Below are 124,582 nucleotides of genomic sequence, written 5' to 3'. Positions count from 1 at the left end.
AATTATTATTAATAAACTTTAATAATATTGATTACTTAATAATAAGTTTCGATAAATAAGAATAAGCAGATGATTCTAGGCATGCGCAGTATAGGTGTCAATAATTGGGGTTAAGGTATGTCAATAATTAGATCAATCAGTTTTTTAACCTGTCAATAATTGGTGTATCCGGATAATCTATTTAATTATTTAAAATTAGTTAGTAAATATTACTGATTATCATTTTAAAAAAAGAAATTGATTAGTTAAAACATTACTTGAGACATTACCACAAACAAAATTCAACGATATTGATATTTGATTGCTTAAAAAAAATCAAATCATAACTTTGTCTGTTATAGTGTCATTAATTGGGGCTTTTACCTTAATGACTGTAAATAGTTTTTATTTTTTATAATTTTATTTTGTATAAAAATTTTTTATAACAGTATTGGGTCTCTCTTTAAGTTATTTAAAATTATTATTTATTATTTTGCTTTTAAACCATTCATCACTAAAATTATTTAAAACTAGATCGCTTTCCAATCCACGGTCCTAGTTCCATAATTATAAGTCATGTATATACTCGTTTCAAGATTTTAGGTTAGAATATTGTTCCAGAACAAAGTGTCATAAAAGGTATTAATTGATCAATTAAAAGGAAAAAATTTTTTATAATTTAATTATAACTCACTTATTAATATAAAAAACGACAAAAAATTTTAAATTTTTAAGTTAAAAAAAATTTTTGTAGCGAGTATAGATATGAAATTTAACTCTGTTTGATATACTCGTTTCAAAATTTCAGGTTAGAATATTGTTCTAGAACAAAGTATCAGAAAATGCATAAATTGATCAATTAAAAAAAATCTTTTTTTATAATTTAATTGTGACTCAGTTATTGATATAGAAAACGATAAAAAATTTGTAATTATTAAGTCAGAAAATTAACTTTGTTTGAGATACTCGTTTAAAAATTTTAGGTTAGAATATTGTTCTAGAGCAAAGTGTCAGAAAAGGTATTAATTGATGAATTAAAAAAATTTTTTTTCATATTTTAATTGTAACACACTTATTAATATAGAAAACGATAAAAAATTTTAAATTTTTAAGCAAAAAAAATTTTTGTAACGAGTATAGATGTGACCCTTAACTTTGTTTGATTTTTTAGTCTAGTATCCCCTGACCCTGCAGCGATTCGGTAGTGAATAATATAAAGTATCAGCTGAAATTAATAAGCAAGACGTGTTGACAGAATGCGACGAGTTTGTATTAATCGGGCAGATATTGATAATGATAATAAATAATAAAGTAAGAGACTGGTGACAATAGAGGGTTAAGATCGCGTGGTGGTGACACGCGTCGTCAGTCAAATGTTGAGCAGACAGTGTTAGTACTACAACTGTCTATGTCTAAGAACATCCTGGGGGTGGTAAAGTTTGTTAGAGTGTGAGAACCGTTTGAAGGAATCTAACAAGTAAAAGGATGAAGATAAAAAAGGAAGAAGAAATATTTAAATATAAAAAATTAATGTATTGGTGATCATGTTGGCGATAGGACGAGGAAGAGGATCTTGTCGGGATATACTTGTGTTGGAGCGCGTGCTTCACTCGATATCGATCGACAGGGACTTTGTGAGATAAAAACTCCTCTATCAGGACAAAGGCTGTGTCGATGACGAATAAATGAATTTTTTTTAAGGAGGTTCGAGCGAATCTAATGTAAAAAATAATTTCCAACTTTGAGCTTTAAAATTAAGTATACGTATAAATAAATACGTCATTTCTCTAATCCCAAAATTTTAAAAAGATTCACCGTTTAGTTACTTAGATATTAAATTTTAAAAATCACATATTTTATCTCCTTATACACGGGCTCTTATGGCGGACAAACTTTTGTCGAGATTTTAATTATTTATTTCAATATTAACCTCCCAACTTTAAAGGATAAAAAACTACACATATGAAACTTGGATTATTGCAAAATATAAAAACAATTTAATAATAATACATTACTGATATAATTTTTGAAATATTTAAATTTTATGTTTGTAACTAGTTTATCGTCAGCTATTTATTCGAATAAAGATTTGACAACATCGCGTCAACAGCTCAGAAAAAAGAAAAGGATAGAAATATAGTTACAGAGAGAGAGAAATGTTTAACTCACACACTCATCCACGTCTCTGTTATGGGTATAATCAAACGCGCTATTGCCAAATCTGTTTATTTATTCCGGCAAGTAATAAATACCAAAGTCATTCTATTACTTTACTTTATTAAATAAGTAAAAATCATCAATTATTAAATTGTTTAAATTATTTCAAATTAAAATGAAGAATTTTGACGATTATTGGGAAGACTAAAATTTAAAAAAAATTTTAACATTATTTTGACTCATTAGTTACGCTCGAACTTCCTTAAAAGAGTGTGATTGGATTTAATATTTTTTAATTTTAATTATTAATATTTATTGATTAATTGTTGATAATTTTATTTTGTAATCTATTTTATAAGTATGAATTTTGATGCAAAAAAAAAATTGCCAAAGCTGAGGATCGAACCCACGACCTTAGATTTTCTAAATTGCACGCCTTAAAAAGTGGAGAAAAATTCAAGTTTGTTCTTCATATTATTTTTTTGCATTAATATTTATTATTTATAAGTTAGAAAAGTCTGATTATGAACAATTTAACAAATATATTAGTTTTTAATATTAATATTAAAAAAAAAGTCTGATATTGTCACCACGCGTGAATCATTAAGCTTCTCGTCGCTTTCAATCTTTATCGTTTGCTAAAATAATTTCTCAGCAGTTTATTATTCATAATCATTCATTAATTATTTTTTACAACAAATTAAGGTAAAAGTCCCAATTATTGACACTATAAAAGACAAAGTTATAATTTCAATTTTTGAATCGAGCAAATATCAATATAAATTTTGTTTGTGATAATGTCTCAAGTAATGTTTTTACTAATCAATTTTTTTTTTTTAAATGATAGTGATATTTACTAATTAATTTTAAAAAATTAAATAGATTATCCGGATACACCAATTATTGACAGGTTAAAAAATTGATTGATCTAATTATTGACATACCTTAGCCCCAATTATTGACACCTATACTGCGCATACCTAGAATCATCTGCTTATTCTTATTTATCGAAACTTATTATTAAGTAATCAATATTATTAAAGTTTATTAATAATAATTTCCATAAATGATTACCGTAACTCCTATTCTTTCCCGCTTCACAGCGTTATTTATATTTGTAAAAATGCTTGCCGTAAGATGGACGGTGTGGTGTGGCTTAATGTATATAGAATAAGCGAAAGGAAATTTAGTATAGACCGGATAGCTCAAATGGTAGAGTAGCCGACATGTCTTCGGAAGGTTCTGGGTTCGAATCCCAGTCCGAGCTATCTAATAATTTTTCTCGCATATTCTATAAACTCACATTAAGATGATCCTCTCCACATTCCTTTCTCAATCCTTTCCTACCAATATCCTGTTACGTGAATGTGGAACGCTTCACGTAATAATTACCGTAACTCCTATTCTTTCCCGCTTCACAACATTATTTATATTTGTAAAAATGTGGAACGCTTCACTCGGAATTAAAAAAAAATGCTTTTTTAACCAAAGTTGTTAAGAAAATAGACGCTCGTAAGGTTTGATGAACTGGTGCTTTTATTTTTTTTTAATAATTAATATTCAATATTTTGAACTGAGTAATTTTTTTCAATTTTTCAACTAATTAGAATTTAATAAAAATTTATATGATAGTTATTCTTATTACAAATTATTAAATATATTTAAAAATAATTCAGGGTGTCAATATTTAGACCCCTGTCAATAATTGGGGCTTTTACCTTATTAAGTAATCAATTTTATTGAAGCTTTTTAATAATAATTTCCATAAATGATTAATTACTATTAAAAATATGAAAATTAATTTAAGAATAATTTATTGAATCAGAAGAGTTCAAACTCTTACAGTAAATTTTTTAGGTTAAAGTAAAAAAAAGGACGTGATAGCGCTGTCGAATGGCTGTCAATATGAGATTCAACTTAAAAATTATCAACTAGTTATTGACACCCACTATCTAAATATTATAAAGCATACAATTAATTTCGATTATTCAATTTTATAAATTTTTCATATATTGTTAATTAAAAAAAAAAACAAAGATCAGATAATTAGATGAAGAAATTAATTTAAACTCGGCATTTAAAAAAAATGCTTTTCTAACCAAAGTTGTTAAGAAAATAGACGCTCGTAAGGTTTGATGAACTGGTGCTTTTATTTTTTTTTTAATAATTAATATTCAATATTTTGAACTGAGTAATTTTTTCAATTTTTTAATTAATTAGAATTTAATAAAAATTTTTATGATAGTTATTTTTATTACAGATGATTAAATATATTTAAAAATAATTTAGGTTGTCAATATTTAAACTCCTGTCAATAATTGGGGCTTTTACCTTATTCAAATTTTTTTTTTAATTCCTATTAATGTTTTATTTAAAAAATTATTTTAATAAACATCAACCTAATTTAATTACATAACGCTGCATAGTTAACCTAATCCACAATTGTATCAATTATCCTATACCACATGATTTTCAAAATCCTATTGAGTAATCATGATAACATAATCATTGTCTATAAATAATAAAATAATAATAATAACCACAACAATTTATTAAAATAAATAAATAAATTGCTAAATATTAAATATTAATATAACCAAACTTTTTCAGTTCAACAGTGGCGCACCCTTCAGAACTGCCGCCGTCGCCCCACCAGTGGGAATAAGAACCGCCATCTTGTCGGCATATTAAACTCGAGTGTTCTCGGAGAAACAAACCGCCTAAAAGGACCCTTGGACTGTCCTTTGAATCAATATAACCAGAGTTTATCATTAGATCATCTTCGCTGCACCAAAATTTAAAAAAAAACAAAGTTATTACGGGAAGAAGCCGCAATACGTTCATGATCAGTTCATGAAGGAGAGCCAAGAGAGACAATAGACTGCCGAGTACTTGTAGCTTCGATTTATTTCATACTAGCTGATTTAATGATAATAATAATTATTATTATTATGATTAATATTATTAATTATTACTGTAACTATTGCTTAAGCAAATTAGTAGTCTTATCTGGTTCTGTTTAAATAGATGAAACGAGTACATAAGACTGGGGAATTAAAAAAATTAAAAGGGTAGCTAATTTTCGATTCCTAAGTAGACAGTTTGTAACAACGAGGCCAGTTTTTACACTAACTTAGGTTTCTTATCTTAATTATTTGTCAACAATACTTATTATTGATATTTAAAGGCGTACGTAATTTAAAGCTGGCGAGTTTTTAACTTCAATTATTGTAGCTTTATTCATTTTATTAATTAAGGTTAAGAGCGCATTCGATAAAGTTTTTTTTTATAATTAAATAATAAATTAGACTTAGCGCCCTCGGTGGTTTAAAGTTGTACTTATTTTAAGTCTTCTGACATTGAAAAAAAATGCATTTTTTTGTCTATTAAATAAAACTAACCTCAAATTTTGGGTTAGTTTTTATTAGAGAAGAAATATTAAATTAAAAAAAGAGTAAGTATGACTTGTTAATTCTGACAGCAGAAATTTTTGATAAATTAAGGTTAAAAATTCTTCAGAGGGCGTTAGTTCCTCACGTTTAACAAAGTTGCATTTTTCCAGAAATTTATTTACATTCAAAGAGATCCATGCGAAGTAGTAAAATTTTTAAAACTTCCTGAAAATTTGTAAATTCAATCCACGAAAAGAACAAGATGACACTGGATATCATCCCAGATTGAATCCCGGAAAAAATATTAAAGTTATGAAAAATTCATATTATTTCCCCGTGTAAAAAAAAATTTCCTGAACAGTTCCGTAATAGTTCCTGGTCCGGAACGTTCCTATGATAAGACAATACGGAACATCCCCGGAATACTTCTGCAATGTTCTCGAAATAGTTCTGGAACTAAAAATTATTGTAAAATAAAAATTATAATAATAATAATAATAATATTTTTTTTTGTAACAAAAAATAGAGCGATCATTCTAGGGGAGCTTGTTTTTCAGGAAAATTGTGGATGTAATACAATTATTATTATTATAATTTTTATTTTATAATAATTTTAATGAAATAATATGAATTTTTCATAACTTTAATATTTTTTCCGATTACCCAGATTATACTGAGTGATATCTGTGGTAAAAAAAAATTTCAGATAGTAGCTAAAAAAATTCAGATTATACTGCGTGATATCTGGATTATACTCGTTGTAATCTAGATTAGACACTGAAAAAAAAATTAGCTTGATTCGAGAGAAAAATTCTTGAACCAAGAAAATAATTTTGAAAAAGATAATTATCTTGAATCAAAACGAAAAATTCCTGAATCAAGTAAAATTTCCTTAAATCAAGAAAAATTTATTAGTTCAAGAATTTTTCTACTCAAATCAAGAAAATCAAGAAAAGGGCCAGTTTTTCAATCCAGAATAAAATTTTATCCAATGATAAAATATATCTATATATTTCATCTATATAAATATACTGGCAATAATAATTTTATTCTGGATAAAATTTTATCTCGGATTGAAAAACTGGCTCTAAGTTCTTCAAAATTATATACTTGATTCAAGAACATTTTTTTTCTGTGTACTCATTGTAATCTAGATTATACTAGCCCAGATTATCAGTATAATCTGGGATATTTCAGATTATAATCAGTGATATCTGCAGTGAAAATAAATTTCAGATAGTAGCTAAAAAAATTCAGATTATACTCATTGTAATCTGGATTATACCCATTATAATCTGGATTATACTAGCTACTATCTGAAATTTTCTTTAATCAGTATAATCTGGGATATCATCCCAGATTATACTCAGTGATATCTGTGGTGAAAAAAAATTTCAAATAATAGCTAAAAAAAATCTAGATTATACTTTGTGATGTCTGGATTATACTCTTTGTAATCTGGATTATACTCATTGTAATCTGGATTATACTAGCTACTATCTGAAATTTTTTTTCACTCAGTATAATCTGGGATGATATCCAGTATCATCTTATTCTTTCCATGTAATTAATTTAAAAATTAATTAAAAAATGCATAAAAAAAGTATTTCTACATATTATTATTTTATAGATATTCTTCATACTAGAGTACTTGGATCTCCTTAAATAAAAATTGTCTTGGATAAAATTTAAAGGGCCTGAAAAAAAATTGCATTTTGACTTTTAAGAATGCGCTCAAGGAAGCCGATGATAAAATGCTTCCAAGTTAGGAACGTGCAATTCCTAATGCAATTAAATAAAAAAAAAAATAAAAAACACTTAGGGAAGAATATTAAAAGTAATTACTGCGATAGGATTTTGTGCGATACGTTCTCAGTGTTGAGTGTCTTAACCAGATTGTAAAAGACGCTCGACAATGCGTTCGGAGTGTGATTTTAGGTTTAGTTGACTTGAGATTTACAGATCCTGGCCTAAGGTTGCTGAAAAGCCAGTAAACAATCAAGTATGAAACATAATTTGAATTAAGATGTGTTCCTTCATTATAATTGTAATAATTAATAAATAATTAATTAATTTGTCTGAGAAGATAAATAATTCACGGCTTGTCAATCATCTGTAAATAATTCACCGCACTGTACATAATACTTGACTAAAAAAAAAATTTTGAGCGTCTAAAGAAGAAAAAATTATTTCGTAAAATAATATTGTAAAAATCTCAGACAAATTTATTAATTAATATTAATAAAAAAAAAAAAATGTAACTCAAGGGAAGTTCCCAAGCAAGTAATTGCAATTGTATATACTTCTTACGTAGCCAGTAATGACAAACATGCGTTGTAATGATTAATGATTTTTATTATCAAGGATTTATTGAAGCGTGTTTTAGACTGTCCTGCCAATTTAGCCAGCGGATGCTGCCGAGTAAAAAATTCATAATTATTATAATTATAATTACTATTATAATATTTAAAATAACAATAATTATAATTATTATATTAAGTAATTAAAAAACAAAAAAAAAAAAAAAAATCTCGTTGCATATATTAAAAAACGAGGATCGTTAAAATTAATTGATAATTATTAATGACAATTTGTATCTGTAAATAAGTCACGTATTCAGATAATTACTGTATCTGATAATTAAAGCATTTCTCATAAGATCTCATTTAAAATCCTCGGATTTGTTTTGATCACATTGACTAATTAAATCTCTATGTGGGATATTTAAATTATATATATTATAAATTATAGGGTATAATATTATTGTAGTGATTAAATAATTCATTCAAGAAGAAATAAATTTAACGGAATTTAATTAAGAGTTATTATAAACGCCTTGATTATAGAAAGTGGCTACTTTGAGTGCATTAATCTCGCTAAATATGAGTGAAGATGATAAAAATTTTTTTTTGTTTCATATTTAGCTAGAAAATGCTCATAAATAATTCTGTTTGTTTGAATTATTAATCCTACTCTCTATAATTATCTTCCAATAAACTTTACTTCCTTTTATTAAAATTGAAGACTTGAGTGGATTTAATTTAAGCTATGTACCTTATAAGTACAATTTTACGGTGAAATATTGAGAGTTTTAATAATTCCAACTTAAAAAAGGGCGTATAAAATGTTTTTTTTTTTCACTCTAACTAACCTAAAAATGTTTATTACATTTAGATCTGTACAAAAAGTGAATAAAAAATTTTTTTTTGTATATTTTTTTAAAAAGAAATTCTAAAGCCAAAAGAGCGTATCATTTTTTTTAATCATAATTAATTATTAGCCTTAAAAAAATGCATTTTTTTATCTATTGTATAAAACTAACCTCAAATTTTTGATAAATGAATTTTAGGTTAGTTTATATTAAATCTAAAAAAATAAGTATGACTTGTTGATTCTGACAGCAGACATTTTGGATAAATTGCAAAGTTGCATTTTACTAGAATTTTGTTTATGATTAATAATTAAAAATTGTCTGCAGTTGGGTAAAATTTGAAGGGCCTGAAGTAAAAAAATTTTGCATTTTCACTTTTAAAAATGCGCTTGAGGAAGCTGATGATAAAATACTTCCAGGTTAGGAACGTGCAGTTTCTAATGCAATTAAGAAAAAATAAAAACACTTAGGGAATATTATTAAAAGTAACCTAAAAATGTTTATTACATTTAGATCTGTACAAAAAGTGAATAAAAAATTTTTTTTTCTATACGCTTTTTTAGCTCTAAGACAAAAAAATTCTAAAAGCTAGAAGGGTGTAGCTTTTTCTTTTAAATAATTAATTATTGGCTTTAAAAAAAAAGAAAATTTATAACACTGGTAAAAATGACTCCTACTAATTTTATTTGAAGAGATATTTGATTAAAGAAGAAACTAAAATATCAATTCAGCTAGGCACTCCATTATTATCTTTAATAATTATTAAAAATAATAATTATATATTGCTTGTAAATCTAAACTTTTAAAAAATACTTTAATCTTAAAACAAATTCATCAGTTGTTACCATCATCAAAGCACAAATTTTTGTAATATCGATGGTATTTTGTAATTTGTACAATTAAACATAATTAATTACACTTTATTAATAGAGGCATGATTATTGGGTCAATACACGGAAAAAACAAGATAACACTGGATATCATCCAAGATTATACTCAGTGATATCTGTGGTGAAACAAAATTTCAGATAGTAGCTAAAAAAATCATGATTATACTACGTGATATCTGGATTATGTTCATTATAATCTAGATAATACTCATTGTAATCTGGATTATACTAGCTACTATCTGAAATTTTGTCACTCAGTATAATCTGGGATGATATCCAATGTCATCTTGTTCTTTAGGTGAAGAAATAAAAATTTTTTAATTAAATCAAATCTATTTTTCTTCAAATAGAATGTTACTGTTATTTTTTTTTTTTTAAATTCAAATCTATATTTAAAAAAAAATAAAATCTGTTAAAAAGCCATTATTGTTACCGGTGTTATCTTTTTTTTTTTTTTAAGGCTAATAATTAATTGTAATTAAAAAAAAATGATACTCTTTTGGCTTAAAAATTTTAAAGCTTACACAAAAAAATTTTTTTTTCATTCATTTTTTTTACAGATCTGAATGTTATAAACATTTTTAGGTTAGTTAGAGTAAAAAAAATTTTTTTATACGCCCTTTTGGCATTAGTAACGCAAATCAGTGATTGACTAAAATTATATTTTTTTAATTCAGAGAAAAAATCATTATTACATTTTTATAACTTTGTACATAAAAATATTTATTGTAAACAAACTTTGAAACAATGATGCTTTTTTCTTCTGCGCAGGCGTCAGCGCTGTTCCGCGCATGCGCAATAGAATAGTTGAGTTTATTATTATTGAGGTTAGTTCAAATATTGATTAGCTTCAGAACAATTTTATGTACAATGTATAAAATAAATTCTGATTTTTAAACTCTGGATTAAAATAAACAATATTTAAAAACTTTATATAATTTTTCGCTATATAAAATAAAAACTAAATTTAGGAAGATATATAAAAAAATTTTATCATAACCTGCAAAAAAATGTATATTGAATAATTTAAGGTTAATTTTTAATTAATTATTAAATACAATCTTAAAAAATTAATGTACTGATTGTAATTAACCTCAAAAAATTGTTATTTTTTAGCAAGCTTGTATTACAAACAATAATTTCAGGCAACATAACCTACTCATGTCTTCAATTGTCTCGTGGATCTTGACTAATTGGCCATTTGAAATATTAAAGATCAGATAGTGAAGAAATCGCTTTCTTATAGACTAAATAAATAAGTAAATAAAACAATTAAAAAATAAATAAATAGCAAATCATTTAAATAAAAGTAACAGTGTGATGACCTGTTTTAGTAACTAAGAGGCCTTAATATTATCACGTTTAAACTAGTTAATAAAAAAAAGTAAAAAAAAAAAAAGAATAAGAAGCATATATTGTATAATTAAAAAGAAGAAATAGAATGGAGCACTGGTAGAATTATTTTAAAAATTTGTAAATATTCGCACTTATATAATCGTTCTCTTTCGTCAGCACTGCCATTGTCATGCGAATGCACTTCGTTTGAAACAAAGATAAACAAAGACAGATATAGAGAAGAATAAGAAGAAATAATAAAAGCAACAAACTTTCCGAATTTCTGTAGACCAATTAGCAAGTTCTTATTCCGATAAATAAATTTTCAAGCCTGTTGTAATGTAAATAGTGTGTAATCACTTGTATAGAGGCCGAGGCCGTTGATTATATTGTAACTGTACATAATAACAATAATAATCAATTGTAAATTGTGAGGTTAAAAAAATCCACCGAGATATATAATTGCAATTTAATAAAAAATTACTTAAATAGTTAATATTTACGGTAACCATAATTACGCTGCTAGTAATTAATTGAAGAAATATAAATTGCGCATAATATTATACTAAATATTGTGTATCTAGGTACTAAAGGAGTTTATGTGTGTCAATTTATTGATTGGACAATTAGATTTTGTATTAACACTTCATCTTTATGTAAATGGCTGATTAATTAATAGTTAATAATTAATAACAGATTTATTTAGCCAGCTATTTTATAAATAGCCAAATAATGTCTTTCACACTTTAATATCCGTGAGGTACTTACCTCAAGACTTCTCTTTCTATTTAATATTAATGATTCATTGATTCATTGATAAACAATCTCAATTGTAATGATTAATTATTAATTACTCGTAGATGTGGCTGCGCACTTTTACAGTTTTCTTCCGAGGTAGCATAACCTATTAAGTATTTAATTAAAGCTGTCGTTTTATACCTACTAAAAAAAAAAAGAATTCTAGAGCAGCGCCCTCTCTTCTGTTATTTATTCACTAAAATAAATAGTATCATTTCTTCTTATTGTATATCATTGTTTCTAGTAATAAATTAACGAAAACTTGGTTATAAAATTATTTAAAGAAGAAATAAGGTAAAGCCCTAATTATTAACACTAAGAGACAAAGTTATGATTTGATTTTTTTAAAATCAAATATCAATATAAATTTTGTTTGTGGTAATGTCTCAAGTAATGTTTTTACTAATCAATTTCTTTTTTTAAAATGATAGTGATATTTACTAATTAATTATGAATAATTAAATAGATTATCCGGATACACCAATTATTTAGTTAAAAAACTGATTGATCTAATTATTGACATAACTTAACCCCAATTGTTGACACCTATACTGCACATGCCTAGAATCATCTGCTTATTCTTATTCATCGAAACTTATTATTAAGTAATCAATATTATTAAAGTTTATTAATAATAATTCCCATAAATGATTAATTACTATTAAAAATACAAAAATTAATCGAAAAATAATTTATTGAATCAGAAGAGTTCAAACTCTTACAGTAAATTTTTTAGGTTAAAGTAAAAAAACGGCGTCACAGCGCTGTCGAATGGCTGTCAATATGAGATTCAACTTAAAAATTATCAACTAGTTATTGACACCCATTATTTGAATATTATAAAGCATACAATTAATTTCGATTATTCAATTTTATAAATTTTTCATATATTGTTAATTAAAAAAAAACAAAGATCATATAATTAGATGAAGAAATTAATTAAATTTCGGCATTTTAAAAAAATTCTTTTCTAACCAAAGTTGTTAAAAAAATAGACGCTCGTAAGGTTTGATGAACTGGTGCTTTTATTTTTCTTAATAATTAATATTTAATATTTTGAACTGAGTAATTTTTTTCAATTTTTTAATTAATTAGAATATAATAGAAATTTATATGATAGTTATTCTAATTACAGATGATTAAATATATTTAAAAATAATTTAGGGTGTCAATAATTGGGGCTTTTACCTTATAAGAGACAAAGTTATGACTCCTTTTTTTTTAAGCAATTAAAAATCACTATCGTTGAATTTTGTTTGTGGCAATGTCTCAAGTAATGTTTTTACTAATCAATTTCTTTTTTTAAAATGATAGTGATATTTACTAATTAATTATGAATAATTAAATAAATTATCCGGATACACCAATTATTTAGTTAAAAAACTGATTGATCTAATTACTGACATACTTTAACCCCAATTATTGACAATTATACTGCGCATGCGTCGAATCATCTGCTTATTCTTATTCATCGAAACTTATTATTAAGTAATCAATATTATTCAAGTTTAATAATAATAATTTCCATAAATGATTAATTACTATTAAAAATACAAAAATTAATTCAAAAATAATTTATTGAATCAGAAGAGTTCAAACTCTTACAGTAAATTTTTTAGGTTAAAGTAAAAAAAAGGCGTCACAGCGCTGTCGAATGGCTGTCAATATGAGTTTCAACTTAAGAATTATCAACTAGTTATTGACACCCATTATTTAAATATTATAAAGCATACAATCAATTTCGATTATTCAATTTTATAAATTTTTCATGTATTGTTAATTAAAAAAAAAAAGATCATATAATTAGATGAAGAAATTAATTAAAATTCGGCATTTTAAAAAAATTCTTTTCTAACCAAAGTTGTTAAGAAAATAGACGCTCGTATGCTGGTTTGATGAACTGGTGCTTTTATTTTTCTTAATAATTAATATTTAATATTTTGAACTGAGTAATTTTTTTCAATTTTTTAATTAATTAGAATTCAATAAAAATTTATATGATAGTTATTCTTATTACAGATGATTAAATATATTTAAAAATAATTTAGGGTGTCAATATTTAGACCCCTGTCAATAATTGGGGCTTTTACCTTATTAAGTAATCAATTTTATTGAAGCTTTTTAATAATAATTTCCATAAATGATTAATTACTATTAAAAATATGAAAATTAATTTAAGAATAATTTATTGAATCAGATGAGTTCAAACTCTTACAGTGAATTTTTTAGGTTTAAGTAAAAAAAAAGGCGTGATAGCGCTGTCGAATAGCTGTCAATATGAGATTCAACTTAAAAATTATCAACTAGTTATTGACACCCATTATTTAAATATTATAAAGCATACAATCAATTTCGATTATTCAATTTTATAAATTTTTCATGTATTGTTAATTAAAAAAAAAAGATCATATAATTAGATGAAGAAATTAATTAAAATTCGGCATTTTAAAAAAATTCTTTTCTAACCAAAGTTGTTAAGAAAATAGACGCTCGTATGCTGGTTTGATGAACTGGTGCTTTTATTTTTCTTAATAATTAATATTTAATATTTTGAACTGAGAAATTTTTTTCAATTTTTTAATTAATTAGAATTCAATAAAAATTTATATGATAGTTATTCTTATTACAGATGATTAAATATATTTAAAAATAATTTAGGGTGTCAATATTTAGATCCCTGTGAATAATTAGGGCTTTTATATTAATAATAATTCATGAAAATTCAACTTTGTTTGAGGAAGAGAGGGCATTGTTTGAAGATAACCTAAAGAGCCGACGGAAGATGCTTCTCTGTACATTAATTAAAACTATATACAAATATATGTGTGCGTGTTGAATAAAATTGGATAAAAAAAAATCTCGTGGGCGATTTTAAAGTTTAAAAATAATAAATATTTGTAAAAACAGATGGCAAAATAGCAGAGCATTGAAGACTGGCAATCAAAAGTACACTTTAAGAATAATATTATTAAAATATACAAAGCTTCGTTCGGGTTTTACATAGTCTAGTCGAACCACGAGAAGACGATGAGCATTAAGGTGAATTGTAAGGACTAATTATATTATAACAATTACAATTATAATTGATATCTAAATTAGAGAGTAGTAATATGAAATATGAAACAGATATGAAACTTGGGTAGGTACCTGCATTTCACGATAAAATACAATTTAATGCTTGAATTAGCTCCTCAATAAATCGTTATACATGTTTTGATAATACTGTTGTTTTATTAATTATTTATTGCTCCCTCTGGAACTTTGTTTTCAATTGGGGATTATGTATTGAAGGTGGAAAATTGCAGTGTCGGACGTCGTAAATTAGAGAATCTAGAGCTCGATTTGAGAAGGCATAATGAGATGTTATGAAACTGTTTGCATTGCTGATTAATGACAAATGGAAGTGAGTACGATTGCAACGTGGGTGAAAAATGAGGAGGAAGGAAGCACGATAAGTACATTTAATTTTTTTTTGTTTGATTTTATCTTCTTACTATAGAAGTTGATAAATTTTTTTTATTTCATCGAATATAAAATTTTAATTTTTAAGAAAAATTAAAATTTTGAGTGGACTTCTAAAAGGTTATTTTTTAATTTTCCAATTAATTTTTTTGTTCATTAAATTAAAGGAAAAATAATTTACTTTGCAAATTTTAGAATGTGTTATGATCTATATTATTAAGAAAATAAGATATGACCCAGATTTTACTTTTTGTATTTGAGTATTTTAGTTTATTTTTTATTAATTACTTAAAAATTAATAGAAACAATTATTGTTATTAGTGCGGCGATTATTATTTAATTATTGTATTTATTTAGTTAATAATTTTATATTATTGTTACCGAAGGTATGATTAAATTAAGAAATTAAGCGTGTGAGAAATTATTACGAAGCCGAGCGAATTAATTGTAAAAGAAATTAAAAGACTGGGCAAATTATTCTAAGTTCCGAACAAGATTTAGTATGGAAAATCAACGAATATTTATAATGAAAGAAATTGCGATTAAAATAATAAAGAATTGTGAATTTGACGAAACGAATGGATAGAAAATGAAGGAAATTACGATTAAAATAACAAATAATTATTTTTTGCCCTCCGGGCGGAAAGTGGCAACTTTCGTCCCGCTGCGCTAAACTAAGTTGCCGCTTTCCGCCTTCGTCGGACAAAAATAGTATATTACACACCTAGGGAAGTAAAGTAAGAAATGTCTCAGATCACATGTAATTGTTGGCCGAGGCGAAGCCGAGGTCAACAAACATGTGATCTGAGGCTTTCTTATTTACTTCCCGTGGAGTGTATACTATTTTTTTGCTCGACGAAGGCAGAAAGGGGCAACTTCGTTTAGCGCAGCGGGCCGAAAGTTGACGCTTTCTGCCCGTCGAGCAAAAAAATAGTATATACTCCACGGGAAGTAAATAAGAAAGCCTCAGATCACATGTTTGTTGACCTCGGCTTCGCCTCGGTCAACAATCACATGTGATCTGAAACATTTCTTACTTTACTTCCCTAGGTGTGTAATATACTATTGAATGCTAGTTCGAGGACACCGGACAGGTGTCTAAAACGACCCTTCCGGTTCGTTACAAGAGAGTTAGGGGAAAACTGATAAACGCCAAAATTTGGCTCGATAAGGAGAGCAATTCTTTCTCGAGAGAATTACTCGGTTGAATACTCTTCACCAAGTAATTCGAGAGGATGATACTCTACCTGGAGTCTGACCAAGGCCCAGGTAAGTATCGTGAACCGACCGGATGAAAGTGCTACTCCCCGTGCCGAAGCCTTCAGCTGAGGTACGGTAGGTGATCATAAGTCGTGTAGGTGGGATCGAGCTGGAGGCTATCCTCTCGATCCTTGGGGACGGCGATTAGGAGGTCGAGGAAGTCAGCTAGATACTTCGACTTCGGGGACCTGGGTGGCAGCACCGCGGGAGAAGGGAGTTGGAGACTATCCTCTCGTTTCTCCGGGGGAATCCCGAGTAGGAAATTGACCCACTAGCGCCGCGAACTGGAGAACGCGATTTTTTTTTTTTTTTTTTTGAGTTTGAACCGTGAATACCGTCGTGTATGTTTGGATAGAAAGTTTCTATCGTATTAGTGTATATTGCTTATATTGTTTCTTGATTTTGAACCGCGTTAATGATTTTGAACCGCCAATATGTGTGAAAAGAGTGTTCTAATGTATTGTTTATATTGTTTAATTTGCTTATATTGTTTATATCGTTTATTAATATGATCAGGCCAATGAAGAGGTTTTCTTTTTTTTGATTTATTTAAAATGAAGCGTTTTGTTAATATTTTGTTATTGATAATGTGATCCCCGTTTATGACTCTGGACTCCGGCGAGCAAATTTCGAGCCGGGGACAAATTAGATATTTATATTTTAGAAAACGTGGACGTTACAAAGAAAAATTTTATATCCAGGATAGTCATATGATAAATCGGTTTTTTTAGTGAAATTTAGTGTCATTACAAAGGTCTTGATTGAAATTTGTGCCTTTTAAAGGTTTTATATCATTCTCACTGATAGTCAATTTATTAAGATAAGTATTCAGGCTGCGTTTGAAAATTCTCTATTTCTAGATCCATAATTCAGAAATGACCTTGTATCTTCTGAACTATTGACATTTTTAGAGATATAAGCTCACCCCGACATTACACTCATCGAAACCTTTCATTTGAGTACCCACATCAATTTTTCATATATTTTATCTATATTATTATGAGATTCCTATCTATATAGCCACTTATCACGATCTTTCGAGAACAATCAGATCTAGATACTTGAAATTCGGTAGAAATATTACTTTTGCCATGTAGAGGTCAGCTAAGAACGGATTTTAAGAAATTCCTCAGCCAAAGGGGTTTGCGGGGGTGTTAACAATGGAAAATTCCCGTTTTTAAACTATAGCTTCTATCGACTCCAAATTTGATAGGAATTTTCTGTAAGAGATCTAGAAATAGTTTATGAACGAATTTGCGATAGATCACCTCAAAAAAGAGTTGTAGGGGTGGGCATTAACAATGAAAATTTTTATTTTTCAAACTATAGCTTCTACAGACTCCAAATTTGATAGGATTTTTTATAAGTGATGTAAAAATCATTTATGAACAAATTTTACGATATTTTATCCCACAGGAGATTGCGGGGGTGGATATAAACAATGGAAATTTTTAAGTTTCATACTGTAGTTCCTATAGACTTCAAATTTGGTAGTAATTTTCTATTAGTGTTCAAAGAGTTCATTTATAATTTTCAACGTTAAATCCTACTGTGTCCGTATTTAAGCGAATTAGTGTGAATTAGGTTTTAAAACTCTCAAAGAGATAAAAAGTTCTTCAGATTTTTAAGACTTTTTCTGAGAATAAAAAAATTTCAGAATTTTTTTTCACATTTTTTAAAACTTTTTCTGACTTTTAGCAGAGAAATATTTCCATAAAGGATATTTTCATAGAATTTTTAAAAGATCATTTATAATTTTCATTTAAGGTAAAAGCTCCAATTATTGACGCTATAAGAGACAAAGTTATGATTTCATTTTTTTTAAGCAATCAAATATAAATATCGATGAATTTTGTTTGTGGTAATGTCTTCAGTAATGTTTTAACTAATCAATTTCTTTTTTTAAAATGATAATCAGTGATATTTACTAATTAATTTTAAATAATTAAATATATGATCTGGATACACCAATTATTGAGGGTTAAAAAACTGATTGATCTAATTATTGACGTACCGTAACCCCAATTATTGACGCCCCTACTGCACATGCATCGAATCATTTGGTTATATTGTTATTTATCAAAAACTTGATATAAAGTAATCAATATTATTAAAGTTAATTAATCATAATTTCTATGAATGAATAATTATTATGAAAAATATAACAATTTATTTAAAAACTTATTTAACACTAAAACACGCCGAGTTATTTGACAGTTAAAAGCCTTGAATATAATTGCGTATATAACGTAATTTATACTTAAAAAAAAAAGGCGTCATAGCGTTGTCGACTGGCTGTCAATATGGGATTCACCATGAAAATTATGAACTAGTTATTGACTCCCATTATTTAAATATTATAAAGCATATAATTAATTTCGATTATTTAATTTTATAAATATTTGATATATTGTTAATTAAAAAAAAAAAATAGATCATATAATTACATGAAAAAATTAATTTAAACTCGGCAGTTAAAAAAAATGCTTTTCTAACCAAAGTTGTTAAGAAAATAGACGCTCGTAAGCTGATTTGATGAACTGGTGCTAACTTTATTTTTTTTTAATAATTAATATTTAATATTTTGAACTGAATGTGATTTTTTTCAATTTTTTAATTAATTAGAATTTAATAAAAATTTATTTGATCGTTATTCTTATTACAGATAATTTAATATATTTAAAAATAATTTAGGGTGTCAATATTTAGACCCCCGTCAATAATTGGGGCTTTTACCTTAGATCCTTCTGCGTCCGAATTTCAGATCTTTGACTCTGTGTATCTAAATTTGAGCGAATTACAGCGAATCCTGATGAATTAGATCTTTGACTCTGTGTGTCTGAATTTGAGCGAAATACGGCGAATCTTGATGAATTAGATAATTAATTTAAAAATTTTTGTTAAATATCCGTGCGAAGCCGGGGTGACCTGCTAGTATATTTATATATTTCACAAATACCATATATATAAAATCTATCAAAAATGCCATGTAGGTATTTAAATGAAAGGTCTCGATGAGTGTAACATCGAAATGAGTTTATATCTTAAAAAATGTTAATAATTAAGAAATTACCTTGTATCTTGTGAACTATTGATATTTTTAAAGATATAAGCTCACCCTGACAGTACACTCATCGAAATTTTTCATTTGAGTACCCACATCAATCTTTCATATATTTCATATATTTGTATATACTACACGGGAAAAAATTTCTGGGAAAATTTACGATACAACTATTGTAAAGCTGGACTATACTTTGATTACTATTAATTTTCAAATATTTTAGAAGAAAAAATACTATTTATTCATGAAAAAATACGATATTACTATTGTAAAAAGTAAGAGATGAAAATTTCCAGTGCTGCCTCTGTATCTTTCCAATAGAACTATAGCAAATTTTACAATAGTTGAATTGGAATGTTTCTCAATTAGTGTGAGTGATGGCCGTGCACAGCGCTAGACTCCGAGTTTATGTGAATGTTAAAGGATATGTGTCTTAGTTTACCTCAGGTAGCGTAGAGGGAGAGTCTCTGGCTGCCAACACAGAGTTCTGGGTTCGATTCCCAGATAGCACGAAAATGTCGGTTTCTTTTTTCGATTACTGTACAGGTACCAATTAGTCCACTCTTCTATCTCTCTCCCTCCCTAATATTTCTTTTAAAAAAACCAACTGTGAATTTTTACAATAGTTGAATTGTAAAGTTCACAAACACATATTGTATAATTTGCTCTATAGTATTCGACTTTTTAAGACTCTTGCTTGTCTTATTTGTTGGATAAAATTTACAATAGTAGATCGTAAAAATTACTAAATAAGAAGTATAGTCCACCGTTACTCTTTTATTTAGTAAAAATTACAATAGTAAATTAGTAAAAACTCCTTCAATTTTATTTCCGTGTATATATATGTATTAGGGTGTGCCAAAATGTAACATTCTTGATGGACCTCTTAAAATTGGAATTTTGAGTTCCGCTTTTAGCAGGAGTTGTGTTTGGGCATTTTCTGATATATTTTGAGCGTTAAGGATTTATTTAATTTTTATAAAATTTTTTAACAGGAGTTTTGTTCGGCCATTTTTGCTGGAATTTCAAAATTTCAAAATTTGGCCGAACAAAACTCCTGTTAAAAAATTTTATAAAAATCAAATAAATCCTTAACGCTCAAAATATGTCAGGAAATGCCCAAACACAACTCCTGTTAAAAGCGGAACTCAAAATTCCAATTTTAAGAGGTCCATCAAGGAAGTTACATTTTGGCACACCCTAATATGTATATATGAAAAATATATCAAAAATGCATGTGGGTATTCAAATTAAAGCTCTTGATGAATGTGACATCAGGATGAGCTTACATTTTTAAAAATATCAATAATTAAGAAATTTAAAATTTTTTGAAAATATTTTTTTACTTCAAATTTAATTGATAAAAAAAATTAATAAACGTCTGCTAATTTTAGTACTATTATTTATTTACTTTTTCATTAATTAATATTTCTTCACTATTTTATAATTAAATATTTATTCTATTTAAATTCAAAAATTTCTATTTTTAAACTTAATATTGACCAAAATTTCAAATTGTTACAAAATCCGAAAGCTTAAAAAATATTAATCTCATCTAATTGTTAACTTCAAAGTTAAACTTTATTATTCTTAATAAAATAAATAACAAAAGCGAAAGATAATCACCGAGATAGCAAAAGAGAACATAAAAAACGGCCGAGTGAATAGAATTATCTCAAGTTAATAGTTATTCTCAAACAATTTCATGACTCTACAAGCTAATAATTCAAGTAGTAGAACAACGTATGTAACGTTATATGAAGGTCGTGTACTCATTTTATTTAAAAACTCCCATGTGCCCGAAGATATATGCGGTGCCTTGCATTACACTACACAACACGATTAATGCACGCTGATATCTCGGATCTTTTGATAAAAGATGTAGCTTTAATCCCAGTAGCAGTAGCTTCGATCCGATATTGAGATTTAGTATTTACCAAGAACGCACTAAACTAACGTCTGTACTTTTAAGGATAAACATCCATATAGTTAATCACGGACAATATTTATGATAAAAGAAATTTTCAAATTTTTATGAAATTAAACAATTATAAAAAAAAAATGAATCTTAAAATTTGTAAATTTTTTTAAGTCTTGAATGTTTTTTTGTTAGATCATGAAAATTCCCAATTTTTCAAGATATTTATAAAATTGAACCCTTAGTACTAATTTTGAACACTTTGAAATTCAATTATTGCGTAGAAAATTGTAATATTAAAGTAATAAAAATCTGAATAACACTTTTAACAGTCACACTAATTCTCTATTAGAATTCTTAATTAATCAAAAAATCTCTGAAAAATTCTTTTAACAGCGGCACAAATTTTCTACAAAAAAAAAAATTAAAAATAAAAATAAACTCTTTTTGTCGTTGCACTAATTCTCTTCAGAAAGTCTTATTAACGAAGAAAACTTTTTTTCACAGATTCCGAAATCTTGCAACCCGTATAAAAAAAAAATTGTCCTAAAATTGTCCCAAGCGTGGGACATCCAAACGTGACACAATTTGGGACATTTTTGGGACAATTTTGGGACATCTCAAAAAAAAATTAAAAATTTTAAAATAGTGCGTTTAAGTAATTTTTCGTCGATTTTAGGTATTTTTTTGAAGATTTTCAGAAGACTTCACAATTTCATGACAATTTTACAACAATTTCAAACGGTTTTTAAATGATTTTGAAGAAGATAATTTATTTTTGCACAGCTGTAGATTTGTCTAGAAATTAATGGATGAAACATTTATTGAACATTTTTGGGACAATTTTAGGACATTTTCGGAACATTTTTTTAATATTTTTAGGACAATTTTGAACGTTTTTATTTATTTATTTATTTATTTATTTGGTGTAAATGCCAAGGCACAAAGCCGAATGGCAAAAATGATATACATAAAATTATAATTCACATAAGTACAGCTAATATATACATAATGGAAATATGAAATTTGCATGATAGTATAAAATATAGAATTTATATAATGTTCAAATGGACATAATGTTTTTAAACATATTAAACTTATTAACCAGCTCACTGTTTTGTCATTGTTCGAGATTTATAAGAAAATCAAATACTTTTGTTTTGAAGGATTCTAGACCAAGAGAATTTGTAATTTCAGGAGGTAGATCTTGCCAGAACCGTTTTTCAAATAATTAAAAAAAAAAAAACAATTTATTTTTGCACGGTTGTAGATTTGTCCTAAAATTAATAGATGAAAAATTTTAGGATATTTTTGGGACAACTTTAGGACATTTTTGGGACAACTTTAGGACATTTTTGGGACAACTTTAGGACATTTTTGGGACAATTTTAGGACATTTTTGGGACAGTTCTGTAATGTTTCTACAACAAACTTTGAACATTTTTAGAACCATTTCACGACACTTTTGACCGATTTCAAGAAAGATAATTTATTTTTGCACGCTTGTAGATTTGTACTAAAATTCATAGATGAAAAATTTTAGGACATTTTTGGGACAACTTTAGGACATTTTTGGGACAATTTTAGGACATTTTTGGGACAACTTGAGGACATTTTTGGGACAATTCTGTGATGTTTCTACAACAAAATTCGAAAATTTTTAGAACTTTTTCACGACGTTTTTTTTTTTAATTATTTGAAAAACGTTCAAAATTGTCCTAAAAATATTCAGAAAATGTCCTAAAATTGTCCTAAAGTTGTCCCAAAAATGTCCTAAAATTTTTCATCTATTAATTTTAGGACAAATCTACAACCGTGCAAAAATAAATTGTTTTTTTTTTTTAATTATTTGAAAAACGTTCAAAATTTTCCTAAAAATATTAAAAAAATGTCTTAAAATTGTCCCAAAAATGTCCTAAAATTGTCCCAAAAATGTTCAATAAATGTTTCATTCATTAATTTCTAGACAAATCTACAGCTGTGCAAAAATAAATTATCTTCTTCAAAATCATTTAAAAACCGTTTAAAATTGTCATGAAATTGTGAAGTCTTCTGAAAAACTTCTAAAAAATACCTAAAATCGACGAAAAATTACTTAAACGCACTATTTTAAAATTTTTAATTTTTTTTAAGATGTCCCAAAATTGTTCCAAAAATGTCCCAAATTGTGTCACGTTTTGATGTCCCACGCTTGGGACATTTTTGGGACAATTTTTTTTTACACGGGAAATACTCCGACTTATTAACACGGAAAAAAGAAAACTCGAAAAATTACAATATATAATGCAACGTAGCGCTCCGTGATGAAAACTGGAAAAATTACAGTTTCATATTGTAATTATTACAGATTTTGTAAGAATTACATTGTAGAATGTAATATTTACATTGCAAGCTCTGAATATTAAATTAAAAAATTGAATTTAGAAAAATGTTATTTCAAACTGTAATTTTTCTAGTTTTGATTACGACGGGACCGATTTTACATTTTATACTTTAATATTTCGAGCTTTCTTTTTTCCGTGTTATATCAAATAAAAAGTTGTTCAGATTTTTAAGACTTTTTCTGAGAATAAAAAAATTTCAGAATTTTTTTTCACATTTTTTAAAACTTTTTCTGACTTTTAGCAGAGAAATATTTCCATAAAGGATATTTTCATAGAATTTTTAAAAGCTTACATTTGGACCAACAAAATTTATGATCCTACTACGTTTATAAATTATTTAAACAATAATTTGAACATCAAATGTTCAAAAATGGACTAATTAATCAGAAAAATTATTTATGCTTTTTCAAAGAAGCTACTAAAATTAGGCTATCCAAAATCGTCAAAATTATTATTGGCTTAATGCACTTGGGAAGATCAACAATACTGATACTACTTCATTAAAAGTTTTTTACAATACACACTTATTTTTTGACTAGTAAAAATTAGCAGACGTTTATTAATTTTTTTTATCAATTAAATTTGAAGTAAAAAAATATTTAAAAAAAATTTCAAATATGCTTGCACTCCGCTAATAATGGTTCTATGACTCTATATCCGCGGACAAAATATCCCCGACAAAATATCCTGGACAAAATATCCTCAGACAAAATATCCTTAAGACAAAATATCCTTAGGACAAAAAATCCATGGATAAAAAATCCGTGGACAAAATATAAAAAAATTGACATATCAAATACAAATAAATTTACACGCGGATTATATTATTTTTAGATAGAAATTTTTTATGAAAATTAATATTTTTTAAATAAATAATTTTTTTTTGATTAATTTTATTATAATTTAAAATTAATTTTTTTTCTAGATAGAAATTTTTTATGAAAGTTGATTTTTTTTTAATTAGTTTGTTTTTTTAATTAATTTTATTTTAATTTGAAATTAATTTTTTTTTTAGATAGAAATTTTTTCAAATTTTATTTTAAACGCGGGTAATCATGTTGCGCCCTTTTAACATGGTTTTTGTGTGTGTTTATTCGATATTAGACCAACACAAACGCGGGTAATCGTGTTGCGCTCTTTTAACATGGTTTTTGTGTGTGTTTATTCGATAAACACCCTTAAATTATTGAGGGTCAACTTAACACATTTTTAATATTAAAAGTATGATTATTAAATTAAAAATATTATTGAACTTAAGAATATTTTGTCCACGGATTTTTTATCCATGGATATTTTGTCGGGGATATTTTGTCCGCGGATATAGAGCCCGGTTACCCTAATAATGATAATCTAGAAATATTTATACGAAATACGGCTGCTTACGGAGGTAATTATCTTCTTAATAGTATTATTTAATGGAAGAATACCTCTCAGTCCAAAATCAAGAATTTTACGAAACACAATTTTTCAGATTACTTAAAAAAATAGTTTGTCTTTAGCGATATTGATGATAATAACCTAAGAAAGAAATACATCAAGTTTTATTTTAATGTTATACTAATTATTTCAATTTACAAAGAAAAAAAGTTAATTGATCACTTATCTTGTAAGGATGTTATTAAAAAAATTGTAAGATTTTTATTACTTCATTATTTCTTCTTTTCTGAAAAATGAATATTTTATCAATCAGACATTTTAAAAATAACAAATTGTTTTTTTTTTTAATATTTTATATTAATTTTATAAACTATTTTTTTCTTCTTTTAAAATAATTTTACACTAAAAAATAAATATTTTATTAATTAGACATTTTGAAAGTAATAAATTGTTTTTTTTATTATTTTATATTAATTTGATAAATTCTTTTCTTCGTTTAAAATCATTGTATTCAGTTTTCATCCAAATTAAAATTAATTTAACAGATATTTAATCATTTTAATAATATTTTTAATGAAGAAAATCATGGCAAAAAAAATTCACATGTATAATTTTAAAAAAATTAAAAATGCTATTTTTTTAAAATAATTTTTAGGAAAAAATATTTTTATTAAAAAAAATTACAAATGCAATTTTTTAAAAATAATTTTTAGGATAAAATTGTTTTGTTTAGTAAAATTAAAAATGCAATTTTTTTAAAATAATTTTTAGGAAGAATTTTTTTTGTCAAATAAAATTAAAAAATTGTCTAGTGACTGCTAACTTCAATTTGTAATTTCATCTCAAAATAGCTGACAGTTCAGAGAAGTAGTTCCAAAATGAAAATAAAGTCAGCCGACATCTAAAAATTTTTAGAATTTTTTTTGACTGAAAAAATTATTACAAAGAAATAAAAAAAATTTTCATTCTTAGAAAATTTAAAAACTATAAGTGCAATTTTTAAAAAATATATTTTAGTTCTAATTTAATAAATTAAAAAAAATCAAAAATAAAGTTAGCCGACATTTTTAATTTTTTTTTTGTTTTAATAATTAAATTAGAACAAAAAAATGTTTTTTAAAAATTGCACTTACAGTTTTTAAAGTTTTTTACAAATGAAATTTTTTTTTTGTAATAATTTTTTCAATAAAAAAAAAATTCTAAAAATTTTTAGATGTTGGCTAACTTAATTTTCATCGGTTACCCAGATAGCAAAATGACGCATTAAGTTATTCCGAATGAGCTCAGATTTCTGATTTGGACGTCAGAGTCTACGTCTAAAAGACGTCTTTAAGACCTTCTGAAGAGGTCGAATGCGCCGCTTATTGTAGACTTTAAGAACTCATCAAAACGAGCTCTTAAAGAGCTCTTTTTTCTGAACTCGCACAAATGAATGATTTTTTATCTCTATACGCTATTATAATGATAACAATAATAAGAACACAACAAAAATAATATTAATAATAACAATAATAATAATAATAAAAGTAAATTATGAAAAAAATAATTCAGAGTTTCATGAAGCACCGATGCTGATTTCGAATGTTTATTATTTTAGTTAGACCTAATATATTGTCGGTTTAAAGAGAGAAAGTGAAAATCGCAATTGCCGTAACTAAGATTCGAACCCGAGTCGCGCGCGTGCTAGATCGATACCTAACCCCCTACGCTGTTCAAACGATACGTCGTTACACATCTCATGAGATGTAAGAATAATGATTCTTATAAGCTAAGTTTATATAGTGATGAAATGTTGCGATCATTGTCTATATTATTTATTCTATTTGATACTGTGTATCGATAGAGAAAAAGTAACTTTTACGAATATTTATATACTAAAAAATATTCAAAAGTCTACCTGTAATATTTTTTTAAATAGTCTATATAAATTTTGTTTACTTTTCACAATATAAAATCTAATAGATAAATTAATGAATATTAAAAATTCAACAATAATTAATAAGTATATAGTTATAAGATATCGTTAAATTCGAATAAAATGTTTAAAATTGATACATGCAAAGTACTCCTTAAATGTTGAAAGTTCACATAATTTTTTCAGATTAGAATCAAATTTTATTATTTTATCTAAATTAGTTTGATTACGAACCAGATTTTAACATTATTGCCTATTACTTCATAATATAATTTAAAATTTTTGAAAAATTTAATTAACCTGGATTAAGAGAAATGAGTTAACCTATGCCAAGTGTATATCTATATATTAATCTATTCAAATTGTTTTAAATCATTTAAGGTAGTACCCTCGCCAGAGTCGTTTTCTTAGGATTTTTTTTTAACTTCGGCAGATTAATATTCATATAATTCTGCGTCGATTGGCGCAATTTGAAAATTTTTGACCATTTAGTTTCAGAGATATTTAATTTCAAAGTTTGAGTTTTGAACGCTCTTTTACATTGCGGTATACGGGATATCGAAAAGTTTACCTACAAACATTTTTATATCTCAGAAACTTTTCTTAGGATTCTTTTAAAAAACTAGAGTAACGTTAACTAACAACTAAACAATTTTTTAAAAATAATTTCATTGATAATTACCACACAGTTTCAGAGATATTTATTAATAAGTAATGAAAAATTTACCAGACTTTAGCCGAGGAGGGGATACGTTAATAAAACTGTGGCAACAACGCAAGTTTTGTGAGCCGCGAAAAAAATATGAGACGCGCATGCGCTGAAAAATTTGAAAAGTTTAATTTACTTTAAGTGTAACATTATAGTTATTAATTTTATTTATTTAAAAAAAAAAAGTAACAATGATTATTTTATGAAAATAAGTATTTTTCTATATTTATAAAAATTCAAAAAGTTAATAAGTTGAATATAATAATATATATTAATCTTTCATAAGTTATAAAAATAATAGTCAGATGAAATAATAAAAAAAATACTAAAATTTAAAATCCGTAAATACATCAACATAAAAAATTCAATCACTGATTTTTCTGAAAAAACAAAACAATATTGTCAATTATTTTTTTTCTATTTGTTATTTGCATATTTGCTAGTGATTTCTGTCGTTTTTCAAGGAATTTTTTTTATGAATCGTCCTTTATAAGTCAATTTTTCAGACATTTTAATTATATTTCCGAATAAATGTATGTAAATAAATAAATAAACGCATGTGTCAAAACAGAGGTTAATCTACAGTTAGTCCAAAACACTACAGTATAACCACTATAAAATATCTTAACGCTCACGCAGTGTTGCCAGACTTTTCAAACGATCAGTTTCTCGTTTGTGATTGGCTAAAATAAGTACATAAACAGCAAAAAGTTTTAGGCTTGTCAATAATGACTCTAAAGTATATGTACCATACACTCTAGCACAAACTTTTGACGACGGAAGTCGCGAGGGTACTACCTTAATTCGAATTATTTTTAATCATTTTCAATTTAATTTCTCAATCAGGAAAGTAATAAATGAAAAATGAATAAGATTTTGACAGCTTTATATTAAAAAGAAATTTGTGTTTTTGTTTATAATGTCTATAAGCTCATTATACGCAACTCAAAAAGAAGTCCAAAAAAGGGACTCAGTTAGATGTCAGAAAATTGACTCCAAACTTATGAGTTCATTAAGAGCTCTTAGTTCTGACCTCGTAAAAAAGAGCTCCTTAAGACGTCACAATAGGACTTCTATAAGAAGTTTTTTAAAAGACTTCATACTGAAATCTTTCTGACTTGGATGTTGACTGGGTAACTTTAGTATTATAGTTCCAAAACAAGCCACTAGGTGTAAAGCCCACCAAAAGTTCCAAAAGTCATCCATTTAATTTTCAAAAACCTCCGTAGACACTTGTGATGATTTATCACCTCTTGTTCTCTCATAAAAAAGCATAAAACAATATTAAAAAAAAAAAAAAAAAACCTTCCTTTCACTACAAATCTGGACAGTAAGTGAAAAACAAAGGCGTGCCTATTATTACAACCTTTTTACGATATTATTTTACAAGATAATGAGATAATAACATATCAATTGAGGAACATTAATGACAATAATTAGCCATTACACATTGTCCGGTAAAGTATCAATGATATAATACAAGATTGCAGATTTGTTGAGCAACAAGTAAAGCTAGACCCCGGGAATCACCCAGTTAAAAATTATCCACGTCAAATTAAAAGTAACTGGCTATCAAGAAGTAATCGTAACTCACCTTTTCTGTTTGCTCATACACTACTAACTACAAACCTATTTACATAAACGTTACATATATTTACATACCTTACGCTTCCAGGGTCAGTGATCAAACTTATCACCAGCCTCAAGACAGACGTCAGCAGATCTATCCGGTGCAATTAAATATAAATCCACAGCAGCTAAGCATTACTCAAACATGTCAGCCAGCAAAACAAATAAGGCCCAACATTACCTATAAAGTACATTAAATAATGACCGGTACCTCGGTTTGACATGAGAAAATGAAGAATTGGATTTAAAGTGCATCGTAATGAGCGGCATTACCTGCAACATAAATATATTTATAAGACAATAAGTAATTCTATGTTTTTTATTGGTATCAATATTATTATTAGCGCAGATTACCTTTTATAGAAGATCATCAAAATCAATGAAAATTAAGTTAGCCAACATTTAAAAATTTTTTTTTATTGAAAAAATTATTACAAAAAAATTCATTTGTAAGAAATTTAAAAAACTATACTTACAATTTTTTTAAAATATTTTTTAGTTATAATTTAATAATACTAAAGTTAGACGGAGTTTTCAAATTTATGATTTTTTTTCATTCATTAAATTAGAACTAAAAAATATTTTTAAATAATTACACTTATAGTTTTTCAAGTTTTTTAAAAATGAAATTATTTTTTTAATTTTTTCGTAATCATTTTTTTTTTAAAAAAAAAAATTGTAAAAAATTTTAGATGTCGGCTAACTTAATTTTCATCATAATTTATTAAATGAAAAAAACAAGAAAAAATCAAAAACGTCGGCTAACTTTAGTATTATAAATTAATTTAGCAGGTATTTGATTATTTTAAGAATTTTTGTAACAAATAAATTATGAAAAAAAAATTGACATGTAGAAATTTTAAAAAATTACAAATGCAATTTTTTTTTTTTAAATTTATTTATTAAAAAAATTGAAAAATAATCAAGTCACTGCTAACTTTAGTGTAATTTTAAATCAATTTTATTCAGTGTTAGGTTAATAATACTCAAATTAGCTGACGTTCTACAATTTTTTGATTTTTTTTTTTCATGATACTGAAATTAATAGGCGTTAATTTTTTTGATTTTTAAAACAATTAAATTGTTGTGAAAAATTTGTAATCCCGACTCTGAAATTAGCTGACACGCCAATTTTTTTATATGAAAATTAAATTAGCCACCCTCTGAAAATTTTTATAATTTTTTATGATAGTAAAATTAGCCCTGATTAAGAATACTGATTGAAAAGAACCCGAGAAAAAATCTTTCTATATAATCATATATAATTGTATATAATCATATATGACTATATATGATTATATATGGAATCACATATATAATTATATACAATTATATATGATCATATATAATTATATATGATCATATATAATTATATATGACTATATATGGAGCAATATACAACCAAACAAGATTATATAGTTCCATATATAATTATATATAACCATACATGATTATATATGGAATTGTATATGAGGTCATATATAATCATATATAATTATATATGACTATATATGGAGCAATATACAGCCAAGCAAGATTATATATAGTTTCATATATAATTATATATAGTTATATATAATCATACATGATTATATATGGAATTGTATATGAGGTCATATATAATCATATATAATTATATATGACTATATATGGAGCAATATACAGCCAAGCAAGATTATATATAGTTCCATATATAATTATATATAGTTATATATAATTATACATGATTATATATGGAATTGTATATGAGGTCATATATAATCATATATAATTATATATGACTATATATGGAGCAATATACAGCCAAGCAAGATTATATATAGTTCCATATATAATTATATATAGTTATATATAATCATACATGATTATATATGGAATTGTATACGAGGTCATATATAATCATATATAATTATATATGCTTATATATAATTAACGTATATAAAAATTTTTTCTTTGAAAAAAAATTTTTTTTTGGTAATCACAAAAAGTATAAAATGATGTTTATAATTACGTTTAAATAATTCTGAAATACAAAATTTGTTACATTTCCTATAAGATGTTTTGGTCTGCTCTGCTGCTACCTAATAGTAAAATGAGATTCGGTCAAATAAATAAATTATGAATTATGACTATCCAAATATATTATAAAATCAATTTTTATATTATATTTATGATAAACCCATATGATACATTATGTAGATCATAGAATCATTGTCATCTAAGACAGCAGCACAGCAGACAGAAACTTCAAACGCACGGAGATCACTAAAGTTAAGCAGCATTGAGCAGGGTTAATAGTTGGATGGGTGACCGCTGGTGTTATAGCCGTAAAATTATAGCTAGATATTTTTTTTTGCATTTTAATTGGTTACAGAGAATTGCGTAGGACTATATTAAATTCTCTATCCATAAAATTAACCCAATAATTAATTAGATGTAATAAATATATAATTAAATATTGTTATATATGATTAGATATGATTATATTTGGCCATTTTTCATATATAACCAATTTATATATAAATATATATAAATATTTTTTCTCGGAAATTGAGAAGCGGTCACTCCATGCAAACTGTATATCTATATATACAAACAAAAGAATTGAAATTATTGAAAAAAATTCAAATTTCATATTTTTTAATTATTTTCAATCAGTATTTTTAAACAAGGAGCCTACCCTATATTCAACAATTTTTGACTTTTTTTTTATTAATTAAATTAAAACTAGAAAAATATTGCACGTATTTTTACTTGTAATTTAATGGATAAATAAATTCAAAAATTGTTGAACATCGGCTCATTTTTCTGATTTTTATTGAAAAATAAGCTAGGTCTAAAAAATTGCACTTATAATTTTTTAGAGCTTCAATATGGAAAAAAGTAAACTGTAATATTCACTCGGATTCCGGTTAATTTTAATAGTTTCAAACAGTAAAGCGGACATCGGGGTGGCAAAAATATAAATATTACAGAACTTAGTGGAGAAAGTATAAAAGCCACAATTTTTATAATTTAATATCCAAAATAAGTGATTAGTAGCTGTCACTATAGTAAATAATGACTCTTTCATCTTAAAAAATTACAGTTTCAAACAGTAAAAATTGCCATTTCAGTATATAGTCCATATTATGAGGAGAAGGGAAACTCAGATGAAAGAGAAGGGGGTCTCACTCTGAGAAAATTTAACATTTGAAACAGTAAAAATTATACTTTTAAAATATACATTTTACCAGTCCAAGCAAGTCAATAATTACAGTTTGATTTTTAGCGTTGCGTTTGAAATTTACCATTTTACTTTGTGAATATTGACGTTGCTTGTATTAGAAATTTACTAACTTTATTTTATACTTTTTAGATATCATAACATCATTTTTTAGGTACGAAATGATAAATATCAAAGTTAAAATTCTTAATTATTATACTTTAAGATTTTAGATATTTACGTAGCGAATATTACTGTTTGAAATAGTATTTTCTTCCATTTAAAGAGTAAATTGTAACGTTTAAATGGTAAATATTATAAAGTGAATAGTAAAATCACGATTTTACTGTTTGAAATGGTAAGTTTTAGCAGTTGATCATTACTTATTATAAATCGACTGTTATTTATCCACAGATTCGGTAGAATCTGGCGCCAAGTCCGTTCAAATCCGTTGTCAACGGAGCGCCAGACTACCTACTATGTTTACTGTAATCAGAACGGTATTTTGAGGTTGCAAAATTTTATTTAATTCTACGATACTTTTTTTTCCTAAATTGTATATTATAACAGTAATTCATACTTTATTTTACTGATATTAATTAATTATATTCAATTATAACAATTAATCGACTTGAAATTATTAAATTTTATCAGCACAAACTATAGCAAGCTCAAAAATTTCGATCCTGACTTTTTTTCTATGTAAAAAGTGACATGCCACAGACTAAATAATTCGAGAATGCATGGTAATTTTGGAACGTACTTGGTGTGCGTCATTGTGTATTTCAAATTTTTTTAAAGTCCTAGTAAATAGATTTTACTAGGACTTTAAAAGTAAAATATTTTGAAACCACGCACACTAAATACGTTCCAAAATTTTTTTTTTAATTTTCAAATTTACAATAAAATTTTTTTAATTTCCGAAAATCAAATCCAATCATATCGGTTACTTGGATTTTTTCATTTTTTTATTTTATATCTTTTTGTAAAGAAAAAAGAAATTTTTTTTTCTCAATAGTCTTATGAACCTGGACTTGGCGCGATTTTTTTGCAGTGAAACTGTTTTTTTTCGGATTATAATTACAAAAAATACTAAAATCTGAACAAAAACAGTTTCACTGTAAAAAAATCGCGCCAAGTCCACGTTCATCAAACTATTAAGAAAAAAAATTTTGTTTTTTTCTTTACAAAAAGATATTAAATTAAAAAATCCAAGTAACCGATATGATTGTTTATGATTTTCGGAAATTAAAAAAAATTTTGTTGTAAATTTAAAAATTAAAAAAAAAATTTTGTAACGTATTTAGTGTGCGCGGTTGCAAAATATTTTAATACTTTTAATGAAATCCGTAAAATCTATTTACTAGACTTTAAAACAATTGAAATACACAATGACGCACACCAAGTACGTTCCAAAAATTTTTTTTTAATTTTTAAATTTACAACAAAATTTTTTTTTAATTTCCGAAAATCATAAACAATCATATCGGTTACTTGGATTTTTTAATTTTTTAATTTTATATCTTTTTGTAAAGAAAAAAACACATTTTTTTTTCTTAATAGTTTTATGAACGTGGACTTGGCGCGATTTTTTTACAGTGAAACTGTTTTTGTTCAGATTACAGTTTACTTTTTTCCGTGTACAATTTTTTAATTTTTTTATTCCATGATACTGAAATTAACAGGCGTGAATTTTTTTTTGATTTTTAAAACAATTAAATTGTTGTGAAAAATTTGTAATCTCTACTTTGAAATTAGCTGACACGCCAATTTTTTGATATGAAAATTAAATTAGCCGACCTCTGAAAATTTTTATAATTTTCTATGATAGTAAAATTAGCCTAAGTGCAACAATTTTTTACTTTTTTTTTTTTATTAATTAAATTAGAACTAAAAAAATATTGCACGTATTTTTTTTACTTGTAATTTAATTGTTGAATAAAATAAAAAATTGTTGAATATCAGCTAATTTTTTTGATTCTTATTGAAAAATAAGCTAGGTCTAAAAAATTATAATTAAAAAAATTGCATTTATAATTTTTTAGAGCTTTTAAAAATGGAATTTTTTTATAATAAATTTTCTTTTCTATAATTTATTTGTTAAAAAAATTTTTTCAAATTATCAGATATCTCTCAATTGCAGTATCACAAAAATTTTAATAAAAAAAATTCAGCATCTAGAAAATTTTAAAAATTACAAGTGCTAATTTTTAAAAAATATTTTTTTATTTTTTATAAAAATTCAAAAATTAATCAAATTTCTACTCATTTGAGTATCATTTTTTTCATAAATTAAATTATAACTAAAAAAATATTTTTTTTAATTTGAACTTGTAATTTTTAAAAACTTTTATGTTAAATTTTTGAATTTAAAAATTTTTTTTAAACTTTTTTGATATAATTTTTTCATAAAAAAAAAATCGTCAAATGATTTCTAATTTCAGTGCCATATTTTTTATCAATAATTAAACTAATAATCCGACTTCGCTCCAGCCCAGATAGCAAAATGACGTATTAAGTTATTCCGAATGAGCTCAGATTTCTGATTTGGACGTCAGAGTCTACGTCTAAAAGACGTCTTTAAGACCTTCTGAAGAGGTCGAATGCGCCGCTTATTGTAGACTTTAAGAACTCATCAAAACGAGCTCTTAAAGAGCTCTTTTTTCTGAACTCGCACAGATGAATGATTTTTTATCTCTATACGCTATTATAATGATAACAATAATAAGAACACAACAAAAATAATATTAATAATAATAATAATAAAAGTAAATTATGAAAAATAATTCAGAGTTTCATGAAGCACCGATGCTGATTTCGAATGTTCGTTATTTTAGTTTGACCTAATATTGTCGGTTTAAAGAGAGACAGTGAAAATCGCAATTGCCGTAACTAAGATTCGAACCCGAGTCGCGCGCGTGCTAGATCGATACCTAGCCCCCTACGCTGTTCAAACGATATGTCGTTACACATCTCATTATTCTTATAAGCTAAGTTTATATAGTGATGAAATGTTGCGATCATTGTCTATATTATTTATTCTATTTGATACTGTGTATCGATAGAGAAAAAGTAACTTTTACGAATATTTATATACTAAAAAATATTCAAAAGTCTACTAAGTACTCCTTAAATGTAGAAAGTTCACATAATTTTTTCAGATTAGAATCAAATTTTATTATTAATTTTATCTAAATTAGTTTGATTACGAACCAGATTTTAACATTATTGCCTATTACTTCATAATATAATTTAAAATTTTTGAAAAATTTAATTAACCTGGATTAAGAGAAATGAGTTAACCTATGCCAAGTGTATATCTATATATTAATCTATTCAAATTGTTTTAAATCATTTAATTCGAATTATTTTTAATCATTTTCAATTTAATTTCTCAATCAGGAAAGTAATAAATGAAAAATGAATAAGATTTTGACAGCTTTATATTAAAAAGAAATTTGTGTTTTTGTTTATAATGTCTATAAGCTCATTATACGCAACTCAAAAAGAAGTCCAAAAAAGGGACTCAGTTAGATGTCAGAAAATTGACTCCAAACTTATGAGTTCATTAAGAGCTCTTAGTTCTGACCTCGTAAAAAAGAGCTCCTTAAGACGTCACATTAGGACTTCTATAAGAAGTTTTTTAAAAGACTTCATACTGAAATCTTTCTGACTTGGATGCTGACTGGGAGTCTTTGTCAATCAACGGCAGGATCTTAAAAAATAATAATTATATATTAGTACAATTTATAAAATTTATAAATACATATAAATTCCTGATTGACGAGTAACGAGTACGTTGATTGTGCCAAGGTTGATAATTTAATTGATTACAAGATAATACACTATTAAAAATCCATAAAATATTTTTTTAATTGCAGATTACTTCTGGATAATTATTCATTAATAGAAGATTAATTTAAAATATTGAAATGATAATTAAAATTATAAAGATTGTAACCTTTTTGTATGCTAATCACCAACTCAGGTAGGTAAGTATTTTTATTTTACATTTATGTTAAATATATTTATGAATTTATTTGTTTGCATTAACATTAACCCAGCTCATAAACATCTTAATTTTCTTATTCAGGAATAAAATGCTGAATGTCTTCCAAGAATATTTAAATAATATATCTTACTTATTTTATTACGTTATAACCCGTGGATTGGATTTTTGAGCCAGCTATGACGTTGTGAGTAGAACGTGGGCGTACTTAGTGTAATATTGTATACTGATACTGATATTATATACTTATATATATTTTATTATATGTTATGTACCTACAATAGCATGGGTATTACCTGTGCTGAGCTAAGGACTACAAACTACACGTACGTGCGTAATAGGTGAGATTATCTAGTGTGTGAAGAGATAGTTGGCTCGAGAGCTAGTCAACTGGAGAGGTAAACTTTACTATTACTATTACTATCAATTTTACTGTCCGGTTAAATGAGTTTGAGAAATTATTATCAGGGTTCGTTATTTTGTTTTCTTAGAAAATAATTAACTAGGAGTTTATTTATTTTATTAGATATTTTATTTTATTTTTTTTTTTAGTAAATTCCTTTTGGTTTAATCGATAAGAATTTATGGAAATTAAATTAATAGAAATCTGACAATTTTTAATGAAAACTTATTTAAAAACTAAAAAAATTCCACTTTTAGAAAATTGCAATTTTTTAAAAATATTTTTTTAGTTCTAATTTAATTGGAAAAAATTAAAAAATTTTTAAACGCCTTTTTGGTATTTTTCTTTATGACATAATAAAATTTGATGTTAGATTTTTTTTTGTTGATAGTTTCTGGATTTTTTGAAGATTCAAATTTCTTCTTTAGGTTATCTATATTATTAAGAGAATAAGAAAAATTTTGTATCCAGGATAGCTATATGATAAAATCGGTTTTTTTAGTGAAATTTAGTGACATTACAAAGGTTTTGACTTAAATTTGTGCCTTTTCAAGATTTCATTTAAAAATACTCTATCTCTAGGTACATAATTAAGAAATGACCTTGTATCTCGTGAATTATTGACATTTTCAAAGATATAAGCTCATCCTGATGTTACACTCATCAAGACCTTTCATTTGAGTACCCACATCAATTTTTCATATATTTCATATATTTTATATATGCTATATATATGTATATATGAAAAATATATTAAAATGCATGTGAGTACTCAAATGAAAGCTCTTGATGAGTGTAAAATCGGGATGAGTTTATATCTTTAAAAGTGTCAATAGTTAAGAAAATACAGTGCAATTTTATATAATTAAGAAACGACCTTGTATTTTGTGAATTATTGACATTTTTAAAGATATAAGCTCATCTCGACATTACACTCATCGAGACCTTTCATTTGAGTACCCACATCAATTTTTCATATATTTATATATATTATATATATGTATATATAAAAAATATATTAAAAATCCAAGTGGGTACTCAAATGAAAGCTCTTGATGAGTGTAACATCGAGATGAGCTTATATCTTTAATGACGTCAATATTTAAGAAAGTATAGTGCAATTTAACAAAAGTCATCATTTAAAAAAGCAAAATTTTATTTATTTATAGTTCACAAGTCACGGCAGTCACATAGTGACTGCAAGGTTGCCAGTTTTAATTAATATAAAAAGAATAGTGGTATTAATTTCATTTTATAATTATTTTTTTCTCTTCATTTTACTTTTTTTAAAATGCAATTATTATTTCTTAGATTTATTAAAATTTTTTTATTAAAAAAAAATTTACTTGCTAAATTATTTACAAAAATTCTTTTTTTATTATAAATTAAAAATTTTTTAATTTTCTACTGATAGTTTTTACAATTTCAATTTTTACTGTGTAGAAATAATTAAATTATTAAAATTAGAAACATTAAAATTAAAAATCTTAAAAATCTGCTAATAAAATTGAACAAATTTCTTCAAAGCTTAATCTAAAAATACCAATTCTCAAAAAGCTCCGAATAAAATACTTTATAAAAAAATGACTTCATCAATACTCTTCTAACCATCTAAATGTCACAGATGAATAAAAATCTAAAAATATTAAATTTAGGTCAAACCAAAATTTACAAACCTAAAAAATATTTAAATCAATATACATATCTTCAGAGTAGAGCTAATGTTCGATATCCAGGTTGCTCAAAAATAGACAGCTGAAGAAAACAAAGCAAAATAAAACAATAAATAAACTCCGAGTACACTCTAACAAACTCTGATGTTATTAGAGTGTAGTCTAGCAGCTTTCAAATGCCTGGTAGAATATAATATGTATATCTGGTATCGAAATACACAACCGATCGAGAGTTGACTTGGCGGCTCGACATCTCTTACTTCTCCCGCTCCTTTTAGTGCCGGGTTAGCCGCCATCACGGTTTAGTGCTAACGTTTGTCGCTCATTTGCCTCTATCTTTTGCATCTATCACTTCAGCGGCAAATAGACCCATAAATAAATAAATAAATAAATAAATAAATAAATAAATAAACAACAATTATAAATATAATTACAATCTTTATCTTAAATCTTGATCATTAATCTAAAATAAATAAGAAAATAAATTAACTATCGCTTGCAATGTGTGCTTACAGTATGTCAGAAGTAACATAACCGTGCAGTGACGTGAAACAATGAAGACAACAATGGCAAGGGGTAGCAAACCCTTCCGCCGGAGTATAACTGCGCCCGAAGTTTCACCCACCGAATATGGCCGATTCGTAAGTTTTCTTCTTTGCTTTAAAATAACCTAAATTAGTTATAATTATAAAGTAGCTGCACAGAAAAAAAGGTTCACTTGAGCCAAGAAAATATTTTTCTTCCTAATTATTTTCTTGAGTAAAAAAAGAAATGTTTTTTGATAAAAAATTTCACTTATTCCAACAAAATTGATTCTCTTACTTTAAGAAATACGTATCTTGATCCAAGAAAATTTATTTAAGACAAGAAAATCTTGTTGCTTAGAGAAAATTCAGCCTCTTGCTCCAAAAAATTTAGTTCTTGATAGAAGTAAATTTTCTTGTCTTGAGAAAATTTCTCTCTTGCTCCAAAAAATTAAATATAAAGATAGAAGTAAATTTTCATTAATATTTTAATTGATTAACATGTCAAATGGGAAGATCAAATAATCTTCCATCATTTTTTTTCATTCAATATGTATAATTGCACGCTAAAATAATATAAAATGGGTATCAAATATTCTCGAGAAAAATTTTCTCAAGGTGAGAAAATTTTTTTTTTGCCCTCCGGGCGGAAAGTGGCAACTTTCGTCCCGCTGCGCTAAACTAAGTTGCCGCTTTCCGCCTTCGTCGGACAAAAAAATAGTATACACTCCTCGGGAAGTAAATAAGAAAGCCTCAGATCACATGTTTGTTGACCTCGGCTTCGCCTCGGCCAACAATTACATGTGATCTGAGACATTTCTTACTTTACTTCCCTAGGTGTGTAATATACTATTCTAAGCTGAAGTAGGTGGCGCTGCTTCCCTAAAGTATCTAAAAATCTTGATCAAATATAAAAATTTATTGTATCAAGTATTTATGATAATTTGAATTAAGAAAAAATTACTTCTACCAAGAATAGAATTTCAAGAAAAATTTTTACTTCGGCCAACACAACTTCGGTCTTCTTTCAGCCACCCGACAAATTTTCTTGAGCCAAGAATTTTGTTCTCCAGTCAAGAAATTTTTTTTTCTGTGTACATATCTTGATCCAAGAAAATTTATTTAAGCCAAAAAAATCTTGTTGTTTTGAAAAAATTCAGCCTCTTGCTCCAAAAAATTTAGTTCTTGATAGAAGTAAATTTTCTTGTCTTGAGAAAATTTCTCTCTTGCTTCAAAAAATTAAATATAAAGATAGAAGTAAATTTTCATTAATATTTTAATTGATTAATATGTCAAATGGGAAGATCAAATAATCTTTCATCATTTTTTTTCATTCAATATGTATAATTGCACGCTAAAATAATATAAAATGGGTACCAAATATTCTCGAGAAAAATTTTCTCAAGGTGAGAAAATTTTTTTCTCAGCTGAAGTAGGTGGCGCTGCTTCCCTAAAGTATCTAAAAATCTTGATCAAATATAAAAATTTATTGTATCAAGTATTTATGATAATTTGAATTAAGAAAAAATGACTTCCACCAAGAATAGAATTTCAAGAAAAATTTTTACTTCGGCCAACACAACTTCGGTATTCCTTCAGGTACCCGGCAAATTTTCTTGAACCAAGAATTTTGTTCTCCAGTCAAGAAATTATTCTTTCTGTGTGCAATTGACAAACCAAAGCAATTAATGTTGATACTCAGTCTTCCAGTTAATCAGCGTTAAAATTGATAATAAAATGTTTTGGTAACAAAACTGAAGAGAAAGGAACATGGACTTTGGCTCACGTGACGAGGTCATTGAGCCCCGTGGGCTATTCTTGTTCCTCATCTTCTTATTCTTATTAATCTTGTTTTTTATTTTTATTATATTCTTACATATTCATCTTACTTTATTCACTCTTATTCTCAAACCTCAATAATCTAGTCGCATTTTTATCAACGACACGCTTTCAATTAGCTATTACCCATTTTTTGTTTCTTTACATTTTTTTAAATAACATTTCTTCACATTTTTTTTTTAAAGAACATTTCTTCTTTTTGTTTGGTATTTTTTTTCTTACATAGGTTTTATCAATACGACGTGTTTAAAGTTATCTTAGCGTGTACTTGCATTAGTCTTTAATATTTTCTTTTTAAATTCGCACTATCTGACACGCTTTACTTTTGTTCTGTTTGGAAACCGGAGAACCACGTCGACGATGTATATATAATACACACTTGTGTATTATATATTATTGTTGAGAAAAAATGTTTGGGTAAACTGGAGGTTTGACTTGTGACCTACTGGTTGAGGTTAAGTTTACAAGGAATTAATGTTTGTTGGTTAACTAGTTGATGAAAGTGTAAATTAATATTCCGGAAACAATACTCTTATAAAATAATTATTAAAACATTTAATAATTTTTTTTTCATTTTGAAGTTATAATTCAAATTTAAGAATTTACTAATTTTTTTATAGAATTTTAATTGTGCACTTTGCACAATTTTAATTGCATAAAATTTTAAACTATCAGTTACTTTTTATTTTTCAATTTTTTATTGAGAACTTCATAATTAATAATTCAGTTTTTAATTATGAATTTCGCAATAAAGGTGTTAAAATTTTCATTTATCGGTGATAAATTTTTTCTTTTTAAAAGAAGAAAATTTCTATCTTAAATATCTTCTATTTCTTGGTTATGTTTTATCCATCACACTGCGCTTGTTTAAAAGTGAGTGAATTTTCTTTAAAATAGTTTTTTTAAGAGAAGATAATTTATAAAGTTAGTTAAAAATTAAAGAAATAAATTTTTTAGTGGCAATTTGAAAAATTAGAAATCAGGATTGGTTGATTAGTAACTTGAAGATAGTTAAAGATTAATGCGCATGCGCAAAAGTAGTTCCTAGTGTTCTTACGGCTGTTCCATTTCAAAATTTTTAAAACTTTTTTTTTTGGTACTTATTGATGAAATTTTTTTCTAAAAAATCTTTTTATGAATCTAAAGCGCAAAATTTTTTTTATAAAAAATTAAAACAATTAAATCTGCCTCTCTGGTGGATAATGGTTAACTCAATTCTACTTTTGACAATTTTTGGTTATTTTACTAGTTAATTGATAATTTCTAAAAAAACTTCATGGAAAAATTAAAGTTTTTAGAGTAAAAACAGGTCCTTCGTAGAAAAAACTGCTAGTATTACACTTGACAATGTAATAATTGAGACTATATCTTATAATAATCCAATGACAATTGAAAATACCAAGTTTTATAGTATTGAATGTATTTTTAGTTGCATAAAATTTTAAACAGTCAGTTACTTTTTATTTTTCAGTTTTTTATTAAAAAATTCATAACTAATAACTGAAGCGCTTAAAATTTTATTTAGCGGTGATAAATTTTTTCGTTTTATGAGAAGAAAATTTCTATCTTATATATCTTATATTTTTTGGTTATGTTTTGTCCATCGCACTGCGCTTATTTAAAAGTGAGTGAATTTTCTTAAAAATAGTTCTTTTAAGAGAAGATAATTTATATAGTTAATTAAAAATTGAAGAAATAAATTTTTTAGTGGTAATTTGGAAAATTAAAAGTCAGGAATAGTTGTTTAGTAACTTTTAGATAGTTAATGATTAATGCGCATGTGCAAAAGTAGTTCCTAGTGTTCCTACGGCTGTTCCATTTCAAAATTTTTCGACTTGTTTTTCTTTTGTATTTTTTGATGAAACTTTTTTCTTAAAAATCTTTTTATTAATTTAAAGTGCAAAAATTTTTTTTTATAAAAAAATAAAAAAATTGAATCTAACTTTTAAATGATAAATGATTTTGGAAAAATAAGAAATTAAGCTGCCATATTGTTCTACGACTACCAAAGCCTCATATTTGGAGAAATTTAGCTACATATTTATCTAAAAAAAATACTATTTGTGATCTATCAGACGATAAATTTAGTGAAAAGATAAATTTAAACGAAAATGTGGGTCGTGAATAGAATGAATGAATGAAATCGGGTAAAAAAATGATTGGAGCTCCTGTAAAAGTGGCAGTACGTGTGTAATTAAATGTAATGTAATGTAATGTTAATGTGAGATTGAGATTGAGAGATTAAAGGAGAGATGAGGAAAAATAAGTAAGCGAGAGGTTTTACCGTGAGGACGTCGCGTGGGCGACCGGATGCGATCTTTCTCCTTCTACAATTCCAATCCCAATCGCTAACCGGTCTCGAACTAACTGCCGATCTCGGCCTTCATGACTATCGAGATCGATGAATTATCGCCTCTCATTTAAATCCATCTTTAATTTAAATTATTAAGTTTAATAGTTGCTTACTTATCCATGTGACAGTAAATCAACACTGACCTGTCATTAACTAATTTTATTATTATTATTATTATTATTATTATTATTATTATTATTATAATTATTCATTAATATTTATTATCTAATAATTACTGTATTATAATTAGGTTGTAATGGTAATAAATAAATCTCGCTTTCGAATTCGCGGAATTTTAAGCACGATCGGTGATAACGATCGACGACGGAATTAAATTAAAAATATAGATAAAAATGTATATTCAAATAAATAGTTATATCAGGCATCACGCATTGCGTGCAATCGGTTTCTTATACAGGCGCCAACTATCGTCTCAAGTACATATATATCGTTATTTATACTGTTTTTTTTTTTTTTAATTTCGAATCTTTTTTTTTTTTTTATTGTAATTAGTTATAAAGTCATAAGTTTCAAGTGAGGAAAGGCGCTAAGCAAATTAGAAATTCTAACGAGTACTTTTTACTTCCTCTATTAATTCGATTAATTTAATTTTTTATTTTTTATAATTCATATAATAATAATAATTCTTCCGTATAATTATACGGTTAAAAAAATTAAGTTTAAATATGACAATTATCATATTGAATAGAAGAATTTTATAATAATGCATAATGCAGTTTTATTTGCATCACTTCTACAGAAAAATTTTATTACTTATAAAAATAGATAATAAATAATCATCAATAGTAATCAAATATTTATTAACAGTTATTATCTTTAGGACTAAATTTGTTGTGGTTGCAATATAAATAATTTATATTATCAAACAAAATATTTTGTTACAATCAATCATTATCATTCTTCAGTATTTGTGTTATTATTTGGTATAAAAAAAAAACTATTAATCTTTTTGATTTATTGGACAATTTTTATTTATTTACATTTTGGGGTTCCAAAAAGTGTCAAAGTTAAATTTTGACATTAAATTTTTATTTAAACGTCCAAATAAATGTTTATTAACAGTAAAAAATATATATTATTGAGAGAATACGAAAAATTTTGTGTCCACGATTGTCATATGATAAAATCGGTTTTTTAGTGAAATTTAGTGTCATTGCAAAGGTCTTGATTTGAATTTGTGCCTTTTCAAGGTTTTATATCATTCTCACCGATAGTCAATTTATTATGATAAGTGTTTAGGCTAAATTCGAAAATGCTCTATCTTTAGATACATAATTAAGAAATGACCTTGTATCTCGTGAAATATTGACATTTTTAAAGATATAATCATCCTGATGTTACACTCATCGAGACCTTTCATTTGAGTACCCACATCAATTTTTCATATATTTATATATATTATAATATTTAAATATATGTATATGTGAAAAATATATCAAAAATGCATGTGAGTACTCAAATGAAAGCTCTTGATGAGTGTAACATCGGGATGAGCTTATATCTTTGAAAACGTCAAAAATTAAGAAAGTACAGTGCAATTTAATATAATTAAGAAAAGACCTCGTATCTTGTGAACTATTGACATTTTTAAAAATATAAGCTCATCTCGATGTTACACTCATCGAGACCTTTCATTTGAATACCCACATCAATTTTATATATATAGCATATATATATATATATATATATATATATATATATATATATATATATATATATATATATATATATATATATATATATATATATATATATATGAAAAATATATATATATGAAAAATATATGAAAATGCATGTGGGTACTCAAATGAAAGCTCTTGATGAGTGTAACATCGGGATGAGCTTATATCTTTAAAATCGTCAATTTTTAAGAAAGTAGAGGGCAATTTAGCAAAAGTCATTATTTAATAATGCAAAATCTTATTTATTTATAATTCACAAGTTACGGCAGTCACATAGTGACTGCAAGGTTGCTAGTAATTCGTTAACAGTTAAAAAATAATTTATCAACTACCCACTTCGGATAAGTCTTTAGTATTAAATCCCTGCTTAAAAATATTCATTGGAAAAAAAATTGACTATCATAAGATTTGAATTTTTTTCAATAATTTTAATTTCTTAGTATATATCTATAGATATATAATTTGCATAGATTAAATTTTTTTATTTTTTTGCAATGAATATTTTTAAACAGGGATATTTATACTTTTTTAATGGTTAAAATTTCTAATTTCATAAATTAAAAAAAAAATTATAGTCTTCTGAAATAAAAAAATGATTTCAACAATTCTCAAAGCTAAAATATCGAGTAAAATAAAATTAATCATATCTCACATCTTAACCGCACTTCTTATGCAAAAAGATAAACGACAAATAATAATTGCAAGCATAAGTAAAGAGCAATACACTGACATACTGGTCCCTGACATAGACTTGCCAGGATTTAAATATGCCAGCTACTCCAAACAAAGACTCGTGATTCATGTCGTACGCCATCTAAAGAAGCTCTCGCTCTTATATCTTACATACTCTTTATACATATAATAATAATAATAATAATAATACTCTCTGTACTCAGTACCACTGAGCAGCGTTAAAATAGACGACGGCGGTTAAGCGTCGCAACGCCTCTGCTATTTTAAGGAGGTTGTATTTTTATGCTTTTCTGCTTCATTTTATTAATACATATTTACATACAGAAACTACACTCGCAAAAAATTATTCATTTTCAGTATTAGTAATTGAGTTGTAACTTTCGACTTATGAAAATATTTACAGTAATAATAATAAATTTAATAGTGATAATGATTATGATAAGTATCAGGTGTTTGATGCAATGACTTTTTGGCAGAGGCTACTTGCATTGGCAAGAAATTTCACAGACCAGTTGTTCCTCTTCCCTGGTGACTGTATAATACCGATGAAAGATATCTTCGAGGTCTCTGTTAACTATTTATTTATTTATATTTACGCTTACATTCTATCCATTTATATTTATATTGTCTATACTCACTACGTTAAAAATAAAATTAACTTTAGCAAGAGAAAAATTCTTCAAACAATTAATTAATTTTTAAAATTTTCGTTGCCTTGGATTAAGAAGAAAAAATCTTCAATCAATTAAAATTTGTTTGAACCAAGAAAAATTTCTCAGTTCAAGAAGTTTTCTTCTTTAAGTAGTTCCTTTTTAAGGTACACAGAAAAAAAAACTTCTTGCACCAAGAAAATTTCAAGGAAGACAAAAGTTATTTTAGAGCAAGAAGAAATTTTCTTGGCTCAAGAAACTTTGACTTCATTCAAGAAATTTTCAATCTTACTTAATATTTTCTTGAGCCAAGAAAATTTACCCTTCAGTCAAAAATTTTTTTTTTCAAGGTACAGTTTATATTATTGATTTGTTTTTCACTTGCTAGTGCTGCCTCGGAAACAATACTTTTATTTATCAAATAATTTTTAACATTTGATAATTTTAAAGTTACAATTCAAATTTAAGAATTTATTATTTTTTTATAAAATTTTAATTGTGCAGTAAATTTTATTAAAAATAGTTTTTTTAAGAGAAGATAATTTATAGTTGGTTAGTTTTCTTAAAAATAGTTTTTTTAAGAGAAAATAATTTATAAAGTTGGTCAGTTCTCTTAAAAATAGTTTTTTTAAGAGAAGATAATTTATAAAGTTAGTTAGTTTTCTTAAAAATAGTTTTTTTAAGAGAAAATAATTTATAAAGTTAGTTAGAATTTGAAGAAATAAATTTTTTAGTGATAGTTTGAAAAATCACAAGTTAAGATTGGTTGCTTAGTAACTTGAAGATAGTTAAAGATTAATGCGCATGCGCTAAAGTAGTTCCTACGGCTGTTCCATTTCAAAATTTTTCGACCTGATTTTTTGTTGGTATTTTTTGATGAAATTTTTCTCTTAAAAATCTTTTTATTAATTTAAAGTAATAATTCACAATGTAATAATTGAGACTATATCTTGTAATAATCCAATAACAATTAGAAATACCAAATTTTACAATATTGCATATATTTTTAGTTACATAAAATTTTAAATAATCAGTTAGTTTTTATTTTTCAGTTTTTTATTAAGAAATTCATAATTAATAAGTGAATTGAGTAAAATTTGTTTTAACCAAGAAAAATTTCTGAGTTCAAAAAATTTTCTTTAAGTAGTTCCTTTCCAAGGTATAGTTTATGCTATTTATTTGTTTTTCACTTGCTAGTGCTGCCTCTCTTGTGAATAGTCGCTATAACTTTGATTTTTGACGATTTTTAGTTATTTTACTAGTTAATTGATAATTTATAAAAAACTTCATGGAAAAATTAAAGTTTTAGTGTAAAAACAGGTCCGTTGTAGAAAAAAATTGCTACTATTATTCTTCACATTGTGATAATTGAGACTATATCTTGTAATAATCCAATGACAATTGGAAATACCAAATTTTACAGTATTTAATGTATTTTTAGTTACATAAAATTTTAAATTATCGGTTACTTTTTATTTATCAATTTTTTATTAAGAAATTCATGATTAATAATTGAATCAATTAAAATTTGTTTGAATCAAGGAAAATTTCTTAGTTCTAAAAGTTTTCTTCCTTAAGTAGTTCCTTTTCAAGGTATAGTTTATGCTAGTAATTTGTTTTTCACTTGCTAGTGCTGCCTCTCTTGTGGACAATTGCTAACTCACTTCCATTTTTGACGATTTTTGGTTATTTTACTAGTTGTTTGATAATTTCTAAAAAACTTCATGGAAAAATTAAAGTTTTTAGAGTAAAAACACGTCTTTTGTAGAAAAAAAACTGCTAATATTACACTTCAAAATGTATTAATTGAAACCATATCTTTTATAATAATTCAATGACAATTGGAAATACCAAATTTTACAGTTTTGCCCTGAAAATAAAGTTTTTTTCTACCTAGGAAATTTTTCCTTATGAATAAAAAAATTGATATTCTCATGATTAGAATACGAAAGTTTTTTAACTATAAAAATAAAGTTTTCTGACTGTCAAAGAACTAGCATTATAATAAAACGTGGTATTTTAAGGTGAAAAAAACTAGTTTTTTTAAATCGCGAAAACTCGAGTAAAAATTTTAGTATTCTAGGTGAAAAAAAAATTTTTAACTTCCCGCTAAGAAAATCGAAGATTTTCAAAAATCGGGAAGTTATTGTTTTCACCCCGTTTTGCAAAAATCGAGTTTTCATCAGATCTCGACGTTTGAAGGTCATAGGAAGCTTCCCTGACTATCCCCGCGAGGTTGTCACGGCGTCTGTATGTATGTGTGTGTGTGTGTGTGTGTGTGTGTGTGAAAGTATGTGAACCGCTTATAACTTTTGAACGACTTGACCGATTTCATCGCGGTTGGTGCCATTCGAAAGAGCTTGACCAAACTTAGATTTTGAAAACTATTTGGACCGATTCAGATCAATAGATTTTGAGAAATCTTCAAAAAACTGAAAAAAAAAATTTTTTTCAAATGTGGTTTTTTTGGAATAACTTTTAAACGGCTTAAAGGTTCAATTCCAAAAACTAATCAGCTCTTAACCTCAAAAAACCACGTCGATCGCCACCAGTCCGGTCAAAATCGGTTGATTCATTCGAGAGATATCGTGAACGAAAGAAAACCGAAAAAAGTGTTTTTTCGAAATAACTCCAAAATTCCTAGCGCGATCAATTCAAAATTTAAGATTCTTTGTGAGGCTTAAAAAACTGCGTCGAATGCTTCTAACCGCGTAAAAATCGGTTTATTCATTCAAAAGTTATCGTGGTTTAAAAATTCAAAAAATAGTGTCTTATCAAATCTCTATCAGACTTTTGAGCTCGAAGAGCTCAAAATAACCCATAAATTGTATTTTTGAGCTCGAAGAGCTCAAAAACGTCATTGGTGCAATTTTAAGCGCCTAAGTATGGAATTAGCGGGAAGTTGCAGGGATGGCCTTCAGGGTCAACCGTTTTCCTAATTTTTTTTTCAGTGTGAATGTATTTTTAGTTGCATAAAACTTTAAACTGTTACTTTTTATTTTTCAATTTTTTATCGAGAAATTTATAATTAATAACTTAATCTGCTAAAATTTGCATTTGTCGGTGATAAGTTTTTTTCGTTTTATGAGAAGAAAATCCCTACCTTATATATCTTCTATTTTTTGGTTCATCATTACGCTTGTCTAAAAGTGTAGTTATGTCACTCATTGAAGTATAGTAAATTTATCATTATATTTACTCATAATCAGTTCCACAAATATCGATTGTAGATCACGTGAGGTTGAGTTACAATATAACGAAAAGATTAATCGTCACTTATTTTTAAATCCCTCTGGACGTGGACATGATGTATTGTAAAGGCCGCCGACTTGAGATGATTGAGTCGCTGCATAGCCGCAACAATAACCTTTTTCTCGGCTCTGATCGACATTTTTTCAGTCTGGCGTCAATTGATCTCACTATCTACCTTGTGTTGGTTTTTCTGCCCACGTTACTTGAATAATTTACTGCTTTGAACCATTTATACGGTTTTTTGTTACTTTTTCGTGATTTCATGAAGTCTGTTGTGAAGACTAGTATCGAGAAAATTTACAATATCTTTCACTGTGATCATTTACAAGATTATTGTAAAGAACACAAGGAATATTTCCAGTTATAGAGTAAAATATATTCCACAAAAAAGGAGATATAAAAAAGAAATTTAAATTTCGCGCTTTTTTTAGCATTGTATAGCGGCTGCATGTGTAATTTTTTTATTGTAGGCATAGAAGGAGATTTTTTAGGCTTTTTGATGAAATTATTTGGTTATACGTCACGAGATCCGGTGACATTATATCCGCGACGTTGTATCCATGACTACGTCACTGACTTGTCTATATGATAAATTTAACTACAATTTATTTGTTATTTACCGTAAGATGGACGGTGGCGTTTGCTCAGTCAGGTCTTAATAGGTGAATGAATGGTAGTTACGGACAGTGTCTCGGATAGCTTAACTGGTAGGGCCTTTGGCGCGTAACCGAACGATCCGGGTTCGAATCCCGGTCCGGGCTGTCTGAATTATTATTTTTTCAGTTACCAAAAAATTCCTACTGAGCAAAAAAGGTCCCCCCTTTCTCTTTATCCTTATTTACCCAGTTCCCTAAATTTGTCGCGGACATTGTGACGCGGATATAGTGTCGCGGATGTAATGACCTCGGATTCCGTGACGTATAACCAATTATTTATGAAAAATTATTGTATGTAATTTTTTTAATTATCTATTCAGAAAAATTATAAAAAATATCAATTATCTCCAATATCAGTCTTGAAATTTTCAAGCGGGGAGGTGTTACGACAAAAAAAATTTTATTGACAACTTTCTTCTTCAAGTTTTCTTCAGACTTGCAAAAATTACTTCAATGACTCTATATAAACCAATGCTTTAATTCTTAAGTACTAATTATTTTCTTATATCAATTCATTAATTAATCAATGTTTACAACTTTTTGACCAGAAGCTAACGGAGAGTATAAAATAAAATAAAATAAAGCAAAAATAGAAACAAAAGATAGTTACATATTCTAAGAGATGATTATGATAGGCTTACAATGTTGAATTCTCAGAGTATCCTAGAGTATGTAGTATTATCATCCAGACAGCTAAGGTTTATTAATTTTATATTTATTTATTTTTATTCCTTTATCAACAATTATTACGCATGTCTATGATCATAGATGCAATGGAGCTAGGGGTTATAGATCAGAAAAAATTTATAACATTGTTCCTTTTATTAAATTTAATGATTAAAAATGATTTCACATATATTTGACCTCTATAAGGAATATTACACTGAGAGAAAAAATTTCTTTAAAAAAAAAAATCAACATTTTTGTGACAAGGAATCAATTTGTCGGAAATTTCTTATTATTTTTTAGTTGAAGAAATAAAAATTGAGTAATTATACAGTAATGGAGTTTCACTTATTTTAGATAAAATTAAAATAAAATAAAAATTCGAAAAGCTGATCATTTTTTTCCATTTGAAGTTCAAAAATTTTCAAATTATGACATTCTGAATTTTTTTTCTAATTTATTCTATTTTTATCGCTCTTTAAGAAAAAAAATATTTTAAATAACCGAAAAATAGCACCATCACCATTTCATTGAAAAACACCTTTAGGTGTTTTATAAAATTGTAAATTTTTTAACTTTAAAGGAAAAAAAATCACCAAAATATTCAATTTTCATACTTTTTTTCAAAAAGATCAATTTTTTGATTTTTTACACTCAAAAATAAGTGGAGCCCCACTTCTGCATAATTACCAAGAAAGTTACTGTGAGAAAAATTTTTATTCCTTAAAAAATAGCTTAAAAAATAAAATAGTCTAAAATTTTCATGAAATTAATTTCTTATAACAAAATTACTTATTTTTTTCAAAATAAATTTTTTTTTAATTTTATGATGGAAAAAAAAAATTTTTGATAAAAAATTTCAATTCGTCTATCTAAAATGATTTTTTTCCAAATTTAGAAAATTTTTTTTCAACAAGAAATTTATTATAAAAACAATTTTATTTTCCTTAGCTAAAAATTACTTAAAAAATTGACATTTCTCAACATTTAAATATTTTAAATGGGGAGGTGTTACAATAAAAAAAATATTGTTCTTGAAGTCTTCTGAAGGCTTATAAAAATTTCTTCAATGCTAAATCCTCCATATTCTAAACATTAAAATACTAAAAAAATTCCAATACTTATCTAAAAGCGATCAGATTATTATAATCAATACTTAATTACAATCATAAATAAAAATTCTAATAAGAAATCAGTAGCTTTGTTTAAAACAATAAGATCATAAATAATAATTGAAGGATTATTAATAAACATATGATCCAATGATAATCTTTAGAATCAGTCAATAATAATGTCGTTAAACAGATAGAGTAAAATAAACTATGAATATATATGAGAAAAAGTTAGTAATTTACGACAACTTGCGGGCATTTTTTCCACAACAACAATCAAGAAAAATAGTCCATCCATCATAAGTCTTCAAGTCTTGCGTTTGAATTTAAAAACATAATAATATTCACCTGAGGATTTATGTTTTATAATTAAGCAACTTTTCGAGCCTTGACCGTATTTAAGCAACCACTGAACAACGACATTGTTCAAGGTAATTAATCATCATTTTATATATTAGCAATTATCAAATGATAAAAATGTCATCGTAACTTTTTTTCTGTTAATAACTAGTAAAAAAAATTCACACTCTTTTAATTGTACAATTTATCATTGAATTATGAAAATAAGCAATTAATTTAATAACCAGAAAAAATAAACATTTTTATTGCGATCTATAAAATTAAAACCGATAAATTTCTTCAATTGCTGAAGAAATGGAATGTTAAGTTTAAATGATTGACTAAAAAATATGTCACCCTCGTTTGCATTTAATTAACGAAACAATAAAAGCAAACAAGTTTATTTATATACTTTACGAATTTATTTCAATTCTCACGAACAAGAATAACAGAAGAAATGAGTAATAATCTTACATTTAAGTATGTACATTAAGTATTAAAAGAAATATAACCTCTTGTATAAAGTTTTGTTTGCTTAGTAATTGGAACACGTTCCTGGAGAACGAAATTGCCTCGATTACTGTTACTGTTAGCAAAGCAATAATGTAATTGACATGAGAACCCGTGAACTTTTAGGTTAGCGTCGCTCACTAACGAACTTATGGAACATCGGGCCTAGATGTTAACTAAACAAGGAAAGTGTAGGTGGCGACGCTCTATTGTGCCGCTGGACGCTTGATGATATGCTAATAATTGCTCTGTCTGACATTAAACAGTTTATCACACTTCCAATGTCAGGAGGATTAACAATAATAGATTTTGTTATTATAAGTTTTAATAATTGTGTTATGAATTATTAATGGTATTATTACAGTCGGCGTGAGAAAATATTGTGTTTATTTGCGTAGGACGATTGAGAATTTGTTTAGAATTATTTAAAGTTATCTTCTTTTAATTAAAAATCATAAATTACTTTTAATTTAATTTTTTTATACAAACTTTTATATTTTGCGTAAATTCTCTAAAATTTATTATTAATTGCAGTAAAATTATATTTAACATTTAATTACTTGTAATTTCTTTTAAAATTAATATATTCTTCAAAATAAACTGAAAAAATTTGAAAAAGTTTTAAGCTGACGTCACTTTTATTCGAAATTACAACTGGCGCCATCTACAAGCGCTTTTATGAACTAAAATAGATGGCTTTTTTTAATTTTTTCCAAAAAATTATTTTGAAAAAATTGAAATTTTCATTTTTGTAAATTTTTGCATGCCAAATTTTTTGCTATAATCTGAATTATTAAAAAAATAAGCAAAATTTTGTGGCTAGGGGATTTATATAATAAAATGGGTTTTTATGGTTAAATTTGGTATCGTTGGAAAAGTCTTGACCTGGAGTTGTGCCTTTTCATGGTTTCATATTATTCTCACCAATAGTCAATTAAGAAATGACCCTGTATCTCGTAAACTATTGACATTTTTAAACATATAAGCTAACCCCGACATTACACTCATCGAGACCTATCATTCGAGTACCCACATCAATTTTTTATATATTTATATATATTATATATATGTATATATGAAAAATATATGAAAATGCATGTGGGTACTCAAATGAAAGCTCTTGATGAGTGTAAAATCGGGATAAGCTTGAATCTTTAAAAATGACAATAGTTAAGAAAGTACAGTGCAATTTAACATAATTAAAAAATGACCTTGTATCTCGTGAACTATTGATATTTTTAGAGATATAAGCTTATTCCGATGTTACACTCATCAAGACCTTTCATTTAAGTACCCACATCAATTTTTCATATATTTCATAAGTTTATATATATATATATATATATATATATATATATATATATATATATATATATATATATATATCTATATATATATATATGTATATATAAAAAATATATGAAAATGCATGTGGGTACTCAAATGAAAGCTCTTGATGAGTGTAACGTCGGGATGAGCTTATATCTTCAAAAACGTCAATAGTTAAAAAATTACAGCGCAATTTAACAAAATTCATTATTTAATAAACCAAAATTTTATTTATTTATAGTTCACAAGTCACGGCAGTGACAAAGTGACTGCAAAATTGCTAGTTTATTTATTAAAAAAATTGTTGAATATCTGCTAAATTAATTTTTATTTAATAGAAGTAAACATTCTCGGGAAGAATATTTTTCTAAATTACCGTCTTAATTTCGTAAAAAAATTTATTATGTAGCAAAATTGCAAAATAATTAATTTAAAATTGTTTAGAAAAATTTATTTTTTTATTATATTAAATTTAAATTCCAAAAAAAGGTAGTTTCAAGCGTTTCTTAACTTACAAAACTTTGAAGATGACGTCACTTGTTTAAAAACTGCAACTAGTGACATCTATGAGTAGTTCTATTAATTAAAAAATGAAACCAAGCTCTCCGTAGGAACATTTATGAAGTATATAAATATTTTATTTTCTTCTCTTTAAAATCTCGCTTTATAAAATATTCTTTTATATTAAATTCTTCTTTTTATTAACCAAGGTAAAATATTAATCAAAAAAATTGTTTATTGAAGATTTTAACAGCGTAAAATGGCCATAAAATTATTTACATAACCAAAGCAAAATCAGTGAAGCTATCGCAACAATATTACGCAATTAAAAACCTGTATGAATAAAAAGGTGATAAAAAATGTTTCCTCGCCTCTTCCGGATAGAATTTTCGAGGTGATTATTACTGCAAACGAGTGAACATAAACAATAATTACATCGCATCAGCATCATAACACTGACACAAATAAACGATCCATTAAGATAGAGCGATATTGCAGATTGCACATTACGACGAGTGTTCTCATGAAATTTCCATCCATTATGTTTGGCGTTTCCGCGACGATTAACCGCCGACGCGATGCCATCTAACGAAGGTGACCGGTTACTAATAAAAACTCCCGGCTGATAGTTTTATAGGCATCGCAAATAAAAAATAAATAAAATAAAATAGAGACGCCGGCGTCTATCTGAAAGGGCCGGGACTGTGTCAGGGACGATATTATAATTCAATTATTAATGTATTAAATTATATAAGCGGAATAGAAAGAGAGCAACCGTTCTCTTGATGCGCATGTGGAAAATATCGTGGTCAAGAGGCGAATGAGACGTTCAGTTTGCTGTGGTGAAAAAAAATATAATATTTAAAAATGAACAGAGTGGAGGAGGCGGTACCTAGTCTTTACTTGTAGGTATGTATCTCCTACGCTTTAACGAGAATTGATGTTTCCGACGATTATCCATAAAGACTCGACTTCTTGCTCCAGGCAGGAAATCATTTCGCTCTTTCAAAAGACGAATTGAAAAATATGAAAGCTCATCTAAGCCACGACATTTTGCACGGTGTAATAATCTCCGAGCTCCGATGAAAGACGTGATAGACGCATCCACCTTTCGACGGTATTTGCAACTCAGATGCATAATTAAAGCGCCATTTTGATGTTATGGTGATTAAAGTTCGGAAGTGCTCTGTCATAACTTTTCACACGCCTTCAAGATGTAAACATCACTTTGAGAAAATTTTTATTCGTTTATTACTTTGCATACACTGAAAAAAAAAAAATTCTTGATTGGAGTGTAAATTTTCTTGGCTCAAAAAATATTAAGAAAGATTGAAAATTTCTTGAATGAAGTCAAAACTTCTTGAGCCAAGAATATTTCTTCTTGCTCCAAAATAACTTTGTCTTCTTTAAAATTTTCTTGGTGCAAGAAATTTGTTTTTTCTGTGTAAGAATCTTTTTTTACTATGGTACAGAATATCAGAGTTAATTTTCCGACTGATATATTTACAATGATCCGTATACTGAAAAAAAAATTAGAAAAACGGTTAACCCTAAAGGCCATTCCTGTAACTTCCCGCTAATTCCATAAATATAGCTCTTTGAGCTCAAAAATATAAATTTCGTGTCATTTTGAGCTCTCCGAGCACAAAAATCTGATAGATGTTTAATAAAACACTATTTTTTCTATTTTCAAACCGCAATAACTTTTGAATGAATGAATCAATTTTCATGCGGTTGACGGCATTCGACGGAGTTTTTTAAGCCTCATAAATGATTCTTAAGCTTAAATTGATTGAATTAGAAATTCCGAAGCAATTCCGAAAAAAAAACTTTTTTGGGTTTTCTTTCATCAACGATAACTCATGAACGAATCAACCGATTTTGACCGGACCGACGGCGATCGACGTGGTTTTTTAATGTTAAGAGCTGCCCTGATAGCCAGCGCTTTCTCAGTAAGTGTTGACTTTCAGCAGTTACGGTTAATTTATACATCAAGTTGGCGGTAATTCTTCACTCACCAACAGTTGTAAGCAAATTGACGAAAATCTACGGCCGCAACTTGAATACAAGTTAACAATCAAACTTGTAGTTAAATTTCCTTTCAACTTTACTACAATTTGACGGAAATACTTGTACAGCAAGCTTTGACGTCTATTTGCAGAGTAAGTTATAGGTAACGAATAGGTAATCGCTCGCTTTGCCAACTCTTTCCGTCAAGTTTGCTTCAAATTGTGGACGTAGATTGACAGTAATTTATAGGTAAGGTGGTTATCAGGATGATTAGTTTTTGGAATCGATCGGTTAAGTCGTTTGAAAGTTATTACAAAAAAACCACACTTGAAAAAAATGTTTTTTTGCAGTTTTTTTGAGATTTCACAAAATCTACTGATTCGAATCAATCCAAATTATGGTTAATATCTAAGTTTGGTCAAGCTCTTTTGAATGGTGCCAACCGCGATGAAAACGGTCAAACCGGTCAAAAGTTATGAGAGGTTCACATACGGCCGTATACACACACAGAGACGTACGGACATCATCGCGGAAACATTCGGGAAAGCTTCCTAGGACCTCAAAACGTCGAGATATGATGAGAACTCGATTTTCGAAAAACGGGTTAAAACCAATAACTTCCCAACTTTTGAAAATTTTCAATTTTCTTAGCAGGAAGTTAAAAATTTTTTTTCATCCACAGATTCGGTAGAATCTGGCGCCAAATTCCGTTCAAATCTGCTGTAAACGGAGCGCCAGACTACCGACTATGTTTACTGTAAGCAGAACGGTATTTTGAGGTTGCAAAATTTTATTTAATTCTACCGTACTTTTTTTGCCTAAATTGTATATTATAACAGTAATTCATACTTTATTTGACTGTTATTAATTAATTATATTCACTTATAACAATTAATCTACTTGAAATTACTAAATTTAATCAGCACAAACTATAGCAACGCAAAAATTTCGATCCTGACTTTTTTTTCGATGGGCAAAGTGATCTGCCACAGACTAAATAATTTGAGAATGCATAGTAATTCTTCATTAGATGGGAAACTACAGTTAAAAAAAGATATTTCACAGCTTGCATCTACACTCGCCAGGGTGCGCTGGAATTATTTTTACATAAACTGTAGTTTCAAGGGGATAGTTTGCTATAAAAAATGCAACCAACGCGAGATTTAAGTTGGTACCAATTGTAAATTTTTATTATAATTACAAAAAATACTAAAATCCGAACAAAAACAGTTTCACTGTAAAAAATCGCGCCAAGTCCACGTTCATAAGACTATTAAGAAAAAAAAATTTGTTTTTTCTTTACAAAATATATAAAATAAAAAATTAAAAATCCAAGTAACCGATATGATTGTTTATGATTTTCGGAAATTAAAAAATTGTGTTATAAATTTAAAAATTAAGAAAAAATTTTGGAACGTACTTGGTGTGCGTCATTGTGTATTTCAATTTTTTTTAAGTCCTAGTAAATAGATTTTACGAATTTCATTAAAAGTAAAATATTTTGCAACCGCGCACACTAAATACGTTCCAAATTTTTTTTTTAATTTTTAAATTTGTAACAAAATTTTTTTTAATTTCCGAAAATCATAAACAATCATATCGGTTACTTGGATTTTTTAATTTTTTTATTTTATATATTTTTGTAAAGAAAAAAACAAATTTTTTTTCTTAATAGTCTTATGAACGTGGACTTGGCGCGATTTTTTACAGTGAAACTGTTTTTGTTCGGATTGAAAATACTAAGTACACTGAGAAAAAAAACTTCTTTTGAAAAAAATGGGCATTTAACATGGGCATGTAACAAGAAATTCCTTATTAAAAATTTATATAAAATCTCCACTGGACAATAAATAATTAACAAATTACATAAAATTTCTTTTATTTCGCAATGAAAAACGAAAAAAATTGTTCCTTGAATCAACAACAATAAATTATTGTATACAATATTAAAAAAGTAGGTTAACAAACTTGCAACAACGATATTTATTTCCCGGTAGTAGCTCATCAGATTGTGGTCGGTGTCTCGTAGGCAGTTATAAAAATTTGCTTAGACACGTAAAATAACACTAATCTAGGCCACACGTGTGTCAAATTGTGCTACGAATATCCGCGTACAGAAATACATGCATTTAAACACCCAAAAAAAAATATTTTCGAAAATCACATTCAATCCAAACTACTTATTGACCGCCAAATTTATTTCTTCTTTAATAAAATCAAGTATTTTGCTTCTTAGTAAATTTTTTTCTTCAGTTGATATCTGGATTCTTGTGGGAAAAATACTAAAATTTAATCCAGACAGCAATACGTATTTTTACTCTAACAATCACGGTCTATTTCATATTTTTATTGATTAACTATCAAGCATTGCAGATATTAATTGATAAATATTAACCAAATTGATGAAAATTTCTTCATTAAAATAATTATTTGGTATTTTAAAAAATTATTATAAATTAAATTTTACATCAGAGATTTTATAAAAATTAATGCGCACATAAAATTAACGAGATGATATTAAAAATAAGTATTTGCAATCTCCAAGGGTACAAAAAAGTTATATCAGAGGTTAAGTTTTAAATAACAAAAAAATTATGTAGTTAAGTGCTGATTGACTATCATCTTCTTTAGTTGTAATAACTAAATATGTGTTGTACTTCCGTGACAATTTTTATTTGCTAAAATATTTCTGCGGGCAATTGAAATTGTATTTAAAACAATTTTTTTCTTAAGTTTTAATCAAATTTAGTTAAAAAGAATTTTTTTAAGTAAAATTAATGACAAGTATTTCTTCTCAAAGAAGAATCTTGCAGCTGCGTTATGTAAAAAGAAATTTAGTGTTTTTAATAATTTTTTTAAATAATAATATTAAAGGAAATTCAATATTTTATACTGAAGAAATTTTTATTTAGCTTCAAAAAATTTCAATCGTCAAATTATTAACAAGGCTTCGAATAATTTTTCGAAGATACGTTTAGGAATTAAAAAAAAATATTCATGCAATTTTTTTAAAATATTAAAAATTTTTTATATCAAATTTAAAAGGTTATATCAATTTTTCATCTATAAATACTTATTTTTTAATTCTCAAGCAACTAACATTTTTTTTACTATTAGTTAATAGAAAAAATAAAAAAATTCACTCCACTAGAAATTAAATTAATAAAAAATCATCCAAATTTTTCCAGTTTTTATCAAATTAATAAAAGGAAAAATCCGTGGCTTAAAATTGCAAAACCAAACTAGATCCACCGAAAAAAAAAAAACTGTTATCCAAGCAATAAACTTAAAAAATGCAAATTACTATTATCCATTAATACCACTTAGATTGGCGGAGCAAAACAGTAAGTAAATGACAGGGGTTAAGCTATCAAGATCTTAATGATAATAAGCTGTCTCGTCTCCTTGTCATTTCACTCTCTTATTATAAGCATTATCATTATTACCGTCATTAAACCACTTCAGCGTAGACTCTTTTACGACGCCCCTAATTCGGGACGTCCCGTCTAGCTTTATAATTACAATTACCAACCATTTCTTCGGCTAGCATCTAGCATCTCTCCTCTATCCTCTATTTTAAAGCACACAGAATAAACAAACACCAGTCGAGCTAATCATCATTTCATTAGACCCATCACTTGCTCGTCAACAAGTGTCAATTGCATCCGTTCTACTATTTCTATTCGCTCATTAACAATAAAAACCAATTCAGTATTTCCCTGAAGTTGTCAGCAAGATTGACAGTCATTTGTATTCACCAGTAACCATAAAATGGCAAAATTGAAGCCAACTGTCTTGCAAACAGAGGTTACGACCGAGCAAGAGTGGAAGGAACTCCTAACCTCACCAGGATTGACTCTAGTGGACGTCTTTTCTTCCTGGTCCGGACCCTGCGTAGCAATGGTTTCAATCCTCAAAAAAATCAAGGTAGAAATTGGCGGCGACCTTCTGAACTTCGCAGTGGCCCAGAACAACCAAATTGAAGCCTTAGCGAGATTCCGGGACAGAAGCGAACCGGTCTGGATGTTCCTGCAGAACGGTAAGTTCGTGAATCTAACCTTTGGTTCCGATTCTCAGAACCTAAAGCGAGTTCTGCAGCAAGAATTGAAGCGCGTTGCAGAAAACGAACCACCAAATTGGGAATTGCTTCCTTTCGAATCGAGCCCTGCTGAAGCCAAATTGGGTTCCGATTGGAGGAACCAATTGGAACAGCAGAAGTCTGCTCAGGAACAGGAAGAAAAACGGAAGAAACATGAAGAATACATGGAACAGATTACTGCAGAATTGAGTGAAGAAACTGCGCTGGTAATTTTCCCCAGGATTTTTATGGACGACCAAGGACACCAGAAGGACAAGGAACAGAGCCCTCCGTTCCTGGAACTGATGTACCGCGTTCTGCCGGACAGATTTGATGTTCTAGAACAGATCAGAGTCCAATTGACTGAAGGAATGCTGCAGAAGATGTTTGTTGACAGTGGACAGTCCTTGACGGAAGGATTAGTCAAGCGGTTCCTTGAAGGTGAGTCTGTTGCGATGAGACTCAAGGCCAGGGCTCCTCCTCCTGATTGGCCCGTGCCTTATCCCTTCATTTCAAAGGATAAAAGGTGCGCTAGAGCGATTGACGATGCGGAGAACTTTTTGAAGTTTGTGGTTCAGGAAGCTGCAACTTCTAAAGCAGATGACAAGAGAGTTAGTTTTGTGCAGAGGTATAGTTTTACTGAGCAAGATGATCAGGAGGAAGTTAAGTATCCCCCCGTGTGGTTTCCTCCCAATGCCAGGTGCAAGGTTCATGTTTTTCAGACCATTTTTGGAGCTTATATGGAGAAAGCTCATGTTTATAAGCCGGTTAGGAAGCCTAAAAGGGTGGTTTTTAAATTTGAATCTTGCAAACTGCAGACTGTGGAGGATTATTGTAAGAATTTTGCTAAGGCTATTGATCATTTTGGGGTTTTTAAAGATGGTGAGGATAGGGAGGGACAGGTTGTGGTGGTTATGAGGAAGATTAGTGATGAAGCTTTTTTGGCTTTCGCTGGGAGTTATCCGGTTTTTATGGAGGATAATGTTGTGGAGGTGGCGAGGATTATTGAAGAGTACTTTCCGGAGGTTGAAGAAGAGGATAGTGGAGAAGAGGAAGAAGAAGAAGAAGGAGAAGGAGAGTATGGAGAAGAAGAAGAGGATTTTGAAGTTTCGAGTTGAAAGGATTAGGTTTTGAAGGAAAAGGTTTGAAGATGGGAATTTGGGATCAAAAAAGGGTTTTTGGTCGTTTTTATGAATTAAGATCAGTGATGAGATTATTAAGGTAGTAAATTTTGTAAAATTGGTTGGAATTGGATAAAAATTTTGATATTCGAATTTGGTTGAAATTTTGTAAAGTTTGGGACTATATAATAAAAAATTTTTTTTTTAGTTGTAAAAATGGGTTTTAAGAATTTTTTTTCAAATTTTTTATGAGAATTTTTTACCGAAAGTTGTTAAGTTTTGTAATTAAAGGACTTTTTAAAATTTTTTAAACCCTTCTTTGAAAGTTTCTATAATTGTGAAGTAAAACTGAAATAAATTGATGAAATTACAATTTGAAGATCTTGAATTTGTAATTTTAAAAAAAGTTAGTGATTTTAAAGACGATAAAAATTTTTACGAAATTCTGTTCTGTAAATTTTTCAAAATTTTAGGAAGTTTCTAAGATTGTAAAGCAGCTAAAAATAAATTAATGAAAAATTATAAAACTTCAAATTTAAAACCTTATAATGTTAAATTTAATAATTTAAAAAAAAAATTTGCGTAATTTTAAAGAAATTAAAAAGTTTTATAAAATTTCTATTCCACTAACGTTTCGAAATTTTTGAAATTTTTTTTACTGTTCTAAAAACTAACAAATCCTGACATAAAATTGAGATAAAATATATATGAAGCCAATTTATTCGTGATGTGATTGGTCAAATATATCATAAGTATAAAAATATATATAATTCAAAACTAAAATTCAGACGCGCGCTTGCGCGCTCACGTTAAAATTAGTAAATTGAAAAAAATTCATAAAAATACAATTGTAGCTTTTAATTTTAAATAATTTTTTTTTTTTAATTTAATTTAAAAAAAATTTTTGAATATTTTTGTTTTCCTGTTAGAAAAAACTAAAATAAATTAATATAAAAAGTAATAAAACTACAATTTCAAAGGCTTTGAATTTGAAATAATATTTTTTTAAATTAACATAATTTCAAAAATTTTTATAAAATTTTATTTTGAAAAATAAGAAGAATAATTAAGAATGTATGACCAAGATTTTACTTTTTGTATTTGAGTATTTTAGTTTTATTTTTATTAATTACTTAAAAATTAATAGAAACAATTATTGTTATTAGTGCGGCGATTATTATTTAATTATTGTATTTATTTAGTTAATAATATTATATTATTGTTACCGAAGGTATGATTAAATTAAGAAATTAAGCGTGTGAGAAATTATTTTGAAGCCGAGCGAATTAAGCGAGCAAAAGAAATTAATTGTAAAAGAAATTAAAAGACTGGGAAAATTATTCTAAGTTCCGAACAAGATTTAGTATGGGAAAGCGACGAATGGATAGAAAACGAAAGAAATTACGATTAAAATAATAAAGAATTGTGAATTTGACGAAACGAATGGATGGATAATGAAAGAAATGGCGATTAAAATAGAAAATAATTTTGTGAAAAATTATTTGTAGAATAAAAACTTTGAATTATTTTGACGATCGTTGAGCTTGCGCGAGCCTCGATAGATGGCGAAGATGTTTCGTTTGTAGTGATGATTCAAAAATATGTTGTTCCGTTTTGAAAATAATTTTGACAGGCAATTCTTTCTCGGGAGAATTACTCGGGTGAATACTCTTCACCAAGTAATTTTAGAGGATGATACTCTACCTGGAGTCTGAACGAGGCCCAGGTAAGTATCGTGAACCGACCGGATGAAAGTGCGACTCCCAGTGCCGAAGCCTTCAGCTGAGGTACGGTAGGTAATCATAAGCCGTGTAGGTGGGATCGAGGAGGATACTCTCCACTTGCTCTCAGGGTAGAGTTTAGGACCCTCAGGGATGACGGCTAGTCGCCCTGAGGGGGTTTTATTGGGAAACTAGTTAGTATTTTGTAGACCGCGTTTTTGAGTTTGAACCGTGAATACCGTCGTGTATGTTTGGATAGAAAGTTTCTATTGTGTTAGTGTATATTGCTTATATTGATTCTTGATTTTGAACCGCGAATACGTGTGAAAAGTGTTCTAATGCATTGTTTATATTGTTTAATTTGCTTATATTGTTTATATCGTTTATTAACATGATCAGGCCAATAAAGAGGTTTCCTTTTTCTTTGATTTATTTAAAATGAAGTGTTTTGTTTATATTTTGTTATTTATAATGTGATCCCCGTTTATGACCCTGGACTCCGGCGAGCAAATTTCGAGCCGGGGATTAATTAGAATAGTTTGATTTGAAAACGTGGACGTTACAAATGTTTCTAATTAAATTTATTTACACAGTAAAAAATTTTGCATCATTGCGTCAAAAAATTTTGTGTTAAAAATTTTTATGTTAAATATTTTACACTTTTTTATGTTAATTTAACATTTTTCTGTGTTAATTTAACATAATTAATGTTAAATTTACTCATGAAAGTGTTAAATATTTAACACAAAATTTTTGACGCAATGACGCAAAATTTTTACTCTGTATTTATTTATTTACACTGATAGAAGGATTTATTTGTATTAAAAATATTTGTTAATAGTTAACAAATCATTTATTAGAGACCATTTTTAGTATTAAACAAATATTTCTTAGCATTTAAAATGATTTATTTGTATTTAATAAATTTGATATTCATTTATTAAATATTAATAAATCTTTTTAAATACTAAAAATATTTGTTAAGGACTAAAAGAGGTCTCTAATAAATGATTTTTAAATATTAACAAATATTTTAACTATGAACAAATCCTTCTATCAGTGTATTTATTTATTAACATACGCCTATCAAGTACACATCAGAAGAAATTATTTAAAATTAAATAACACTAATTAAAATTTAATTAAAGAAAAGAAAAACGAGAATAACTCTGTATGGATTATATGTAAATCATTAATAAAAAAAAATTTACCACACAATTACATTGAAATATATAATTTCTTAATTGCCATAAAAATAATAAATTTCTATGTTAAAACTTCCTCGAAAAACATACCACCGCATAAAAAACAATTTATTAAAAGGTTAATGATATTAAAAAGTGTGATAATTACTGGCCTGCCTTAATGATCTATTTATAATCCATCCATTTTGTGGTGTAGTTAAGTCACAAGTAAACTCTCCTCCTCAATTTACATTCCCATTTCATGTTCCATGAAGTTCGAAGGTCGCGGGGAATTCAAAGTTGCGCGGTACCGCTCAGCCGTCTTACTTTCTCATTTGCGCACGCGCGCTACTAAAACAGATCTCCGACGCATGCGCACGTCTCCGGCGTATATAACCGCAGTAGATCGTGCGCAAAGACTCAGTTGCGAGTAACCTTTCATACGCGAAGTCCAGTTAGAATTTTTTAAAAACAAAATAAATATAAATCTTCGATGTTTGTTGTCAAACGTGCAGTGAGTGAATTAAAACGTTTAATTTATGGACTCTAACAGGAACTTGCGGTAATTGAATTTGTTTACCGGGCCTTTGGCCTAGGGACTTTATAAAAAGTGAAAAATAATTCGTGTCTACAATGGTCATCAATAACACCATCATAATGCCGTCGTTTACTTCAACTCGGAGTTCACTATTGTCAAAAATTCGCCCGGAGGTAATTTATAAAATTTTTTACCGGAAAATAAATTATACGGATTATTCATTCGATTGTTTGCAAAAACAAGTAAATAATTGTCCTCTATTTGTCGAGCTGCTTAATGAAACTTCAAGGACTTCAAGTCTCGAATGTTCCGTCCATAAAAGACCTTGAACCTGGTGCTTAAAGACGAACGAAATTCCGATTTATTTTAGTTTTGCGCTACGTTTGATAGAGTCTGGATTTTAACTAAAAGTTTTTCATTTTAAACCATCTCATTTTTTTAGGCTCTTTTTGTTATTCTTACAACTCTTGGCATAACACCAACTTGTTTTGTTTTCGGTGATTCGCTGTGTTAACATTTGCCAATTGATTTCTCTGAATCGATGAGGAATTAAATACGCTGGTATATAACACTACTCTTGAAATAACAATCGAGGATTTTAACTTTAGTCACTTTTATTTGACGAAATAAACAGACGGTCATTAATTTTTTTTTTTTCGTTAAAATTTATTTCTAAAAATTCAAATTATTGAAAAAAATTTTTAGATTTAGATTTTTAATAAGTAAAATTATTAAATTTTTTAATTAAAAATTTTCGCTTATAAAATTAATTATTTTTAAAATTTTTTTTTTAAATAAAAAACAAAAAATTGTATTACTCATCAAAGTAACTATTTTTTCATTTAATATTTTACAGTTTAATAAAAAAAAATTTTTACGTTAATAAAATTTTTATTGTACTAACTATAAAAAATAAATAATTAAAAAAAAAAATTAATTATTTCTTCTCATAAAATTCTCAAAATTTTTATAAATAAGTAAAATATTGTCAATAATAATGGTCATAATTTTTTTTAATGGGCTGTTTTTTATTATAAATCTATAATATAACTAAATAAATATAATGCCATTAACTTTATTAGTACTTTTAAAATGTGATGAGTAAATTTATTGATTTTTTAATTGAAAAACAATATTATAAAAAAAATAAATAATATTAATAATAGTAATAAAAAATTCTTTAAAATTTCATTACTCTAATTATTATTACAAACTATTTTTCTCTTATTTAATTATATATAAATTAATTTCAAAATTTTACACAAGTTTGTTAAAAAATTTTTTAGATTATTTTTTTTAATAATTTTGTGTCAAAGTTTAGAATTTATAAATAATAATAATAACTAGCAACCTTGCAGTCACTATGTGACTGTCGTAACTTGTGAACTGTAAACAAATAAAATTTTGCTTTATTAAATAATGACTTTTTAAATTACACTGTACTTTTTTTTAACTAATGACGTTTTTGAAGATATAAGCTCATCTCGATGTTACACTCATCAAGAGCTTTTATTTGAGTACCCACATGCTTTTTTATATATTTTTCATATATAAATATATATGTTATAAATAAATATATAAAATATATGAAAAATTGATGTGGGTACTCAAATGAAAGCTCTTAGTGAGTGTAACATCGAGGTATCTATATCTTTAAAAATGTCAATAGTTCACAAGATACAAGGTCATTTCTTAATTATTGACATTTTTAAAGACATAAGCTCATCCCGATGTTACACTCATCAAAAGCTTTCATTTGAGTACCCACATGTATTTTTGATATTTTTTTCATATATACATACATATAATATATATAAATACATGAAATATTTGACAAATCAATAATAATGCTAATAAAATTCTTAAAAAATTTATTATTATTGTTAATATTAATTTTATTAATTTTACAGTTTCTAAAAATTAATTGTAGTAATAATAATAATAATAATAATAATAATAATAATAATAATAATAATAATAATAATAACAATAAATCAGAAAATATATTGAGCAATAGAAAGTAAAATAAAAAAAAATAAAATTCCATTGAAGAAATAACTAAGTGAGCATAACTGAATATTCATCGGGAGCTATGACGTATTAAAAGACGTCTTCTGACGTAACATCGATACCAATTGATAAAAAGCAGCGTCCAGTCTTTACAAGTCCTAAGTGTGTTAAAATATTCAAAGTATTTAAATTAATATTTGAGTGTCTGGTTGAATTGTTGGAAGTCGGATAAATATATGTATATATATAAATATGCGGTGGAAGGTAATTAATAAAACTTTCAAGAGTATAAATTTATAAATTCGACTGGAGGCTTTCCATATTGCCAGTTGAGTTAAAACTTTATCTGAGTTTAAACTTAAACTCTCGAAAACTAGGCTCTGAGCTTATAAATAGTCGAGCATACGCGATTCTCAGTAGACCCATATTAGAATTTTAAATAACTCTATTTTAACCTATATTTAAGGAAACATTTGTTATTTTGTTTCAATAAAACGACCGAAAATAAGACAGCAAACCGACACCGGATGCATTTAATCCGATAGAATTTGTAGTTCGGGCCCATCGGGGCGCGAGTAATTGCCACGAGCCACGCACGCGGCATGTCTGCCCTTTTTACTCCTTTTAATTGGATCATATCTACCGGAAGTTCTTTCTTAATTGTCCACTCTCCCAAACATTCCACAAGCCAACGAATCAACCGCGAAATTTTACTTTTTTTTAATTCTTCAGATATTAACGGCTATGAAGATTGTTAAGTCTAATTATTAATAATATTTTTTATTCATATTAGCAACCTTACAGTCACTATGTAACTACCGTGACTTATGAACTATAAATAAATAAAATTTTGCTTTATTAAATAATGACTTGTAATAAATTGCACTGTACTTTTTTAAATATTGACGTTTTTAAATATATAAGCTCATCCCGATGTCACACTCATCAAGAGCTTTCATTTGAGTACCCACATGCATTTTTGATATATTTTTCATATATAAATATATATAATATATATCTTAAAGATATAAGCTCATCCCGGTATTACACTCATTCAGAGCTTTCATTTGAGTACCCACATGCATTTTCGATATATTTTTCATATATAGATATATATAATATATATAAATATATAAAATATATAAAAAATTGATGTGGGTACTCAAATAAAAGGTCTTGATGAGTGTAACATCGGGATGAGCTTATGTCTTTAAAAATGTCAATAGTTCACGTGATATTCGTTAAATTGCACTGCACTTCCTTAACTATTGACCTTTTTAAAGATATAAGCTCATCCCGATGTTAGACTCATCAAGAGCTTTCATTTGAGTACCCACATCAATTTTTGATATATTTTTCATATATACATATGTATATAAATATTATAATATATATAAATATATGAAAAATTGATGTGGGTACTCAAATGAAAGGTCTCAATGAGCGTAATGTCGGGATGAGCTTATATCTTTAAAAATGTCAATAGTTCACGTGATATTAGTTAAATTGCACTGTACTTCCTTAACTATTGACCTTTTGAAAGATATAAGCTCATCCCAATGTTAGACTCATCAAGAGCTTTCATTTGAGTACCCACATGCATTTTCATATATTTTTCATATATACATATATATAATATATATAAATATATAAAATATATAAAAAATTGATGTGGGTACTCAAATAAAAGGTCTTGATGAGTGTAACATCGGGATGAGCTTATATCTTTAAAAAGGTCAATAGTTCACAAGACACAAGGTCATTTCTTAATTATGTATCCAAAGATAGAGAATTTTCGAATGCAGCCTAAATACTTATAATAATTCAAGTCAAGCACTAATTCAAGTCAAGACCCGTACAATGACACTAAATTTCACTAAAAAAAAAACAAAATTTATAAAATTTTTAAATCAATTAATATATAATTAAATAATATAAAAATAGCTTGTAATTTAAAAAATTTATTTACATCTTACTGCACTTTTAATAATAATTGAGAAAAAAAATTAATTAATATTAAAAAAAATGTAAAATTTTAACAAAATTGAAAACCGAGATAACAATTATGACAAATATGTTATAATTAAATACCATGATCATGAGTCAGACCGGAATCAATGCATTAAATTAATGTGAAAGAAGAAAAGTTGTCTTCTTACACTGTAAAAAATTTTCAAGGATGACTTTTAAATTATTTAATTCTTTTGAAGTAAATTCTTTTTTTTTTTTATTGGGTAAAAATAAAAAAATTACAAAATTTATAGAGATAGAAAATTAATATGAATTTTTTCTTAATTATGATCTAAATATTTTTAATATTTAAAAAAAAATTGCATAAAATTTTTTGTTTTAATTTCTACAAGTTTCTTTTTAAAAATTTATAATAGAAACAAAAATATCAGTGAAAATATCAGTTTAAAATTTTTTATTATTATTGTTATTAAAATTTTAAAGATATGTAAGCTTATTTAATCAAATTTAAAGGTCTTAAATTCAAAGAAGCCAATTCATTTCTACACTCCAGTGCTCTGAGTAATGGGAGTCTAAATTCGTCCCCGGTTTTTTTTCCAGTACAATTTTTTGAAGAAAAAGAAGAAACGAAAATGTAAATTTAGTTTATCTTTAGTTGAATTTCATAATTTGTTTATAACGAGTTATCTAACCGAGATTCCTTGTCTGACCTCGTGCATAAAATGCGGCTTGGTAGCAGTTAATACGCGGCGGCGTTCTTTGAGTCACTCTTTGCGGACGCACTCTTGTCTACAAGCGAAGCTAGTGTACCAACAATCATCAAAGATATCAACATCTGTATGCTGACTGCCACTGGTTACTTATAGCTTATTGCTTATTGCAATAACAACTTAACCTCGAGTTCTTTAGATTAGATCCCGATCAAGCTCAGACTAATTGCGCTTTAATTGCCGGGCATTTCAATAAGTAATTATCATATTTCATATCAAATCAAGTATATGTCGTTTTATTCATTTTAATTCAAGTTTTTTTAACGACAAAAAAAGTCTAGTCAAAATTACAGAAAAAGTTTTTAATTTACACTTTTTACTTCTGTCAAAATATAACAATTGAATTTACATTTTTGGGAAGTTTTACATTGTGAAAAATTTGTGTCCATGTGAAAAATGTAAATTTACCACTAAAAAATTTGCTGAATTTACATGTGAAAAATGTAAATTTAACTTGCAGAAAATTTATTAAGTTTACATGAAAAAAATGTAAATTTAGCATGTGGAAAATTTGTTAAATTTACATAAAAAAATGTAAATTTAATATATAAAAATTTTTAAGTTTATATCATAAAAATGTAAATTCATCAGGTGGAAAAACTACAAAATTTACATGGAGAAGTGTAAATTTACCATGAGAAAATTTGTGAAACTTAAATTATAAAAATGTAAATTTAACTTGCAGAAAAGTTATTAAATTTACATGAAAAAATGTAAATTTAGCATGTGGAAAAATTGTTAAATTTACATGGAAAAATGTAAATTTAGTAATGGAAAATTTGTAAATTTTACATTATAAAAAATGTAGACTAATCAGGTGAAAAAACTACAAAATTTACATGAAAAAGTGTAAATTTACCATGAGAAAATTTTTGAAACTTAAATTATAAAAAATGTAAATTTCACTTGCAGAAAAGTTATTAAGTTTACATAAAAAAATGTAAATTAGCGTGTGAAAAAATTTACATTGAAAAATGTAAATTTAGTATTATAAAATTTGTTAAATTTACATTAAAAAAATTTAATATTTAAAAATTTTTTAATTTTACATTGTAAAAATATAAACTTATCAGGTGGAAGAACTACAAAATTTACATGGCAAAGTGTAAATTTACAATGAGAAAATTTGTAAAACTTAAATTATGAAAAATATAAATTTAGCACAGTAAAAATTGAAAATTTATAAATTTTACATAAGAAATATAGCGAGGCAGTTTAGGGAAGCCCCAAAATTTATTAAAAATTTTTATCTCTCCTAAAAGCTCTAAAAATATCAAAAACTATATTTTCTGCGAATTGAGAGAAAAAAATATTTTTTTTCTATTTTTAAACGTCAAAGAAAATTTATAAATTTATAAATTTTTTTAAAGGAACTAGGACATTATTTAAACATGTAAATTTTACATCACCATCTCTGTAATTTTCATATGTAATTTTTTCTACGTACGGTTAAATGAAATTAACGAAATCGGGAATTAATTATTTTAAATAGTAAATTTTTTTTATAATTTTTAATAAAACATCAAATTAAAAAGAAATAAATTCTGTTTCATAATTAAAAAAAGAAAAAAAAAAATTCTTAAGCGATAACTTAGGATCGCCTGATCGTGAGGAATTTATTGATTTATTTATAGCTCCCGCAGTATATAATTCAATAAAATCCCGGGCCTCGATATTCCATATTATGTACTATTGAATGACCACCTCGGGGGATTATTTATCTAATTTACATTAATATTACTAATCACACAAAAATTATACTTATTATTATTATTATGATTATATCTTCAGAGCGTTACTGCATAAAAAATAAGTGGCATAAGGCATGAATGAATGTGATTCATCGCGATAGTAACACCGGAAACACAAGGCCGTAATTCTTTACTAAAAATCCATTAATTACATCATCATTATCTTTATAATTATTGTTATTATCATTATAATTATAATTTCCAACGTAAAAACAAACACGGAAGTGCCGGAAGTAAGAAATAAGAAATTGGTTTTGTAATAATTGTTGATTGTTTTTTCTTCTCCTTACTTACGTAAAATGCAGTGTATATATGTATATATATACGAAAATAATTTTCTCTCGAGTTTATATTCTTGATACGTAAGATTACGCGTACAGAGTATAATCGCATGACCGCACCTCTTACTTTTATTTTACTCCATACCACAATACTCTGCAATATAAAACGGCATTTAATATAATACATAAAGAAAAAAGAGAAAGAGAGAGAGAGAGAAAATAGAAAAAGGAAAAAAATATTAAGTTAAAGACTCATCTAAGATTGCAATCATAGTCTTGGACTGAATTTGCGATAAGGCTGATTCATCTTTCATTCTTATATTTTTTATTATATTAACAGAGTAAAATTTCTTAAAATAATTATAATGGTTATTTTATTTAAATTTTATTAATATTATTATTATTAAAAAAATTATTCAGAAATAATAATAATAATAATAATAATAGTAGAAACTAGGAACCTTGCAGACACTATGTGAACTATGAATAAATAAAATTTTACGTTATTAAATAACGACTTTTGTTAAATTGCAACAGTGCAATTATATACCTGCAATTATATAACTGCAACAGTACAAACTTGCTTAGATATTGACATTTTTAAAGATATAAGCTCATCCCGATGTTACATTCATTAAGAGCTTTCATTTAAGTACCCACATGCATTTTTGATATATTTTTCATATATAAGGTAAAAGCCCCAATATATGATCATGTACCAGTATATGATCCTCCATGTATTTGTATACCTATATTTGTGAATATAGATATACAAATACATGGAGTGATCATATACTGGTACGTGATCATCTATTGGGGCTTTTACCTTACACATATATAATATATATAAATATATGAAAAATTGATGTAGATACTCAAATGGAAGGTCTCGATGAGTGTAACATTGGGATGAGCTTATATCTTTAAAAATATCAATAGTTCACAAGATACAAAGTCATTTTTTAATTATATTAAATTGCACTGTACTTTCTTAACTATTGACGTTTTTAAAGATATAACTTTTTAAAGATATTTTTAACGATATATATAAGCTCATCACGATGTTACATTCATCAAGAGCTTTCATTTAAGTACCCACATGCATTTTTGATATATTTTTCATATATACACATATATAATATATATAAATATATGAAATATATGAAAAATTGATGTGGGTACTCAAATGAAAGGTCTCGATGAGTGTAATGTCGGGATGAGCTTATATCTTTAAAAATGTCAATAGTTCACAAGAAACGAGGTCATTTGTTAATTATTGAAATTTTAAAGATATAAGCCCATCCCGGTGTTACACTCATCAAGAGCTTTCATTTGAGTACCCACATGTATTTTTGATATATTTTTCATATATAAATATATATAATATATATTAATATATAAAACATATAAAAAATTGATGTGGGTACTCAAATTAAAGCTCTTAGTGAGTGTAACATCGGGGTGAGCTTATATCTTTAAAAATGTCAATAGTTCACAAGATACAAGGTCATTCCTTAATTATGTATCTAGAGATAAAGCATTTTTGCAGCCTAAATTCTTATAATAAATTGAATATCGGTGAAAATGAAATAAAACCTTGAAAAGACACAAATTCAAATCAAGACCTTCGCAATGACACTAAATTTAACTAAAAGAACCGATTTTATCATATGAATATTCTGGACACAAAATTTCTCTTATTCTCTTAATAATATAAATAATAATAATAAACTTAATCCACTTCTAAGAAAAGGAATAATAATAAATTTATTTATAAAAATAAGAAAATGAGATCAACGCACTTAAATATATCAAAGCATTTAATATAAATATAAACATATAATATAATTGTCGTAGTAAATAAACGTCACTACTACGTCACAATTACATCACAAATATTTTTATTATTATTATCATTATTTTTATTATTACCGCGAAATGTTTGAGAAGAGTATTATAAATTATAATATATAATAATACCCCGTCGTTTAATTCTCGAGTGACTCATCCATGATAATTTGTTTTTTTATTTTCTATTCGCCAGTTTAAAAATTTTAGACAACGAAGATGATTCACCTCTACTTATTGTCGGGTTAACGATCATTAATAAAATCAACTTGCTTAATCCTAATGACATGTACAAATAAGATTTGTTACTAAATACCTTATGTAGCCACAGTTAGTTATAATAATTATAATTTCAAATTAATATTTTTAGATTTTAAATTAATGTTTCTTCAAGAAAAAATGAAAAATAAAAAAAAAATAATTTTCTAATTAATTTTTCAAATTAATTTTCTAATTCATTTTTAAATTCATTTTTGAATTCATTTTTAAATTCATTTTTAAATTAATTCTTGAATTAATTTTTAAATTAATTCTTGAATTAATTTTTAAATCAATTTTTGAATTGATTTTTAAATCAATTTTTGAATTAATTTTTAAATTAATTCTTGAATTAATTTTTAAATTAATTTTTAAATCAATTTTTGAATTAATTTTTAAATTAATTTTTAAATTATTCAAAAATTAATTTTCGAATTAATTTTCTAAATTAATTTTTGAATTAATTTTCAAATTAATTTTTAAATTAATATTTTAATTAATTTTTAAATTAATTTTTGATCTAATTTTTAAATTAATTTTTGAATTAATTTTTGAAATATGAATACAGATATTTCTTCCTACTATTCTTCATAATTATAAACTAAAATTTTTTACAATCAAAATTGTTGTAAAAAAATTAAAATTCCAAAAATAAATTTAAAAGTTTTTAAAATTAAACTGAAACTTAATAAATATCTAGAATAAATAATAATTATTTTTCTGAAAATTAAAAGAAAATTAATGATCCTAACAAACTTAAAACCACTTAACCATTTTCCATAAAAAGTACTCATGAATAAAACAAAATTTCCATTCATAGCCAGAAATAATTTCCATCGGCCGACAACGAAAACAAAAATATTTTTTGCTCTATAAATAATAAATGACTTAATTCCGTTGCATAACACTAACAAACCTCAATGTAAATGTAAATCAGATTAAAAATTCCAAGAAAATCCATCGCTGTTTGACAAACTCAATAAATGGAAGTGATTCACCGCCGCGGTATCTCGGAACCTTTTAACCTTAAGAATTAAATCAACCTAAAAGCAAGTTGAGTAAGGGTTACATTGACGTAAAGGTACATCTGACAAAAAATAAAAAAATAAACACATGAAGAATGAAGACCAAGTGTGTCTTCATGCGTGACTCACCCGATAGACGCCAGTGATTTCCTCTCGTGAAACGCCATGTTGAATACAATTCAGGTCTATAAATATAAACATACTTAAAAAAAAAAAAAAATATATTAAAAATCAATGAAAAGATAAAAATATTATCAGTAGATAACATTTCTTCTTTACACTTACATTTTCCACCTTCCGGTCTACAATTGTTATTATTTTTGAACAAATTACAATTACACCTGCGAGTTTCGAATTACGCTTATTTCTTCTTTTTCTAAAAAAAAAAGCCCCAATTATTGACACTATAAGAGACAAAGTTATATGATTTAATTTTTTTTAAGCAATCAAATATCAATATCGTTGAATTTTGTTAGTGGTAATGTCTCAAGTAATGTTTTTACTAATTAATTTCTTTTTTTAAAATAATAATCAGAGATATTTACTAATTAATTTTAAATAATTAAATAGAGTATTCGGATACACCAATTATTGACAGGGTAAAAAACTGATTAATCTAATTATTGACATACCTTAGCCCCAATTATTGACACCTATACTAAGCATGCCTAGAATCATCTGCTTATTCTTATTTATCGAAACTTATTATTAAGTAATCAATATTTTTAAAGTTTATTAATAATAATTTCCATAAATGATTAATTACTATTAAAAATATAAAAATTGATCTAAAAATAATTTATTGAATCAGAAGAGTTCAAACTCTTACAGTAAATTTTTTAGATTAAAGTAAAAAAAAGGCGTGATAGCGCTGTCGACTGCCTGTCAATATGACATTCAACTTAAAAATTATCAACTAGTTATTGACACCCATTATTTAAATATTATAGAGCATAGAATTAATTTCGATTATTCAATTTTATAAATTTTTCATATATTGTTAATTAAAAAAAAAAAGATCATATAATTAGATGAAGAAATTAATTTAAACTCGGCATTTAAAAAAGATGCTTTTCTAACCAAAGTTGTTAAGAAAATAGACGCTCGTAAGGTTTGATGAACTGATGCTTTTATTTTTTTTTAATAATTAATATTTAATATTTTGAACTGAGTAATTTTTTTCAATTTTTTAATTAATTAGAATTCAACAAAAATTTATATGATAGTTATTCTTATCACAGATTATTAAATATATTTAAAAATAATTCAGGGTGTCAATATTTAGACCCCTGTCAATAATTGGGGCTTTTACCTTATTAAGTAATCAATTTTATTGAAGCTTTTTAATAATAATTTTCATAAATGATTAATTACTATTAAAAATATAAAAATTGATCTAAAAATAATTTATTGAATCAGAAGAGTTCAAACTCTTACAGTAAATTTTTTAGATTAAAGTAAAAAAAAAGCGTGATAGCGCTGTCGACTGGCTGTCAATATGAGATTCAACTTAAAAATTATCAACTAGTCATTGACACCCATTATTTAAATATTATAGAGCATAGAATTAATTTCGATTATTCAATTTTATAAATTTTTCATACATTGTTAATTAAAAAAAAAAAGGTCATATAATTAGATGAAGAAATTAATTTAAACTCGGCATTTAAAAAAATGCTTTTCTAACCAAAGTTGTTAAGAAAATAGACGCTCGTAAGGTTTGATGAACTGGTGTTTTTATTTTTTTTTAATAATTAATATTAAATATTTTGAACTGAGTAATTTTTTTCAATTTTTTAATTAATTAAAATTTAATAAAAATGTATATGATAGTTATTCTTATTACAGATAATTAAATATATTTAAAAATAATTTAGGGTGTTAATATTTAGATCCCTGTTAATAATTGGGGCTTTTACCTTATTAAGTAATCAATATTATTAAATTTTATTAATAATAATAATTTCCATAAATGATTAATTACTGTTAAAAATATAAAATTGATCTAAAAATAATTTATTGAATCAGAAGAGTTCAAACTCTTACAATAAATTTTTAGATTAAAGTAAAAAAAAAGCGTGATAGCGCTGTCGACTGGCTGTCAATATGAGATTCAACTTAAAAATTATCAACTAGTCATTGACACCCATTATTTAAATATTATACAGCAAAGAATTAATTTCGATTATTCAATTTTATAAATTTTTCATACATTGTTAATTAAAAAAAAAAAGGTCATATAATTAGATGAAGAAATTAATTTAAACTCGGCATTTAAAAAAATGCTTTTCTAACCAAAGTTGTTAAGAAAATAGACGCTCGTAAGGTTTGATGAACTGGTGTTTTTATTTTTTTTTAATAATTAATATTAAATATTTTGAACTGAGTAATTTTTTTCAATTTTTTAATTAATTAAAATTTAATAAAAATGTATATGATAGTTATTCTTATTACAGATAATTAAATATATTTAAAAATAATTTAGGGTGTTAATATTTAGATCCCTGTTAATAATTGGGGCTTTTACCTTATTAAGTAATCAATATTATTAAATTTTATTAATAATAATAATTTCCATAAATGATTAATTACTATTAAAAATATAAAAATTGATCTAAAAATAATTTATTGAATCAGAAGAGTTCAAACTCTTACAATAAATTTTTTAGATTAAAGTAAAAAAAAGGCGTGATAGCGCTGTCGACTGGCTGTCAATATGAGATTCAACTTAAAAATTATCAACTAGTCATTGACACCCATTATTTAAATATTATACAGCAAAGAATTAATTTCGATTATTCAATTTTATAAATTTTTCATACATTGTTAATTAAAAAAAAAAAGGTCATATAATTAGATGAAGAAATTAATTTAAACTCGGCATTTAAAAAAATGCTTTTCTAACCAAAGTTGTTAAGAAAATAGACGCTCGTAAGGTTTCATGAACTGGTGTTTTTATTTTTTTTTAATAATTAATATTAAATATTTTGAACTGAGTAATTTTTTTCAATTTTTTAATTAATTAAAATTTAATAAAAATTTATATGATAGTTATTCTTACTACAGATAATTAAATATATTTAAAAATAATTTAGGGTGTCAATATTTAGACCCCTGTCAATAATTGGGACTTTCACCTTATTTCTTCTTTTTCTAAAAAAATTATTTTTATTTTATTATGTTATGTTATGTACAGTAATAAAGTAATTGATAATGATGACTCTCATTCTCTCATACTCATTATATTATAACACTGGTATCTCGGTGACACTGATGGCGCGCCGGCTATGAATCACCGACTCGCGCCTTCGAAGAATTTATTCACGCGAGATTACAAATAAAAAAATGTAAAATAATAAAGTTAACTTTTTAACGGGAGAGGGATCGGATGTATCTTCTCGATATATAACATAGACACACTAGAAGAGTGCGTTACGTATATATATATACATATCTACAGTATACATTACTTCTCCACACACAAGTGTTGACGCGTTGCGATGAAAAACGATTAAATGAATTACAGCTGATCGATGATCTAACGACAGTTTACTGCCGAGTGTCACGCTGTTAAGATCAAGACATTGAACTTTTTTAACGTTATTATTATTACTTTATAATCTCAATCTTCACCTGTTACATTTCTTCTTTGGTTTGTTTAATTAAGATGCCGTCGCTCGTCCGGATATCCGAATCCCAGTCTAGTGTTTCTTCCGCTACGTGAGATGACTGCTGGAAATTAATAGACTGTTTCGTGTGTAGGTTAATACAGTTGAGTGATTATAAAAAGTGTGAATGAAGTCTTACGGAAGCAACCGGAATGTCCGTGAACTTAAAAGTGTATTTTTAAATCCTGTAAGTTCTTCACTTTGTTTTGATTTTTTTTTTGTTCTATTTTTGGAGAGTTAGCCGGTTTTGCACGCCTCATAAGCGAAGCGATGAGGTTGTGCTTTACTCTCGACATTTCGAAAAAAACAATTTTCTCGAAACTGAAATTGATTTTTTGTTATTTATATCGCACTTACAGGTTAATATGAGTACACTTATATCAAGTCAAGTAATTTGTCAGGCACATAAAATATATTTCAATAACAATTTTTTTGTTTAACAAAGTAAATAATAATATTAAACATAATCTTTTCTGGACGTCCGTGTATGAATGGGTGAATGTAGCAGGGAAATTGGTTGAAAAAATGAACGTACCGGAATAATTTTTTTTTATTATCAAAAGTAACACACGACGGACTTTTTTAAATTAATATGAGCGTTCAATTCACTGTCGTTAAATTATTATTTTTAAAAATCTAATATATGACTGTGGATTTTTTTGTATATCTATTATCTATACATTTTATTATAGTATTTTTTTTCCTCACCTTAGAGTTATGGCGCCACTAAATCATAGCAGAGTTTTCTGTTTTTTATTATTTTGCTTTTTATATTTTATTTTAATCAATTTTATTGAAAAAAGTGAGATTATAAGGCGTGCACTTTTGGATTTTCCAAACTTTTTTTTTAAAGTTTAGAATTTATACAAAATATGATCTGGTAAAAAAATCAGAGCCTAAATTTCTATCGTTTGCTTTGAATTTGAGTTTTTATGTCAAATACGGAAGCGTTTTTCAGACACCATTGTTGTTGAACCCTAGTGGTGGCGTCATTAACTAAAAAAGCGGGGAGTTTGGAAGTTTTAATAGTAAAAAACTCTTTTGATTTGTTTTTTTCAATAAAATTTATTTAAAAATGTGAATTATAAATTTTAGGAATAAAATTATAATGAAGAAATCAAAAATTCATCATTTTTTATGCTAAATTATTTTTTAAATTAAAAAAAAAATACTAATTGCTAGTAAAAATTTAAAATTGAAGCTATTTTTCCTCAATTTTACAAATTTTAAAAATTAATTCAATGATATCTGCCAAAAAAATTGATTAATTGATCTAATTATTTCTTCTTTAGCTCGGGGGCTATAAAATCTACAATTTTACGAAAAATCGCTGCAAAAATCGGATTAGTTTAATAATAAGAAGCATTTTAGTGTTAAAACCGATGAAATTTGATATCCGCCATTGTTTCGCTGATCAGCTGTTGAACGGCGAACTTCTAAGGGTCGGCGGGAAATTCAAATTGAAAAACTTCGAAACATGAATCAAAGCGTGTTTTTCGATTCAATAAATGAAATAAATCGAAGCAATGTTTTTTATTTATGTTAGAGACGTAAAGTTGTTATTTAATTATTGTAAAAAAAAAATATTTTTACTGAATTAAATAATTTGGTGACGAATCGAGTGTGAAAGGTATTGGAATTCCCGTCCGGATGAATAGATTTCAGCTGTTATTTGCGTCACGGTCTTTGTTTGAGCAAAGATTATTTTATTATTACGATAACGTGTGAGGAAAATAAAGAAACGGTGTATGACTTTAAATACTAAATGAAATAATTGTCGGATGAGTCAATTATTGTAAACAAGATTGTATATTTTTATTTATTGACAGAATTGTTAGGTTCCATGGGAAGAATAGTACAGACGAATATTATCTATATTATTAAGAGAATGAGAAAAATTTTGTGGTCAGTGCATTCTTACCGATAGTCAATTTATAGTGATAAGTATTTAGGCTGCATTCAAAAATAATCTCTTTAGATACATAATTAAGAAATGACCTTGTATCTTGTGAACTATTAACATTTTTAAAGATATAAGCTCATCCCGACATTACACTCATCGAAACCTTTCATTTGAGTACCCACATCAATTTTTCACATATTTATATATATGTATATATGAAAAATATATCAAAATGCATGTGGGTACTCAAATGAAAGCTCTTGATGAGTGTAACATCGGGATGAGCTTATATCTTTATAAATGTCAATAGTTAAAAATGTACAGTGCAATTTAATATAATTAAAAAATGACCTTGTATCTTGTGAACTATTGACATTTTTAAAGATATAAGCTCATTCTGATGTTACACCTATCGAGACCTTTCATTTGAGTATCCACATCAATTTTTCATATATTTATATATATTATATATATGTATACATGTAAAATATATCAAAAATGCATGTGGGTACTCAAATGAAAGCTTTTGATAAGTGTTACATCGGGATGAGCTAATAACTTTAAAAATGTCAATATCTAAGCTAGTACAGTGCAATTTAATAAAAGTCGTTATTTAATAAAGTAAAATTTTATTTATTTATAGTTCACATAGTGTCTACAAGGTTCCTAGTTACTATTATTATTATTATTTCTGAATAATTTTTTTAATAATAATGATATTAATGAAATTTAAATAAAATAATTATTATAATTATTAATGAAATATTGACATTTTCAAAAATATAAGCTCATCCCGATGTTACACTCATCGAAACCTTTCATTTGAGTACCCACATCAATTTTTCATATATTTGATATGTTTATATATTTCACAAATACCATATATATAAAATATATAAAAAATGCCATGTTGGTACTTAAATTAAAGGTCTTGATGAGTGTAATATCGAAATGAGTTTATATCTTAAAGAATGTCAATAATTAAAAAATGCCATTGTATTTTTGAGAACTATTGACATTTTTAATGATATAACCTCATCCCGATGTTACACTTATCGAGACCTTTCATTTGAATACCCACATCAATTTTTCATATATTTCATATATTTATATATATTATATATATGTATATATGAAAAATATATCAAAAATGCATGTGGGTACTCAAATGAAAGCTCTTGATGAGTGTAACATCATGATGAGCTTATATCTTTAAAAACGTCAATAGTTAAAAAAATATAGTGCAATTTAACAAAATTCATTATTTAATAAAGCAAAATTTTATATATTTATGGTTCATAAGTCACAACAGTCACATAATGACTGCAAAGTTGCTAGTCATTATTATTTAAGGAATTTAATTAACATCAATGTGTTTTTAAGTGGACTTTTTTCTGGTGAGAGTCAACAAAAGTACAGGAGGCTGCGTACCTCAGCTTCCCATTCTCTTTCGCATACCAACCGGACGGCATTCCTGTTTTGTCTTCACTCTCAAAGGCCCTGACGTTTATTTTACACGCTAAAATTTACAAATTACATTTTTTGAGTTTTACAACATTCCTCAGGATTTTTTATCAAGTTACATCTATTTTTTTTCTTCATTGATACATTCAAATCTCAATCATCAATCTTTGTTTCTAAAAACTCTTTTTATAGATTTTTTTCTGAACAATTAATTTGTTTTGTAATTTTGAAATAATTGCCAACTCTAGACTTTTAAGAGATTAATTTTTTTCAATCTTAAAAAAGTAAACAATTAATAAAATTTTTTATACCTTTAACCTCGGGTTTTTTTACTCGTAAATAATTGAGATTACACAATTTTAGAAAATCTCTTTAAGTCTTTGTTAAATAATTAGTACAGCGTGATCTTGAATTTTTATCATTGTTAGTAATTAATGAATATTTTTCATTAACGATTAATAAAATAAAAAAATTGTTAAATATTTTTTGAAATGAGTAGACTTTTAATCGATTATTTAAGGTGTAACGCGGTTATCATATTTCAGGGTCATTAGACTTATCAAAAGTGGGGACACCGTCATTTAATCTAAAAATAGAATTAGCTTCTTTGGATTTAAGACCTCTAGATTTGATTAAATAAGCTTACATATCTTTTTAATTTTAACAACAATAATAATAATAAAATTTTAGAAAAATCACTGTTATTTTTGGATCTATTATAAATTATTAAGAAGAAATTATTTAAAAAATATTGTTAGAAATTAGATTTAATAATCTTCATAGCTGCTAATATCTCCAGACAAACAATTTAAATAAAAGTCACTGAATAAATTTTTATTTAGCTTTAACTAGTTTCAAATAATAAATTATTAAGAAAAACTTCTAATAATTTATCTGAAGATTGTAACTTTGTAAATATTAATTATATTTTTCTAAAAATTTGAATTTGAAACATTGAAGCTAATTTTTATAAAGATTAATATGTTTTAAAGTCTTGTCAAATCTTCTTGTAAAAAGTAAAAATAATAAATTATTAACATTACTACGTTTAATTAAATAAAATTAATTATTTAAATTTCACTGAAATTAATTTTTATAAGGCAATTTTTAGGATTTTAAAATAAATAAATTATTATAGAGAGAATTTATCTAAAAAAAGCTACTTGTAAAAATTAAAGAAAAAATATTTATGTAATTTTTTTTTAAATATTAAATTAGTTATTTTGGTTATTTTGGAAAATTATTGTTTATTTTTTAATTAAAATTTTTTCCGAAAATCATTTATTCAAATTTTATAATCATAGAATGAAAAATTTATTTTTTATAATAAAATTTGCACTTTATAATTTTTAATAAAAATTTAGCTTAAAAAAAAGGAAATTCGAAGAAAAAATAGAAAAGACTTAAAATTTTGAGTTATTTAAAAAATAAGAAGATATATAGGATGTATAAAAAATTATAAATCAAATTTTAAAAAAAAACCTTGTTTCTTTTCTATTAAGTATAAATATTAAAAAATTTTTAACTACAATTTAAATAAAATATAAACACTTTAGGCTTAGGCAAGATTAATTTTTTACAAAATGTAACACTTAATGCACGTTTTGATATTTTTCAAATTAATTTTGTCTAGTTTGTTAAAACAAAAATTGAAGCTTTACTTTTCATTAACAATTTTATTATAATAAATTATTTAAAAAAAAAATTTATTTTTGTTTATTAAAATTCTTTACTAAGTGAGTCCTCAAATGTCATATTTCTTGTTATTTACTCATACAACATTTGTATAAATTAATTACAATAAAAATAACAGCTACTTATATCAGATATATGACAATTGTAGTCATAAATAAATTTACATGTCATAAAAAATAATTCTTAATAATAATAATAATAAAATTCTTTGAAAAGTTATCATTTTTATTATTTTAATATTATTAATTTGACAGTTTCTAAAAAAAATTAATAATAACAATAAAAAAAAAATAATGATAATAAATTTTTTTAAACTCTCATTATTATTATTATTATTATTATTATTATTATTATTATTATTATTATTATTATTATTATTATTATTATTTATCAGCATATAATTACAACTAGGAAGAAATCAGTTATAATAATAATAATAATAATAATAATAATAATAATAATAATAATAATAATAATAATTTTTTATGAAAAATTTATGATTTATTATTATTATTAAATTAAAAAAAAAAAAGCGCATTTTGAAGAAAAAATGAAAAATTTTACTTGACAAAAAAAAATACACAATAATAATTAGAAGCCCAAAATTTTAATAATAAATAATGTAAAAATAAATAATAATAAAAATTTTAATAATTAAAATCCACAATAATTATTAAATAATAATAATAATAAAAGTAAATTATTTTTAAACATAAAAAAACAATCAATACAAAAACAAATCTTCAAATTTAGAACAAAAGTCATCTTACTGTTTATATAATTTCTTCATGTTTATTACTTAACTTCTAGTTTTAATTAAAACAAATAAACCTCAACGAAAACTAAAGACCATTTTTACTCCGAGGTCAATCACCAAACCTCTGGAGAATTTAATTTTATTACCTAAATTGAGATAATATCTTTTAGATGATTAAAAATAGAAGAAAAAAAATCGTAGTACCATAACTTACAATAAGCTTCAAAAAAAATTAAATTTTAAACGTATTCTTCAATTACTTCCTTTGAAAACAACTCTATAAAACGGACAGTAGATTCCTTATTGATATTCAATTGGTATATCATGAATAATGAGAGTTTATAAATTACAAATAAAGAGAATAATTATAATATTGTTATTAGTGTTACCTAATCTAAAGTTTGACGGATGACCACCACGTGTTGGAGGCGCTAAGGTCGTTTCGAATAATCATTCTCCCACTATAAAGAGATAGAACAGTAACTGGTGAGACTTGTACACGCAATTATCCACGTATCGTCGTTTTAAAATTAAATTTACGTGCACTAAAAAATAATAAAAATTATGGTTGTATTCGGGAGTTTGCGAAGAAAACAATAAACTGCGGTCAGCTACGCCATAACTGTCATAGCTTCTTCTCTTTCTTCTTCTTCTCTTTCTTCTTAAATTGCAACAGCGAGTGCCTTAAAAATAAAAATTGCAACGTGAAGAGTACTTTTAAAAATAAAAGTAAAATAAATAGAATGTGTTTTAATAAAATAAAGTAAAAGTTTCTGACGAGAGTATAGACAAAGATCCGAAGAAGAGCACGCATCACCAAATTGTGTCAAGGTCTTTACTCCAAGAATTGTGCTGCTCGAAAAAAGTAAAAGGGACAAAGGACGAGGGCGTGTTGTGTTACTACGGACGTTAATTTATAAGCTTTAAAAAAGACAAAATTTTATTTAACTGCGTTCAAACGTTCCAAGACTATTTTATTTATTAAGATTTATCAATATGTGAAACGTTATTGGCTATCGTAGATCGATGTTTTTCTCAGACGTTTCCACGTGGGCAGAATCGTGTGACGTGTGTTTTTATTTAGTTTTCTCACGTGTTATTTCTTCTCGGTATCTCGCTCAAGTCATTTTAAATAAAAATTTTTATGATTATTATGTATTTGATTTTAAGTTTTTTTTTTAGATACCGACTGTCTATTTTAGTGCCGAGTTCTGTGCTGTCTGATATGTTCAGTTGTATGTGTACTTATGTTTATGTGTGATGTATATGTTGTTCGAGAAAGATCGAATTAAATATTAATGCCCGCGTTAAAGGAAATTTAATGTCACGTGCGGGCTTTTAATTATTATTATGTCTTTTTATTTGTCAAGTTTAATTTTTTAGTTTTTCTTCAAGGTGCGTTTGTTTTTTAAATTTAGTTATAATAATAATAATAATAATAATAATAATAATAAATCATAAATTTTTCATAAAAAATTATTATTATAAATTTTTCTAAAAAATTTTGTATTATTAATATTATTATTGTTATTATAACTGATTTCTTCCTAGTTGTAATTATATGCTGATAAATAATAAAAATAATAATAATTATAATATTTATAATAATAAGAAAACATAAATTTTTCATAAAAAATTATTATTATTATTAATTTTTCTAAAAAATGTATTATTATTATTATTATTATTATTATTATCATTATTGTTATTATAACTAATTTCTTTCTAGTTGTAATTATATGCTGATAAACAATAAAAATAAAAATAATAATAATAATAAGACTTTAAAAAAAATTTTTTTTTTTTTTATTGTTATTATTAATTTTTTTTAGAAATTGTCAAATTAATAAAAATAAAATAATAAAAATGATAACTTTTTAAAGAATTTTAATATTATTATCATTAAAAATTTTTTTTATGACAAATTTATTTATGACTACAATTGTCATATATCTGATATAAGTAGCTGTTATTTTTATTGTAATTAATTTATACAAATGTTTTATAAGTAAATAAGAAGAAATATGACATTTGAGGACTTACTTAGTAAAGAATTTTAATAAACAAAAATAAATTATTTTTTAAAATAATTTATTATAATAAAATTGTTAATGAAAAGTAAAGCATCAATTTTTGTTTAACATACTAGATACAAATAATTTTAAAAACCTCTAAATGCGCATTAAGTGTTACATTTAATAAAAAATTAATCTTGCCTAAGCCTAAAGTGTTTAGATTTTATTTAAATTGTAGTTGAAGAATTTTTTGATATTTATGCTTAATAGAAAAGAAACAAGGTTTTTTTTCCTAAATTAAATTTATAATTTTTTATTCGTCCTGTATATCTTCTTATTTTTAAAGAAACTCAAAATTTTTATTTTTTTCTATTTCTTCGTTGAATTTCCTTTTTTTTAAGCTAAAATTTTTATTAAAAATTTTATAGTGCAAATTTTATTTTTAAAAAATAAATTTTTTACTCTATGATTATAAAATTTGAAAAAAAAATTACGTAAAACATTTTAATTAAAAAGTAAACATTAATTTTCTTAAACTAATTTAATTTTAATTAAAAATAAAATATTTGTTTGCGAATAAAACGTAAAACAAATTATTTTTATTTGTTTCAAATGAATAAAATTGACATAATTATAACATTTAAATTTATTTACTTAATTAACAAATTTATGAATTATTAATATTGTTACAGATGTCGGACTTTCCAAGTGAGCTCGAAAATGGAGATATCCGTTCTCGAGCTGGAATCCAGCTGGATATTAACAAAGACTTTCCGTCTAAAAATAATTTCGGCACAGTGAGAACACACCCACAAGCATCAACATTATCGCAGGTAATAATTTATCCATTTTAAAAGTAACAATAAAAATATTAAAAAATAAAATACAACAGCACTTAAAAACACTTCTATTATATTACACGATTTATTATCGTTATCTCCCTATCTTTCTCTCGCACGCTCTTTAGTAAATATTTTTTTTGTCAATGTACGCAACTGTGTAAATTTCTTGGAATCCAAATTTCCCTTCTCTACTCAAAATAACAACACAACAACAACGAAAATATACATTTATCGAAATTTACTGAGTTTATTGAAAAATTGGATAAACATAAAATAAAATGTAAATTTTTTGTAAAAAGTTTTTTTATTACAATTTAAGGTAAAAGTACCCATTATGGGACACATTTCATAGTAGGTCGAACATTTTTACCATTTAAAAATGTATTTCAGAGAAAAATACAATTTTATGAGCATTATACGATTATTTTATGATTAATTAATAAATATTTCATGTTAATACTCTTTATTTACTCAAAAGTAAATAAAAATATGCAATTTTTTGGAACAACCTTTATGACCCCTTTTATGAGACAGCTTCAAGACATATGGCCTTAGTGTCTCATCTGAGAGGTCCCTATTTTTGAGACAGCTGAAAAATAAATAAAACAATTTTTATATTTAGTTTTTATTACTATGAGATCATTTTTTTTTACAAAATATGTAATTAAAACATTTGTTTAACAGCAAATTATCAATTTTTTATCAGTTAAACGATTAACTCACAAAAAATTTGAATTTAACTTTATTTTTCATTCTTTTATTCTTTTCTGGATTTCTCTTACTTTTTCCATTAATAATTTTTTTTCTTCTTGTAATTTTTTCTTATTCTGTTTTTTTTCTTCTTGCTTTTTTTTTTAAATTTTCTTTTTCTAATTGTAGATTATACCATTCATCAGAGGTTCCTACTGAAGGTAGTTTGGATTTACCTAATTTTTCAATTCTAGCTTTTTTTTTTTTAGGTAAATATTTCACCGGCAATGTGAAGATCTCCTTTAGTGGTGTTTTATCTAAAATTTGAAATTATAATAATTTTATCAAAAACTTATTTATTTTGTTAAGAATAATTTTTCAAAAAAAATTTTGCTTTACCTTTTCCTACAGTAACTTATTATCGATTTAAATATATAGACAAGGAAAATACATAAAGGAAAAACTAATTTGATAATTTAAGCATAATAATTTTAAACCAAGAAAATTATTTAACAAATTTAAACTTTTTAAAAAAAAAAAAAATTAATTTTAAATTAAATCAACTTTAATTAAAAAATTTACTAAATATATTTCATACTTAAATTTTCTTGATTAATTTTCCTAATAAATTTTCCGATTATATTTTGCTAATTAATTTTCATTAAAAATGATCCTACTAAATTTTCCTGATTAATTTTCTAAACAAATTTCCCTAATTGACTTCCTAAAGAGTTACACTAATAAACATCCTAATTTATTTTTTTGAAACTTTCACTAATAGATTTTCTTGATTGATTTTCCTAATAAATTTTTGTCTTTAGATTTTCTTGATTAATTTTCCTTATTAGAATTTTCAAATAAGTTTCCTTAATATATGTTCCTGAATGATTCCCCTAATAAATTTGTCTTATTAGATTTTCCTAATTAATTTTATCTATAAGTTTCCATAGTAAATCTTCCTGGTTGATTTCCCTTATAAATTTCCTTAATAGATTTTCTTCATTAATTTCCCTTATTAAATTTTCTTCAATGATTTTTACTATAAAATTTCCTAGTGTATCTTCCTAATTAATTTTCTTCGTAAATTTTCCTGATTAAATACCCTAATAAATTGATCTAGTAGAATTTTCTATTTGATTTTCTCGAAAAATTCCCCTACTAGATTTTCCTAATAGATTTTCTTCATTAATTTCCTTTATTAAATTTTCCTAATTGATTTTTATTATAAACTTGCCGAGTATATCTTCCCAATTAATTTTCTTCATAAATTCTCCAGATTAATTATCCTAATAAATTTACCTAGTAGATTGTTCTAATTAATTTTCTTCAAAAATTCCCTTCAATAGATTTTCCTAGTGAATTTTCCTAATTAATTTTCACTATAAATCTCCATAGTATGTCTTCCTAATTAATTTTCTTCATAAATTTTCCTGATTGATTATCCTAATAAATTTACGTAGTAGATTTTTCTAATTGATTTTCTTTAAAAATTCCCTTAGTCGATTTTCCTAGTGAATTTTCCTAATAGATTTTCTTTATTAATTTCCCTTATTAAATTTTCCAAATTGATTTTTATTATAAACTTCCTCAATATATCTTCTTAATTAATTTTCTTCAGAAACTTATTTGATCAATTACCCTAATAAATTTACCTAGTAGATTTTCTTAATTGATTTTCTTCACTAATTTTCCTAATAAATTTCTCATATTAAATTTTCCTAACTGATTTTTATTACAACCTTCCCTAGTACATCTTCCTAATTAATTTTCTTCATCAACTTTTCTAATTAATTACCCTAATAAATTTACCTAGTAAATTTTTCCAAGTGATTTTCTTTAAAAATTCCCTTACTATATTTTCCTAGTGAATTTTCCCAATAGATTTTCTTCATTAATTTCCCTTATTAAATTTTCCTAATTGATTTTCATTAAAAAATAAATTTACCTAGTAGATTTTTCTAATTAATTTCCTCCAAAAAACTCTTTGTTAGATTTTTCTAATGAATTCCCCTGATAGATTTTCTTTCTAAATTTCTTATCTAAAAATTTTTCAGTCAATAAAAAATTCGAATTTATTGTTCAAAAGTAAATTTCTTCACTAAAAATTTTCACTAAATTCTTTTATCAATAAATAATGAAAAGGTCAAACGTTTGCCACTTTCTGAATCACTGACATACAAATTAACTTTGTAAAAAATTGACATAATCCCCAAAAATAAACCAAACTTTGTCACAAATCAACTAAATATATATTTCTTCTTAACTAATCCGCATATTTCACAATTCTAATTATCAAGAGATTTGTAATGACTTCCGGGATAGTTTTTATGAGTAGTTAACTGTAAATCATTAAAGACTATAAAAAAATAAAGAAAGTAAAAGGCCGATGGAGGGAAATGTTTCAGTCACTTGCATAATGCCCTCTACCTTGAATACAAAATTGGCATGGGATCAAAACTCGCTGCCAATTTAAATGTTTTTTCTTTTATTTTTTAAATATTTTAAATGCGACAGATAGATGAGTCGACAGAGAGCGAGACAGGTGTAGACTCTAAGATATGTAGATAGAAGCTAAGGTAAGGGACAAGTGGTAAATCGTATCCTTGGCATTCTGAAACACCGTCAGCGGCAGCTTATAAAACTTAACGGAACTCCGATCCGCGGTTTAGCGTCGAGTGACATGAGTATGAGTCACGGACTCTTAAATTGGAATCGAAATAGGATTTTATTTAAACACGCGGTGATATGATTCTTTTTTTACCGTTTCAGAGGCACCACAGCCAAGGTAGTAGCACCAGTAGTAGCACCAGCAGCACCTCGAGCGCTTCGAGCAGCACCAAAACAAGGAGTTTGCTGTCAACAATAACATCGTCTTCAAAGAAAGAACTCAATGCGGTTAAAACTAATATCACTGATTTGCGTTCTGGAATCGATGAAATGAAGACTATTTACTCGAGATCGCATCGGGCGCACAATCTTGATAGGTAATTTCATTTCTTCTTATTTATTTTTAAAACTAATTATTTTTGTGTGCAATTTATCGGGTGGAAGTTATAAAAATCGATTTTCTGATTAAAATATGCGAGATACAGAAAAATTGATCTTATACTTTTCTGTAGGAAATTTCTTAATAGATTTAACTTGAAAATTTTCTAATAAAAATTTCCTAGTGTATTTTTCTCACAGAATTTTTCCTAATAATTACTAGTACATTTTCCTGATAATAAGCACATTTTCCCAATAATTTATCTTCCTACAATTTCGCTAATATATTTTCCTAACACATTTCCCTAATAGAATTTTCTAATGGATTCACCTAATAAATTTTCTTAATTAATTTTTATAGTCGGGCTTACTAATACTTTTTCCTACTAAATTTTCCTTATGATGTATCCCAAATTCATTTTCCTAATAGAATTTCCCTAATCCGTTTACCTAACAAATTTTCCCGGTTAAATTCTTCCAATAGATTTACCTAATAAATTTCCTTAATAGAATTTCACTAATACACTTTCCTCATAAATTTTCTTTGTCTGATTTTCTCAATGGAATTCTCTAATAGATTTACCTGATAGAATTGTACTTATAAGTTCTTCTCATAAATTTCCCTAACTAATTTTTCGAATACTTTTCATAATAGATATTCCTAATAAATTTTTCTTATAGAATTTTCTAATACCTTTTCTTTATTTATTTTCCTTGCAGATTTCCCGGATTAATTTCTTAACAAATTTTTCTAGTACATTTTCCTAATTAATTTTCATGATAAAATTTATAGTAAAATATTCTAGGAATTTTCCTAACAAAATTTCCTTTTTTTATTTTCCCAATGGAATTTTCTCATAGATTTACCTCATAGAATTTTACTTATAAGTTTTCCTAATAAATTTTTCTAATAGAATTTTCTAATACCTTTTCTTTATTCATTTTTCTCACAGATTTTCCTGATAAATTTCTTGACAAATTTCCCTAATACATTTTCCTAATAGAATTTATAGTAATATTTTCTATGAATTTCCCTAATACATTTTCCTAATAAATTTTCTTAACGGATTTTCTTAAAGTATTAAATATTTCCCTAATAGATATTCCTGATAAATTTTTCTAATACATTTTCTTTATTTTTTTTCCTAATACATTCTTCTAATTAATTTTCCTAATAGAATTTATAGTAAAATTTTCTATGAATTTTCCTAATACATTTTCCTAACAAAATTTTCTTATTTGATTTTTCCAATAGAATTTTCTAGTAGATTTACCTGATAGAATTTTACTTATAAGTTTTCCTAATAAATTTTCCAAATACTTTTCCCTAATAGATATTCCTAATTAATTCTTTTTATAGAATTTTCTATATTCTTCTTTTCTTTATTCATTTCCCTTACAAATTTTCCTGATAAATTTTTTAACAAATTTTCCTAATTAATTTTTCTAATAGAATTTATAGTAAAATTTTCTATAAATTTTCCTAATTCATAGTAGACATTCTTAATATTTTTTTTTTAATTTAACAATTTTACTAATAAATTTAATTTTTCCTAAATCAGGGATGGAAGCGCAAGCATCACCGACGATGACCAACCAGTGGTCACCTTCCCCGACTCGGACACTCCATCTCCGACGAGTCTACGACCCAGGAACATGAGTATTGACTCGTCCTCCCAACTTGACCCCCTGAACTCGTTCAGTGACCTCCACCACATAAACACACCACTGAACATCTCGAGCATGGGGCTGGCCGGTCAAGAGAGCATGAAATTCGAAGAGAAAAAAATGACCAGCACTTCCACTACCAAGGTAAAAGCTCAGGTGACGATTGATTAGCTAACAAACTGTATATCTGTCTCGGGTCGAGGTTGCTTTGGGATAAATCTGTAGTTAATTAAAATCCGTGCCAATTGTTACTTTTTAGCTGGTCACGGACAGATTCAGTGCGGAGAAAGCCACCGCCAATTGTGAAGAAATGCGAGCTTTGCAAGCTGGAGATGTTTCTTACAAAGAAGAAAGCGCTGCTACTGCAGCTAGAGCTCGTGTTGAAGTTGATGGAGTTTCTGCTGAAAAAAGCGTCGCTACGGCTCGGGTAATTAATTAACGTTAATTAAAAAAAAAAATTTTTAATTTTTTCAAATATTTAAATTTTATAAGAATTCAAATTTAATCTTTAGAAAAAAATATTTGAAAAAATTACCTCAATACTAAATTTATATCTATATCAAATTTTTTTAATTAAAAAAAAATTGATTAATTTCAATTGTAGAAAATTAGACAAATATTGAAATAAATTGAAAATTTTATTTTTAATTTTATCTTTAACAAAGATTTTAAAAAAATTTCCAATAAAAATTTTAAATTAACAGAACTTTCCAAAATTACATCTGTTAATAAAAAAAAAAAAAAAAATGATTTAACATTTCAAAAGTTTATAAGAGTAAGGTAAAAGCCCCAATATATGATCATATACTAGTACATGATCATATATTGGGGCTTTTACCTTAATTAAAATAATGTAAAGTATTATAAACTATAGAAAATAATTAAAAATCAAATTGTCTGTATTATTGAGAGAATAAGTAAAATTTTGTGGCCTGTGTATTTATATGATAAAATGAGTTTTTATGGTTAAATTTAGTATCATTCTCACCAATAGTCAATTTATGATGATAAGTATTTAGGCTGCATTCGAAAATTCTCTATCTCTAAATACATAATTAATAAATGACCTTGTATCTCGTGAACTATTGACATTTTTATAGATATCAGCTCACCCTGATGTTACACTCATCGAGACCTTTCATTTGAGTACCCACGTCAATTTTTCATATATTTTATATATTTATATATATGAATATATGAAAAATATATCAAAAATGCATGTGGGTACTCAAATGAAAGCTCTTAGTGAGTGTAATATCGGGATGAGCTTATATCATTGAAAGCGTTTGTATTTAAGAAAGTACAGTGCAATTTAATATAATTAAGAAACGAACTTGTGTCTTGTGAACTATTGATATTTTTAGAGATATAAACTCATTCCGATGTTACACTTATCAAGACCTTTCATTTGAGTACCCACATCAATTTTTCATATATTTCATATATTTATAAATATTATAAATATGTATATATGAAAAATATATTAAAAAAGCAAGTGGGTACTCAAATGAAAGCTCTTGATGAGTGTAACATCGTAATGAGTTTAGATCTTAGAAAATATCAATAATTAAGAAATGACCTTGTATCTTGTGAACTATTGACATTTTTAAAGATATAAGCTCACTCTGACATTACACTCATCGAGACCTTTCATTTGAGTACCCACATCAATTTTTCATATATTTATAAATATTATAAATATGTATATATGAAAAATATATTAAAAAAGCAAGTGGGTACTCAAATGAAAGCTCTTGATGAGTGTAACATCGTAATGAGTTTAGATCTTAGAAAATATCAATAATTAAGAAATGACCTTGTATCTTGTGAACTATTGACATTTTTAAAGATATAAGCTCACTCTGACATTACACTCATCGAGACCTTTCATTTGAGTACCCACATCAATTTTTCATATATTTCATATATTTATAAATATTATAAATATGTATATATGAAAAATATATTAAAAAAGCAAGTGGGTACTCAAATGAAAGCTCTTGATGAGTGTAACATCGTAATGAGTTTAGATCTTAGAAAATATCAATAATTAAGAAATGACCTTGTATCTTGTGAACTATTGACATTTTTAGAGATATAAACTCACTCTGACATTACACTCATCGAGACCTTTCATTTGAGTACCTACATCAATTTTTCATATATTTATATATTTTATATATATATGTATATATGAAAAATATATAAAAATGCATGTGGGTATCCAAATGAAAGCTCTTGATAAATGTAACATCGGGATGAGCTTATATCTTTAAAATCGTCAATAGTTAAGAAATTAAAGCGCAATTTAACAAAAGTCATTATTAAATAAATTAAAATTTCATTTATTTATCGTTCACAAGATTATTCTATAATCTTCAATAATTCCGTTGAAGTATTGTTTAAAATTTATTCTTCGAAGAGTTTTCAATTTCCCAAAAAAACATGATAAGATCTAAAAGAAATAAAAATAATTTAAACAACGCAAAATTCTCGCGTGTTCTTAATTTTTCGCGGTAACTGCGGAATGTTGACGTGGTCTAGGTATCCTTGACAACCCCTAATCGATATCTTGCGGGGGTAGTTCCTCGTATAGTCCCAAGCTTATAGTCAGTGTTAAAAAGTCTAGCATGAAAGGATGGGCCAACGACTTTCGCGTTTGTCAAAGTACATCGAAGTAACTCCATTACCCGGATCACCACGAGTAGAATCTTCTTTAAAAACGGTATTGAACCTAAAATAAAACTCAATTAGATTACATTACAAATTTAATAGTGATAATTAAATCTAATAAATTATTATCATTTATCATAAGCACAAGTGATATTTGATGTAGTTAGACTTAACCTCGTGAATAAGATACAGCCGATGACTGACGTATGGATTTGTCGTGATAAAATTAAACGTTTTCTCGTCACAGCTCGTCGGTGGGGAGTCCCACTCTTTCGAATAATCCTCACTAATACAAAGTTACAAACACTAAAAAGACGAGGTTGGCTCGAGTTATTTCTCTCGCATCAACTCTGTTTAATAATGTTTAAGCCATCTTCATTTATTTTATCGAATGTACCATCACATAGCCGACGGTTTTTATTAACGAATTAAATCAGTACCCGCGTGTCATCGAAGATGAGCGCACCATGGCCGGTTAACAAACGTCGGAACGGTTCCAAACAAAGCAAACAAAGTAAACAAAGCTCACTTGTAGGTTAAATTTTAATCAAATTTACCAAAAACTGCATAAAAATTCATTTTTTTCGCTTTGTTCCTTCAATTTTTCTAATTAATTTTTAACTTGGTTCCAGGAACAGAGAAGCTTGAAGGCTGGGAACCTCTCGCATCAAGAAAGTAACAATCTAGCAGCTTCCAGCATGAAACTGCAGAGCGATTCTTTCAGTTCTGAGAAGGTGAGCAATCGTTTAACGCTCTTGTTATCTTCGTTATATAAAGCGCTATCGCATTCTTGGGTATCTTGACGAGATATTGCTGAGATTAATCAGTGCTAATAAGATTGTCTGAACGGCAAACGTTGTTAAGTTAAGTTAAGCGCTGGTCAATTGCGTTAGATACTTTTTTTATTGATTAAAAGCTTCTTATTGGCGATGACATCAGCTTCTAGGAAAAGATTTAGTATTTTCCGTTGGCGGAGTTTCAAGACTTTTGCCATCATAGTTGGATTTAGTGTTGGCAAATTATAATTTTATTCAATTAATTAATAATAAAAAGCAGTGATTTATTTAATTGATAATTAAGGTAAAGTACCCAGTAATTGAACAGACTTTTCGAATTGTTGGAATACTAAATCCGTATTTATTATGAATAATATGCGCATTTTATAATTATTCAATGATACAGTAATTGATTTCTGTAAGTTTTTTCAATTATAAATCAAAACAATTAGATTTTTGTTAACTTAAAAGTTGACTTGTAGAGAATAGACGATAGATGTTATTTTTTTCATGAAAAAGGTAAATCGTAAGTCGAACAATCAGTAAAAAAATGGTTCATCATCATTTTAAGTAAAAAAAATTGTACCAACCAATGAAATAGTCTTTTTTAAATAATGCATACTTTTTGCAAAGATATAAACTATAATTTTTATATTAAATTTTAGCGTCTAACTATACCTCCAAATTTTCAAAGCGGTACCCAGAACTTGAACAAGCTGGGGCAGGATAATTTTAACAGCACTCTTTAACTTCTAATAGGTTTATAGACTAGTAATCAGCATTGTGATTTGTATTATTTACTGCAAATTAAATGAGTTTTATAGCTAAAAATTAGTGTAGTTAAAAATTATTGAACGTTTTGAATTGAATTTTTTTGATTTATAATTGAAAGTTTGCTTTGTCATTCATAAAAAATGTAATTAAAAAATTAAATACAAATATTTCTCATTTTTAAATGAACATATTAAATATTCATAGTATTAATTTTAATATTAATCAATAATATGTTATAATTCTTTTGATATTTCAATAAAACGTTGAAAATTTTTGCTGTGCCTATTGCCATATATTTCATTAGTTCAACTACTGCTCCCGGAGTGTTCAACTACTGCGGCTTGTCAGAATTGATTGTTCAATAACTACTCTTTTCATAGTCTATCTTAAAAACGTTGTCAAAATATAAATATTTAATTATCTTTGTTATTTTGCGCTTCAATCAATTCAAAATTATTTATATTTTCATGAAAATCACTAATTTGAACTAATAATTACATCTTTATATATTAAAAGTAGGGTCAAATACGTTTTACTTTAAAACCTGTTCAACTACTGGGTACTTAACCTTAATGACTTTTGTAAAATTGCACTGTACTCTCTTAAATATTCACGTATTTAAAGATATAAGCTCATTCTGATGTTACACTCATCAAGAGCTTTTATTTAATAATAAATATATAAAATATATGAAAAATTGATGTGGGTACTCAAATGAAAGGTTTCGATGAATTTAATCTCGGGATGAGCTTATATCTTTAAAAATGTCAATAGTTCACGAGATACAAGCTCGTTTCTTAATTATATTTATATTAAATTGCACTATATTTTCTTAACTATTGAAGCTTTTAAAAATATAAGCTCATCCTGATGTTACACTAATCAAGAGCTTTCATTTAAGTACCCACATGCATTTTGATATATTTTTTATTTGTACATATCGACGGTCTAATTAGCAATTTGTCTAACTCCTTATTTTTTAGAGGGTGATTTTTTAACATTTTGATGTAGCAAGAGTCCAATTATAAATTATTTGAATGATTCAAACAAAAATATTATATCTCCATTAGATATTAATGATATTAAATGGTTTTTTAAAGTGATAATAAACTTTGAACTAATTGTTTTTTTCGTAGAAATGAAAGATTCTCTAAAATGGAGTTAGACAATTTGCTAATTAGAACGTCGATATATATAATATATTATATAAAATTTTTTTTTATTTTCTTAATAATATAGATTTAGTAATTATTACTAAATCTAATTAAATAGCACTAAATCCTTCTATCAGTATTGGCAAATTTCAAATTTCTTCAATTAATTAATAAAAAGAAAAAGCAGTAATTTATAAAATTAATTAAATTGACAATTATTACAACATTAATCCCAACCATGCGAAAGTTTAGTCTCGACTCAAGGCTGAAGGTTAATTAGAATAACTAATGCCCACCGTTCAATAACTAATCAAATTATTTACTTTCAGACCGCGATGGCAGCGCAGCAACAAAGACAAACAGTTACATCATCCGGAATATCAAACAAGTATATGTCCTCCTCCCAATCAAGTTTCTCGATAGCTTCCTCAAAAGAAGTAAGCTCGTCTATCGCAGCCTTAACAACCGCCGCATCAGCAGTAAACCATCTTCTTAACGGGCCTTACACTGAAGATGACCTGCTAGCGCTCCCTCTGGACGATTTAACGCAACTCTGCACAAACGCGACTGCTCAAGACGTCGAAAAAGCGCGTCAGAAGTACTCCGCATTAGTAGAAAAATTCATAGATCTGCTAAAAACTTCTTCTAAAGCCCCCAGTTTGCTGGACAAGATCCACAGTATTATCCAGAAAGCCTGGTCAGTTCCCACCCACGGTCACGAATTGGGTCTCACCCTCTGTAACACGCTTAGGATACGCGGTGGGTTGGATTTCATGATAAAAAACTGCCGTGGGGATGACCAGAGGCTTAAATTTTCCTCCGCGACTCTTTTAGAACAATGTTTGATCACCGAAAATCGCGCTTATGTCGTCGAACACGGCCTAGACGCGGTAGTAAGCGTCGCTTGCTTGTGCATGAACCCGAAAAACAAAGATTTAAATTACGCAAGAGTCGGGATTGGAATTCTAGAGCACCTTTTTAAGCACAGCCAGAACACTTGCAGCAAAGTAATCGCTCTAGGCGGCTTAGAACAGCTTGTGTTCGCTTGCAGAATGGCGGACGTAGAAGTTCTGCGCCACTGCGCAAGCGCGATAGTGAATTTAGCGCTTTACGGCGGTGCCGAGAACCAAGAGCGCATGATCAGTTCCAAAGTTCCCACTTGGACGTTCCCCTTGGCGCTGCAAAACGACGAGAATGTTAGGTACTACGCGTGTTTAGCTGTCGCTGTTCTAGTCGCTAATAAAGAAATCGAAGCTTCTGTAAAAGACGGAGGAGTTCTGGATCTCATAGAACCGTTCCTAACCTCCCACAATCCTTCAGAATTCGCTAAATCTAACCTTGCGCATGCGCACGGACAAGCCAAGCAATGGCTAGAGAAGTTAGTTCCTGTTCTGAGCTCTAAGCGCGAAGAAGCTCGCAGTCTTGCGGCTTTTCACTTTTGTATGGAAGCGGGGATTAAAAAGGAACAGGGAAAAACGGATATTTTTCATGAAATTGGGGTTATAGAACCGCTAAAAAAGGTCGCTAGTTGTCCGAACGCGGTAGCTTCGAAGTTCGCCGCTAAAGCGCTGATTTTAATGGGCGAAGAAGTGCCTCATAAATTGAGCCAACAGGTGCCGCTCTGGTCGACTGATGATGTTAAGGAGTGGGTAAAGCAAATTGGCTTTGCGGAGTATGTTCAGAATTTTGTGGACAGTCGGGTTGATGGAGATTTGCTTTTGCAATTGACGGAAGAGAATTTAAAAGAAGATATTGGACTGACCAATGGGATCAAAAGGAGGAGATTCACCCGCGAACTTCAAAATCTTAAAAAAATTGCGGACTACAGCAGCAAAGATTCCGGAAATTTAAACGGAACTTTACTTCTAGCAGGAAAAGAATTTGCAATTTATACTTATAATTTTCTTAATGCGGGTATTGATGAAGCATACCTTGAAAGCATTTCCGAAGACCAATTGTTGACGGAATGCGGAATTGTTAATAGTATTCACAGGGTTAAAATTATGGAGTCTATTAAGAGACATTTGAACTCGAAAAAAGCATCGCCGACAGATGAAATTGAAACTACGGATAAAAATCTTGATGTTTTTGTAAGTTATCGAAGATCTAATGGTTCTCAGCTGGCTAGTCTTCTTAAAGTACACTTGCAATTGCGCGGGTTCTCGGTATTTTTGGACGTCGAGAGGCTTGAAGCGGGAAAGTTTGATAATAATCTGCTACAGAGTATCAAACAGGCTAAACACTTTTTGCTGGTTCTCACGACTGACGCACTTGGGAGGTGCATTAATGATGACGAGGGCAAGGATTGGGTTCATCGGGAGATAGTTGCTGCGTTACAGTCGCAGTGTAATATTATTCCGATTATTGATAATTTTCAGTGGCCGCAGGTTGAAGAGCTGCCGGAAGATATGCGTGCTGTTTGCCACTTTAATGGTGTCAGGTGGATCCATGACTATCAAGATGCTTGCGTTGACAAATTAGAAAGGTTAGAATTTTTTTTATTTTTACTAGCAACCTTGCAGTCACTATGTGACTTCCGTGACTTGTGAAATATAAATAAATAAAATTTTGATTTATTAAATAATGACTTTTGTTAAATTGCAATGTACTTTCTTGAATATTGACGTTTTTAAAGATATAAGCTCATCCCGATGTTACACTCATCAAGAGCTTTCATTTGAGTACCCACATACATTTTTGATATATTTTTCATATATACATATACATCATATATATAAATATATAAAATATATGAAAAATTGATGTGGGTACTCAAATGAAAGGCCCTGATAAGTGTAACATCGGAATGAGCTTATATCTTAAAAAATGTCAATAGTTCACAAGATACAAGGTCATTTCTTAATTATATTAAATTGCACTGTGATTTCTTAACTATTGACACTTGTAAAGATATAAGCTCATTTCGATGTTACACTCATCGAAACCTTTCATTTAAGTACTCACATGGCATTTTTTATATATTTTATATATATGGTATTTGTGAAATATATAAATATATGAAAAATTGATGTGGGTACTCAAATGAAAGGTCTCAATGAGTGTAATATCGGGGTGAACTTATATATTTAAAAATGTCAATAGTTCACAAGATACAAGGTCATTTCTTAATTACGTATAACTAAATTATTATAAAGAAATTCAAAAAATTAAATTTTTTTATAATTTATATAATTAAGAGTTTAAGTAAAATTTTGTCTCCGGCGTATTGAAAATTTTTTACTTTTTCTTGAAAAATAAACTTGGTCTAGAAAATTATTTTTGAAAAATTTTAATCATAAAGTTAGCCGACGTTTTTAATTTTTCGATTTTTTAAAAATCATTTAATTAGAACTACAAAATATTTTTTTAAAATTGCACGTGTATTTTCAAATATTTTACAAATAAAATTTTTTGTAATAATTTTTTCAATAACAAAAATTTTTAAATTTTTTGATGTCGACTAACTTAATTTTGATAAAAAATTATTAAGTAAAAATTTTCTTATTCATAATTTTTAAACTAGATTCTTCATAATCTAGCTTATTCACAATAAATATAAAAAAAAAATTTCTGGTGATTTCAGTATAATAAAATTTTTAGCACATACCTAATTTCGTTTACTAATTTTTTCAGGTTTATGCGAGGTGATATGCCACCAGTAAGGACAGACGCTAGCCTCCGACTAGGTTCTAAAGACATTTCATCACCAGGCACACCAGCGAGTTCAAGTATGCGACACCCGCCGGCCTATCACAGAATACCGAGCAATGAGAGTCAGAATAATAAAGATTCTGGCAAAGAAACTATCAATAAAGATGCTGCTAAGAATTCAGAATGACTAGATGACCCGCCCACAGTTGATAGGTAATTTTACTTTTATTTATGATATGGATACTAAAATATAAAATTAAGTTGCCGACATCTAAAAATTTTTAGAATTTTTTTTATTTTTTTATTTATTCTATTTTATCTGTACTAATATTATAAAGGGGGAAGATTTGACTGTTTCTTTGTTTGTTTGCATTGAATAAGCTCCGAAACTATTGAATCGATTTGAAAAATTCTTTCACTGTTGGGAAGCTACACTATCCCCGGGTGACATCGCCTATATTATATTATGAATAATTTGGAAATTTTTGTTAAATACCCATGCAAAGCCGGGGCGGATTGCTAGTTCTCTTATAAAAACAACCCAACAGCCCATTTTATAGAAAAAATTATTAAAAAAATATTTTCATTTGTAAGAAACTTGAAAAACTATAAGTACAATTATTGAAAAATATTTTTTAGCTCTAATTTAATAAATGAAAAAAATTAAAAATATCGGCTAACTTTAGTAATATAAAGTAGCCGACGTTCAAAAATTTCTTCTTTTATTTTTTTAAAAAATTAAATTGCAAGTGTAATAATTAAAAAAAAAAATTCCACGTGTAATTTTTCAAATCTTCTGTAAGTGGAATTTTTTTGTAATAATTTTTTCAATAAAAAAATTAGATGTCGGCTAATTTAATTTTTTTTTGTGATACTGAATTGAAGAGAAATCTAAAAATTATACAAATTTTTATAACAATTAAATTATAACAAAAAAAAATTCACCAAAAAAATTCTACATAGAAATTATAAAAAATTATAAATTTGAATTTTAAAAAATATTTTTTTTATAATAATTAACTTGTTATAGAAATTTCAAGAATTTTTTATTTTTGTAATTAACACATATTGATAACTCAGTAAAAATAAATTTTTTACATGCAGTAAAGGGAACTGAAAATAGGTCAGTTATATTTCTTCCCTTAATTTAGCCCTAGCATGTGACCTAATCTTCCAAATAAATAAAAACATCAAATTTAACAACAATTTATAGTATTAAAATAATTTTTTTTTAGATTTCGAAAAACTTCCAGTCCAATAAGACCAATAGGAATGCCTTCGACACCCTCGCGTAAGTTTGTGTACACAAACCCAGGGAAGAGTCCAGAGCCCAAAAGACCAGCGAGACATCCCTCACTGTCTTCAACAAGATCGCGCTCGCTGGAACTGCTGGACCAGCCTGAAAAAGTGATCAAGAGACTGACCGACGGATCGGAGCCTGCTGCCAGGCCTCGGTCAAGGAGTCTCGATGATTTTCTCGACGAATCTCCGGTGTCGGTGAAGCTCGATGAAGTTCTCTCACTTCAAGAGCCTAGTAAAATTTCAGAGCTGCCTGTTCCGCGTCCTAGGACAAAATCAGTTAAAGAAGCTAAAGCAAAGCTTGACTTTCCGAGCAGACAATTGTCTCTGGACAGCGAGCTGAGCAAAAATAAATTAACTGATTGCTGTGATATTCAAGGACGTGAAAATAATAATGGTAGCAATGAAAATAATAATGGGAGTAATGAAAAGTGTTCTTTATCTAAATCTAAAAGCTGTGGAGCGGGATTGGATGAAGAAGAATCTATTTCTTCTAATGAATTTCAGAGTAATGTTCCTCAAGGGTCGCTTCAGTCCCTTCAGGGCATTTTTGAAAAAAAAAAGTCCAAATTTATGAACAAATGCGTTAATAGGATGAGATCACTCATCAAAAAATGACCAAGTGATAAATTTATGTTACTGATAATGATAATTATTATTTTTTATTGTAAATTAAATCCTGAGATTTGTTTTGCTAAAATTAAACAACGAAATTTATATTGCGACAATCGTGCCTGATATGTGTCTTAAATTTATAAATTATTTTAATTGCGCTTACATAGCTTTATATTTATAAATTTATAAACGTATATTTTTTTTATAAATTGTACTATAACGAAATTGTAAAGTAGTTTTTATGGATGTAATTTTTAAGACTATTTTAACCGATTCAATTTTTTTTAATCATTGTTATTTTTAATTGTTAAACAATTATTATTATTTTTGATTTTTAAGGGCGTTTTTAATCAACGCTACGCAGCTAATATTATTATTAAATTTTTATTATTTTATTTAACAAACTGTTAAGATATAAATATATATATGTTATTCCTAAGTTTTTTTGTATTATTAATGTTAGATATTTTAAAATTTAATTTACTATTTTAATTAAATAAAAGTTATATATAAGATCAATTAAAATAAATCATTTATTTTTTTTTGTTACTAAACTTGACATTTTTCCCTTATCACGGAAAGAACAAGATGACACTGGATATTATCCCAAATTACAATGAGTATAATCCAGATATCACTTAGTATAATCTGGATTTTTTTAGCTACTATATAAAATTTTTTTCACCGCAGATATCACTGAGTATAATCTGGGATGATATCCAGTGTCATCTTGTTTTTTCCGTGTAGAGAGATCATTTTTTATTGTAACATAATATCATACTGAAATCATCAGACATCCGACAATTTTGTTTTTATTTTATAACAAATCAATTAAAAAAAAAAATTTTTTTAACTCTTAAGGAGGATTCGAGCGAATCTAATGTAAAAAATAATTTCCAACTTTGAGCTTTGAAATTAAGTATACGTATAAATAAATACGTAATTTATCTAATCCCAAAATTTTAAAAAGATTCACCGTTTAGTTACTTAGATATTAAATTTTAGAAATCACATATTTTATCTCCTTATACACGGACTCTTATGGCGGACAAACTTTTGTCGAGACTTTAATTATTTTTTTAAATATTAACCTCCCAACTTTAACGGATAAAAAACTATACAGATGAAACTTGGATTATTGCAAAATATAAAAACAATTTAATAATAATACATTACCGATATAATTTTTGAAATATTTAAAGTCAAATTTTATGTTTGTAACTCGTTTATCGTCAGCCATTTATTCGAATAAAGATTTGACAACATCGCGTCAACAGCTCAGAAAAAAGAAAAGGATAGAAATATAGTTACAAAGAGAGAAATGTTTAACTCACACACTCATCCACGTCTCAGTTATGGGCATAATCAAGCGCGCTATTGCCAAATCTGTTTATTTATTCCGGCAAGTAATAAATACCAAAGTCATTTTATTACTTTACTTTATTAAATAAGTAAAAATCATCAATTAATAGATTGTTTAAATTATTTTAAATTAAAATAAAGAATTTTGACGAATATTAAGGGGAGACTAAAATTTAAAAAAAATTTTAACATTATTTTGACTCATTAGTTACGCTCGAACTTCGTTAATGCAGAAATAGTATATTACATACCTAGGCCAGTAAAATAAGAAAAGTCTCAGATCACATGTAATTGTTGGCCGAGGCGAAGCCGAGGTTGACAAACATGTGGTCTGAGGCTTTACTTTTTACTCGCCAAGGTATGTATACTATTTTTTTGCTCGACGTAGCCGGAATGTGGCAACTTCGTTTAGCGCAGCGGCCAGAAAGTTGCCACTTTCCGGCCGGAGGGCAGAAAAAAATTTTTGGGCATACATATATTACAGTACACGGAAAAAATGAAACCCGACTGGTTCGTTTTCGGCACCAGACTCAGTCGTGTGCAAGAAAAAATGGAAGAAAAATTGGTTTACACCAGACTGAGTCGTGTGCGCACCCGAATGAGTCTAGTCAGCACATGACTAAGTCCTTATTTTTTATAATAAATTCAAAAAATTATTGTTTCCTTCTTAGATCTGAATAAATATCTTCACTTAAAATCTCACTAAGAGATTCTGGAAACTTATTAAGATTAAAGAAAAATCAATTAGTCTTAAAGGGTCATTTAATGATCTGAGCAATATTTGCTAAATATGACGGCAGTGTCTATAATAATATTATAATCTATATTTATAATATTAATTATAAATATATAATAATAATATTATTATTATTATTATTTTTATTGATATCGTTGTCGTTTACTGCTTTAAACAGTCAATGGTCAAGTTGAAATTCCCGCTATTTCTGTGTCTCAGTGCTGTATCATTTAAAAATTCTAAGAATGATATCTTGGAATATTATTTTTAAATTCCCGCTAAGAAAATTGAAAATTTTCAAAAATCGGGAAGTTATTGTTTTTACCCCGTTTTTCGAAAATCGAGTTTTCATCAGATCTCGACGTTTTGAGGTTCTAGGAAGCTTCCCTGACTATTCCCGCGATAGTGTCCGTGCGGCTGTATGTATATGTGTGTGTGTGTGTTTTTTTTTTATTTAAGGGGGGGGGGAATCCTTTTTACGGATTCTAGGCATAGCTGTTTGGCCTGGATATGTGGCGACTCGACGCAGTGTCATACTAAAACTCGACGCTAGCGCCCCTACCCACTAAACCCTAAACCCCTTTTCCTCTTTCCCCTAATCCCTCATGGAAACCGCCGTCAGGCATTACTTCGTGAGGGGAGGATCTAGCTACTGCTCTTTCTTCTGGCGGCTAAGGTGTTATTCTTTCCTCCTTCTAATTGGCGTCATTCGCTCTTCTTCTTTCTATGGACCGCAGGTCTGAGAGGACTCCCGTGACAAACGTGTTTGTGGCGTTCCAGGCAGCCTCTGATGACAGCATTGCTTCTACTATTGTCTCTGGTTGGATTTTCCTCTTCAGGATATTCTCCAGCTCATCTCGCTGTGGATAAAAACTTGGGCACTCAAAGAAGACGTGCTCTGCATCTTCATTGACTCCTGGGCAGGACGGGCACTCTGGGGAATTATCATGCTTAAAGCGGTGGAGATACGCCCGGAAACAGCCGTGTCCTGATAACATCTACGTAAGATAATAGTTGACCTCACTGTGACTCCGGTTTAGCCAAACGTTGATCCTTGATATGAGACGATGCGTCCACCTACTCTTCACTGTGGCATCCTACTGTAGTTGCCATCGATTTATGCTCTTCTGCCGTTCTTCTGTTCTAAGCTCCTCAGTGCTTAGTGTGGTTGACTTCTTTCGTTGGTAAAGGATCCGTCTTTCCTCAGCTAAGGCTCTGAGAGGCAAAGTTCCGGAAATGACACACACTGCTTCCATAGATATTGTGCGGAAGGCGCTCGCTACTCTTAAGGCACTCAGACGGTAGACTGGTCCAGCCTTTCTCCATGATTCTTGTTTCTCTAGTGCGTCCGCCCAGATAGATATTCCGTAAGTGAGCATTGATGTGACTACAGATGATAGCAGTAGTCTTCTGCTCTGCTTTGGGCCTCCGACGTTTGGCATCAGTCGAGCTAAGCTAGCTACCACTGCTGATGCTTTTGCACTCACGTGTTCGACTTGCTGCTTAAAGTTGAGTCGGGCATCAAGCATCACTCCCAGATATCGGATATATGGTTGTGATGTGATTTCTTGTTCTCCGACTTTCAGCTTTATGGTCTCTATCACTTTTCTGCTGGTAATAAGCACAGCCTCAGTCTTCTGTTTAGCCAGTTGTAGATTCATTGAGTCCATCCACCGGTTAACTTTCTCAAAGGTGATACCGAACATGTGGTTTATATCATCAAGGTGTTTAGCAACGATTACGACAGCTACATCATCTGCATATGCAACAAGCTTGACACTTCTTGGAAGAGTCAGTCTCAGCAGGCCATCATACATGACATTCCACAGAAGTGGACCCAGAACGGAACCCTGGGGTACACCTCCGGTAATATCATACTCTTTTGGACCATTCTTCGTGTCGTATCTCAGGATTCTGTCCGTGAAGTAGCTAGCCACTATCCTACGTAGGTATCCTGGTACGTTTTTCTCTTCCAGGGCTTGCATAATGCAGTCCCAGTTGGCGGAGTTGAAGGCATTTTTGATGTCCAAAGTGGCCACCAGGCAGTACTTCTTCGCTCCACCCTTCCATCTGATCCCTTCGATTGCCTCCTTGGCCGTTGCAACAACCAGATTGATTGCGTCTCGGATCTCAATTACCTCCTGTGGTCCTTTGCAGGTTACTCTTGCGTCTTCTTTCAGTATGTCTGCAATGGTTTTTCTCAATGTTTGGCCTTTGTCGGTGTTCTTCCTCGAAAGAGTTCAGCATATCAGCATATCTCCAGCATTGGTCTTATGGATCTTCTCTACCGTACTGCGGACCTGATCATCAGGGACGTCCTGTTTTATTCAGCGCAGGATCTCGGCGTAGTTTGCTTTCTCTGTCAGCCGGATAATGAGGGCATCCGGTCTGATCCATTTCCGCGGTTTCTTTCGCTTGGGTTCAGATCGGGGCTCCTTTGTCATCTGTTTTGAGAGCACCTCTTTCTTCTGTCGCTTTAGCTCCTTCTTGGACTGAACTTTTTGCCAAACCGACGCTTTTTCCTGTTCGTCGCTTCGTACTGCCGCTCCTTGCGGAGGGCTTTTCTTCAAATCCTTTTTCTTCACGACTTGGCTGATTGCTGGGTCAGGAGAAGGTCGATTTTTTCTCTTACCTGACTGGCTTTACTTTTGTCTTCCGCGACTGATTCACCGTCACCTTCGGCTCCGGTGTCCATTGCTTCGTCAGTCACGACGACAGCCTGACAGGCTTTCTCCGGTGTAGCATGGGAAATACGCTGCAATGATGAGCGCCACTCCTCGTCCAGCTTCTCAAACCTTTGAAGGGCGTTAGCTACACCAGTCGTCTTGGCCTTTATCTCTTTGTGAATGTTGACCTTTGGTTGGATGAAATCATTCAACTCACTGATCAGCTTTTCAAGGCGTTTGAGCGCTTGCGAACGCTTCATTTCAGCGCTTGCGTCAATCGCTGCTTGTTGGGCATGTAGCCCGTTTCCACTCTTGTTTGTTTCCTGTAAATTACTCATACTTTTTTGATTTACCAGCGCATCGTACGGAGTGGAACGGGTTGTCATAACTAGGAACGGGTGTACTCTCGGAGATAGTACTCCTACCCCAGTTCCCTGAGGCCTAGTCGACACTTAGCCAGCCCCGGAATACACGGACGGACTAGACTCGCTCGGAGCGGTGAAGATTCCGATCTCTAGCACTCACTGCGTACTCCCTGATCAAGGCCCGAGGTGGCTGGCTCCTGATCTACTGCTGTAACTTACACCTCGGCAGAGCAAGCTCACATCAGCCGTGGCCTGCGTCGTCGGAAACTACGACACAGGTTCCGGACACTCCCAGTGGGTTACAACAGAGAACGATCTTCTTCTTGCTAGGTCAGTTAGTGTGACCAACCCATTAAGGGGAGCTTTGTCCACGGGAGCGTATTTTATTTAGCTCCTACCCTCTGTACCTTGTCAACTAAGGGACTCAGTGTCATCCAAGGACAGCGAGCGTTCTCCCATCCGCTCGGGGAGACGCGCCCGGTAGCAGTATCTCTTCTGCCCCGAGTGTGTGTGTGTGTGTGTGTGTGTGTGTGTGTGTGTGTGTGTGTGTGTGTAAACCTCTTATAACTTTTGAACGGCTCAGCCGATCGGATCGAAATAGGTGGTTATCCAAAGAGTATCATTGCCATTAAATTTCGTGAAAATTTGAATCGATTCGGTTCGCTAGATTTTGAGAAATCTCAAAAATAAAATTTTCAAAAAATCGTTTTCTTGGAATAACTTCTAAACAGCTTTACCGATCAATTCCAAAAACTAATCAGCTCTTAAGCTTAAAAAACCACGTCGATTGCCACCAGTCTCATCAAAATCGGTTGATTCGTTCGAGAGTTATCGAAAACGAAAAATTTCGAAAAAAGTGTTTTTTTCACATAACTTCGAGATTTCTTTTTGGATCATTTTTGACGAAATAGAGTAATTATTAGAGCCCAAAAAATCACGTCGACCGCCACCAAAAACGTGAAAATTGGTTGATTGGTTCGTGAGTTATCGTTGTCGAAAAAATTCGGAAAAAGTGAATTTTTCAAATTTCTCTAAGATTTTCGGTTCGATCAGTTTGTGTTAGAAAGTATATCATAGATTCTGAAAAAGTGCGTGGAATACTGCCAATCGCGTGAAAATCGATTCATTCATTTAGAAATTATTGCAGTTTGAAAATTCAAAAAATACTGTTTTATTAAACTTCTATCAGCATTTTGAGTTCGAAGAGCTCAAAAGCATACAATAGTATTTTTCTTACCTAGGGCAGGAAAATAAGAAATGTCTCAGATTACATGTAATTGTTGACCGAGGCGAAGCCGAGGTCGACAAACATGTGATCTAAGGCTTTCTTATTTCCTGCCCGTGGTGAGAATACTATTTTTCTCCTCGACGGAGGCGGAAAGCGGCATTTTCATTTAGCGCAGCGGGCGGAAAATTGACGCTTTCCGCCCGGAGGGAAGAAAAAGCTATTTCTTTGAGCTCGGAGAGCTCAAAATAACACACAAATTGTATTTTTGAGCTCGAAGAACTCAGAAACGTCATAAGTGCAATTTCAAGCGTTTAGGTATGGAATTGGCGGGAAGTTGCAGGGATGGCCTTTAGGGTCAACCGTTTTCTATATTTTTTTTATATTATGTTATTTCAAAAATAACATTTATTAATAATAAAAAATGTTAAGTTCACGCTAAAAATCTAAAGATTTATTACAGTCACGTGGAAAATTATGTCACTAAAAAGATTTTCTTTGTTCCGCATTAAAGTCACGGATTCTAAAAAATTTTGTGCCGTGTCTCTATGTTGGTTCTAACTTTGTATTACAGACACGGGTTGTCGCGTGAATCGTGTGGGTAGACACTGCCAAATATGACCTGGCTAAAAAAATTTAGAGTACTTAACCCTTCAGCACTCTCGCTATGAGATTTTCTCTCACGCTCATCAATAACTCAAATTTTCTTTCAAATTTCAAATGGAATAACTATGTGATTTTTTTTCTATCTGCCAAAAAATTAATATTATTTCACATTGCAATATTATTATTTAAATTGTTCTATACTATAAAAAAATAAAATAAATTTTATTAACTCTGTGAGATATTTTCTCATCGCAATAGTAAAGTAGAGGGGTCAGAATTTAAAAAATCGGGTCTGATCGGTACAGTTCGGAGGTTCCCGTAAGAGTGCATTTGTGTTTGGATGTATTGTTATTAAATATTATTTTCAAATAAGTCAATTTTTTTTTTGTTTTAAAAAATTTATCTTGTTTGAGATTTTTTAAATTATTAAAGGGGCTGTAAGCATGCGTGCGCTTCCACAAAAGGCATGAGAGTTGTTTCTAAAATACTTTTATTTAGTTCTAACCTCATCTTCACATTTTTCAATTTTAACAACAATGTTTTCGAACAGTAAAGTTTCAGTACTCATTTTTCACAAAACTTGAATAATTTACATTAATACACTGGAGTAATAATTTAATTAACATTAAATTTGTAATTAAAATGTAAAACTATTTTAAAATCACAGTAAGAAATATCATGCTTTGTTCAATATAGTTATCAGCAAAAAACACGTCTTATGTACCTGGACTCATGTTGCCTGTACCTCGCATGTGCAAAGTGTTGAACCTCGTGTACTTGGCGCTGTCGTCATCCTTAGAGACTTCCATGCTCTCGTATAATTCTTCCTCGTCCTCTACGTCCAGTTCCCAGGCGTTTTCTTCATTCCGAAGCGCTTCGCGCGCTCTTCTTGCTTTTGCTGCTCCTCTTTGCTGAATATGTCTATCCCGGTCATAAATGCGCCGTCTTTATTTTCATATCTAGGATGCTAGGATAAATAAAATTTTTTTATTAAGGTAGTTTGGGCTCCAAATGACTTCAACTTGACCCCATATTTTTTTATATTCATTCGAAAGATTATGATTTAATACATCTATAGAAACAAAATCAGATTTTTATACCACACCGTTTAAGAGATATAATTAATTAAAGTTTTGCAAAATTACACGGTCTCTTATGAGTGTCCTTGTTCAATAACTCCGAAAATGGAGGATTTATAAAAAATCGGCCTACTTGACCCAATAAAAAAAACTTTCCAATAGATAAAACAGTGTTTCATACATATTCTATCAAAATTTGATAACGATTTACCACATAGTTTTAATTTAATTAATTTTTTAATATCAAAAATTGGTTTCTATCTTTGTTGTTTGTCGGAGACATTACTCCCCCATCTTTATTAGGGAAAAAATGGCGTCTTCTCAGTGCGCGGCAAATTTGAAATTGAAATATAATCATAAAGTTTTTTTGCAATAAAATAAATTGTTATTAAACATACATTAAAATTTCACGTAAATTATAGCAGATTTAATATATTGAAGTGATATTTGCAAATTTAAACAATAAATAAACACCGTGAGCAACTGTTTTAAGTACTGACCTTACATAACCTATAACAGTTGTTATTGTTTTGTGACAGCCCAGAACTTGTCAGTTGATATTTTAATACACTAGTCACAAAAATTAAGGGATATAAAAAAAATTCTAAATTTTTGGGTGATTTTCAACGAGCTGTAACTCCGAGGAAAATGGTCGTACAGAAAAAATAAAAAAAGCAAATTGTAGCTCCAAGTGTTTAGTTTTCATATATGACCATGAATGAACTGCAGTATGAGGACGAGCATTATCTTGCATCAAAATGAACCGTCTTGCTCCCATGCGTGTGCGCATAGGCCGGACGTGTGGTCCCAGAATCTCGTCGACGTACCTATCGGCAGTCAACGTCCCACGAACAATGACCAACGGGGTTCTGGTATTGAAAGACACGCCTGCCCATACCATGACTGATCCACCATTGAAAGCCGTAACTGGTGTCGTAAAACCATCCCGATCTCGTTCCCCACGACGGCGCCAAACGAGAGATCGTCTATCGCTGCCATGAAGACAAAATCGAGATTCGTCAGTCCATAAGACACTGGTCCACTGTCTACGACCCCAATGGTGATGGTCATGCGCATAACTTGCACTAGTTAACTTGTGGGCGAAAGGAGCGCCACTTTTTCGTAAGTTGACGGTGAGCCAACCAGGCTTCCGTACATAAGCCCATCGGGCTCGACGATGTCGTGGAGTGAGCATAGGCACGTAATTTGCGCGTCGAGCGCGTAGTCCTTGCTCTCGAAAGCGATTTCGGACCGTTGATGCCGAGATGTGTTGTTGAGGAGGACGTTGTCAACAATTGCGGAATTGAGGAGCGATCGTGTGAGCATGAGCAGATTTTGTCATTTCGAGATTTATCGAAAACGAAAAATTTCAAAAAAAGTGTTTTTTTGAGATTACTTCGAAATTCCTCGTTCGATCGATTAAAACTTAAAAATACGTTATGAGGTTTAAAAAACTTCGTCGAATGCCACCAACCGCGTAAAAATCGGTTCATTCATTCAAAAGCTATTGCGGTTTGAAAATTCAAAAAATAGTGTTTTATCAAACTTCCATCAGACTTTTGAGCTCGAAGAGCTCAAATGCATAAAGAAGCTATCTCTTTGAGCTCAGAAAACTCAAAATAACACAGAAATTGTACTTTTGAGCTCGAAGAGCTCAAAAACAAAATAAGTGAAATGTTGAGCGTTTAGGTATGGAGTTAGCGGGAAGTTGCAGGGATGGCCTTTGGGGTCAACCGTTTTCCTAATTTTTTTCTCAGTGTGTAAGCTCATCCCGATGTTACACTCATCAAGAGCTTTCATTTGAGTGCCCACATGCATTTTTGATATATTTTTCATATATACATATACATAATATATATAAATATATGAAAAAATGATGTGGGTACTCAAATGAAAGGTCTTGAGAAGTGTAACATCGGGATGAGTTTATATCTTTAATAAATAATAGTTTAAAAAAACTAAAAACACGCTTTTTATAGAAAACCAAACTAAAAAATAGAAAATAAATTTAAATTGAGAATAGTGTTAAAAATTTCAATAAATATAAATTAATAATAGTGTAAATAAAAAAAATGTATTTTATTTAAAAAAAAGCGTGAATTGAATGGTGTAAAGAATTATAAATATTTTATTAAGATATATGAGTAGGGTGTTTATCATTTTGATAATATCTTAAAAAGCACCCCACGCTTTTTAAAATAAAATACATTTTTTATTTACACTATTATTAATTTATATTTATTGAAATTTTTAACACTATTCTTAATTTAAATTTATTTTCTATTTTTAGTTTGGTTTTCTATAAAAGCGTGTTTTAGTTTTTAAACTATTATTTATTTTTACTTTTAGTTTGGTTTATTTATAAAAGCGTGATTTTTTAGTTTTTTTAAACTATTATTTGTTGATTATCAAAAATATTCAGGCGCGCAAATTACCCACGGAGAGTTACATACTGACATACTGACATACTGACATACAAGTGAAGCTAATAAAAAATAATTATTTATAAATATTATAAATACGGGGAATCAGAGTTCGATTTCGGAGAGCGAGCCTGAGAAACGGCTACCAGAACCAAGGAAGGCCGCAGGCGCGCAGATTACCCACGGAGAGTTACATACTGACATACTGACAAACTGACATACAAGTGAAGCTAATAAAAAGCGTGTAAAAATGCCAATAGTTGACAAGATCTAAAGTCATTTCTTAATTATTGATATTTTTAAAGATGTAAGCTCATCCCGATGTTACACTCATTAAGAGCTTTCATCTGAGTACCCACATGCATTTTTGATATATTTTTCATATATGCATATATGTAATATATATAAATTGATGTGGGTACTCAAATGAAACGTCTTGATGAGTGTAACATCGGGATGAGTTTATATCTTTAAAACTGTCAATAGTTCACAAGATACAAGGTCATTTCTTAATTATGTATCTAGAGATAGAGCATTTTCGAATGCAGCCTATGTACTTATCATCATAAATTGACTATTGGTGAGAATGATATGAAACCTTGAAAAGGCCCAACTCCAGGTCAAGACTTTTCCAACGATACCAAATTTAATCATAAAAACCCATTTTATCATATAAATACACTGGCCTCAGAATTTTGCTTATTCTCTTAATAATATAGATAAATATAATATTCATTATTATAGTTATGTGTATCTTAATGCTTTTTACTTTCTATGGTTTGCAAATTTCAACAATTATTTTATATGACCTAATTTTTTCAGTTAAAACTTTAATTTTTTAAATATTTTTTTCTTCATTGTTTACATTTCACGAAATGTAAAATTTGTACTCATAAATAACAAGTTCAATTATTGTTTTAACATAAATTTCACTTTTTTCTTTGAAGTAAATTTCGCATTTTTTTAATGTCATTATTACATTGAAAAATTGTAAAATTGACAGTTTTAGATTGACAGTTTTCACAATGTGAAAATAACATTTTTAACTTTGTAAAATTGACATTTTTGGGTTGACAGTGGTGAATCTGTAAATTTGACAGTTTTTTCTGTAATTTTGACAGTCTTTTTTTCCATGAAGACCCTTGACGCCTACGATCAACGACCCGGACCCATGACTTCACTAATTGCTCTCGATCTCTATCTCTCTCAATTTCCTCAACTTAAATACTCCAGTCCGTACGCTCTAGCGAAGGTGACTCGTCGTGGGAAGAAATTGTAAGTGGTGTACCTCAGGGAAGTGTGCTTGGTCCGTTATTATTCTCACTATACATCACAGATTTAGCTAAACGTTTAGATTGCCAATACTTATTCTATGCTGATGACTTACTGATATACCTTTCTTGCCATCTTTCTCAAATCAGTGTTTGTGTGAATAAGCTTAACGGTGAAATAATAAAAATCACAGATTGGTGCAGAACTATTCATCTAAAAATGAATCCTTTGAAGACGAAAGCAATTATTTGTGGAAGTAGAGCAAAAATTAGTAGTGATGAGTGCAGACTAGCCAACACAATCTTTGTAGAGGGGTGTGCTATTCCTTATAGTAGCACTGTAAAATACCTTGGGATGACTATAGATAGTACTCTCTCATGGGAGAATCAAGTAACAAATTTGTGCAATCGCGCTATGAGTATTCTAGCACAACTAAAAATAAACAATGAAATATTTAGTGAAAGTTTACGTATTAAGCTAGTATCTACTTTAATAATTCCTCTCTTTGATTATTGTTGTGCGGCGTATACGAATATGTCAAACAAATTATTATTGAAGATGCAGCGTAAATTGAATCCATGTGTTAGATTTATCTAGAAAGTACCAAAATATGAACATGTTACTCCATATTTCAAAAAGTTAGGTTGGCTAAAGCTTGCAGCGAGAAGAGACTATTTCATTGCTTGTCTGTTTTATAAGGAAATTCGACTGAATTATCGGCAGCTATTCGGCTCAAAACTAGACTTTTTGCCTGTAGCACTGCGTAGAGGTGATGTCTCACAAGACTATCTTTGTATACCGCAGGCTAATTGTGTCATGTATGATAATTCATTCTTAATTCTTGGCATACGTATCTGGAATGCACTGCCAGCTGAGACTGTGGCTGTAGATAATTTGGTTGAATTTAAAAATGCTTGCTTCAATCACTTTTTTGAACATGACAATTAACAATTGCAATCTTTATTTTGGATCTTATTTAAATATTTTTTCTTGTAGAATTATTATGACTTTAAATTAAGTTATTTGTTTGTATTAAATAATCTATTTGGATTTTATAACATGAAATTAAATCTAATTGTAAACCTTTAATTAGTTAAGTAATCTTGTAACCTATGTAAACCAATGTAATTTAAATATTGATGGCTTTGAGGGAGCTTAGGTTCCAGAGCCAAATAAATTTTTTATCTATCTATCTATCTACTTCTATAATTTTTGCATATCTTCAGTCTATACCTATTATTTGCCTACATATTACAATTATACATATTATATGCCTACGTAAGTCCGTACTCTCACCTAGTTACATCTAACTAACTCGTTGTACCCCTATTACGAGTTTACACTATCGGTACCCCTTTCCAAAAAGAACAAAGACTAGGTGACCCCTAAGCTCCACACCATTAATTAGCAACTACTATTTCCATGTGTGTAATATTTAAATATTAATAAATTGAAATATTAAATTAGCACCGAATTTACTTCAACGATCCCTGTACTTCCGAAATCAATAAATTTAATGCAGAAAGAAATTTTTAGGCACACATATATTACAGTAGGCTACATTCTCTTAATTAAAATACTCATTTATAAATATTTATTACAGCGCCGAAGATAATGGGATTTTTTTGGGCATTATTAGGAGGATTTCCAGACTTTTTTTTCATACCTAGGTACTAAAATGTTATTATCATTTCACAAAACAGTATTATTTTTGATAATAAATTCAAAAATTTATTGTTTCCTTTATAGATCTGAATAAATGTCTTCACTTAAAATCTCATTAGAAGATTCTGGAAACTTATTAAGATTAAGGAAAAATCAATTAGTCTTCAAGGGTCATTTAATGATGTAAGCACAATTTGCTAATATATGACCGGGCTAAAGATCTCTCAGACTATGGACTTCTCACTCTATTTCCTCCGACCCTACAAAAGTAAAAGAACCAATGGCAAGCGCTGGTAGACTGAAAGAGGGGGTAAGAACCTAATAAATTTTTCGAAGAAGGGAGCCGAAAAAGGTTACCTTATGAATTGCTTCAAGAACTCCGATCATTCTTACGACAGAATTCAAAGTGCAAAAACCTTCAAATTCAAAACCAATCTTTCGTAAAGTGCAATTGTGTATCAATCAATATTACTCAAGTACAAAAATGGCAGTGAACAGTTGTGATGTAAAATTGATCCAAAATTTACTGAAATTTGGAGATTTTAATGTTAACTCAATATTTTCTTGGGATCGTTACAGACAAATAAGTGTCCTTCAGTTCGCAATTTTAAACTCATGCGACGAACTCATTGACTTTTTGTTGAAAAATCACGTTGAGTTGAACATCAGCACTAATTTTTTGGGAACGGCGCTTCACGTGGCGATCAAGCAAAAGAATCTTGATGTCGTGAAGAAGCTAGTATCTTCCGGAGCTGACATCAACATAATGCCAAGCCATTATGAAACTCTGCCACCACTTCACCGAGCCATTGAAAGTGGCACCCATGACATCACCGAGTTTTTAGTGAAGTCAGGAGCCGACGTAAATTTGGTAGCTTACAAAGCCAAATTAACATTGGGGTGGTGCAACTGCTCTCCTTTAAACTTGGCAATTTTATTAACGAATGTTCCTGTGGTTGAATTGCTATTGAAGCACAACGCCATCATCGATCAAGGATCCAACGAACTACGTTCTTCTCTACTATTGGCTGTATTAAGCAGATACGATATTGAGATTTTCCAAATTCTGGAGAAGTTTGGAGCGAAGTTCGAGATAATCAAGGACGGTAAATACACTGAGGAGTTCATTAAAACTGTGACGCAAGATAATGTCGAAATTTTTAAGATTTTTGTTAAAAAGCGTGACAATTTTTTGGACATTTCTGCTTTGAACGGTGATACCATAGCTGATCTAGTTGTTGCATTAGGCAGTAATAAAAATATTTTACGATACTTACTGGACTATGGGATAAACGTTAATAAGGTTAACAAGAATAATTTAAGTTTGCTTGATGCCACCAAAAAAATAAATATTCTCCAGACTCTTATTTATAATCTACCAGGGGATGAGTCTTTAGAAATAATAGAAATGATCGAGAATCATATCATCAAGTTATCCGTAGCCGGTTTATATGTTAACGAAAAGAATTCAAAAGCTGTAAATAGTGAGCATTTTAAATCGTGCCGTGAGAAGTGCGAGAAGGAAATAAATGAATTGAAAACCATAAAAATAAGTAACACTAATTTTAGTTATTTCGATGTAGTAGTTAAAAATTTACATAAATTAGCTGTAGGGTTAAGACATTCAGACTTTTGTTTTAACACAGAGACAGTATTAGATGAATTTCCGGTGTATGGTAGCATTATGATTGAAAAATTGAGAAGAGCGGTTAAGAGAAAAGAGCTGCTGAATAATGCAACAGAGTTGTACCATATTTTATATAAGGATTTACCAGATTTAGTTATTAGAAATATTTTTAATTATTTGAATGACGAAGATTTAAAACTTTTGAGTCAATAATTGTATGAATGTATGTAAATAATATTGCAAATTTATTAACATAATCTAGATTTAATTTTTTTAGTGTAAGTAATAGAATATTTTATTTATTTAAACATAATTTATTTGATTTTTTATTCTTATTTTTGTCCCTATACTCCGAGAATTTTTGCTCAAAAAAATTTTATGATTAAAAAATTCAACTATCAATATTTATTTTTAAGTCTAATTTTTGGAAGAATATAACTGGAATCCTATAGCTCATTGAAAGTTAAGAAGATAATTAGATAAATGGAAGGTAAGTGTGAATTTTATTAATTTTGAATCTGTGCGCTTGTCAAAAAATTAGTAAAATATCAAGTCAAGATTTAAAAACTCAATTTTATAATACATCCAGCGATGCGTAGGAAAAATTTCAGGCCATTAAAACTAATTATTATTGAGCTCATGCTCTTCCATAAAACCTAATAAAAAAATTCCAGATAAAATTAATAAATTTTTTTCGAGTCAAATTGAAATTTAAACCACAGATTCTACACTTACAAAAATACTGACAAAAAGACTACTATCATGCTAAAATATTGATTTTTAATATTTTTTATCACTAACAAAAGCGAAAAAAACAATTTTTAACCCACATCAATTTTTCATATATTTTATGTATATATTATATATATAGTCTAAGAGCCAGTGAACGGCTACCTGTATATGTATTTGACCACCCTGATAGCCACCTCACACTATAAGTTCTTGTAGTTAAGTTCTCGTAGATAAATTTAGCGACGTTATCGTTAAGTTAACGTCAAGTCTACAAATGCTCATCCTTCTATACAAGTTGACAATAAGATAGTGCCGATATTTAAAAACAAGTTATCTATAAGCATATAATCAACTTGAGTAGAAAATTTCGGTAACTTAACGACACCGGAAGGAAGTTAGCGTAGAATAATTTTTTTTTTAATTAAATTATATGCCAATTAATTGCTCTTTAAATGCTCTATTAGAATCCGTAATTGCTCCAGGTCTATTACTAATAGTTAATTTTTAATTAATTTTTCAAAAATTTAATTTTTGAAAATTTAATTTTGCTATAAAACCTAAAATATTCACTTTTTCAAAAATTTTTTTTGCTCAAACAATTGCTCTCAATTTGCTCTATTAATTAAAAAAAAAAATATTATAATTTTGCATTATTTATAATAATTAATAGAAAAAAATTATTTGCATGCAAATCGTAGCACTATGACGTCATCAGTGGTAGCGATGCACGATTCCAAAAAAAAAATCGATCTCGAGAATCGCGACAAATTTTATCAAAAGAATCGATTCTCGATAAAATCGAGTGTGGAAGAATCGATCCATTGATAATCGATCGTTTGAATGAAGGCGTAATTTTCAAATTTAAGGAATTCCATATCATTATAATGAACTAATTTAAAAATTAATATGGCTTATACTAATGCATTTTCAATTATTAAAATAGACGTTTCTTCTAGATTGAATATAATATTTTATTGCACTTAATAACAGTAAATTATAATTTTTTTACTAAATGGTTCCTAATATTTAAATGAGTTAATTAATTATTAATTAAATTGATTTAATTAAATATTAATACTACTATTAAATATTAATCAAATAAAAAGTATTATTAGTTAAATGTATATTTATTAAAATAAATATTTTTTTCTAGTTTAAAAAAGAATAATAAAATTATTAAAAGAAAGTAAAGTTAAGTTTTTCTTATTAGAAATGCCATTCCGTTGTTGGTAGGGATTTAAGGAACAATATTTTCTCTAAATGGTCAGCACTTAATCGATTTCTGATAGCGCTTCCAATATGACTAGCAACATAAAAAAGTCTTTCACACGCGACAGAACTTGCAGGAATCGTGAGGTGTTCTAAGACTATCGATGATAAAAGTGGTGCAGATTTTTTTTTCTCGGTCCAAAACTTAATTACGTTTTCATCTTCTTGAGGAGAACTGTCGATAAATTTTTAAATTCTAATTCATCCAGATTAGTTGTAGAAGTAGTACGATTTTTCGATTTTGACACGATGTGTTGCTGATAATAATTTTTTAATTCTTGAGAACCGTAAGATAACGGATTTTTTTTTTCAGTAGGTTTTAGTGGATTAGTTGGTGTATTTTCTTGATGAATCGGAGTTCTTTTTTGTATCAAATCAATGACTTTTTTTCTGGCTTGATATGCTGCATCATCATTAGGAAATATCGAATTTTTGTAACGAGGATCAAGTATCCCAGCAACAGAGATTAGCGAGTGAGACTCCAAACCTTTAAATCGAAGTCTCATTCGTTCAATTAAATAACTTCTTGCAGTTTTTATCGATTCTGATCTACATTCGACTTTTTTTACTTTATTTATTATATAATAATAACAAAATATATTATCACTAATTGTGACATACTTTCCCCCAAGTTTTTAGTCACAATTTCAGCTGGACGCAAGATGTTTACTAATTCGACTAAAGAGAGAATTTCTTGACCAGTTAGACAAGGTGGCGCATGATCTAACTTAATTAATAATGGAACCAGGTAATCAATAATATGAAGGAAACGATCTAGCATGTAAAAAGTAGAATTCCATCTAGTTGGCACATCCTGAATAAGTCGCAAAGTTTGCTCCGCATCGGTTTGAATTTTTTTCAGTTCAGCAGCTGCTGTGGGGCTTTTAAAGAAAGTTACTATTTTTTTAATTTTATTTACTATTTCAGTAATTTCTTGAGACTTATCTATTAATTCCTGCATAACAAGGTTTAGTGAATGAGCAAAACATATCACACTTTTAGCAGAGCCAAATAAGTCGTTCACCGCTTTTACCATGTTACTTCCATTATCAGTAACTACTGCTATTACTTTTTTTATATCAATTTTCCATACTTCAAGCATAGATTTTAATGCTTTCACTATATTTTCTGCTGTATGTCTTTCTTGCAGTTCTTTAACACCTAGTACTGCTGCTGATAATTTACCTTCAAAGTGATAGTGTGCTGTGCATCCCAAGAAACTTCGCGAGTTATGGGTATCAGTCCAAACATCAGCGTTTAAAGAAAAGCATTCTATTTCGCTCAACTTTCCTTGAAAAAGTAATTTCAAAGCTTCAGCTTTGTGTTTAATTAAGGTTGTTATTTTGTTTCTTCTAGGGATCTCGTAATAAGGGCACACAACCTGTAACAGCTTCTGTAGTCCTGGCTTATCAGTAGCAGACAGTGGTAAATCATCCTTAACGATCATATATATTAGCGCATTTGAAATTTTTGCACTTTTAGGACCACCTGTAACACCAATTTTTGAATGTTTTAATAGATAAATTTATAAATACCAACTTAAATGATATAGAACTATTTTTAAGTAAATACTCACTCTTACATGAATTTATTTCATCGTTAATTGTGTCGATACGTAGTTGAGTTAGTTTCTTTTCTGTGGATTTGAACTTTCATCTAAACAAATTAAAAAATATATCGATTTAATTGAATTCTAAAAAAAAGTTGAAGCTAATAATTTAAGTATAATCACTGGTCGTACTGCATTATCAATGACCGAAGGAGTAGAGGGTTTGTACACATTTCCATGAACTCTTTTCAAATGATTTGTCAGGTTGGTGGTACATCCTGGAGCGGAAATAATTTTTAGACATAACTTGCAGGTTACACTTTTTTCATTTTTAATGAAAAAATTCCAAACATCTGACTTTACAGGTCTCTTTCTTTTCATTCTAGAGAAATTAAAAAATAAATTAATAATTTTTTTATTTATAAAAACTAAAATATTTAAAGTTATTTATTATTAAAGATATATTCATATAAAATCATATAATGTATTCATATGATATCAAGTTAAATATACTTGTTTTAAACAAAACTTACCCAGCATCTTTTTTCGATGCGGTAGAAACTGTAGCTTCATTTGGATTCATCTGAACATCTGAAAAAATGAATGATTAATCAAAACTGCATTCGAAATAAAAGTTCACTTAAACTAAAAAATGTTCACAGGTCAAAAAAATGTCATTTTGTCTTAGATAATTACAGAAATTGATTACTTACTCCCACTATTACTAGGAGCAGATTTTTCTGAAGAAGTGTCATTTTTAGCTTTTGACAGGTCATGGTTAACTTCTATAATATCAGGAGGATCTTCACTGATTTACTAAAATTATAAAAAAGTAATTAATATAATTAAAGTCACAATAAAGTTAGAGTAATTTAATTAAAAATTTACGTCAAGGTCATTTTCGCTGATATCCATTAAATTAATTCCTTCATCCGGAGATATGGAATCAGTCTCTCCATAATCCGATTCATTAAAAACAATGGAGCTTGATCGTTCTTACTATAAAAATCAAAATAAAAATATTAACATCAATCACAATATAGTAACAATAATAATTGTTATTTTACCTGGTTATTCTCAGATAAGATTGCAAGTCTATCCCTTCAACACAGTAGCTCGGTTCCCGGTTGATGGAAAAATAAACTTTAAATTCTCGTTGGGAAGCCGGTGCTGAGAATAAAGCATAAATAAATATTGTAATCAATATTTCAAAATTCATATAAAGACAAAAATCGAAATAAAAATAATAAAAACATGCAGGTGCACGTAGTTATAAATTTATAAAAATATTTTGATTATATATATGTATATATCATTAACCGACACTAGATAATTTTTTTGTATGAATTTGAATTTTATAAAGTATAAAAATACTTACGTGCTAAATAACACTTCATTTTAATTAATATTAATCAAACAATACAAAATTACTACTGAAAACTGAACATTTATTGACAAAAAACAAGACAACTTTGAATATCTATAGTAGCGCCAGTGATCTGTACAATCGTCCCAGAAAAAGAATTACACCAGGTACACTCGTTTTCATAAATGCTGGAGCCCCTAAATATAATATAATATAGGTAATTGACTATAATATAACTATAACTAATACTACTATAACTAATTACTAATATTACTATGACTAATACTACTATAACTACTTCCGCTCTTTGATTATTGTTGTGCGGCGTATACGAATATGTCAAACAAATTATTATTAAAGATGCAGCGTAAATTGAATTCATGTGTTAGATTTATCTAGAAAGTACCAAAATATGAACATGTTACTCAATATTATTCTATGCTGATGACTTACTGATATACCTTTCTTGCCATCTTTCTCAAATCAGTGTTTGTGTGAATAAGCTTAACGGTGAAATAATAAAAATCACAGATTGGTGCAGAACTATTCATCTAAAAATGAATCCTTCGAAGACGAAAGCAATTATTTGTGGAAGTAGAGCAAAAATT

General features: G+C 27.7%; 4 protein-coding genes across 11 annotated transcripts in view; 3 read left to right on the top strand and 1 right to left on the bottom strand.

Annotated features, from left to right (window-relative positions):
• The window catches only part of LOC123265636 (serine/threonine-protein kinase NLK), a 91,380-nt gene extending 85,648 nt beyond the window's left edge, over positions 1–5,732 (top strand). For all 3 annotated transcript variants that reach the window (XM_044729460.1, XM_044729459.1, XR_006509619.1), the window contains one exon: positions 4,747–5,732. In XM_044729460.1, coding sequence (XP_044585395.1) covers positions 4,747–4,801 — 55 coding nt within the window. In that variant the 3' untranslated portion in view covers positions 4,802–5,732. The remainder of the gene's footprint in view (positions 1–4,746) is intronic.
• A 30,990-nt stretch (positions 5,733–36,722) lies between these two features.
• LOC123265619 (NAD(+) hydrolase sarm1) lies at positions 36,723–103,434 on the top strand. Of its 6 annotated transcripts, XM_044729417.1 has the most exons (12): positions 36,723–36,821; positions 36,919–37,032; positions 39,226–39,351; positions 87,598–87,738; positions 91,207–91,421; positions 92,985–93,246; positions 93,350–93,517; positions 96,396–96,497; positions 98,797–100,952; positions 102,101–102,331; positions 103,223–103,241; positions 103,354–103,434. In XM_044729417.1, the coding sequence occupies exons 3-10, from the start codon at positions 39,265–39,267 to the stop codon at positions 102,303–102,305; spliced, it is 3,336 nt and encodes a 1,111-aa protein (XP_044585352.1). In that variant the 5' UTR covers positions 36,723–36,821; positions 36,919–37,032; positions 39,226–39,264; the 3' UTR covers positions 102,306–102,331; positions 103,223–103,241; positions 103,354–103,434. The 6 variants fall into 6 exon arrangements, with proteins under 6 accessions (XP_044585352.1, XP_044585351.1, XP_044585355.1 ...); XM_044729416.1 differs by lacking the exon at positions 103,223–103,241 and having other exon boundaries at positions 36,725–36,821; XM_044729420.1 differs by lacking the exon at positions 103,223–103,241 and having other exon boundaries at positions 36,726–36,821; positions 92,985–93,234.
• Positions 103,435–117,915: 14,481 nt separating this feature from the next.
• On the top strand, positions 117,916–119,271 carry LOC123266148 (putative ankyrin repeat protein RF_0381). Its single transcript, XM_044730176.1, has 2 exons — positions 117,916–118,936; positions 119,015–119,271. The coding sequence occupies exons 1-2, from the start codon at positions 117,916–117,918 to the stop codon at positions 119,269–119,271; spliced, it is 1,278 nt and encodes a 425-aa protein (XP_044586111.1).
• Positions 119,272–121,208: 1,937 nt separating this feature from the next.
• On the bottom strand, positions 121,209–123,507 carry LOC123266147 (zinc finger BED domain-containing protein 4-like). Its single transcript, XM_044730175.1, has 4 exons — positions 123,497–123,507; positions 123,322–123,416; positions 121,681–122,547; positions 121,209–121,546 (listed from the first exon to the last, which is right to left on the bottom strand). The coding sequence occupies exons 1-4, from the start codon at positions 123,505–123,507 to the stop codon at positions 121,209–121,211; spliced, it is 1,311 nt and encodes a 436-aa protein (XP_044586110.1).
• Between the last annotated feature and the right edge of the window lie 1,075 nt (positions 123,508–124,582).

The sequence above is a fragment of the Cotesia glomerata genome, linkage group LG5 (genome assembly GCF_020080835.1).
Source record: "Cotesia glomerata isolate CgM1 linkage group LG5, MPM_Cglom_v2.3, whole genome shotgun sequence".
Classification (NCBI taxonomy): Eukaryota; Metazoa; Arthropoda; class Insecta; order Hymenoptera; family Braconidae; genus Cotesia; species Cotesia glomerata.
Note: the sequence above shows the minus strand (reverse complement) of the source record. Positions and strands in the feature narration are given on the sequence as shown.

Coding starts and splice junctions, on each gene's coding strand:
- LOC123265619 (XM_044729417.1), top strand. CDS start 39,265: ATGAAGACAACAATGGCAAGGGGTAGCAAACCCTTCCGCCGGAGTATA. Junction 87,739..91,206: donor AAGCATCAACATTATCGCAG/GTAATAATTTAT, acceptor TTACCGTTTCAG/AGGCACCACAGCCAAGGTAG. Junction 93,247..93,349: donor CTACCAAGGTAAAAGCTCAG/GTGACGATTGAT, acceptor GTTACTTTTTAG/CTGGTCACGGACAGATTCAG.
- LOC123266148 (XM_044730176.1), top strand. CDS start 117,916: ATGGCAGTGAACAGTTGTGATGTAAAATTGATCCAAAATTTACTGAAA. Junction 118,937..119,014: donor TGAGCATTTTAAATCGTGCC/GTGAGAAGTGCG, acceptor ATTTCGATGTAG/TAGTTAAAAATTTACATAAA.
- LOC123266147 (XM_044730175.1), bottom strand. Junction 122,548..123,321: donor TGCTCCTAGTAATAGTGGGA/GTAAGTAATCAA, acceptor TTGGTGTTACAG/GTGGTCCTAAAAGTGCAAAA. Junction 121,547..121,680: donor GACTAAAAACTTGGGGGAAA/GTATGTCACAAT, acceptor TTCGATTTAAAG/GTTTGGAGTCTCACTCGCTA.